Consider the following 112,883-nt stretch of genomic DNA (forward strand, 5'->3'; position numbering starts at 1 on the left):
TCTTTCAACTTCAGTGTTAAAAGTGGTTTTTGCTCTAACTAGTCTATGGTCGCTCCCTGTTGAAAATTTATTCAATACTGTTACATCCTGAACAATATCTTTCCGATTTGATATGAAATCAATCTCATTTTTTGTTCTTTGGTTCGGACTCTTTCATGTCCACTTACGTTGGGGTTTCTTTCCGAAGAATGAGTTCATCACAAAGAGATTTTCCTGATGTAAGAAGTCAAGAAGCCTGTTACCTCTCTCATTTCTCTCACCAAATCCAAAGTTTCCCATAGCAGATTCTGCATCATCTTGTTTGAATCCCAATTTGGCGTTAAAATCTCCAATTATCAATGTGTAATGTGTTTTTGAAGTTTGTATAGCTGCTCTGATATCTTCATAAAATTGATCAACTTCCTCATCCGGGTGACTCGTAGTTGGTGCGTAAGCCTGTAGAATTTTAAGTTTGTATCTTGGGTTTAATTTAAAAATAAGATAAATGACTCTGGTACATATACTTTTTATTGTGATTATGTTTGGTACCCATTTTTTATGGATTAAAAAACCCACTCCTCCAACAGATGAATCTTCGTTTCCTCTGAAATGGAACATATTTCCAGACTTAAGTATTATTTGATCTTCTTTTCGACGTCTAACTTCACTTATACCGATTATATCCCATTTTATGTGTTGTAGTTCATTCTCCAGTTCTATCATTGATGCTTCTGTTGATAAAGTTTGTACATTGTAGGCACATATATGCATTTGTCGTTTGTTTTGGTGGCCTGATCTCTTCCGGTGATTCTTAGCACCCTCTGCTTCAACACTATTCTGACCGCCACCTTGGTCAGGGAAATTGGAACCGCCGGGGACTGAGGGCCGTACACTTGATGTATCCATCATGAGTATCCATTATGAGACTACGTAAGTATTTACTGAAAAAATAACAAGCCCTGAAAACTTTTCATAATGAGAAAATCAAAACATATTACCTTACAGTGTAATCAAGATAAATCCATATTCTAACTTGACTTAGGCAAATATGCAAAATGCATATATTGCATATTTTGTGCAAATATCGAGTTAGAATCTATGGAGAGGGCATCACGTGACTAAAAACGACCTAACTTCGGCCATATTGTTAAGATTGTTTTGACACTTTTGACAGATCGTATATGTTTGCTTACGTTAGTTGTTTTTCGAATATTTTTCGTTTTATAACACTTTTATAGAAACTGTAATAATATATTGTGATAGTGCATAATAATGGTTTCTTGTTCTCAACGTAGTTGAAGTAGCAGAAACAATGTTAATAAAAAAACTTCAGGAATAACGCTCTACAGGTTAGTATACAAATATGTAAACAAAGTAATGGCCCGTACTTAAGAGAATAAATTAATATTGTTTGACTGTATTAATTTATCTTTATGTATAATCTATCGTGTTTTTAGTGTTTACCGCGGGATAAATAAATCATATTTTATTAAAAATGTATTGCACTTTTTTAGATTATGAATAAATCTTCTGAATAACTAGTCATATTTTGATAGTAGTTTTAATATTATTGAGTCCGGCTATGATCCCACCGCCATATTGGTATCATCGTTAGCCACGCCTACCTACGCCGTTTTTAATACACACGTTAATATGCTCATGGCTTCTCCATTGATTCTAACTCGATGGCAAATATCTAGGAATTTTTAACGAAAATTGAACCTGGATGAGAAGAGAGAATGCTCAGAAGTCGGGTAATCAAAAAATGAAAAAATAAAAACAAACCCAAGGGGAAGTTTAGTTTTGCAATTTAAGATAAATGGAGAATTCCAGGTCTAAAGTCGTTCACTATGCGAGGGTTCTCAGGTGTTGTTAAAGGACACAACGCCCCAGCTTTGGTAAGTGGGTCTACAGATCTGTAATTAAGAGAATACTGATCTCAGAAAGAAAATAAAAAAGAGAATCATGCTAACTGAAAGAATAGTAGATAAAAAATAGAACTAAATAAAAAAGGGCGCTATCTTATCTTTTCGCGCAGTGACAAGGAAAACTCGGAATCCTATATATCAGAGGATTCATAAACAAAATATCGCACTTCCAATGCAAGAGGGCCATAACTCAAAAAAATTGATTTACGCGATTTAGTCTTTTTTCCGCTTGTCTTGTTTCATTTTATGTCATGCAATAAGGCCATATCTCCAATTTCAATGAAAAATGAAAGTACTTTAGATAATTCCTTATTGGTTTAATTCATTTTCTCAAAATATAAAATGCAATAAGGTCGCAATTCAAGCTCCGGCGTTGTTGAACGGAAATGATTGGGTATCATTCTAGTACAATATGGCAACATTTCAAATTGTGGCCCTATTGCACCATTGAAATGGCTTAAATTTTTCTGTTTACATACAATTGAAGTTACTTTGTCAAACTCTAGTTTGACAAAGTTCAAAAACAAAGATTCTGTAGTTCAGTAATTGTTCAGTGTGTGAAGTGAATTCATCAGTGAATTGTACTTTTTTTCAAGTTTTCTCTAGGTACAAATATTATAGAAGATAGTGTATGTAATTTTAAGCCACGAAAAAGGGTACGAAATGAGAACCAATGGCAAAGAAACATAAAAAAACCAAAGTTTAATTCCGGCGAGGAGTATGTAACAGCAACTAATAATGTCACTTCTTTTCGTACTGTGAAAGGAGTTTGTGGGAAGAGTTGTCGTCATCAGTGTCCATCCAAAATAAATACAGAACAACAAGCCCATATCAATCGATCATTCTGGGGATTAGCAGATCACGCTTTGCAGTGAAATTTTGTTTTAGCAAACACCTGTAAAGTCACTCCGAAGTATAGAATGAAGACAGAGGGCAGTAACAGAGGAAATAATATTGCTTACAACTTCATCTGTAATGAAGAAAGAGTAAAGGTTTGTGAGACATTTTTTATGCGTACATTAGATATAGGAGATAAATTTATTAAAAATACCTTAAAAAAATTGGATGAAAATGGTGTCTTTGAAAAAGAAAAGAGAGATTCACATGGAAATTAAAGAAAAACCTCAGACGACGTAAAAAATGATATTAAAAACCATATCAATTCATTCCCTCGTATGGAGTCTCACTATCTCCGTGCTCAAAGCAGTCATGAGTATTTAGATAGGAGTTTGAGCCTGGCTGAAATGTATCGCTTGTATAAGGCACATCAAGAGGCACTTGGGAAAGATCCTGCCAAAAAGTGTATTTATGAAAAAGTGTTCAACACAGAATATAATATATCTTTTTTTACCCCGAAAAAAGATCAGTGTTCCTTGTGTGAGAGCTACAAAAACGCACCCGATACCGATAAAAACCTTAAACAAAAGTATGAGTATCATTTAAGACAAAAACAATTGAGTAGGTTAGAAAATCAAATGATATTAAAATTGCAAGAGAGTCAGGAAATAGTTTGGTTGGCTGGTATGATTTACAAGCAGTACTTCAAGCACCATGTGGAGAAATTTCTGTTTTGTATTATAAAAGAAAATTAAATTGTTTTAATTTCACCATTTATAATACTACGAAAAGTAATGGTATGTGTTACTTTTGGAACGAATCTGTTGCAAAACGAGGGGTAAATGAAATTGGCAGCTGTGTTCTCATGTACCTACAAGAACATTGCATGGAGAAAAATAAAGTAGTTTTTTATTCTGACAATTGCTGTGGGCAGAATAAAAATAAAGGTATAGCCAGTTTGTACCTGTATGCAATACAAAATTTAGATATTCAAAGTATAGAATACAAATATAATTGTTGGTCATACACAGAATGAAGGGGATAGTATGCATTCTGTCATTAAAAAACAGAAAAAACGAATGCTTAAATCAGGACCAATATACACTCCAACACAGTGGACTCCAATTCTGCGTTTAGCAAGAAAACAAGGGAAGCCTTATGATGTCAAGGAACTATCCACATCCGAGATAATCAATTTAAAACTCTTATCAAAAGATGTGGGCTCAAACTTTACCATCAATACCAACGATAACAAAGTAAAATGGAATGACATAAAATGTATGCACTTTGAAAAAGAAAATCCATTTATAATTTTTTACAAAACAGATCATAGTGAAACAAAATTCAACCAAATTAATATAAGGCGACGAATGCGAGGACGACCTTTGGAATTAAACTTGCATATGGCATACATAACCGCTCTTAAAGTACCAGCTGAAAAAACAGTTTTTCTTAAATTTAATTCCAGGTGAATCGGAAAGTGAGTCGGACTAATCTGAACTCAAAATAACCAAAATTATTGTCCTTTCATAAATAATTTTTATTTTTGTTTAGTCTTTAATAAATAATAACCTAAACTTTAATATAATTAGTTTTTTCTAAACTCATTTAGAAATAATTAACTTTGTGTAATTGGTTTGATATGCAGTAATGTCTACTAATAATTGCAATTGCACACTTATTTTTTATTGCCTAACTTTAAAAAAAGAGATTCTAATAAAAATATACATTTCTTAAAAGTTTGTATTGTTTTTTACATTCTTGTTTTTTTGCCTTTATTATTATAAATGCAAAAATATACCATTTTTAGCATAAAGTTAATTAAAATTGTTTAAAAAACTGAGACACATTTCCAAATTTCACAATAACCAGATCAAAACATGCAGTGCAATAGGGCCGTAAGTATAAAAATTTGTTTTTTTTTTTAATTAAATTTTCATTTTTGAGTAATTTATTGCCTTCATAAATATTTAGAAAGGATATATCTATGTTAATAATAATGATCAGTTTAATAAAAATTTAAGTCTGATCTTATAGTGGTTATTGAAATTTTCAAATGGTTTTCCTGAGAAAAGCTATAGTTTTGAGTTGTGGCCCTGTTGTATTGGAGGTGCGATATATAGAAATAATAACTAGTAGGTTAAGCCTTTTCTCAAAATGTGCCATACAAAAAAGCAACAATCACACTTACCTTATGTGGTCTGTATTAAAAATTATTAGAATTGTGTAATTGCTGTATGAGAGAAGGTAAGTCTAGCAGACTTACCTTCAAAAATAATACAGTTACTAATTATGTTTATTGTTGGCTAAATTATAAAAACTCTGGATCTGGTTTAACTTGACATATTAAATTTCATTTTAACCAAACAGAAATGTCCATTACAGAATGACACTAATACCTTCAAACACATTTTTACAAAAATTTAAATCTTATTTCTCTTGATCACCTGATAAAATATAAAAAAAATGAAAATGAATAACAAAAATTTGGCATTTACCTTGGTCTTATAAAATTTTTTTAAATTTAGTGCACACAAAGAAAATGAAAAATTACCCTTGTTACAGTGATAAATCGCTTCACTTATCACTGCATATTTTAAAGTTAAGAAAATTTCAGCTTTGTAATTGGATTTTCTGTAGCAGGATATAAAGAATAAACACTTACAATTAATCTTCTTTGTTTCGCTATACTTTGACTGCAGACGTTGCGGGTTCTTTTAATAAAGAATACCTGGAGGAACTGCATCTCAGCGAACAAGTTAATGAGTTAAGGACGCTGCTTCAACTCCACTTCCAGAAGCAGGCAGCTGGACATGTTTTAATTCTTGTAACCAAGAGATAAATCGAAAGTTAAGGAAACCATACTAGATTTCTCAAAAATGAAAATCACAAAAACATCCAATTCTAATCCTATTTCAGACGGGCGAACAAACACCAAAATTTTTTAGTGGACTCCTAAACATTGTAAATGGGACTCTTTCGCTATCTTATACGACCATATCAGGCCATATACTTCCAACCATCGTACCGGAATTGTTAGTACTGGCGTCGCCAGTACCGGGACATTAAATGCAAAAACGCATTAAATTTTCTTTTCATATTTTACATTTAATATTTTTCTTTTGCCGTACTATAATGTGATATAATTCAATGTTGTATTCTAACAACTTTGTTAAAATATATTGCTTCCTGTTATTTCGTAAAACCGAATTGTTAAACTGGCTATCTCATTTATTATGTTTTAAGTACGGATAATTTGACTTTTTTTGTTATTTTTGTGTCGCCAATACACACAAGAGTAAAGTATCGTATTACCGTGACAATTAACTTAAATTATCGCCACTCAAAATCGCAATACAATAGAGTGATTTATTTGTGTACCCTCTTGGTATACGGACAATCACGTAACGGTTAGAGGGTTCTTTCTGACCATCTTAAGTCTCAAGAGGACACTTCGCCTTCAATACCGAAACAACAAACAGTAACAAGGGACGTCCTTCCTTCTGTGCCTCGGCTGGCGTCGTGATGCACCGCGACCAATTCTTCTGCCTGCCATGAATACATCAATATTTCAAAAGGTGAGTATATTTTTTGTACAGACAACAGTATGGGTTAAGACCAGTTAATTTCGTAATTTATTCACAGTGGTATTTGCTATTTTTCACTAATTTATTTACAGTCAAAATATTGCATTTTTTCTTTATTATTATCTCTAAATTCATTTAACCAGCGACCTCTTAAGTTTTATACAAAACAGTCTTTCTCTTTCGAATATTTGAAAGACGCAAATTAAAACCTAATACAGGATAAAAAAAATGCTACGATTTATAAGACACAATATTTAGCAATCATAGTTTATGAGTCATCCAACATGAAAAATTGTACGTTGAACGTGAAAAGTATGTATCTTTCTGGTTAATTGAAATAACATGTGATGTGATGATAATTAATGGTTAAATGAACAGATTGAAAGTAAATATATTAGGAGTAATCGAAACGTAGTGACCTAACTCAGGTTCTTTCCGACAAAAATCGGAACGTTTTATACTCTGAAAGCACTGGCAGCCGACATAGATACGAAGTCGCCATTATTGTCGTAAAGAAGTGAATAAATCAGTACAAGGTTTTGTCCCGATTTCTGAAAGAGTGATGCTCCTACAAATAAATACATCTTACACAAAACTCAATCTCATTTAGGTTTATTCACTAGAAGATGAAATAAAAACGTTCTAACATATTGATTATTCCTTAAAAATAACTAAGAACAGGTAAATCGTTCTACTTATGGGCGACTCAACGCAAAAATTGGCAAAGGAAGACCTGGAAGAATAGTAGAGGACCATGGATTGGGAAAACGTAATGAAAAGGGGATTGGTTAGTACAATTTTGCCAAGAGCATGAACTAACAATTACAAACACATTCTTTAAATTCAAACTCAAAATGAGAAAAGTCTTGGGACAGACGAATTACCTATTGATATTCTTAAAATAATAGAAATGCAGTTTTTCAATATAATTTCTATGTTGAGCAGACAAAATGTCTCGATCTCGCATTTTGTCGATTTTTGGTTAAAATCTTTAGGGCTCTGTATCACCCCATTTAGGAATATTTGCGAAAATCGGTAACTTTATCTCGGTACACACGCGTTTCAATTTGGCCTATGGAAAATAAATACCAGTTCGAAGGCGGTTTTCTAGACAAGTGAACACGTAACGATTTAACCGAAGTTGTTTTCCACTTAGTTTAACCAGTTTATTTAAACAAGACGAGAGTTTTCAGTTATTTCAGAAAGGAACAGGAAGATTTCACTTTCAAAATTATTGTGATTTATTGAAATGAGTGATGATGAAGAAGAAGTATTGATGTTGACTCTTCTGTACTACCGCTGCAAAAGAAGAAGGAATGTTCAGAGGATGTAGATACACCTAATTATTCAAGATAGAAAAGAAATAATTTGTTCTTTAAGTTGAGGAGTAATGAGGAGCAATTTTTTAATTTTACTGCTGTCGTCATCCCTTCAGAAGCAAACATGTCGCATGCAATGTCGTGATGCAATAAAACGCAACTACTACTAGTCAGGTTGTTTTGAAAAACCAGCCGGGTACTCGAACCAACCATCAACCGACTCGGTTTCAAAACCGCCAGGCGGTGCGCACCGCTCTGTCTCTCACTACCCATTCACTCAATATAGACAACCTCCCGATTCGATGTCACTTTTGGTTTCACTTGGCGGTTTCGGTCAAAACCGCCGAGTGTGTCATGGCACTAAAGTCTATTCTAATTTACCCGAAGTGGCTGTGAACATTGTGCTGACTATTTTGATATAAGCACTGTAAATAGTGACCTATTATACGAGAAAAAGGAATGTGTTGATTCCTAAGATTTGTAGGTTTTTAGGATATTATTCATACTACTAATACTTCTGTGTACACGAAAAATTGGCGACATCTGCAGGAATTAAAAGGTGTCATTGCATCATATAGTCACTTTTTCTATGACAATTTACCACATACTCTCTAGGTCCGGTTAAAACTTTTTATTTTTATTAGAATATAATCATAATGCAAAAAGCCATTTAAGAAAATATTTTATTTCAAATTGTCTTAACTAACTCACTAAATGTATAATGCGAGTAAATCAGTTTTTTAACATTCACTTTTTTATAATAAAAGTTAAATAATTACGTAATTTTTTATTGGTCCTTATATTTAATATTTTCCAAATAAAATGATTTTTTCTTCATCCTGTAAAACACAATTTTTGTAGATATATCCAGGAAATAGTTCACTTCGAATTTATTTGCATCTCTATAAAGACAAACGCTAGAGAATGCAACTATCACCGTACCACTAGTCTAATGTCCCACACACTAAAAATGTTCCTAAAGATCATATACAAACGAATATATCAGAAACTTAACATGGATATAGAAGAAACGCAGACTGGATTTCGTAAAGGTACACGAGAAGCTATCTTTAGATTCAATTTATTAATCCAGGAATACTTAAATGTTAACCAAGATACGTAGGTCTATTTCATAGATTATAATAAGGCGTTTGATAAAATCTGTCACAATGAAAGTTTTAAAAGCTTATGAAAGTCTTGAAATTAAAAGAAATAAACTACAATGACCTTCAGATCATAAAAAATCTGTATTATAAACAATGAGCAGTAGTACGCATTAATGAAAACACATAAAAAAAATAGAAATTAAAAAAAAAGTGAGACAGTGCTGTGTTCTGTCACCACTTCTCTTCAATGCATACTCTGAAGAAATATTGAGAAGAACTCTTGAAATAGAAACTGCTGGAATAAAGGTTAATGGAACACCAACATTAGGTATGCCAATGATACTGTTAGTTTGGCAGAAAATCTCGAAGATTTGCAGAGACTGATGAACAAGATAGTTGAATATTCAAAAGAATATGGTCTTCCAATAAATATCAAGAAAACAAAATTTAAGAAGATTTCAAAATCAAAAATATTGAAGAAATGTTAACAGTTAACTCTTAAAAACGCTTGAACAAGTACAGAATTACAACTATCTTGGCACTAAAATCAATCACAGGAACGATTACTCCAAAGACATTTTATAAGTTTTAACAAACTGATGAAGGTGCTTTGTACAAGGGATCTGAAGCTGAAAACTATATGGGCATGGATTCTAAATGCGGCGACAATTCAGAAACTAGAATCATTTCAATTGTGGGTATACAGGAGAACCCTGTAATAAACGATGAAGTTATGAGAACAATACATAACAGTACGAAAATAATAGAAACCATCAAAACCAGAAAGCTGCAGTATCTAGTACGCAGCAAAATATATTATGTGCTTCAGTTAGTCATGCAATGGGAAAAGAGCAAAATCCAGGGAATGAGAAGAACCTCATGACTTCGCAACTTGCGGGAATGCTACAGAAAGAATTTATTATCTGGATGGATTTCCGCCCTTTGATTTAAATATAATAAATTGATAAATACGTCCAGCAGATTTTAGTTGAAAGAATACTTCTTAATTAAATATGTAAAAAGAAGAGAAACAATCAAAGCAGATACTTTATCGCGAGAAATTACATCATGCATTACAAAATGCTGTTAAAAACAGCAGTGTGCCCATATCACGCCAAGGGTATAATCTCTCAGGGTTCGCCAGCTCTCTGGTATCACCTAGGCAATAAATTTCTCCTGTACCATTTATCCCATGGGAACGTTGCCGTTAGCTCGGGTTTGGGTAACTCATTTTCCGCGGCATAAATCTCACTATGTTTTAAGTCCGTTGTGGTGCCGCTGTTTGCTGATTTCCCGATTGAGCATGGTGTAGATGTGCATGTATATTTTCTGTATGTGTGAGTGTGTGTCATATTCAATCAACATGGTTAACAACGTGACTGCTCGCATATGTCATGTTCTCAGGTGATTCGTGGATATTTATTAGCAACCAGCAACTAAGTAATTGGGCATCACTCCAGACGCAAGACTACTCTCAAAAGTCCACATTAAAATGAAAAGGTAAGAACTTGGTATTCGGTACAAAAATATATTGGATAGTTGTGGAATTTTTAAATTTTCCACTAATAACAAACATTTAGTCTATCAACACATACTTAATATGGGTATGGTTAACTTTCGAGTTATATCAAAACTCGTAAATAGATGTCTTCCAGAGATTTCAGAATAAACTGCCACGAACTACTTTAGATGTATTTGGGTATATACGTAGAACAGTATATATATATATATATACAGTTATAACAGTAATCTTTATTAGGAACTGAGATTGCAGATGATTGTGAAAAAAAAAAAAATAAATAAAAAGACAGCTACATCCTGCTGATGAGTTTGCTACACATATTTTTTTTTCATTAAGTAGGATGATAACCGCTTCTTTAATATTTCTCTTTTTCATGTCTGTTTCTTTCATAATTATTGATGCACCTTTCCATTGTACTCTGTGTTCATTGCTCCAGGTATGCTTACATATCTGTGATTTGTCGAAGACTCTGTTTTTAATATATATGTTTCATGCTCCTTTATCCTAACACTTAGTGGTCTTGCGGTTTCTTTCACATAGAAATTGTTGCATTCAAAAGGTATTTTATAGACGCAGCTCTTTGATTTCTCTTGTGTGTTGTTAGGGTTGGTTTTGAACAGAATAGATCTTAGTGTATTGGTTATTTTGAATGTTGTTATGATAGCGTACTTATTTCCTATTCTTTTTTCTATCAAAGATGACTTCTATGAAGAATTCGAAAGAATGCTGTAGATAACCCCAAAACAAGACTTTCAAAATAATCTGTGGAGACTTCAACGTAAAAATTGGCAAACAACCTAACCTAAGGCCGACAATAGGACACAGTCACCACGATATCTCAAACGATAATTTACACAGGCTCGTAGAACTAGCATAGGCTAACAATATGCTTGTAAAGTTTACTATGTTCCAATATAACAACATTCCTAAACAGACTTGGGTTTCTAATGACAACTCCACATGGAACCAAATTAACCGCGTAGTACCGATAGATGACCCAAAATAGACAAAACATTGCAAGCGATTAACAAATTGAAGAACGCTAAAGCTCCAGGCTCCGACAATATATCGGCCAAATTCCATAAGTACGGAGGAGAAATCTTACATAGACAATTACACAAACTAATAACACTTATATGGAAATTTGAGAACATACCAACAAAATGGCACGAAAGTGTAATAATCCCCATCCATGAAAAGAGAGACAAAACCAAGTGCTCTAATTACAGAGGCATATCCCTACTTAATACGGCGTACAAAGTCTTATCGAACATCCTATTAAGTAGGTTAACATATTTTGTAGAAAATTTCATAGGAGAATACCAAGCCGGTTTCAGAAAATAAGATCGACCATAGATCAGTTTCTTAGTTGAAGGCAGCTGCTTGAAAAAGAATAGGAATGGGATAAAAGCAATGGAAAGAAAACTCACATGTTTTGAGAGAAAAATCTACAGAAGAATTTTTGAAACCTATCACTAACCGAATACTAACCAATACCGAATCAGAACAAATGTCGAGGTCAAACATATGTATAGGGCTAGTGATGTAGTCCAAGAAATTAAATCAAAACTTCCAAGATCATGTCCACAGACTTCCTAATAACCGCCATACCAAGTTAATCTCGGAGGAAGCTCCGACAAGGAGAAAGTCCATAGGGCGTCCACAAATGTGAAGGAGAGATAAAATAAGGTCAGATGCAAGAGCAAAGAGGGTACCCACTGACTCAACTATCATGGACGACCATTCGAGAAGGAAGTGATTTGTGTAGTCAAGGCCCACCTCGGGTTGTAGTAGAAAGAAAGAAAAAGAAGAATGGGCAATCATTTTTTTGTTAAAACTTTTGTTAGCACGTTTTTTTCTTCCTGAAATGCATTTTTATGTATGAAAAACGTACCTTCATCAAATATTGAAGATATTTGGTAGCTAAGAATAAAAAGCTTACAGAAACTAGTTTGCACCTCAGAGAAGAAGACTTATCAACCAAAGAAAAATATGTGAAGCAGTCCTACACAATCTAATGTCTGAAAGGAAGTCACATTAGATAGAAGTGGCTCTTGACATATTCTTTTCTTAGACGTTGAAGGTGCATTTGGTAATACCTCTATCGGGTCCATACACACCGCACTAATTAGGAATAAAACTAATGAAACAGCATGCGGGTTCAAGTACTATCACCAACGCTATGGAACAAAGCTGCTATTAATGCACAATTGCAGACGATATCATGATAGTTACCAAGATGGAAGTAAAGTACAACTTACCAAATTAAAACTGATAAATGCAGGGATGTTTTTGATACACTTGCAGGAGATAATAAGTGCACCTAACATGGGTGCCGGGTCAATACACAGTCCAAGGGAACGAACTAGTCGACTTTCTGCTAAAGCAAGTTACTAGAAGAATCGTCTAAAGCCCAGAACTATTCTGCAGGATCACGAAAGATGCCTCATATACAAATGAAATTCTGTCCAGAAAAAGTCATAACAACAAATATATAGCTATACAGGGGCAAATTCATATGAAAAATCATTAGCAGGAAGCATTCGACAACTTTAATGGATCTTAGCAGTCGAAACCCGAAAAAGACTGAACGATAGTGCAGCAAGGTCAAAATGAGAAAGAAACTACCGCACGTGTTTTGTAAATATGAAATGCTTAAGGACATGAGGCCAAAACAATTATTGAGCTAGAAAAAATCCTTAAAATCCCCATAAGAAAGTTGTGGGATTTTATCAAAAGTACACATCTCCTTGGCGGAGTTGGACAAAGGAAAGAGATTGGTACACATGTCTTACAACCAAGTATAAAACTTGTTTAGGAAGGTTAAATATGTTGACATAACAAAAGCTGGTTGAATACATTGGGCGAGAACAATGGTAGAGTAAGATAAGTAGAAAAAATTGAGAAGGCATATATCCAGAAATAGAGTAGTTGAAATGCTGTGAAATTAAGAATATGGTAAGTGTCAACCACTGAAGTTAAACGACATGAGGTTACGCCTATGTCCGTTCCCTCACTATAAACCCTGATAATAATGTACTTTTACGAAGGAAATAATGATATTATTAATACTACTGCTATAAGGAGAATATATATTAAAGAGTATGTAAGATATATAGTCAGAGACATTGATAAATATTCCTTCGATCAACCACCAAAATGGTCAAAATTGTATATTTTTTTGCTAAATACAATTTTAAAATATAGCGCGTAAAGTGGTGAAATAAAAAAAATTCCCATCGACCGGCTGAAGTCTACGCTTGTGCAAAAGGTGTGTGTATGTATATAACCTCTCTCCCAAACGCGAGCCATCTCCATCGTCTCTCCACTTCGCTCTCCATCCACCTTCGTCAACGCTTCGCGATTGTCTTCACTCAGGCGGGCTCATTCGAACAGTTGGCTATTGACTCTCATCCATTCTTCAGCGGTGGTGCCGAACGTCGTTTGTTTCTTTGCGCCAGTGAGCCAAACAGAAGTATTAACAATGAAATTGTTACTTTTACCAGGTTTTCTTCTCGCGCTGTCGGTATTAGTGAAAAGTCAACATGAACATCACCACGACCATGAGCATCATTCGGTAAGTTGGTTTTGTCGATTTTCTGTTGTTTTTATAATCTGGGTTAGTGTCGCGGGGTGAAAGTTGATGACTGTGTGAGATGGGAACTGATACGGAGTGCTAGAAACACAGTTGCACATACTTTGGTGTTTAGCATATTTGTTAGAAGGAATTATTTTCTACTTTCATTAATTCACATATTTTAATACAAAACTGATAGAACACACACGTACACACACAGATATATATATATATATATATATATATATATATATATATATATATATATATATTATATATATATATATATATATATATATATATATATATATATATATATATATATATATATATATATATATATATATATATATATATATATATATATATATATATATATATATATATATATATATATATATATATATATATATATACGTATGTATATTTATGTCAATGGTCCAATTATGGAATTAATCTGTATATATAATTAACATATTACAATATACACACTTAATTTTACTATTTTTGTTGATAATTATTATGTTTATAACAATTAATTTGTGTAAATTATTTTTGTAATGTTTTTGAGAAAAAGTAATTGTAAATTTAATAAGCAAGAAAAATTAACATGTATATTTTTGATTTTCAAATTAAAAATTAATTTTTTTAAAGTTTTTATAAAATTTATTGTTAACTATAATATATAAATATTGAAGTTGCTTATTTTTCATAACCTTTTCTATTAATAATAATAAGAGAAAAGTAGCATTTTGCAAAATAAATATTTATTTTAAATAGTTTTAAACAAATTACTCGGTTAAATAAACAATTTATAAATTAACTAAAAGCATTTTTATGATCTATGTCACGAGGTACCCGAAATTAAAAAAATAGTTTTCGTTGCTTAAAACCGGAGATATTGCGACTTTTGTAAATTTGAATTTATAAATTCAGTTTTTGAACTAGTAAAATCGAGAAATAAAAAAAGGGCTAACTCGGGTTCTAACATAAACTTTGTAATCGTTGAATGATTTAATTTAATAAAATAAGAGTTTTTCTTCAATTTCTTGCTTTCAGAATTCATGTAGCCTTAATAGTTTACGCATAATAACGCTGTAGTTAAAAATTTTTTGGGATAAACAATTTCAATTTTGTAATAACTGTTAAAATAAACTTCTTGACATTCCTATAGCTGAATACGTGTAATATTGTTCCTATTATCACGCGAAATTAAAGTTTTTTGTGCATTTTTAGAAAAGGTATTAATAATTTTCAAAAAATCGACATTTGAAGCTATTTTTGAAACAATTAATCAACAAATTAACCAAAATAACTTTACATTTTAAAACTCTCATTTTAAAGAATTTTTTATACTTTTTCAGAAAAATTGTCTAACCTCTTCTTATAATAGACCGGTCGTCACCTTTAGTATTTCAAATCAAATAGCGATTTTACATTGTCTGTAAATTGTTTATAAGTAAAAAATAACGTTTAATCTTTAGTATATTTTGTTATCACCAAATTTATCAAAAGCACTTGTAGATACCTGTATCAAAGAGTGTCACGAAAATGGCTTTTCATTTGATAATTTCTTTGGTCTATTAAGTAGTTGTAAAGCAGAAACTTCAGGCAAATCTTAAAAATATTCACACTCGGTTGAAACGTATAATTTTAAATGAGCATTTTAATTCATTCCTTGTCGAGCATAAATTATTTTGATTACAAACTCTAAAACTGTTTATAGTTTTGCAGAAATATAAAACACTCCTTCTAGCTAGCAAATTTATCACAGCATAACTGACCGTAATTATTGCTCTAATCGTAACATAATCTCAAAACGAAGTTTTACCCCATATGTTAATAGGGTAAAGAAGGTAAATTTTAATGGGCATTATAAGGGAAGGGCGGTTGCGGTGTTTATGAGTCACTGTGTCAGTCATGATATGAGTCATTTGTTGTGAGTGCGTATTTAAGAAATACATATGACGTCTATGCACGTAACTGCGATGGATACAAAGAATTGAGTTATGAAACCAAGCTATTAAAAATAATGTTGTTGAAAACATTTCATTAAAATCTTAAATGGTAATTATCAGTGCTTTATGTAAGGTTAATAATTATTTATATATTTTTTATATCAATTAGTAACATAGTCCATCATCTTTATTTTTAATGAAACAGTTCACTGCAGATAATTTATGCCAAATAAACATCAGCTATTTTACAAATTTTCTAATCTTTTGCCGCATACTTTTTGTAATGCAAACAATAAATGGGTGACAAATAAACGAGAATAACAAAAACAAATAGACTTAGTGGCAAAAATTCGAATTGGTTGAACAGAAATTTTTCCATATTTCCTGGAATATCGCATAAAGCAATTAGAAAGGATAGCTAAACACAGTATTTTCACGGTTTTAGTGTGTTTTTTAAATTAATATTTTCTATATATTTTTTTTTAAATTGCTATAATGATTAATGTTCTTTTATTTGTATTAGTCACTCCCTTATAATGTAATAAAATCTTAGACGATTGGAAGTATGAGCAAAATAAAAATAGTCCAGGCGCCAGAGATTTGACCTCTAAAAATCATACGAACAAACTGAATTTTGCTAATAATGTCAATTTTGGGAGCCCAAAAAAGATTCAGAAAAGTTTACCACTTTTACCCCAAGGCAAATTAAAAACGTACTTTTGTAATCAAAAGAAGCAGTTATAAAGTTTAGATCGTTCGTAATGTGAAAGTTTAAATGTAGCGTTTTTTTATTAATATTTCAAATCCCTCACATTTGTTCTTCTTCTTCTTTGAGTGCCTTTCCTATCGGAGATTGGATATCATTAGGGCGATTCTAATTTTATTTACTGCTGTTTTGAATAATTCGTTAGTGGTACATCCAAACTACTCTCTTAAATTTCTCATCCAGGACATTCTTCTACGGCCTGGATTTCTGCGTCCTTGGATTTTTCCTTGCATTATATTTTGTAGGAATGTGTACTTTTGTCCTCTCATCAGGTGGCCAAAGTATTCAAGTTTTCTCTTTATTATATTCAGTATAACTTCTGGATCGTTATTTATTCTGCGTATTACCTCTTCATTTGTAATTTTATCCACCCAACTTATTTTTAGTATACGGCGGTAGCACCACATTTCAGAGCTTTCAAGATTTTTAACATTCTTCTGTTTAAGAGTCCATGCCTCAACACCGTAAAGGAAAGTACTGGATACATAGCATTTTATCATTCTAGTTCGTAGCTGAATACTAATATCACGATTACAAAATAATTTTTTCATTTTTATAAAGGTAGACCTGGCAATTTCAATACGTCTTTTTATCTCGTGATTTTGGTCACCTGTTTCATTGATGAGGGTTTCCAAGTATTTGTATCCGCTTACTTTTTCGAGTTGGGTACCGTTTATTGCGATACTAGTGTCATGTATTGGATTCTTACTGCAGGTCATATATATTTGGTTTTTGTGACGTTCATCCTTATGCCGTAGTTATTACATATCTCATTCATACTTTCAACTAGATGTTGTAGATCTTCCGCTGTTCTTGCCATTATCACAGTATCGTCAGCATATCGAATGTTATTGATAACTTCTCCATTGACTATTATCCCTTCGTTTGCACGTGAGAGAGCTTCTTGGCATATTTGTTTGCTGTAGATATTAAACAAGAGCGGTGATTTCAGTACAGATTTACAAAACTTCTATTTTTATATTAGCTCGCTGATTTCAGTACAGATTTAATATTATTTGTATGTCTCTGGTGTCGATGTTCTTACCCTCCAGGATTTCTTTGAGTATATTGTGGCGTACTTTGTCAAAGGCCTTTTCAAAGTCTATAAAGCACGCGTGTACCTCTTGGTTAATATCTAGACATCTCTGTGTTAGGACGTTTAAGACAAAGAGAGCTTCTCTTGTTCCTAATCCTTTTCTGAATCCCATCTGTGTATCGTTAATATCGATATCTAACTTTTGATAGATTCGGTTGTGGATGACTCTAAGAAATATTTTAAGCAGATGACTCATCAAGGAGATTGTTAGATGATCAGAACATTGCATTGTATTAGTTTTCTTCGGTATGGTGACAAACGTAGACAGCAACCATTCTTGAGGTATTATACCAGTACTGTATATTGTATTGAATAGATGTAATATTATGGTTACGGATTTATCATTCAAAAGCTTCAACAGTTCTGTAGGAATTTCATCAGGTCCATTTGCTTTTCCATTTTTAGCGTTTCTTATTGCGTATTCTACTTCTTCTTTCAATATATCTGGCCCAGTTGCATTGATTATCTGAGTTAAGTTGTTTCTGTCTTCAAATAATTCATTCAGGTATTCTGTCCATCTTTTTATTTTATTCTTTAGATCTACAATAAGATTTCCATCTTTGTCTTTAAGTTTACCTATTTGGCATTTCTTTATGCTTCCTATTATCTCTTTTACTTTTTTGTGCATATTGAACGCATCGTACTTTTTCTTATAGGTTACCATTTCTTTACACTGTTCTTTAATCCACGCCTCTTTGGCTTCTTTTATTCTCTTTTTTATGTGTTTGTTTATTTCTTTGTATTTGTCTAGGTAATTCTTCATCTTTCTTCTTTGTTTCATGAAGTCTAGTATATCTTGTGTGATCCACCCCTTATTCTTTGTTGTTGTTTTTGTAAGATGTTTCTTTCCTGCTGTTTGTATAGCTGTATTTATGTACTTTAATTTTTGGTTAATGTTAGTTGTATTGTTAATTTGTTGCTGCACTGAACGGAGGTTTTCATTTATTTCTTCTCCTGTTTCTTGTCGTATATTTTTGTTTCTATGTTTATTTAAATCTAGTGCCTTTCTGTCTGGTCTTCTAATCTTTTTTGGTCTCGCCTCATATTTGTTGCTAAAACTCAAAACCGGAATTTCAGGCTATATCTTTTGAAGAATGGCATCTAAAAATGAAAATTCCATAGTGACTAATCAAAAGTGATAAATATTATGAATCTCATGAAAATCGTAAAAAATGGTAAAAACCGCTAAACGTTTTTTATTTAACACCTTTATAGATACTGTCTTTATTTGATACAAAATCCAAAAATTACATACAAAAGCTGCTCTCTCCAGCTTGAAAACGCATTTTGATTTTTGTCAATAGGACGCTCTGATTAAAAGATATCGAATATTAACAGTTGAGTTGATATAAATTTTATTTGAGATTCTTGGTAAAACGATTTTTTTCGTTTTTCCTCGCCTACGGAGTGGAGTTTTAGGGTGAAGCTGGGGGTAAAAGTGATACATTTTTTTGTATCTTTTTAGGGTTCCAAAATTGACATTGTCAGCAAAATTCAGCTTGTTCGTATGCTTTTTGGAGGTTAAGTGGTATTTTTATCTCTGACGACTGGAGTAAAAATGCGATTAACTAAATTTGAAATAATAATGTAATAGTGTGTTCCATTTAAAACAAAGTATGGCACATCTTGGTAATATGTAATACTATTGCCGCAACTTATACATAATGTTTTGAAATTTTTTTCCTGAAATATCAATGATTTAATAGAAGGTGTGTAAAGTTTCTACTGTGTATATAACTCTAATTCTCGATTGGATTGATTTGATTGCCTGTAATAGTAAAGTGTTCCCATCGGATGAGCAGTGACAATTCCTGATCGGTAAATATTAATAGCAATCTCTCTCGTTCAATAACGCCAAACAGTCCATTCGTTATCATTCTTTAATATAAATCAGAAGTGACACAAAAATAAACACTGCTACCAAGACTCATTTTTCTATTAACAGTAGTTGCTACAGAGTACATCTTTAATCTATTTTTTTTTACTATCGGATCCTTTGGTGATATTCCTCTAGTATATGAAACTATTATGTTTATTTTTTAATATTTTTCAATATAATTTTGATTATTCGTTTTATATTTGATAGGTTCGCGTTTGGCTAAAGAAATCTTATGGAAAGTAAATTTAAGCGCAGTATATTTTACTGCCTTATATAATTCACGAGAGTTTCGAATCCTAAATTTATCCAGAAATACATCAAGAACAAGCAGGATTTATGCACGGAAGACACCTTTTCTAGGTAACACGGAAGAAAAATGAACAAATTAATCTCAAAGGTAAGCGAAATAAGCAATGAAGTGGGGTTTACAAATCAACACATCTAAGAGTAAAATGCTGATAATTAGTAGATCAAAAGAAATATATCCTGCTCTGGCAAATGTTGGTGGAATTGAAATCGTGAAGAAATTTATATATCTAAATAAAAAAATCACCAACAATCTTAATTTTAAGGAAGAAATAACAAAAAGAATCGGTATAGGAGAAACGGCCGTCGCCAAACTCCAGAGAGTAAAGAAAAGATTACAGAATCTCAAAAAACATAAAAATGATGCTTTTCAGGACACTCATATTTCTCATTGTTGTCCTCTACGCTGATAGTTATGGACGATGAAATCGGCATATAGGAAACGATTCTATTCTTTTGAAATGTTTACTTGGAGATCAATGGCAAAAATACCATAGACACAGAAACATACCAATGACATAATCCTTGCTGAACTCAATATCACTGAACGACTACAACGACTACAACTGAACGTAATAGTGACAAATGACGTTACAGCGCCGCCACTGTGACAGATAATTTTAAATGGGATCTTATCTAAACGAGGTATCACTTGCCATAAGGTCCTATTTAAAATTATCTGTCATAGTGGCGCTGTAACGTCATATGTCACTATTACGTCACTTGTTATAACTAGTTAAGAAGGTTACGTCTGTTCATTACCTCTCTCCAAATTTCACTATTATTATAAGTATAACCGTTCAAAAGATACGAGGGGGGAACGGACTTTTGACTAGCACTGTATATACTTCTATCCTATGACCCGATGTTCATACGCGATTTTACTATTTTGTTTATATATATATATATATATATATATATATATATATATATATATATATATATATATATATATATATATATATATATATATATATATATATATTTTAACTGTACTTCGTGATTTGAAACATCATTTTAGAAATATGTAGATATGAGGTTGATATGTGTAGAAATGAGGTTTTCTATACACTTGTTTTATATAACACTAGAACATATTCTGTTTTATTTATATAGGTTTGTAAGGCAACTAGGAATAATTTATTATGATTTACCGTTAATACCAATCTGCATATTGTATAAATTTTTACACTAAATTTTCTTTAAAGGTGTGCTCAAACAACTATAAAAACAGTTTTGTCAAGGTGATAGTTTATGTCTATCCTTAACAAGATAATTGGGGCACATACTTTATTGTCCATTTTCGTCATGCTCCTTCCCAGTACTTATCACACGTGAAATTATTCTTTATTTCACCAAATAAAAGGGAAATTTCCAGTGGTTGGCTGTATACCATAGTTTCAAAAAACTTACAAAGAAGTAAATAGTTCTAATGTATGATGGTATATTTTATTACTAAAATTTTTCAAATTTTAGCCAAAAGATTAAAATTGTCTTCAAAATGTTTTTGGTCCAGTCGGACCATCATCAGTAAAACATCTGATAATGTCCTATATTTTGCCATCATTTTATTAAGATTTTCGCGTCTTATCTGTTTCTGTTATTGCGTATCTTGTATTAATTCATGATACCTAATCCGGAATTCTGTATCAGCTTGTTATATGATCACATGAAAGAACTAAGAGTGCCAATTTGTTTTAAAATTTATTCGACTATGTATGTGCTATTTCGAGTAGCCAATGCTAGAAACTTGCATTGGTATACATAGTTCTTATTGGTATTGCAGTATTCTACAGTAGCTTTTGTCTATAATTAACAAAATAATTGCGAAATGTAATTGTGAAACTATGTCGAAATAATATCTTTAGTAACGTATGCAACATTCTTTTTATGAAAAATTATTCATATGCTATAATAAAATGTTTTGATTGTAAGTTACGTCACTTTTATTAGGAGCGGATACTGTTAGGTTAGACTATAAATATTTGTTATTAACATATATTTATAAAATAAAAAACACCGGAGCAACCTGTTTACCAACTTTTTAAAATTGTAGGTAAGGTTAAATGAAATGTGTGTACCTACCTATATACTTTAAACATTTTTCAACATTTTTTGAACGTTTGAAAGTAAAAAATCATTTCTTTTTTCTGTATTGACCGAAAGTTCTCTTTTGATTTCTTTATTGTCTTTCATTCGTTTTTTTCACAATTTACGGAATCTATTTTTTCTCTTAGAAAGAAAAATAGTAAAATAGAGTAAGAGTTTGAAGAGGACCTGGTAGAAAAGGGAGAATCCGGTCATGTACAGGGTGTTAATCCATGTAACGGTCTACAAGTTATGATGTGGGCTGGAATAATTTTTAATCATCGAACTGTTCCCGTTTATATCCGTATATATACGAATCAATCTTAATAAATTGATCGTATCTTAGAACCTGTTTTCCTTCCATTTCCCACTGCTGCAGGTCCTGATTTGCGTTATTCAGGACAATGTAAGGCCACAAACTGCAAGAACAGTAAGAGATTATTTTCATAATGAGGATATTACACTTTTACCATGGCCAGGACAATCGCCATATCTTAATCTCATCGAGCATGTATGGGATATGCTTCAGGGATAGATTGCTCCTCCTCTGCATAATGTTTATACCAGACAAGGTTTTCAAGATCTTCTTAAACAGGAATGGATTCTATTGCTTCCAAACGAAACTGATAGTATAATTTTAAGAATGCCAAGGAGCTGCCAAACTGTAATTAATGTTGCTAAAGGAAACACAGATTATTAAACACTTTTTCGTTAGATTTTTATCTTTTATATTGATTTATATGTTAAAAATTTAGTGCACTTCTTAACTTTTCTCTGATTATTTCACCATAAAAAATTACTTACTTTCCTCTGGCACCTTAATAACTTCCGCTATTACAAAAATCACTTAAATTATAAAAATAAAGAAATCGCAAATCGTACAACAAAGTATAGTATAATCTCAAAATTAAACGCAGCTGAAAGGTGTTACAAAGTCACAGCTGTCAAATGTCAAATAGAAGGAATAGTGCCATAGACCTTTGATACAAGATAGACTCACTGCTGCAATACAGTTGCGTTCCCCCAGTGCGACAGAGAAAACTGACGCAAATCAGTCACTGCATCTCTGTCTAATGGGCTGGGTTTGTCGACTACATGACCTTCTCATTATTCATGCCTACTTACCACTTTTATTCCTATAGATTATATAGATTATAACGATTCTCAGAAGAACCTTCAGAGTCCAATTAGACTAATAATTAGTCTAATTGGACTCTGGACAAAATATGAAGAACAAAGAATAATTATTATTCTTTGTTCTTCATATTTTGTTTTATTTTTCTTGCGGTATTTTTGTTTTTTCCCACTTTCATAGGTTACTAATGAGTGTGAGTTGAAGGTTGTTTAAGGATTTAAGCATTTTCCCGTGTATTTCATCTAGTTCGGGTGTTTAGTTTCGAGCATTTTTATTGCAATAAAAACTTTTTCATGTTATCTTCAGGTCGGTTGTCCAAGTTGCGGTGTCATCTAGATTATGATAATAATCAAAAAGTTCCTCCATACATTTTTCGCATAGTTTTTTTTTTGTTTTTAATGATATTATTGTTTTTTGTGTCCTGAATTGCACTGACATTGAAGGTTTTTTTTACTTAGACCACTAAATTGTCTAGTAAATTCTATTAGGCGAGGCAACGAAACAACTACCAACCTACCAACTTTCTGCAGCAAGATGAATCGCTATGCAACTTTTTGCATTCGATTCGGGAAAGTGTCCATGGAAATTACCATAAAACTCCAGGAGACGAGTTCCTCTTTGGGCACCAGGTTGCTCGAGGCCATCGCCGTCATAATTTTCGTGTTTATGTTGCTCGAAAACCTCCGAGTAATAACTTTCGACTGATTTTGAATCAAAATAACATAAAACTTTAGCAGATGAGGTCCACCCTACGCACCAGGTAGCTCGAGGACCTTCATCGTTATCATATTCGTGTTCAGCGACATCGAAAACACCCCGAGTAGTGATTTTTGACTGATTTAGAATGAAATTAACATAGGTACTCAGGAGTCGAGGTTCACCCTGGGCACCAAGTAACTCGATGACTATCGTCGTTATCATATTAGTGTTCAGCGACCTCAAAAACTTCCGAGTATCAAAATTGAACTCATTCCTGTCAATACTTTCTGAGTTGCAAATTTTTCATTCCTTATGCACTTTGGAAATGCATTTTTCTATTATACCACCATGAATTTGGTCTCAATTTTCCTGACACTTTTCCAAATTAAATAAAAAAGTTGCATAGCGACTCATCTTGCTGCAGAAAATTGGTAGGTTTAGTGCTTTTAGTGCTTCATTGCTTCGCGCCTATATGTAAATTTTATTTTACTATGAAAGTCATCCTTTTTATTTTGTAGATCTTCAATTTTATTCCATCTTTCTTACATCCCTATCTCCTTCATTTCTTATATTTTATTTAATATTAATTTATTGAGTTTGTTTCTTATGAGTCAAATATCTTATCAAGTCTTATCCATGTCGTTTTCTTAATGGAGTCGATTTAATTAAATGTAAATGGTTTATGAAAATAATTAAACATAATAATTATACATATAATTAACCATACTTCCATACTTTATCTGTTTTGATTATTATTGTCAATTTTCTTTAGTTTAACACTATAATATATCAGTATCTCGTAGAAAAGGTGAATTGTTTCTGTAATTTTTTCGTGTGTCAGCGTGTACTGCTGTATTTTGTGATAATAGTAAACATATCTCACACAAAAAGGGAAAACATGACTTAAACATAATTAAGTTAACCTTCGGTTACCATGTTCGTGGGACGAAACCAAACTCAGTGTTAATTCTACTTCCACACATTAACTAGATAAGTGGAATATCTCTAAAAATACACTCCTCTCAGGAATTGTTCTTTAGTTTTACGAGTAACGAGTTGTGAAATTTTTTAAAATAAACCAGAACCAATTAAAATTGATTAAAATATTGATGGATCTTAAATAGAACAGTTGTAATAAATGTATAATGCCAGCAATGTACTGAAATCGATATCCACGGAGTAAACATAATATACGTTATGTTAGATGAATTTAAACATTTATATTTATCTTGGTATTTCTTAATCAAAATAAGTACCGAGTAAGTAATTAAATGTTGTAAAGCGTCTACACTATTTTGAAAAACAATGTAAAGGTTATATAGATTCTTTAGCTATAGTCAATAAAATAAATATTTTTACAATTTTTACGATCTTATAACTTTTTCAATTTAACATTTACGATTATTGGTTTGTCTTTTTATAACTCTTTTATATTTTTAACAATTTAGTTTCGATTGCAAATTTCCCATTTTATTTAATTATTCTACATATTTCGTTCTCACTCACCCTATTTTGTTTTGTCACTTCTTTCATAAGCAATATTTTCTTTCATCATCATCAGCCGTTTTGAGTCCACTGCTGGACATGGGCCTCCCGTAAATAACTCCAATGCCTTCTATCTTGAGCACCCTGAATCCAGTTGTGCTGACCACCTTGTTGGAGGACGTTATCGATTACGATAAGCATCGTGTCTAGGTTTCCATTCCAGAATTTTCTTCGTCCACCTTTCATCTTTTAATCTGACAACATGTCCCGCCCAGTTCCATGTCAATGTTGCAATCCTTTGAACTGCGTCAGTAACACCAATTTTTCTCCTAATTATTGTATTTGATACTCTGTCTCTGAAGGACATATTCAGCATTGACCTCTCCATCGCTCTCTGTGTCACTTGTATTTTAGTGAGTACTTTTCTGGTAAGTGTCAATGTTTCTGCTCCATACGTTAGAACTGGGAGTACACATTGATGAAAGACCTTCCTTTTCAAGTACATGGGAATATCTGATCTAAAGACTTCTCTCAGTTTTCCGTAAGCTACCCATGCCAGTCCTATTCTCCTGTTTAACTTCATTGTTTGATTATCTCTTCCTAATTTAATCTCGTGGCCCAGATATTTATAGCTATACACCTGTTCAATTTGCGTGCCGTTAGTTGAGATGTTTTTCGCCAGTACTAGGTTGGTCATATATTGCGTTTTGGAGAAATTAATTTTAAGTCCAACTCGTGTACACGAGCTCTGAAGGTCTTGAAGAGGCTGGCAGGCATGATCTACCTGGTCTGCAATACGGACTATGTCGTCTGCAAATCTCAAGTTGTTCAGAAATTATCGATTTATGTTGACTCCATTATTCTCCGAATTATTGTTTCTCATAGCACCCTGCAACAAAGCGGTGAATAGCTTAGAAGAGATGGTATCTTCTTGCCTAATACCCATCTCGAAGGGAAATGTATTTGTGTTGCCATAATACATTCTAACTGCAGCTGTTGCGCTATTATATATATTCCGAAGAAGAGTTGTGTACCTATGATCAATAGTGCACTCTGTAAGAGCTCTTAACATGGAGCTATGCTGGACTGAGTCAAACGCTTTCTCAAAGTCTACAAATATTAATATCAATGGCTTGTTGTATTCTGTAACTTTCTCTATTAAGGATTTTATTACTTGTAGGTGGTCATTCGTTTCAAAGCCACTCCTAAATCCGGCCTGCTCTAATGGTTGGTGAAAATCCAGCTTAGGTTGCAGTCTGTTAGTAATTATTCTCATAAAGAGCTTATATAAATGAGATAAAAACTGATAGGTCTGTAGTTTCCAATTTCTGTTACATCTCCTTTTTAGTGCAATATTATCATAATGGTATTATTCCATTTTTCTGGTGTAACTCCTTCAAGCAGGCATTATAAAGGGTTTTTAAAGCTTTTATGACGCATTCGCCTCCTAATTTTAGCATTTCACTTACAATGCCATCTTCTCCAGGTGATTTGCTGTTCTTCATACCTTTCAACGCTGATTCGATTTCCTCTTCGGTTATATCTGGAATATATCTTCCAAATATAACCGAATATTTTCTTTACAGTTCTTAAAAGTCATTTTACCGATACAGCTCCACCAGTTCCATTGGATCGTAATTAAAAAAAGTCGTTAATCGTTGTAAGTTTGACTTACATCGTGACGTGTCAGTTCTAAGTGAGTTTTATGTGGTAACGACCAATTAACAACATGCAACCAACTAGTCCTTTAGATCAACGGCATTAGTAGGCTGTTTCTCTCTGAAGCTATAAACGGTGTGGTTCAGTAGTTGTTTCAATTGGAGCGTGAGTGCTACTCATGAAACTTCTACGAGATTTTAGTCGTGATGAGTGCCATTCCTCACCAAACATGGGATGATGTGGGTCACTATCTTGTTTCTTTTTTTCAATCTCAGAAATTACTTTCGTTCTAAATGTTTTGATATTAGGAGGAGTAATTCCTATTATAGAGATCTAAAAATATTTCTGAAGATATTTTGTCTGCAATTGCCGAAAACATTATCAAATTCCAAGCGGCAGCATCTGGAGTTGTCTTTCGCTAACTTCGTGACAATGTATAGACCTTCCATGTATACAGAAAGGTACCCATCCGCCGAACTCTGTATGATCCGAGTAGGATTGGAATTCTGTATGATACTTGTGTCCCACGCTTTATTGTGCCGATAGTTCGCCTGTAGGACCCTGATTGGGGTCATTAAAACCTATTTGGGTCAGAGACATAGTCCCCAATCGAGTTCGCCCATCTGCTCGTTTTCCCTAGATTTTTATTTGTGGATAGAAGATTTACTAATTAGTTCTATTCTGAGTTATTTCTTTTTGTCTCGTGTTATTTTATTTCCACGGATCGGAACAAAATACTGTTTGGTACAGAAGTGTGTCCATATAGTTCCAAGACTACAATATTCCTCAAAGTTCACCTGTTCGCTCTAGGACATCGTTTACGCCAAACTTTTCCTCCTATGCCATGCATGATCACGATGATATTATACCGTGTGATTAAGACGTGTAGTGATCGTAATACAAATCTCACCGTATGAGACAGTTGTGGTGTAGCTGTCAGGTGATTTACTATTTGGGTCTGGTGTAAATATGCATGTGCATCTATATTTTGTTTTTGTGTGAGGGTGGGTCATGTCTAATCAACAAATCTTCAGTTAATGACATAGTTGAACTCTTATTTTATGTTTTCATTTGATCCCCAGCTCTTTATTTATTTATACCTTATTCACACCTGTCGTATGGTCTTAGATACCCATAGTACGTTCCGTATGTCATTGAGATGTGATGTGTCGGAGATGAGAACTTCTTCAGTCAGGCCAGAGAAGAAGAAAAGTACAAAACATAAGGTCTTCTAATCTTCAAGAAAATTCCATTCATGATATTCCTCTTAGTATATTTTTGATATTTAATGGTGACTTGCGAACATTTTGATCTCTGATCAAGTTCACAATTTCACGTTTGGCTGACCGTCAACTAAACTATAAATATTCTTATATCACGTTTGTATGGCGTGGTGCAGTTAATTATTGCAACTATTAACGTTTACCTACTACTATTACGAATAACAATTTACGATTTTTTATAATTCCTATTCTCTATATTACTATCTGATCGTATTTTGCTATTATTACTACTATCTAGTAGATGTTTTAATACTTTCAGGAAAAAAACACACGGTCTTTAAAACCAAACCATTGATTCAACTCTACTCTTATAATAATTAATATGTGCACCGGCAGAGTAGAAAACAATTATGTGTACAATAAAAAACTGTGAATAAAATTACACATTATATCGAATGGATACAAGGATGCCGACATTCCTTGAGAAGTGTTCCTTAGAAGGAAACGGTAAAAATATATGCTCATCTAGATGCATATGTACTATTCTTTCTATTTCGTTCAAGGGAATTATGGTCATTTAATATACGTTTTTGTTGCGTAAGTAAGGCACATACACAAAAACCCATTTATAATAATTTTATTTTTACAGGTGCATAAAATATATCCATATTTAAATATTCATGCAGTAAGTTACAATTTTTATTGAAAAAATTAGAAGGAAATTTATTTTGTGAGTCAAAAATTTTAATATTAAACTATTTGTGTTATCTTCTAAAGGTACCTATGTTCTAGTGAAGTTGGTGACCACATTGACCCATCTTATTCTATTCACAGCAGCTAGAAATAGATCAGTTGACGTTAAACCAGTCCATTTCCTAATATTGGCCAGTCAGGATATGCGTCTACGTCCAGGGCCTCCCTTGCCCTCTATCTTGCCTAGTAGAATCAACTGTAAAAGTCGGCATTTATTATTAGGCATAATGGTGGTGGCATAATTTATATATATGAGACTCTTAGTATACGTCGGTAACACCACATTTCAAATGCCTCTAACCGTTTTATGGCATCTACCCTAGGACTCCAGCTTTCTATTCTGTAGAGGAGGATCATCTTAGAATTCTTATGCGTATATCGATACGTAAAGATAAGTTACAAATAATCTTTCTACGACTGTTAAAGTAGCTTCTTGCTTTTTAGATATGAGTTTTTATTTCGTAGCTATAGTCCCAGGTATCCTTAATATTGCAGCCCAGATAGCATATTTTCTTCACTACGATGTATCGTTTACTGAAATTTGGGCGTTTATGTTGGTGTTCTTACTAATGATCATTATTTTTGTCTTCTTACAATTTAGTTTTAGGCCGTATTTGTAACATGTTTCTATCACAATATCCATCATCCTTTGGAACCCCTACGTACTATCTGCATATCCAATATTGTTTAAAAATTGGCCATTTAGCAATTTAGCATTTCTGATTCGTCCAATGCTCCTCTAAAGATGTTTTCAAAGAATAAAAATTATGTGTTAAATAATGCTGGTGACAGTATGTAACCCTGTCGAGTTCTTTTTCCGACTGTGAAGATGTCGGACAGTTCATTCTCGAATCGCACTGTTCCTTTTTATTGGAGATATAAGTTTGAGATTAGTCTTATATCCTTACCATCGAGTTCTGATGTTTTTAGGATATCGAATAGTTTCTCATGTGGCACTTTGTCAAAATGCCTTCTCGAAATTAATGAAACATGAATACACATTGCAGTTGACACCCGTGGCTCTCTGTATTAGAACTTGCAAACTAAAAAGTGCTTCCCTTGATCCGAGTCCTGCTCTGAATCTAAATTGAACTTCACTTAGTGTTCTTCTAATTTGGTGTATATGCGCAAATTAATGATACCAAGGAGTACTTTAAGTACATGGCCGATCACTCTAATTAACCTATGTTCTTCACATTTCGCAGCGTTGGCTTTTTTGGGAAGTGGAATGAATATTAAGAGTGGCCAGTCTTTGTAGACCCTATTTAATTCCCTGATATTATGGTAGTTCTTGAGTATTATTGCTATCTTGATCTCCAGTCGAGTAGTCTTATAAATTTCACTACTAAAAACTTTTAAAAAGGAATTAGCCCTTTTTTTTGTAATGTTTTGGTCGAAATTACTTTGAGTAAACGCAAAATAGAAGGCCGTAGAGGTGTAGGAAGAAAACAGGTTTCCTGGTTTAAAAACATTCGTGAATGGACTCAGATATCATATGCAGCACAATTATTCCATGTGACAGAAGATCGCTTTGGTGGGTAGCTATTTTTAGACAGCTGACACAGTAAAACTCAGGTTTAACGAAAGGAAGGGCAGGTCAGAGGAATAGAGATGGAAGAGTCCGATCAACACTTGGTGCGGCGAGGCGCAGAATATGACTAATGAAAACAACCACAGGAAAGAATAGGTCTGTCTCAGAACAATACTTCAAGACCGGGTAATAAACTGTTACTAGATCAACACTCTAGCAGAAGCGGTTGGACTTCAGTCAACACCCTAGGGCAAGTGGAGTTGTTATCAGATCAACATTCTGATGGAACGCGACTCTCTCGTGTGGTGACTCCTGTTTTATACGGTCGTCGCCCTTTAATCTCCTCTATCGCGCATGGATGGAAGAGGAACTTGTGGTAGAATGCGTGTGTACGGATCGCTGACGGGACCGAGGCCATGCATATCGTTACATCACCAACGTCGGATAATTCTGATATGGCACGTAAAGAAGAAGAAACGCAATCCTCTTAGACATCTGTGTCGTATCATTTCTCCCTCGAGAGGTATTTATAGATTTCTGTGATATTTCAGTCAACCCTCTACTTCTTGTTTCTGAACTTGTTTCTGTGAGTTCCGGATAAACATTGCCAAGATACCTCAATTGTCGGGGTATTTTATGTCATAATACTCAACTCGTCGTGTAATGTTGGTTTCTGACACAATGTTGTGGGAGCTGATAGTTGTTTCTTAGTGTACTAGACATCCATTTTGTAAATAGGTTAATTAGCTTTATTTTGTTCATTTTTAGAATCCCCGGTATTTGGTTCATCGAGTAGGGGATAATGAGGATACGTACCTCCAAATCTCCCAATATAAAAATATAAGGATTAATATGAAGGGTGGTCTGGTACCTTCCAGTAGATCAATTAGGACAGTTATTTTTGCACACACAGCTATCATGTAGGTTTTGGCATGGTACGATACACGAAAATTGTCTTGAGTGTCACTATTCACTATTAATATCCTGCCTGACTCAAACCCCAACACCACGTCAAAGTATCTAATATAGATATGTTTAATATTTTCGATAGTATGGCATAGGGTCGATTTCTTTACCTATTTCGTCCTTGATTCCTGGAAATTGTAACAAATTGTTACCGAATTGTTACCAAATTGATCAATAAGTATCAAAACTTTACCAGTTTGTGTTATTTTTATATTTTTCGCATTAAACTACTTTGCTTCATTTTTGAATAAGTTACTTATTTATCATCAAATGTTAATTCAGTAATAAGTGTAGTAAGTGCAGTAATAACGACAATTTAAGTAATATATGAATGCACAATAATAGCATTATCAATAAACGAAAATATTAAAATAAAATATTCGATTCTATATAACGATTAGTGCTTTAGATTCGACATCCTAAAACCTCAACAAAAACATTAATTTCATTTTAATTGACTGCATGTCAGATATATTGTCCAGCTCGAAAATTTCAGCTACTCCATAATATAGAAACGACAAGCGTTTGACCTACTGACAACACCAAAACAACGGTTCTTTTTCAACGTGACACCTGCATGATAAAATCTCCATCCCGCACGTAAAAAATGATTATAATTTTGGGTAACAGTTCTGGTTGTGCGTTCGGTTCAACGGATTTTCGTCCATTCATACCGCTATACGATCGAATTTTTAGCAGACAATAGCTAATTATTATTTGTTAGTGAAATCGTTAGCGGAACGGTTCAAATGATATATGGGTTCAATATGGGTCGAATTCTGTTGAAATGTGTATGATAACACAACCGTAAAATCTAATGGATTTAAAATGTAACATTATGGTTATACAATACCGTATTATAATAAAAAAGTGTTAAAAAACAATATCATAAAGTCATCACAAAAGAAATGCTTTAAAAGGGAATAGAGAAATTATGAAGTTATATGAAAGATAAGAAACAAGGCGTACTAAATATCAGAGGCGTACCCAGATCGAGTGTAAATGAGGCATAACAAGCCCTTATCGTTTATAGACCAGTGAAATGAGCAAATAAAAAGTCCTTTTCGTAACACCCTTCGATATTGGTATTTAACAACTGCTTTTAATACATTTGGTGATAACAATGTTTAATAAACAATATATGCAAAAGAATAAACGTCATTTTTTACTTATAAACAATATATAAACAATGTAAGATTGCTATTTGATTTTACATACTAAAGGTAAAGACCAGCAAATTATATGGAAAAGTGACACAATTTTACTGAAAAAGCATAGAACATTCTTTAAAATGAGAGTTTGTAAAGTGTATTTGTTTTTGCAAAAATTGAAATTGTTTATTTATTATATAGATAATTTTTGGACTGTTCTAACAACCATTCAAATTTCGTCATTTTGTGTCATGTGGAACAATTTCACCAATCATGTCAACATTAGACTGATAATTGCATTCAGTGCAATTTTCAATCCCTATGACAACACGATCGAGTTTGACAACTTCATCCAAATAAATTTCAAAATGTAAAAAAATTGAAAAAGATAACAAATCACTCGAATAGATCAACTGCTGTTAGCGAATTAGCAAAAAATGGTGTAGAAGAACAAGAATTGCTAAAAATTACTGGTCATGGCAATCAGAATTCTATAAAACCATACTTGAATCTCGATCAAGAACACCACAACAAGATTATAAATATTATGCGCGGTAATAGATCTTCTATAGTAGAGAACAGTAACGAATCTAATATTAACTTAAATTTTAATAATTGTACTTTCACTAACTGTATTTTTAATAAATAAATGTTTCGTTATGTTGAGTTATGATTTTTTTTTTCGAAAAATCCGCCGAATATCGCTCGGACATTGATGAATGCCTCATAATTTCATGACAAATTTCTCAAGCTCGTTGCTTGGTAACAGCACTCAGCCTTCGGCTTCGTGCTGTTACCAAGGAACGAGCTTTCGATTGTCATGAAATTATCTCGTCTGTTATCAATGTCCTAGGGATATAACTACTGAAAATTTTTATCCACAAAGTTATTATGCATAAACTGTTAACTCTAGATGAATTCTGAAATAACCAAATTGAAGAGAAAGGGTTATTTTATCAAATTAAATCATTTAATGATTAAAAAATTTATGTTAAATATTGTAAGATAGGTTTATAAAAGTACTGTCATTTTAAACTTATAAACATTTAAAATAACTCAAAAGCATTAACATATTATAGGAAGTGTTTTTTCTTCCGAATAAATTTTACACAAATAAAAAAAATACCAGTGATAACAAAGTTGTAAGTTAAGTGTCTTTACAACTTTGTTATCACTGACTGCTACATATCTTTTTAAGGTAACACATGTAACAACTTTTCCATGCTTGTGTGGTTTTTTCATATTGTTCTTTTTAGATGAACTTTTCCATGCTTGTGTGGTTTTTTCATATTGTTCTTTTTAGATGAACTGATGATGCTTTCTGATTAAGAAAGCGAAACGTCTTCAATAAATAGATGAAGTAGCCATCAACTTTGTCTTTTTTCTCCACCTTTTGACCGAAAAAAACCCACCACTCTTCTGAGTGATCCTTAATTTATATAAATATATATATATATATATATATATATATATATATATATATATATATATATATATGTATATAAAGACGTTGGAATTAATAATAATAATAATCTAATATATATAAATATATAAATATATATATGTATATATATATATATATATATATATATATATATATATATATATATATATATATATATATATATAGGTATATATATATATATATTTAAAATTCATACAAATATTATACAAACGTAATGTTTTGCATAAATCGCTTTGAAGTATCACTTGAAATCATGATTTCTTTATGCCTGAGTTCTCAAAAGTGGGCTTAACTTTTTATTAAACAGTAAAAAAAAATGTTAAAAGTGTTAAAAAATTCAAGAAATTTAGTATTTTTCCTAGTTTTTTCTTATATATCTCAGAAACTATTGGTTTTAGAACAATTTTCAACAGGAATAATTTTTTTTGCAATTTTATATAAGATAAATGTAGTTGCAAATCTTAAAAATTGTTATTATTTATGAAAAATACTAACAATTACAAAAATAGTTAAAAAGCTGTTTTTGTCATTTTATTTATTTTATCATTGTAAGTCTAATTATTACTATATTAGGTATACGTAGGATATGGAGTGCACAAAATCGAATGAACATGAGAATCTGAAGGTAAACAACCATACCTACAAATATGCCTCCACTTTTCCCTACCTAGGCTCAATAATAAATGACAACAACATCAGTCAAGAAATACAAGCACGGATTCTTAGCGGTAATAAGTGCTTTTATGCATGCAAAGACTTAATGAAAAGTAAGTTACTGAATCGTGAGTCTAAGCTGAGAATCTACAAAACAGTAATTAGACCAGTGGTCACATATGGATGTGAAACGTGGACCCTCTCAACCACTGATGAAAATCAACTGAGAATATTTGAGCGAAAAATACTAAGGAAGATATTTGGACCAACCCAATGCAGCGATAGTTCGTGGAGAATTAAAATGAACCACGAGCTGGATGAACTAATGCAGAGCGCAGATATTGTCAGATTTGTAAAATCACAAAGACTAAACTGGCTTGGTACCTAGAAAGAATGCCAGATAATCGAGCTGTAAAAGTAGTCCAGAGATGGAAGCCCCAAGGAAACAGAACAAGAGGAAGGCCCCGTAAAAGATGGATAGACGACGTAGAGAGGGATCTTAAAACCATGAACATCAGGCAGTGGCGAAGGAAAGTATCCGACAGGGCAGAATGGAAGAACATTGTTAAGCAGGCCAAGACTCACAAAGGGTTGTAGCGCCATTAGAAGAAGAAGAAGAAGAGGTATACGTAGGTTTTTGATAATTCGCGATAGAAATATTTTTAATATATTCAATCATCATACAAAATTTCAATAAAATCGATTAAATAGTTTTTCCAAAATAATTTTCCAATATAACTTTTCACCAAATGACCATCTCTTTCGATGGGAGACAAATTAGCTGAATGAGTATTAAAAATTACTTACTCATTTCGAGACATTTTGGGATCTACGCTACAAATATTTTATTTTTACAACTTCAATACCCTGTCCCTAACAAAAAAGTAGCCTTATACTCGTTATAGTGTTTAGAAAATTTTATTACTTTTGCCTTCTGAACACAAATTTACTTATTTTAACCCTTTACTTATAGGATAGGTCACTTACAATGTTAGGTTTGTCCATTAGATATTCCAAACACATTCATTAAATGGGTTTGTTCATTCCTTCTCGACCATTTTAATATCGGCACAGTCATTGTTTCGTCTAAATGATTCATCTTTTAATTGTTGTCGACATCTGTTGTTTTATAGTGTGGCCAAATCGGTTATGACACATTCAAATATGCGATAAATAAAAAATGTTGTTTTTATTTATTATTTAAAATTATCCGCAACAATTATATTTGACTATTAGTGGATTTTAGATAAACCTTTAATTATCAACTTTTTTATGTTTATTAATAACAGTTAAGAAAATAAATTCTGCCTTTCTTTTCATACAAGAGTAAGAAAACACGCGAATAAACTATATAAATTATAGACATACAAAAGATGCACATGAAATGTCCACACTTTAAATAAATTTTTATTCATAAAGTCATAATTTAGAGTTCTTGTCAACTTCAAAAATACTCCTACTAGAATGTCATATCAATGGATTTGTATTAGGTATATTGAAATTTATTCGAATTGTTTAAACAAGGGAGTGCCACAGTTGCACAGTATTTTATTACGTAAACTACAATTTCCTATTCTAGTTCGAACTTGCATTCTTCGTTATTAATCCAACGTTCGATCCCACCAATCTCTTGGCTATTATTTGTAAAGGGAATCACTGATGTATAAAATCGCTGCGCATTTTTGCACATCGCTTGCTTATTGATCTCCTAGGTCCATGCAGAATAGGACGACCCCAGTCTGATTCATAAGAGTATATATATATATATATATATATATATATATATATATATATATATATATATATATATATATGTTTATTAGGGTTGCAGTCAGAAAATTTTCCGGGATGTTAATGAAACACTCTTTTGACTTTTTGTCTAGGTTTCGGAATGGTTTTATTCCTTTTTCAGGATACTGTAATAAGAAAAATATGTAAATATTTATAAAATATCACAATTCTTCAGTGCAACTTACTAGTCGTTGAGATTATTTATAAAAGCATTGACACTTAATAACACACATATAAAATATAAAATAATGGACACAATACATTCTAAAATTTTTAAAATTTAGGTAAAGATAATAAAACTTTTGTTTATAGCATCTTTTGCTGGTGTGTTAAAATGCAATTCGGATTTAAAAATCTTGGTATACTAAAATTTTATATCGATTTTAGAACAAATTGTACGATTTATTTTCTTTAATAAACATTACAGTTACCTATTAATAATACTTTGATCCGTTATTTATAAGTTACGTGCTAGTTAAATAGAATAGTTTGAAGTAATCTAAATTGGGCATGACAATAATACTCCGTTTGAAAATTATTGGTAGCAGAATCTAATCGACACAGTTCATTTGCATTTGATGATACATAGTTTGAACTATGTTTTACAAACCATTACTTAATAATTCTTGTACCGGCATGTAAGTAGTATTTTGGTTATTTACTAATTTATTTCAATTCAATAGATTATCTTATACCAATTTGTAGGTTTTTACTTTGCCTGCTTCATCAATTTTATTCATATTAATAATCACAGACATAATATTGGCATAATTACTGTAATTGTTATCCTTTTTTAAGACAGCACCCTAATTTGGGTTTTTGTAATTTTCAGCATTTAATTTACCTGGTACCGTTAGACCTGAAGATGCTTAGCAAATTGTAGTAAGCGAAACCGGTCGTTTTGGTGGTAAAATTAAATTGATTTATTTCTTTTTATTTTATTTCTTTTTACCTATTTTATTAAACTATTTCATCAAAAATTTTTTCAGCATTGATAAATGAATCAATAAAATATTAGTTGAATAGTAATAATGGTTTAAGTAAAAAAAAATTTATTTGAATTTATTTAAAAGTGAAAATGTATACAAAAACAAACCGTAGGAGACAATATTAAAGTAAAAAATTAATAATGCCTAATTTTGCAATATTAATGCATGATAAATTTGGCTCAGGTTACTAATGTCCGTTCTTTTATTCAGGGGTGTTTCAGTATCGAACATATTTCCAAAAATTGCTTTTCTTGAGATTGCGTTCGTTGCCAAGAATCCTAACTTTGTTAAAGTCCACCTTGCGTTTTGTATATATAGCATGCTGAGCAAGAGCACAAGTATGCTTGGATAGGTTAATATCACTGCGGTGTGTCGTAAGACGTCCCCTCAGTGATCTCCCTGTCTGACCGATATAACACGAGTCAACGATAGATGACGTTGACTTATTCCAAAAGAGACAGGGGGGCTTTGGTTTTAGAAAACAAATTTTTGACAGTCTTGGCATTCTTAACAGCAATTTTAACAGGAATGTTATTGTGTTTATACAGTTTAATAAGTTTTTCAGTAACATGAGGAAAATATGGTAAAGAAGAGTAATGGGTAATTGGAGTCCCAAGTACAGTAGTAGGCAGAACAGTGTTATTGATAGTATTGTTTGATATTGATCTGAGTTGGTCACCGTTAGGTATGTAATTTAAAGAGGAACCATAACTCTGCGAATAGTATTTATTTATAAGGGAAGATGGGTAGGAATTCTCAATCAATATGTGTCTGAACAGTAGATGGGATTCCCTTCGATTAACCGGATGTGTTAGCCTATCCAGCCTACAGCTTAAAGCTTTGATCAGGTTTAGTTTGTATTTGAAAGGATGACAAGAGTGGTAGTTGAGAAACCTATCGGAGGCCATTGGTTTCCTATACCAACTTGTAGTTATGGTATTTTCTCCCATTCTAATGACACGCATGTCTAAGAAGGGGATATTATAGTGGTGGGGTCTTCAAATATACGTATATATACATATATATATATATATATATATATATATATATATATATATATATACATACATATATATATATATATATATATATATATAGATATATATATATATATATATATATATATATATATATATATATATATATATATATATATATATATATATATACGTATGTATCTGTGTGTAAATACATACACATATTTATACAACTGTTTATATAAAGGAAGGCTACTGAGGAAAAGCTGCTAAACATTTTACTAAGGCTACGACAATTAGGTACTACTAACGAAAATACAAAGGTTACTTGCTTTGAACCAAACAAAAGTATGCCACGGTTAGACAGGTAATGTAACAATTAGGTCAAAAGAAAGGTTACTACAAACAATTTCAATCAGAGGCGTAGTACTTCATTCTCACAGACAAACTTAATCAAACAATCATACAATATTTTTTGATTCAGTGATAAGCCATAGACCATGCTGAATGTTAAATAGCTCTCATTATTTTCTGCAAATGCCAGGAATCTATATATAATAGTCAATGAGGTTTTTAATTTATTCAGGCATCACTTCTAAATAAAAGAAAATTGATGAAATCTATTCTGATGATAAATTTAAGTACTGGATACTTAAATATATCTAACAATAAAACATTGAAAACTTTTTTTTCAACACTTCCACAAATTTTTTTATAAATTATTATCATCACACCTGTTTCCAGCATGTTCAGAAAATGAATTTCCATCAACAGTTGAATCCATCCCTTACTTAAATATATTTTTAACTGATGCACTATTATGTTTATTATTGTTAATACGCTGTATTTGAATAATGATTATAATCCTCAATATTTCACAGGGCGTTTATGTTCTTACGACCAGGAATCAATCAACTTTTCTGAAATTTTATTTTCTTGATTATTCGTCTTTCTGCTTATTAATATTCACAGCGTCATTTTCACTTACGCCTCATCTTGGCGACTTCAAAACTCGTGAATCTGAATACAGCTCAAAATTGAACGTATTCAGAATACCATTCATGGTTATTAAACGAATTCCAGTGGCTTACACAACGGCCATATTTTAGAAATAAATAATATGACTCTTTTAAATACGAGTAAAAACCAACATCGTTTTAGTTTGTGATAATATTTAGTTTGTAGTTTTTGTACTTTTTTATTTTACTTGTTATTTGTCATATCAAATAGATTGTTTAATAATGTTACAAGAATACTACCTAAGATAAGCAAAAACCCTAATTAAAATTCTAAATTAATCTACGATTTAGTACTTAAGGGAATAATATGTTTCTGGGTGCGTGGACAGGAATACATAATAACCTTTGTTGATTTTGAAGTCTTTGAAATAAAATATATAAATACATATAGCTGATATTAATGTTTCAGCTAAAAAATAAACAACTTTTATACTTTCGGTCTGATGTTTGGTTCTAATTATTATAAACATCTAGGTAGTCAAAATATGGTCAATAATACCTGTTTTGCAAAGTAATATTTTTCTTCTTACGTACTAATAAAATTAGTCAAATATTTGTAATAATATATATTATAATACTGTGAAAGAATACTGTTTGTCTGTAGAAATGTCGTATGTCGAAATTTTCATTATCATTCTTTAAGTTGTTTGGTGTATTTCAGACGTACTTCAGCGATCCAATGAGCAATAGTTACGTGACGTGGTGGCTCTGAAGGTTTCGGATAATGTTTTGCCAAGCGATCGGCGTAGATCCTTGAACCAGAAATTCTGTTTTCTCCTGAATTTTACCTTCGATGATTAACCGAATTATTTCATGTCTATCCTCTCGCATTAAGTGTCCGATGTACATTGGCATCAGCTTCTTGTTATGCTGCATTCTGTTAATAACTTCGCCATTTGTTATTCTTTTCGTTCAGGAAATGCCTAGTATTATCCTAAAAATGTAAAAATGTACATTTAGAAACCTTTGATGCGGTTCTCTAACGAAGGATTGAGTCTCGCGCGGCCGTAGATAAGGATTGGAAACACCTAGCAACTTCTGATAAAAAAGTTCTTTATACCAATAAACGTCTGTCTAGCCTATTCAATTCTTGACAGAATTTTTTTCACCGAATCGCATTTGGTGTTCAATAGCACACCCAGATATCTGAAGGTCGTCACTTGTTCAACGATAATGTTTCTATATTTGCAGGACAGCTTATGAAAGATTTATTTCGAGAAAATCATTAATTTCGTCTTAGTGATGTTCATATATATATATATATATATATATATATATATATATATATATATATATATATATATATATATATATATATATATATATATATATATAGGCCGTAATGTTCGGTACATTCTACAATTTTGTTTATCAGTTCTAGAGACATATAAACGTGCTTAGTCAATATCATTATTTCTTACTTACAGCGGTGAATATTGACATTAAGCATGCACTATAAATTTTTTGGCATATAAAAATGATAACATATTTCATATCATATTTTCTTACTAAAAATACAAAAGAAGGTTTCTAGTAAACATACAAAAGATTTAAAACTTAAAACAAACATTAAATTTGTCACAAAAACAAAAAGTCACGAAGTGAAGTCAACATAATATCATTAACAATCTTAATATTGTTCTGAAACTATTTTTTTGTGGCATGTTAACACAATTTCATATTTTTACTAGGAATAAGCCACAATTTTACTTTAAAAAGGGTTTATTTTGACGTTTCGATTTCCACTTTTGAACCATTTCTAAAGCGGGAATTTTAGAGATTATGTATAATGTAACATAACAAGACACCCTCTATATAGAACTACTCCAAGAACAATCAATACGAGAACTATATCAACAACGTCTAGACCAAAAATTAATAGAATTTAGATACGGCAACATCGAAGAAATATACGAGCATATAAAGGCGAGTATAAAACAAACAGTATTCGAAGCTCTTGGAGAAAAAGAACATATAACAAATAAACAGCACTATTATGAAATAAATGAACCAACAAAAAGAATAATCGAAGAAAAAAAAAGCAACTATATAGAAAATGGCTGACTACAAACAACGATGAAGTTTATAAAGAATATCGAGACAAAGATAGAGAAGTGAAACAACAAATAACACAACAAAAGAATGAAGAATGGGAAATAACCTGCTCAAATATTGAAACATACATAGGAGGTACAAGAACCTCGGAGTCATAGAAAGTACTGAGAGGATTGAAACAAAACTCAAAAGAAAAAATTAAATTGGGAAATATACAGGACAAAGAATGAAAGGACTATTACAAGGATCTGTGGACAGAACAAAGACCACAATTTATTGGAAAAGAAAACAGGCGAAGACAAAGCAGATTCCCACAACAAGAAATAGAAATAACAGATAGGGAAATGGGAACGGCCATAAAAGCAATCAAAAATAAGAAAGCACCGGGACCTGGAGGCATCTCACCTGAGCTTATAAAATACGGATCAAAAAAATTACACCGGATGATACAATGGATATTTCAGAAAGGCATAAATGGAGAACAGCTCCCAAAGGAATGGACGGAGGCATATATGACATCTATATTTAAGAAAGGAGATAGAACACGATGTAAAAATTACAGAGGAATAAGCGTAATATCATCAATAGGAAGATTCTATGGAAAGATACTGCGAGAAAAGATAGAGCAAGCGATAAAAGGCAAAATCGGGGAGGACCAGGCAGGCTTCACGTCAGGAAGATCATGCATATACCACATATACACACTGGAACAACTGTTGGAAAAGAAAAAAGCAAAAAATAAAGATATACATTTGGCATTTGTGGACCTGAGAAAGGCGTATGACTCTGTACCAAGGTCAGAACTATGGGAGGCAATGTACAAATTAGAAATACAGACGAAACTCATAGAAGCTACATGAGCTCTGTATAAAGAAAATAATGTGTCCATTAAAATGGGAACAAGGATCATAGGAAACTTCACCACAACAAAAGGGCTCCTGCAGGGTTGTTCCACATCTCCAACCCTATTCAAAATATACTTAGAGAAAGCCTTGACTACATGGAAAAGAAAATGCGAAGGCATGGGAGTACCGGTACTTAACGAATACCTATATACATTAAGCTTTGCAGACGATCAAGTAGTGATTGCGCAAGATCAAGACGACCTCAGCTACATGATGAAGAAACTACAATAAGAATATACCAAGACTGGCCTAGATATTAACCTCGCGAAAACAGAGTACCTATCTACAAGTAAAAAGACATAGAAGACTTACAGAAGAACAACAATCCGACAACTTAACTCATTATGGTGGGATAGACACCTAAATATGAAGACAAAAACACAGATTTATTAAACATTAGTGTGAAGTATTATGACATATGGGGCTGAAAATTGGATCATAAACAAGAAAAACAGCAGTAAGCTAGTAGCAAGAGAGATGAAATGCCTGCAAAGATGCTGCAGAGTAACAAAAATGGATAGGAGAAGTAATGATGAAATAAAGCAAAGAACATCGATAGAAACAGTCATACTAACTCATATATAGAACAAAAAAGACTAAAGTGGTATAGACATGTAAGAAGAACTAGCGACAGCAGATGGATAAAAAGAATAACCGAATGGAGCCCCAGAAAAGAAAGGAGGAAAAGAGGACGACCCAGAAAATCCTGCAGGAACGAAGTAGACGACGCCATAAGTAAGAGAGGCCTAAAAGATGGAGATATACTAGACTTGATGGAACAAAGAAGAAAGATGAAGAATTACCTAGACAAATACAAAGAAATAAACAAACACATAAAAAAGAGAATAAAAGAAGCCAAAGAGGCGTGGATTAAAGAACAGTGTGAAGAAATGGAAACCTATGAGAAAAAGTACGATGCGTTAAATATGCACAAAAAAGTAAAAGAGATAACAGGAAGCATAAAGAAATGCCAAATAGGTAAACTTAAAGACAAAGATGGAAATCTTATTGTAGATCTAGAGAATAAAATAAAAAGATGGACAGAATACCTGAATGAATTATTTGAAGACGATAGAAACAACTTAACTCCGATAATCAATGCAACTGGGCCAGACATATTGAAAGAAGAAGTAGAATACGCAATAAGAAACGCTAAAAATGGAAAAGCAAATGAACCTGGATGAAATTTCTACAGAACTGTTGAAGCTTTTGAATGATAAATCCGTAACCATAATATTACATCTATTCAATACAATATACAGTACTGGTATAATACCTCAAGAATGGTTGCTATCTACGTTTGTCACCATACCGAAGAAAACTAAGGCAATGCAATGTTCAGATCGAACAATCTCCTTGATGAGTCATCTGCTTAAAATATTTCTTAGAGTCATCCACAACCCAATCTATCAAAAGTTAGATATCGATATTAACGATACACAGATGGGATTCAGAAAAGTATTAGGTTCAAGAGAAGCTCTCTTTGCCTTAAACGTCCTAACACAGAGATGTCTAGATGTTAACCAAGAGGTACACGCCTGCTTTATATATTGTGAAAAGGCCTTTGAAAAAGTACGTCACAATAAACTCAACAAATCCTGGAGGGTAAGAACATCGACACCAGAGACATACAAATAAAATTAAATCTGTACTGGCATCAGCGAGATATTATAAAAATAGAAGACCAAACATCGGACGAAATAGAAATACGTAGAGAAGTATGACAGGGTTGTATATTGTCACCGGTCTTGTTTAATATCTACAGCGAACAAATATGCCAAGAAGATGTCTCACATGCCAACGAAGGGATAATAGTCAATGGAGAAGTTATCAATAACATTCGATATGCTGACGATACTGTGATAATGGCAAGAACAGCGGAATATCTACATCTAGTTGAAAGTATGAATGAGATATGTAATAACTACGACATAAGGATGAACGTTAAAAAAACCAAATATATGACCGTCAGTAAGAATCCAATACATGACACTAGTATCGCAATAAACGGTACCCAACTCGAAAAAGTAAGCGAATACAAATATTTGGGAACCCTCATCAATGAAACAGGTTACCAAAATCACGAGATAAAAAGACGTATTGAAATTGCCAGGTCTAACTTTATAAAAATGAAAATATTGTTTTGTAATCGTGATATTAGTATTCAGCTACAAACAAGAATGTTAAAATGCTATGTATTCAATACTTTGGTTTACGGTGTTGAGGCATGGACTCTTACACTGAGGAATATACTAAAAATAAGTTGGGTGGATAAAATTACAAATGAAGAGGTAATACGCAGAATAAATATCGATCCAGAAGTTATACTAAATATAAAAAAGAAAAAACTTGAAAACTTAGGCCACCTGATGAGAGGACAAAACTACATATTCCTGCAAAATATATTGCAAGGAAAAATCCAAAGACGCAGAAATCCAGGCTGTAGCACTAACGAATTATTTAAAACAGCAGTAAATAAAATTAGAATCGCCCTAATGATATCCAATCTCCGATAGGAGAGGCACTCAAAGAAGAAGAAGTAGATGATGTGCTCTGACTTTCTATTAATCCACCAATATTGATATGTTCTCGTTGCTGACTTTTTCTTTTAGTATTGGCAATCAGAACTTGCTACATTCTGGCGATGGATTTGCTACATTGCATTTTTTTTTATTAAGTAAGATGAGAGCTGCTGCTTTAATTTATCTCTTGTTCATTCAGTTTTCACGACTATTGTTGCATATTTTCATTGTATTCTGTGCTTAGTATCCCAGGTATGTTTGCATATTTGCATAGAAAAAGCAAGAAAAATGCCCAACTAAAATACCCAAGTACGAATTGGAAGACTTTAAAGAAAGGTGGAATGCTTTAAAAACAACAATAACCAAGATCTAAGAAGACATTCAATTCATGAAAAATGACAGGAAGATATAATCGATAGCATAAGAAGTCATGGACCTAAGGAATGAAAGGCAAAAGCACAAAATTAACCCAACTGAATAAAAGAATGTTAATAATATTATCAGGAAAAAGTACTGAGGATATTTCAAATTAAGAGGTTAGAATATTAATTAGAATTTAGGATATTGTTTTTGCTATGGACTACCTAAGTCTGACGTCACAATGAGCGGCGATTTTAAAAACCTTTCCAAACATTTCTAATTTGTGTGTATTTGTTCCATAAGAAGTTGGAAATATTGGTTTTTTTACATTGTATAAAGAATAATTAAGGACTTTTGATTATGAACATTCATTCTGTTGTTTTTATCAGGGTTATTTCAAAATAAATCAATAAATCATTGAGTTTATTTGCGAAGTTGAAAAATATTTAAATTATTGTTTTATTCTTTTTTCGTTGCCAGTGATTTTATCCTGTAAAAGACTAAATATATTCGTTTTCTCGTGGTTTAAGTTGTAATATAATATTCTGTGGAAAACTTTCTATCAAATTGCCATAATCAGTGTTTAAAAAAATATTTTTTGAGTTTTATTTTTTAGATATGGGCATATAATGGCTAGTAAACATGTGTTGAAGATATCCAGTATTACTGAATTTTTGAGTTATAACAACAAAACTACTATTCACTATTTAAACTACGAGAAAACGAATACATTTAGTCTTTTATGGGATAAAATCACTAACACTTAAAAAAGAATAAAACATCAATTTAAATATTTGTTAAGTTCGTAATTAAATTGAATGATTTATTGATTAATTTTGAAATAACTCTATAAAAACAACAACAAAATACCTTAAAATACAGTAAAAACTAATTAACGTTTTAATCAAACAATAACATAACCTTAAAATAAGAAGATTCATAGTAAATATCTTAATACTTTGATATTTTTACCTCACATATTCACGAACAACAAACAATACCAATCGCACAGAATTAATGTTCATAACCAAACGTCTTTATTTATTCATCAAACAATTAAAAAAACCAATATTTCCAACTTCTTGTGGGACATAATTAAAAACGTTTGGAAAGGATTTTAAAATCCCCGTCCATTTTGACGCCAGAGCTTAGATACCTAGTCCTTTATATGTATATAAATATGTACATACCATACGAAATCGAAATTGTTAAAACTCAAAATTGTTAAAGTGTCAAAACTTACACTTTCCAGTATCAATCACCGATATGACTTTATTAGGCCATATCTCGATTTAAGGCCAAAGAAGGCGCATAATCTAATTTCGTCGCAATATTATTATATCTAATTTAATGTTGGATTTTGAGATGCAAAAGAAATTTTTTCAAGAAATTATGCTTTGCAAATGAAAAGATTTTACTTCAAAATCTACTAGGACGAGAAAGAGTTTAAAAATAATCAATTTTCAAAGAATTTCAATATAAAATTGCACTTAACTACATTGTAATTATATGCATGAATCATAACATCGCTATTTTGCAATTATTTCTAAGATGTAAATTCTTGATAACCTGCCGGTTTAATATCTAAAACTTTATTACTCTTATGTTACTATTTTAGCTTCTATATTGAATTTTACGGGTGTAAATTATTTGAAATACTACACTTATAGCTACTGAAAAAAATGTATATTTTTAGTCACTGTAATTATATTTTATATTATGATTTTAAAGGAAATTTAAATTGAAAAGATGCAAGTCAAAAGTAGTTCGGGTTCGGCACATTTATGTGTCACCTTTGTCACTAAAAGACACCTTTGAGTCACGTAGGTTTAAATTAATATCCTTTCAGATCCTGGCTTTTGTTTTCGCATGCGCTGAGTCATAGGCGTGGCCAGTTTTTTAAGTCTGGGTTCCAATGCTGAAAATTGCGCCCTACATCCCCCCCACCATATACTTTTTTTTTAATTTCTAACAATGATATTTTCATATGTGAAAAAACCAGTTTACAATGTTTTGAAATCATTTTTAAATTCAAAATATATTTGTTAGAACAGTAAATTTTTTAAATAAGTTACGTTTGTTTTTATATTAAATTATTATTGGGTATCATAAGAAAAATAGTGGTGGTCACATATATAAAATATACATTAAAAATTTATTATAACAACACATTACACTACCATTCGTGGCTGGAATGGTACGATTTTTGTAAACCCGTTAACTACACTATCTTTACCTATATTTACGGCAAGTAATTTACAAATTCTTATTCAACAAAAGGCACCATTAGATGTTCCAAATAGTGTCGCAACATTATCGATCGAAGTATCGATTTTATTATGCTCAGCTTAGAAAAAGTTCTCGCACAAGTACAACTTGTTATAGGAACTGTGGAAATTTTACCATTAGTTGGTTAAACCCTGGAAACACCAATTTTTCTCTTATGTTGAGACATTTAATCGAGCCAGTCGAAAACGTTCAAAGATGGAACATTTTTACTTTTTCTTAATAATTCTGAAGCTCATCTATATTGATTTCCTAGCTCATCTATATTTAACGATATGATTTTGCCTAGGGAACAAATATATTTTTTTAAACTATAAATAAATAAAGAGTATCGAATAAAATCATTCGGTCTAAATACGGATAAAGTACAAAGAGTTTCACTTCTTTTTTTTATCGTTGACTGTAAATGCATTTCCAGATTTATTATCTAATCTTGTATAAAGTTTATTTTTTCTCGGAGTAGGAATGTTAATGTGAAGCTTATCAGAAGTATCTTTTACTTTGGAATAAATATCAAATATAGATCTTCGATCTTTAATTCTTCCAAAGCAAGCTCTAAATTTGAAACTTCTTCTATAGCTTCACAAATAGCTATATCTAGTGATTAAAGTAATCTACTAACTTCGACAACCATTTGCAAAATTGTATGGATGAATTGGATTGTTAAAGACTTCTATGGAAAAAGGGCTTTTCTAGAAAAAGTCGAATTTGATTAATTCACATTTAAAATATTGATAAAATTGTTTAAAATGTATTAACAGTCGAAAAAAAAAAATTGCATTCCATGTCATATCGATCCATCCAAGTAAAAACCTTTCATGAACTGGCTTCTAGTACTCAAAATACGAGTAAATAAAGATATAGAAAACACAGTTAAGGTTGTATTTCACTTATAGTGCTTCTACAATTCGCTTATACGTATTTCGTCTTTTTTAGGACTCATCATAGCGCCTCGGTAGGAAGTCCTAAACCTGAAATGAAATATTTTCCACCAAAGGAAGTAATAATGAAATAACTTCCCAAAGATACACGCAGCGACATTTACAAATAAAGCAAAAAGTAAAAATCGGAAGATTTCTACTACTTGTTCGAAACCAAAATTCAGATTCTCACCCAAATCTGTGCTTTCTACGATTATCAAAGCAAATGAATAAAGCATCATGCTGAATCTAAAATTGCATTCCAGGTCATATCGATCCATCTAAGAACCTCTTATGAGGTTCTAGTACTCAAAATACGAGTACTTAAATAAAGATATAGAAAGGACAGTTAAGATTTGATTTCACGTATAGTGTTTCTACAATTCGCTTTTACGTATTTCGTCGCTATTGATATAATGTTGTTTGTGTCCATTTAATTTAATACTTTTTTGGATCACAGTTTTTTTTTTAAATTATTGATTGTAAACATTTTGTAGTCAATATCCTGACAATACAACAACAAAAAGATTACTGAAGAAATCTACATCTCTGTAACTACAGCCGAAATTACATTAAAATTTGTTCAGAAGAGATTTTTTGTAAGTCCGACAGATTATTTAAACACACTATCCTATAAATTTGTAAATTTCAAGTAATAATAATTATACAACAAAACTAATATGGTTTCAACTGGGTCAACTAGGAGTATCGTGTCGAGTAATCGTAGTAAAATTTATATCGTTTAACTGTCGTTCAATATTTATTCTAATGAAAATCCTGCTTATATACACATGTTTGATTAATTTGTAAATACCCTAATATTTCATCGTGGCACTAAAGTCGCAGTCAGTCAATATTTGACTGCTATATTTTGTTTTAGGCTTCACGGTTGCTAATTATCTTTGATTTATGGCTATAAACTAGTTGACTTTCATATGGATTGTTCTTATGTGGGTTCATTATAAAGTGTTTTTATTGTAAGTTGCGATTTTTAATTTCAATTACTTGTAGAAACATAACCATAAACAGCGATATACTATTTCACATCGGTGCTGACTTGGAAATATCGTTAGTAGTCCAGGATGTGACGGTAAAAATTGTAGAGAACCTCTAATTTTTTTTTATATTTATCGATTTGCTTTAAATTAAGGCAGCAGTTAAAAAATAGCACCAAGAACAAAATCTACCCTATGTAAATATGTGTTTTTTCTCTGGGGGTGGTTACCACCCCACCTGGGGTATGGAAAAATGTATCAAACACATGGTAATCGCTAGAACAGTGAATTTTAAGACAAAAATGTTTATTTTCTGAATTATTCGTGACTGAAAGTTCACAATTTACACCACAAAAAAAGCATGTTTTTCAACGGTTTTCACGAATAAATCCAAAAATTTAGATTTTATCAGGAAAACTGTTGAGATTATTTTGTTTATTAATATCGTAAACTTAATATTAACAGAGTTATGGCCTTTCAAAAGTAGACTTTTATTCACCGAATGCAAAAATCCAAACACATGATGTAGAATAACCGGAAATCGGTAAGTTTTTCGTGGAAAACTTATAAAACTGTTTTAAAAAAACATTTAAAATGACCACTGGTAGAAGTAATTTGCTGGAAAATTAAGTTATAGCCAAAATAAAGTCCGCTTATTTTTTTTTGTTACTCAGAAAATAAAAAAAACTCACCCCCCAAACCACCCTGGTTGAATGTATTCGGTTTTCATTTACAATTTACTTCATTTATATACACACATTACATTCTGGAAGTTCAACTGGTTTAGAAGGTTTAGTTTTGAAAAAATCCGAGTTTAAAGTGAAGACACTACTTTCGGTATTTCTCAAAAAATTACCTTTTTTTCAAAATAACTAGAAAAGATGCAGAAAAAATGCTAGAAAAGCAAAAAAAAACAGATTATTTTACTGAAAACCTAAATTTTTTTATTTCTCTAGACTAAAACTTAAACGAGATATGATTGTTTAAAGGTTGTACTCGCATACGTTTAGTAACATCTTCAATTCCTTTCGGCTCAACTCTTGTTAAAAACGAGGAGTTGGAAAAATTTAATATTTATCATTTTGTAGTTTTTTAAAATAAACTACAAAATGGCGTATATTAATTTTTTTTGAAGCACTTCGTTTTAAAAAGGGTTGCGCTGAAAGGGCTAGGTTAGTTTGAGAGCTAGTTTAATTTTTAGTGTAAAAAAAATAAAAATGAAAATCTTTATTAAAAAAAACTGTTTTTTTTGTATTCTAACATTTCTTATGTATCTTTTAGTTGTTTAGTTATTTTGAAAAAAAGGAATTTTTTGAAAAATTCCGAAAATAGTGTCTTCAATTCAAAGTTGGATTTTTTCAAAACTAAACCTTTTAAACCAGTTAAATTTCCAGCATGTAATGCTTGTATATAAATGAAGTAAATTGAGAGTGAGTTTGTTACTTTCTGAATCACAAAAAATATAAGCGGACTTTATTTTAGTTATAACTTACCTTAGTTTTCATGCAAATCACTTTTATCAGTGGTCACTTTAAAGGTTTCTTTAAGAACTTAAAAAAGTTTCTACAAGTTTTCCATGAAAAACTGTTTTCATGTTATTCAACATCATATGTTTTGATATTTGTATTCGATGAATAAAAGTCTACTTTCGAATAGCCATAACTTTGTTAATATTAAGTTTATGGTAATAATAAACAACAAATCTCTTTGTTTTATAAGCTTAATTTTATATCCAAACAGTTTTTTCGATAAAATCTAAATTTTTGGACTTATTCGCGAAAAACCGCCATGCTTTTTTGACATGTAATTTATAAACTTTCAGTCGAGATTAACTCCAAAAATATTGACTTTAGAAACAACTGTAAAAAACATTTTTGTCTTAAAATTCATTATTCTAGCGACTACAATTTTTTTTGGATAAATTTTTCCACCCCCGAGTTGGAGTGGTAACCACCCCTGGAGGAAAAACACATAATTGCCGTAGAGTAAATTTTAATCCTTGAGCTATTTTCTATCTACTGTCAAAATTTCAAGCAAATCCATGTAGGTATATAAAAAGAATTCTGAGAAGAAAACCTTCTTATCCTGGACTATAAAACAAGGACTGGGTTATTTAATGGATCAAATTAAAACTATTTTTACTTTACTTTTAATTAGTTATAATATAAATATATGCTCGGGTAAAATTATTTTATTTCCTTGTAATCTGTTAATAATAAATTACAATTGTCCACAACTTTCAGCGTTTAACTGTTAGTAAAACGAATATTATTTTTGCAATTCGTTTCTATTGATCGATTAACTGTTGAAATTTGTTCTACTTATAAAGGCATGTGACAATTAACTTATTAAGATTTAATAACGTTCGCAAGTATAAACCTATTAATTCATTAATTAATTAGATCATTCTTGTCTATGAGATTGTTATTTTTATACACATAGTCTAAGATCCCACTACATGATCACTAAGTTCATAACTTAGTTAAGCAACTGACATTTTTACATACATTTAAAATTAGGAGAATACATTGATAATAGGTTACTTACTTACTTACTTAGTCCTAAGCCTTTCTACCGTTAGGTGTAAAGCTGGTTTAAGCCGTTTTACCTTCTCCGGTATTTCTTTTTTCCCCAAAAATGTTGTTTTCATAGTGTTAAATAATCTTCCTGTTCGTCCCATTCTCTCATTTATTTCCATGTCTTGTTTACCGTTTGATTCAATTATTACTCCTAGGTATTTAAAATGTTCCACTTGTTCTAGTTGTTTTCCGTTTAATTGTATTGCGTGTATCTTTCTCTTATTTAAAATTATCATTGTTTTTGTTTTCTCTGTATTTATTTTCATATTTATGTTTAACAGTTCTTCTTCTAGGATTTCAAGGTTGTTCTGTAGGTCTTCTCTGTTTTCTGCTATCAAAACCATGTCGTCTGCAAATAGAAGCTCTGATAGTTTCATTTGCCAGTATCCGAATGTTAGTTTTCTCATTCTTCTCTTGGCTTTCTTTATTGCTTCATCCAGTACCACTGAGAACAGTAGTGGGCTCAACACGCATCCCTATTTGACGCCTTGATTTGTAGTCAATTCTTCGGATTCCTCGTTGTTGGTTCTCACCGTATTTGTATTATTATTGTACATATCTTTTATTACATCAATTGTTATCCTGTCAACTCCTCTTTCCTTTAATCTCCTCCATACGTCCTTTCTTTGTATTCTGTCAAACGCCTTTTCCAGATCAATAAAGCATATATGTATTTCTCTATTTTTATAGATTACTTTCTCACTTACTTGTCTTATTGTGAATATGTGGTCTTGCGTGCTTCTGTCCTTCCTGAATTCACATTGTGTATCTTCCATAGTTGGTTCTATTTGGGTTTTTATTCTTGTTTCTATTATTCTTGCGAATACCTTCCCAGGAATACTTGATATAGTAATACCTCGGTAATTATTACAGTTTCTCTTGTCGCCCTTTTTGTGTATTGGTAGTATAATGTCTTTCTTCCAGTCCTGTGGTATTTCCTCTCTCTTTATGATATCATTCATTAGTTTTTCATGCTGCCCACTCCCTCTATTCCCATGAATTTTATCATTTCCGGGGTGATAATAGGTTGCCATTTAAAAAATGGCCGCAAATATTTTTAATTGAATTAATAGTAATTATTTTTGAACAAAAATGTTGTTTCGTTTATTTATTTTTTAAATAAAATACGCTCATGACGTATAATATGCATTTTTTTATAACAAAATAAAGCAAATTTTTTTTTTATTTTTTTTTTAATTTAAGATGGTATGAGGTTACCTGAGAAAAATGGTCGCAAATTAAGGTTGCTAGCTTTCAAAAACGCGAGGTAAAAGATAATGTAAAAGACAGCTGGCGCGCAACGCTACTGCTGTAAAGTGTCAGTTATGTGGCGTTTTACCATATTTGATACCTCGCGTTTTTAACAGATGGCAACCCTAATTTGCGACCATTTTTTCTGGTGCAAACTTATATCACCATATTAAGAAAAAAATTTAATGGCTTTAATTTAATATAAAAAACATGCATTTACGTCATGAACAGCGTATTTTATTTAAAAAATAAATAAACAAAATAAATTTTTTGTTAAAAAATTATTTACTATTAATTGAATTAAAAATATTTGCGGCCACTTTTTGACTGGCAACCTATTATCAATGTATTCTCCTAATTTTAAATGTATGTAAAAATGTGAATTTGATTAACTATGTTATGAACGTAGTGATCCTGCAGTGGGATCTTGTACTAACAGTAATTAACAAATAAGTATAATGCATTAATGCAGTATACAAACATTTGTTTTTAGTTCGATGTACTGTATTGTATTATTTAATGTAATGTAATCGTAATTAATGAATGTTTTATTGTGATAGTTTATTAGTGTTAAAACGTGAATTTACATATTGATTAGATAGAAAATTCAGTCTATATATTATATTCTGTCTTTTCAAATAACATAAATCATTTATAATCCAAAAGTGTTCCTTTTTATATAGATTTTATCCGGAAATTCTGTCAAAAGTTGAACAAAGTTTAATACATCCCGATAAGGAATAAAACTTTTATTAAAATTCGAATGGAATACAGAATGACGGTATTAGATTTTTGTTTTGATACAGTGCAGCAACAACCGCTGATACGTATTTCAGTATGTACTGAATGTACATACCGTACATACATACATACCGTACATACGTACATACATACATACCGAACGTACATACATACAGCCATTTTGCGATGTCAGGTAGCATAATTCAGCCAGAGAAAAAACAGGATTCGATCGTATGGCATTTATTTCGTATTTACATATACAAATAAAAAAGTAATTATCGTTAAGTACCTACTAAATACAATGTTGAATACAAAGACGTACTGTTTATTTATTTCGATAGATGGGTGTGACGATATTCGATATGGTAAACCAAGATACGGTGATCGAGGAAATGAAGTATTCGTACCTCAACGCAGTACGAGTACTTGGACAGGGATAAGGATGTCTATCTAGTTCAACGCACCAGATAGAAAGGAAAGAATACGCCAATATCGTTCAACGCACCAGATTGACGCAGTCAGAGGAAGAGGAAGGATTGTCAATCTCGCTCAACACGCCAGATCGACTGGGTTCGGAAGGATTTGGGACACGTTCAACGCACCTGTCCCCAAGGTCAGATATTCTCAACTCAACGCGTCGAGAATGGTTAGCTGTCTTTCGTACAGTATCAGCGGTTGTTGCTGCACTGTATCAAAACAAAAATCTAATACCGTCATTCTGTTTTGTTATTTACTTCGTTGGAAGTACGAGAAACTGAATTCACTACGAATTTTGACTAGGATGAACGGCTTGTGGAATGCAATTTTAGATTCCCTTGCCGAGTAATTTATCCAGCTGTTTGTTTCGCAAATTTTAGGAAACACAGTGGTTAAGATTTGAATTCGGTTTCGCTAAGTAGAAATCGTTTGATTTCTCTTTTTGTTTTTAGATGGCGTAGTTACGTCCGTATATAGTTATGTTAATAACTATTGTCTAGGACGGGAGAGATTTTTGTTTTGGTTCAGAGCAGTGACTATACCGTTCTGAAGAGACCTAAGAAGGTCGAAATACGTATCAGCGGTTGTTGCTGCACTGTATCAAAACAAAAATCTAATACCGTCATTCTGTTTTGTTATTTACTTCGTTGGAAGTACGAGAAACTGAATTCACTACGAATTTTGACTAGGATGAACGGCTTGTGGAATGCAATTTTAGATTCCCTTGCCGAGTAATTTATCCAGCTGTTTGTTTCGCAAATTTTAGGAAACACAGTGGTTAAGATTTGAATTCGGTTTCGCTAAGTAGAAATCGTTTGATTTCTCTTTTTGTTCGAATGGAATAATTCGCAACAGGTTGTCGTTAGTATGTTGGCAGCTTCAGCAGAAGCTCATATTTTTGGGTGAATTTTGAAAATCAATCAATATAATTGTCTGTAAGGTAATCAAAGAAAGTTATCAAAATGTTTCGTCGTTTTTAAACTAGTGAAATCGAATACAAAACATTCTGACTCTAAAAATTTTATACCAAATAATGTCCATCCTAATACAATACAGTTATCTGAATAAATATTTTTCCTAAAAGATATGAAACCGAAGGTTTAAATTTTTCTTGTCCACATCCGAGAAAAGTTAAACTAGCATGCTATAATATTAGCTTTATGGTACAGTAACCGGACTGCTAAGTGAATTGACTCCTTGAAATTAAAAGTTACATTTTTTATTGCTGGAATAAAAGACCTAATTTTCCGATTTCAATATAAATAATTTGCAAAAATTGGCGCATATTCGAAAATTTCATCTACATTATATAGTATTACATTCGGTCAGAAATTATTATTTAGGGGAGCCAAATATAACAACAAAAATGCATTTTCAGTACATTTTAAATTAATCAAAATAACCAAAAGAAATTGAAGGCTTCTAAAAGATGATTTTTTCGTGGACCAGCGAAAACATTATGATCGTTTTTGTCACATTTAAAAAGCACTGAACACTAATGATAACTAGTAATGCGCACTAAGAAACAAAAAACTCATTTTGCAACATATTAAGAGGAAAATGATAGTTTTCTTCTTAAATGATTATGCCTCAGTAGTCGTCAAAAGTGACATCGAAGTGACTCAAGAATGAGTTTAGGAAAATCAAATAGAACGACTTACAAAAAGGTTTTAAGAATAGTCGAAATCAAAATAAACTATTCCATAATTATTGCCAATCTTTATGGGGGACACTAAACAATTATTTTCCTTGTTTTTCATAAACTTAAACGAGTATACTAATATTCGAATTAGCAACAATAGAAACGATTATTTTGATATCCTCTTTAGCCATAGTTCAAGTTTAAGTTACATAATCATTGATGATGATTTTCTATTTGTAATGTTAATGACTTCGAAAATTTGTCTTACCTCGTTGAACACTAATGATACTGTTTACTCCTTAATGATGCTAGCATCCTACACTACAAATGAATTTTATGGAAATGTTGACATTCACAGAATTAAAATATTCACATTTTTTTACTTATATGATATACGATTTTTTTTATGAACAACAGGGTTTTCGTAGTGGAAGATCGTGTTCAAATGCAATATTCGTTATAAAGCAAATTACTGAGAAATCACTAGAGTATTTCTGTGTCTGATTGACCTAAAGAAAGGGTTTGACAGATTAAGACTCAAAGATGTAATCCATCTTCTGTATAATAGAGAAGCTTCCCTAAATATTATAAAACCTATCGAAAGCATATACCAAAACAACAAAATGGAAGTAAGAATGGATGGACAACTTACAGAACCTATAGAAATAGGCAGCGGAATAAGACAAGGGGATTCATTGAGCCCCATGCTTTCAATTTGATCATGGATGAAATCATCAAAAGCGTTAACAAAGGAAGAGGATACAGAATGGGAAACAAAGAAATCAAAATACTCTGTTACGCAGAAACAAAATTGATAGTCCACGATGAAGATAGTCTGCAAAGACTGGTCCACAGATTTAACATAAGAACAAAAGAATTTAATATGACAATCTCATCTCAGAAAACAATAGTAGTCAGCAAAGAACCAACCAGATGTAAAATAGAAATTGATGGCATCAGTATTGAACAAGTAATGGAAATAAAATACCTGATAATTACACTGTCTAGCTATGGAAACCTGGACAAAGAAGTGAGAAATCAAGTTCAAAAAGCAAATAGACTGGCAGGATGCCTTAATAACACTATATGGCGAAACAGACACATTAACACTGAGATGAAATCAAGAATTTATAAAGCCAGTGTAAGACCAATAATGACATATGCCTCAGAAATAAGACCCGACACAGCCACAACGCAAAGACTACTTGAAACGGCACAGATGAGAGTACTGAGAAGAATTACAGGAAATACGCTGAGATATCGAAAGAGAAGTGAAGACATTAGAAGAAAATGTAACGTACAGTGTATAAATGAATGGACACAAAATAGAAAAAAGAATGGAATAACCAGATAAGCAGAATGGATGAGACCCGTGTCGTCGAAATAGCAAAAGGTAAGCGCATAATCGGCAGAAGTATCCATAGAGGTATTAATCCGCCAATGAACAAGCAGAATAAACAAGAAGAAGAAGAAAAAGATTTTTTTTGGGGAGATTAAAATATTTTTTTTAAAAACCTTAACATGATACTTGATCAAGAGATTGTGGAGTCAAACAAAAATTTTATGGAGATATATAAATACAGTTGAGTGCAAGTTGGAAATTTACTCCACGCAACAGCAAGTGACAGAAACTGGCTACTGCTCCGATCACGGATTATATTATAAAATTTGACGTTATCAAATAAATATAATGTAAAATGCTAGTTTTGCTTTAAAATTTTGGTGCATAATTACAGCTACATTTGAAGTAGCTTAATACATTATTTTAATATCATTAGTGATTTATAAATAATTAAACAATTTATGAAAAATATAATTAAACCTATGTTTAACAGTAAAACTACCACCTAGATCATCATCGTCATCATCATTCTGGCTTTACAACCCTGCATAGGTCCTAGCATCCTCAAGGATTTCTCTCCAGACGTTCCTATCCATCGCCTTTCTCCACGAAGCACGTATTCCCATATTTCTCATGTCTTCATCGATGTTATCAAGGAACCTTGTTCTGGGTCTTCCTCTTCTTATCTAACCAATGGGTCTATTAAGGAGCGTTTTTTTAGTTGGGTCATTTTGTTCCATCCGCATTATATGCCCTATCCACCTCAGACGTCGTATCTTAATATGTTTTACGATATCAGGTTCCTGGTATATTCTGTGTAGACTTGCTACATCACTTGCATCAGCTTGCTATAGTTGTGGTGTACACCACGTGGTAGTTGGGGTATCCCACCAAAAACTTGACTTACCAATGAGTTCCAGAAAATTAAAAAATATAAAAAACCTTATTGTATATGATTTACAAATATGTATTTATTTAACTATTAAAACAAATTACTAAAGTTAAAAATGAATTAAACATAAGATTCTACTAAGATATACCTTTATTAAAGTTTAAATGAAAGCACGGGTATATAGGGATTAGGTAGGTTAGAAAAACACATAAAAAATTGATTTAAAAATTTCCTTTATAAAAGGTATATTATTAAAAACCCTATCGGGCTACATCACAAAACGTGTTCGCAAATAATATTCCATCATCAGTTCTATAATAAAAGTATAACCATGGATGTACCATGTATGTATGTTTAAAGCCACCAAATATATGAGTAAAGACCCTTTAAATGTTATTAAATTAACTTTGAGATATATTTTTTAACTTTATAAACTATGATGTTTAAGTTACAACAGGAATAGAGATTATGGTAACGTAAGACTATTATAAACTAATAACATGTGAACAAGTAGTCCTCGCAGACACTACGTCTTAGGACTAGCAACCTCCAGTGGAGTTTTACGTTGCCATGTTATCTATTCCTATTGTAACTTAAAAATCATAGTTTATAAAGTTAAAAAATGTAACTCACAGTTAATTTAACTACATTTAAAGGGTTTTTATGCATATAATTAATGGCTACAAACATGTATATCCATGGTTATACTTTTAGGATTGCACTGATGATGGCATATTAATTCCGAAAGCGTTCTGTGTTGTAGCCCGATTCGGTTTTTAATATTATACTTTTTATAAAGGAAATTTTTGAATAATTTTTTTATGATATATGGTATACAGCTAGTTAGGAATTTAGATTCCTTTATAACAATTAAAATATGTAACTACTCACCCCAATAAAAATGGTTTTATGAACTAAAATTCCACTTAAATGCAGAAAACACTTTGATTAATTTAAAGTGATAACTAACAATCAGAATTCAGAATTGCCAACACAGAAACAACTTCGTAGCTAGTTAAAAGTAGATGAAAAATAGCATACGGCTATCAATACAAAGAATAAATGAGAATAGAGTCGAAAAAAAAAAAATGAAAATTTATTGAAGGATAATGATTAAGCAGAATTTTTAGTTTCAAGAAAAGTTGAGCGCCAACTATTTTTAAAAGAAAAATAGTAAAACAAAATAAAAAGTTAACAAACGAAAAAAATCAAAAAAATTGGAATAAAATAATAAGTTATAGAAGAACAGTAGCAAACACGTGACGTTTATAACGCTACAAGGTAGAGATAATGGATTTTGACAAGAGCCATGCCGATGCAGTACACAAGTTTACCTGTTATTTACAAGGTCATAGTTCTTGCCAAAATCCATTTACGTCGTATTAGTTCTTTAGAAGTGATCATACGTTTTGTTTTTTCAGTAACTATTACCATATTTAGACTTTTCACTTATGTGTTAAAGATTCTCTTTATGCCTTTCTACTAGAACAGCAGCAGCAACAGTATATTTCCTTCCGCATTCACCATTTTATATTCTTTTTCTTTGCACACTTCCGTTATTACCTAACTCATAATGATGTTAAATAGTAATAGGCTTGGTGAATCACTTTGTACAATTACAACTGTATACTAGGTGTTGTAAATTCAGTGTTTACTATTGCTACTCATTGTGCTTTCTCCATAAACGTTTTTGATTTTACTTCGTAAGTGAATATATTTATTTTGCGAGTTATCACTTTTTTGGTCGATTTTAGATTTTTTTTAGAGGATCTATGCTTCTATAATTGAAATAATTCTGCTTGTTCCCTTTTTTAAACATAAGCACAGCTATTCTTAGTCTCCAGCTATTTAGGATTCTATTATGTACAATAATCTTTTGCAATAATTTTATCATTTCCTTTATTTGCAAATCCATGCATATAAAAATAATTCTGAGCATAAAACTGGACTATTATTGCTTAACTGACTTTCTCAATGTTAACGTTTACATTATCATTTAATTCTACGAGTATATTCGATGTTACCACACGTACTTTGCATTCATCTCCTTCAAATAAAGTCCTTTAGATATTCTCTCTATGTATATGTACTTACTCTGAAACTATCATTTATTTATTTACAGTCTCTTTTGTTCTACAAGACCATATTTCTCAGTGCTTCTGCTTTATTTTATTTGCTGATATTGAGAAATTTATTGAGAAAAACATACTTATCCGTAACATATCGAAATGAACAAAATTACCATTATAAGAATTGATCATAAATTTATTGTAAAAATTGATCAATTTTATAAATTAACCAAAACTGTTCATTAACGTTTATATTTGTTTTTAGGTCAACGTATCTGTTTACTATGAATCACTGTGTCCAGATTCAAAGAAATTCTTTACTCAACAATTATATCCATCACTTCAGGGCAACCTCTCCGATTTCGTCAATTTAACGCTCGTGCCATATGGAAAATCAACAGTAAGTACTTACACGTTTTACTTGTAACTTTTAAGAATATTTTTAGTACCTTGATATGTTTACAAAATGATATTTATTACTTATATTTTCAAGGTTTTAACCTGAAATCATTACTGCAACAAGAAGAGAAGCAACTAATTTATTATAAATTGGCCAATATAGGAAGGATCCTGTACAAGTGTAAACGTTAAAGTAAAAACCTTGACTATTTTTTTATTAAACAGAAAATGCCGAAATAATTTTAATTGCGAAAAGAAATACAATTTACTATTAAACCTTGCACCGGCCCATATACTTTTCTCAGCATCTTTCTCTCAAAAGTCTTGAGTTGTTCTTTATCTTTTTTTTTCATTACCCAGGTCTCAAAAGCACAGGTTGCCACGGGTCTAATTAATGTTCTGTAGTAGTTATTTTGGTTCTTTTGTTTAATAATTTCGATGCCATCAATCTTTAATAGAATTAAACGATTCCTACGGGAAATAGGTGCATTAATTTTGCTACTTACGGAATTCTTTTGTGATTGATTTCTGTGCTCAGATATGTGTGAAGGCATCCACACGTTCGATGCTATAGTTGTCTATTGCGATATTATTTTCATTGTCAGTAGTTCTTTTGAAGGTCATGTACTTGGTTTTTGATTCGATTATTTTAAGCCCTCTTTTTCATACTTCAGGATTAATTTCCTTGAACACTTCCATTAGTCGTTGCTTGCTTCTACTAATGATAACTACTAATTTAGTAGTAGTAGTAATTTAGTATTTATATAGCCAGTTACATTGGTTTGTCCGATGACTACCCCAAGAACTAGGTTGAACAGCATGATTGATAGTGCGTCTCCCTTTGTCACTCCCATATTGATGTCAAATAGGGGAGTCAGTTCTCCATCTTCTCTAACTACGCCTTTTAAACCCTACAACGTCTTTTTTGTGAGGTTGATAAATTTGTTAGGTATGCCTAGATTACGAATATCTCCCAGCATTTTGTTTCTTTTCACACTATCAAAAGCTTGTTTAGTCTATATACATATTACATAGTTGTATGTCGTATTTATAAGCTTTTTCTTGAATCGTTCTTAATATGAATATATTATCTGTAGTAGCTCTATTTGGTCTGAATCCATTTTAATAATAACCGATTATATTCTCGGAGTAGTCTAAAAATCTGTTATAGGTAATACCAGAAAGAATTTTGTGTACTACATTTAGCAATGTACCTAATTGGCCTATAATTCTGATATTCTCTGTTATCACCTTTCTTATATATTGGCTGTATAAGGACAACTACTGCCTGTTCCTCCGGTATTTGCTCCTTGGTCCATATTAATATTATTAGATAATTAATTTTTCCCCAGATATCGTATCCTCCATCTTACTAATTCTGCCGAAATTCCGCCCCTATAAAATATTCTCCACTATACTGTGCCACCGTATGGCGCCATATGCAGAACGAATAATAGGAAAATATCGGGCAGGTGTTAAGTTGACAATTCATCAGATTACAAACCAGAGACAAGTTTAAGAAAAAACACTGGAATATTGCGTATATATTCATCACATATGTATAGACCACAAGGCAGCTTACGACTCTGTAGAGAGAAGAGAAATATTGAAAACAATAAAATAAAGATTTTAAATACAACTACCTCTTGAAAAAATTGAATGTATAATACGAATCCAAGAGGAGCTTTAGGATCCTTTTAAAACAAACAAGGGGCTGCCAGGGAGACCCTCTCTCCTGTATATTGTTCAAGCTGGCTCTGGAAAAAGTAATACGTATGTCACCAATCACAAACAACGGTTTATTGTATAACAAATCAGTGCAAATCCTTGCCTATTTCAGTGATGTCAATGTTATTGGGAGAACGGAAAACGACGTACGAGAGACGTATGTAGCACTAAAAGAAGCGGCCACAAAAATGGGCTTAATAATAAACAAAACGAAACAAAAAAACGAAATACGTAAAAATAAGCACACAACCACAAATGCTACGACCTTTTGTTATAGAAAACGACGTTTTCTATAACAAAAGTGTCTCTTGTAATATGTACCAAATAAAATGAAGATAAAAATTGGCGAAAGAAAAGTGTCACTAAAATATTTAATTTATCTAAAATTAGCTATGACAACATTTGGCCCTGTGGATGAAAGTACAGGCAACGCAAAATCTAGAAACTACATTAATAGCACTTAATGAGAACTAAGTTGCAGATTGATCGTTGCAAATGAAGAAGATACATAATGGAGAACAATTTTTTTTTGTTTAAATGGCATAGGCAAGTACCATACAGCCAGTCACAACATGAATGGAGAACAATGAAATTAAAATTATCTGTCACGCAGACGATGCAACATTGACAGCGCAAAATGAAGATAGCCTTCAAAGACTAGTTTAGGTTTAATACAAGAGCAAAAGAATTTAACATGACGATTTCAATTCATTAACTAGAACAATAATCAGTAAACAACTAATAAGGTGTAAGTGGAAGTCGATGAAAGTAACGGAAATAAAGTAACTAGGGATTACACTACTAGTGATGGAGAAATCATATTTACACAAGACAAGGAGGATATGGAATATATGATAAGGAAATTAAAGGAGGAATATGAGCTATAGGGAATCAGGATAAATATGTGTAAGACCGAATACTTCTGTATTGGATCCGAGATTGCAGATTTGAACTTAAGTTTAGAAGAAGGGATTATTAAGAATTGTAAGACTTTTAAGTATTTACGGTCAATGATAAGCTGGATGGTACTTGTATGAAATATATAAAAATGAAAATAGCACGAGGAAAACAAGTCACGAAAGCGCTTCATGGAGTGATATGAAACAACTCTCTAACCAAAGAAAACAAAAAAGAATCTTTCACAGCATAATGATAAATATCACCCTATATGGAGCGGAAGTATGGCCAATGACAACATCAATACGAAATAAAATAAGAACAGTTAAACTAAACTTTACAAGAAGATGTCTACCAATCATCAGAGTTGATAGAATAAGAACAGAGGAAATATGGAACAGAATGGAAGTAGAATGTACAATTTCAAAAAAGTTGGAAAACAAAGCTCTGCAGTATTGCAATATTGGACTTGACTCGCCGGGGGGAAGACTGAGAGGAAGGCCTGCTGCAAGATGGAAAACATACATAGGAAATGCTATGATAGATAGATACCTCAGAGAAGGTGACTGGGAAAACAGAGGGCTGTGGAGGACGAAAACGGCGAACTCATAATGGAAAAAAGCCGAAAAAGAGCAAGAAAAGGAATTACACTGTCCGGCTATGGAGACACTGAAAAACAAGTAAGAGATCAAGTAAAAAGAGCAAATAGATTAGCAGGATGCCTTAATAACTCTATATGGGATAACCGACACATTAACTGTCAGATGAAATCAATAATCCATAAGGCCAATATAAGACCAATAATGACGTAAGCATCAGAAACAATACCCGGCACAGCCAAAATACAGAGAATGCTGGAAACAGCAGAAATGAGAATACTCAAAAGAATCACGCTGAAAGGAAGCACGCTGAGAGACCGAATAAGCACTGACGAGGTTAGAACAAAATGTAATATACAGGATATAGACGAGTGGACACTAAATAGAAAAAAGAATGGAAAATCACAACAGTAGAATGGCGGATACAAGAGTTGTTAAAATAGTAAGGGACAAATCACCAAGTGGTAGAAGAAATATCGGTCGATAGCGAAAGAGATGGTGTGACGATCTTCCATAGAAACAAAAATCCGTCAATGAACAAGCAAAATTGCTTGTATAAAGGAAGAAGAAAAAGAAGTTATAAATATCGGCTTACAAAGAACTTTGTCCTCTATTTGCGTAGATGACCAGTTGTCGAAGTCAAGACAGCACGCAAGAAGAGAAACATCAAAAATATTTGTAGGTATATCATAAAATATAAAAGAAAAATGTATAACAAAACCAGTGACAGAAATGGATTGGTATATAGTGTATTAACAGAATCATAGTATTCAATTATACGTTAAGAATTTGCATTTATTGTTAATAGAATACAGGTTGGCATAATATATAGTGTTATAAAAACAATGGAATGAATGGAATGACTCGCAAACTATAATAGTTTTGTTTATTTAAATTCAAGTAGAATAATCAACAATATTTACTTTTAATTGTTCTGCTGTGAATCATAACACAATTGAATTGATACGGACGTTAAATCGATTTGTTTATCATGGATTCCGCAGATATGACGTGTACAATATCTATACAAATTTTATAAAGCATTTTATAAAATTTAAAAACCATAAGTAGTACATTATGTAGATATAATTTAAAAAAGTTGGTTTAACTGAAGTAATCCATGGGAAGCTTAATTAAACCCATTAGCTCCCAAATTATTTTTATAAAATTGTGTTTATCCTCAATAGTTTGGGAACACACGGCGCTGTGTTAATTATTTAAATAATTTGTTATGGCATTTAGCAAAACATTTTATAGATATTGTCATAACATTTTTGCAAAAGTCCTTATATCCACTAAATTGACATCATCGCTAAGTTTGACGCTTCTTCAAGATATGTCCGGATAACTTTAATGTAGACGAAAGACTTGTTAATCTTCCTTTTAGGACTCTTTGGTGCTCCTGGATGTTCTGAGAGTGTCCACTTCCACAACCATTGTAATCAGACACCAGTACCATTTGTTGCCTCTTACTTCAATGGTATGTTTTTCCAGCACCCAATCGTGGCGATCGACTGATCCCATGTACTTATTGTAATTCGAAATTGAGCACAAGAACTTTTTTATCTCTATTTTGAACATACCAAACATTTCCTATAGCTGTTGAAGTAAAATTCTTCCTTCTTCTTCTTTCCCTTTATAAGCAGTTCTGCTTGTTTATTGGTGGATTAATATCTCTATGGAAGGTTGTTACTCCATCTTTTGCGCGGTCTTCCGCTACTTCTTCTGGCGATTAGTGACTTATTTCTAGCTATTTTGATGACACGGGTCTCCCCCATTCTGCTTATGTGGTCATTCCATTTTTTTCTATTTACTGTCCATTCATTTATACACTGTACGTTACATTTTATTCTAATGTCTTTACAACGAAAGGCAATTATTAAGATTCTTTCTATTCTATTCAAGTTTATTTCTGAGAACAATTGAATTCTCTTGAGAGTCTATGTAATAGCGGAATTAACCGATATCGTGACATTATGTCGAAATGTATTTATACAGCAAAATAAAGACACAACAGATGAATCAACAGCTGAATTAGCAGCTGAATCAACGATTGCTGCAACTACGCAATAAGCTACTTTCATTTAATAAGCGTCAATAAAAAACTGAAAATTTCGTCAAAGAAAGAACTGGAATACAAAGTAAACATTTCACTTGCATGGTATGGAACAGGAATGATAACACGGCCCAACAAAATGAAACAATTTTTGCATGCGTTTGAACCAATTCTTGAAGCACTTTTCCCACGCAATTTATTTTAAATGTGCGGGAATAAAAAGAAGTCATTGGGTGCCAAATCAGGACTGTGCTGCTGATGACCCGTTAATTCGATGTTTGGGCCGGTCAAAAACTCTGTTGTATGTGCTGGTGTATGTGAGCTTGCATTATCGTGGTGAAAAATGACGCGTCTGTTCTTATTCTCTTTCCGAATTGCACTGAAAACTTCTAGCAAACAAATGGTTGTATATCATTCAGAATTGACTGTCTTTCGTTCTTGTAACGGCGCTGTAGCTACATGACCATTTATACTAAAGAAACAAGAAACCATTTGTTTCGATGTGCTTCTTCTACGAATTACTTTTGATGGATTTGGTTGATCTTGGAACACCCATACAGTCGATTGTTTTTTGTTTCGGGTTCATATGCATAGAACCATGTTTCGTCATATGATATTTTTCGTCTTCAATATTTTCTTGCACCAATTGACATAAGCCTCTTTTTTAAATTTTGTCAGATCCAGTGAGATCCAACGTGAACAAATCTTTTTACAGTCAAATGATCATGGAATATCTTATTGATGCTTGTCATAGTAATGACCAAGAATGCATCAATCTAATAGTATATCACGTAACGATCTTGCTCTATCACTTAATTACTATTTTAATGGGAATAAGCCACAATTGAAGGTTAAAGTAAGTTTATTGAAGTTTTAATTTCCACGTCGGAAATCAATTTATTAATGTTTGTATTTTGAGAACGATTTCCGAAGTGGACATTGAAACGTCAATAAACTTATTTTAACCTTCAATAGTGGCTTATTCCCATTAAAATAGTAATTACTTCAAAATGCCACAAGAAAAGAGCTTCAGTGCTTTATCAGTTCACGCACAGCATCGATGGTTTCTGATATAACAGCCGATTTTGGGCGGCCTTCGCGGAATTTGTTCTGGAAAAAGCGCCGACTATGATTTAAGTTCATCGATGCACTCTTCTCTTGATAATATTCATGGTTCAATTTCATTTTTTGGCCGAGACAAATTCTTCAAGCCACTGTAAGAAAACAAATATTGCTCATACGTCAAAACGTTCTGAATGCGCATATGCTTAAAATTGTCAAACTTTCCAGTGCAAGTATCAGATGTCAGTTGGCAGCACTTAGTGTCGCCTAGGTCAAATATATAAATAGCCGCCTACATTCCTTTAAATATTAGCATTTTTCTCAATAAACTGTAGACCTATATAACCTTATACACCCTGTATATGCGCAGTACACAGAAACCCTTTGTCAAATATTTTGTTTCATATTTTATCTGTCTGTGGGAAAATTAGACGTTTTATGAATATACAAGTTTACTAAGTGGAAACAGTTTACCGTTTATATTTATCTAACGGCACTACGGGTTACACAATATAATTCGCTTCTTTGTGAGAATTAATATTTTAACCACAATGAACTTACAATCTGCATACAGTTATTTCATGATTATACCTACTTTTATAGAAAAAAAGATTAAAAAATAAATTATTTTTATTCTATTTATACAATATAATATACCAAAATATATATATTCACCTAAATAAATCAATTAGAAACAAATCTAATACATTTAGTACAGTCGAAAGAGATTTTATCTCTAAAAATGCGACAAACAAGCTGAATTTTACTGAAAATGTTAATTTTTTGACCCCAAAAAAGATACAAAAACGTTTGCTACTCCTACCCCTTGGCTTTTCCCTAATGCCCCACTCTTAAGAGGGGGGAACGGAAAACATCGATTTATCAAGAATCTGTACGCCTTAGAAAAAATATTTCAAACAAGAAATGTAGCTGATATAATTTTGAACATAAAAGTTTATAAGCACTTTTTCTGTAGAATGAACCGTTCTCTCAAAAACAAAGTTAAGACGACCGACGATTCTGAATGTATTACGCACGGGAAATCAATTTTTTAAATAATTTTTTTCCGTTTTTCCCTTAAGACGGGTGTTTTAGGGGGAAGCCGGGTGGTAGGAGTTGCAAATTTTTTTTACATCTTTTTGATGTCCGAAAATTGACATTCTCAGTAAAATTCAGCTTGTTCGTATGATTTTTAGAGGTTTTAGAGGTTCAGGAGCATTTTCATCTTTGAGGACTGGAGTAATTGATCTTCTCGTGTCTTGCTTTCAAAGTGACTAGATATCGTCATAATATGATATGATAGGTATCATGATTATGATAGGTATTTTTACAAGTAAATCCAAAATATCCGTAATTTTAATTTGTGGCCCATTATTTTGTTAAAAGTATAATACGATATACTGTTGGCACGATGGCTCACCTGGCAGACCCACATTGAAGTGAGTAATTCACTAGATTCAGTGGCGGATCCAGAAATTTTTGTCGGGGCTGTCATGGGTCTTGAGGGTGATTTTGATATAGGATCTAGATGTTTGCACCTTTTAATGGCTTATCCCCAGAAATTTTTATCGGGGGGGGGGGGGGGGGTCATGGGTCTTGACGATTTTTGATACAGGATTTAGATTTTTGTACCTTTACGAGATTAATAAATACGAATTGTGCCTCATGTAAGGGAACCATTTTCTCAATAATTATTTTAAGCATTATATTAAACCAATGAGAAGTTATTAAAACCCAAATACCTTACGAGTGCAAAGAAGGGTACAACATTAAGGGGCCTTTAACTTAAACCAAAAAAAAATAATTTAAACCCACATGCTCTATGACAGTAAAATCAAGTGTACAAGACTATTAAACCAAGAGAAAATTATTAAAATATAAATACTGAAAAATCAAGGACTGTCAATTTAAACTAGGTATTTTAAAGACAATTAATTTAAACCCATCTATCCTAAGGCTACAAAATTAAGAACAAACCAAGGATAAATAAGTACAAACCAAAGTTAAGTAATTTAAATGCAATAACTCAATGTAAGTGTAAACATTAACGAATCTATTAAACATTCCTAATAAACTGTATCTTATTTTTGGATATCCGATATCAATTTGTAAAAACATTGGCCTCAGTAGCCTCTTTAAATCTAATTTTAGTGACTGAAGAAGACGATTAAATAATACAGTTGTACCTAAAAATATCACCAAGACAAACTACTGAAATAAGAAATCCTGGGCTCCTAATAGTTTGCATAAATGAAAATGCATCAGCTGACATTTTCCACGTAGAAGTTGTTTCAAGAGTGTTGTATATTTTCATGATTGATTCGCCATGGAACTGAAGATGACCTTCATGCCTTTCAACCCAACCAGTTTCACAAATACCTTGGACAGCAGCCCCCAGTTCCTTTATTTGTATTCACTAACGTATCAGACAGAGCTAATGCAACAAAAATATTCACTTGATATTTATTATAGATAAATTATAAAATGTAGTACACAGTCTCAACAATTATAATACATATTCAAATTACAAACCACCAATTTGTAGACAAAACTGACAGATAAGATAAGACATACCTAATACAAAATAAAAATTTGCTGATTTCGTGCAAAAAGTCATATCATGTATATTGAATGAGCAATAATCTGTGGGTGTTAATTCTATCTCATCGATAATCGAACGATTCTCTGGAACTTAAATGACTAATTGACAAATTTTGAAAATCGCGTAACTCTGAATTCGCGGAAATCGGGGTCGCGTTAGTCTAGGTATTACTGTATTCAGAATTATTGATTTTTTAAAAGAACATTGTATAAAGGCTTCCGCATAATTCTACATTCACCACTAGAATAAATGAGTTTGAATCATTTCAACTCTTAAGTTCCTGCTTATAGGGTTGATGAGTTTTAAATTATTTTTTTAGGATTATTTGATTGATATTTAATTTTGTTTGGAGGGGGTCATGACCACCGTGACCCCCCCTTGTATCCGCCACTGACTAGATTATGATTTAAAAAAGAAATAAAAAGATTGGGTTATTTTATCCTTTGAACAGATATCTTTCTTTTATTGTTTCTTAAATGATAAAACATTTTTTTCTCCATTTTCAGATGACATTCGATATAACGGACTGGAGATTTGAATGTCATCACGGAGAGATCGAGTGTTACGGCAACAAAATTCAGGCATGTGCTTTGAGACTGATTGACAAGGGTTTACCCAGTGAAGGTTTAGGCTTTAACAAGGTTGCTGTAGGTTTCATCAACTGCCTTATGGATAGAGCTGACAAAACAGCCAAAGTGGTTTTTCCAACAACTGAGTGCGCATTAGTTAATCCAGTTTCCAATCTTCAGGATATTGAAAACTGTGCTAATCATACAGATGGTAAGTAGTTTTTAATATAGAGTGAATACTTTAGTGAATAAGTGCACATGTAGCTAATATTAAAAGCAGAGCACTTAATAAGAAATGAGATTATCAACGCAAATGCTAATTGTCTTTCTAATGAGATTGCTGAATAAAAATATTAAATGGTTTTAAAAATATACGCCAAATTAGTATCTTTCAGAAAGGATACTATACATAGCTTCTGACAGTTAAAATCTTCGATCAAAATAAATTTAAACCTAAAATAAGGAAAGACCCGAAGAGTATCACCAATTATCTTTAGATTTATCTAGGTCAAAGACGACTAAAATTCAGGTATTTGAATTACATATGAATTACACGCCATGCATAAAATAAATAATATTACGTAATCGCCAATCGTATCACATTTCAATATATTCCTACAAATAAAGAATGATTTAGAACAAACAGTATGCCATACTTTATATATTTGTATACATAGTAATTACAATCGCCTGGAAAAATGCTGTGGAAAAATGCAATCAAAGAGCCAAATCTTTCAACATATTGGTTTCAGCTTAAACAACATGGGTGTCGAAGGTTGGAATTTAACGGATACACTTTTCAGAAAACTGAAAGCATTTGAAATCTGGATGTATGTATTGAAGAATCCTGTCGAAGGATTCAAATACGTTCACGCCCAAAAACGTTATTCAAGCTTACGATGTCGTGAATCTTGTTATTTCACAGAAAGCGCCCAGAACTATTTCTAATATCGACATTATTTTGTACAATTTCGAGATGTTCATCTATTTACACAATGGAAGTCGGAGTCCCACAGGAAGTGTTCTCGTACCAGTTTTGTATATAATATTCACAGTAGTTCTACTCATATTTCGATACCGAACTACAGCGGCACTAGCATCAGATGTGAGCACAATTATTGAAACATAAAATTAACAAATTCTAACAATATGCACAATTGGGAGGTTGGGGTAAAAGAAGGAAGACTACGAAAAAATGAGGTCAAGGTTGTTTAAATTACTTTTACCAATTTTAGACAAATCATTCTAACCATATATTTAATAGAAAAATATCTTCTATAGCAAAAAGATATAAATACTTAGGGATGTACCTCATATATAAATAAAGTATAAGATAACAATATTGTTCTGAAGCTATTTTCTTGTGACATCTTAACACAATTACTATTTTTATTGGGAATAAACCACAATTTAAGTTTAAAATAAGTTTATTTGTGACGTTTCGATTTCCACTTCGGGATTCGTTCTCAAAGTACAAAACATTAATGAATTAAACAAATTTTGTTTCTTGTTACTTGGTGAAAAATTCTTCTAAAAATTTAATTTTATCTGACTCATTCATATTAACAATTCAGACGTATATGATACATTTTTGGACCACAAGGAGCACCACACGGTAGACCATAAGGAGACCAAAGTTAGCAAGAAGGTAATTTGATACAAGCAATATAACACTGGTACTCGTCCAAACATGGGTCCGACTATTTTTTCGTTAAATGTTTACTGGTGTAATACACACTTAAAGCGTAATGCGTTTGACCTTCTCTACCGCACAAAGGTTGGCCTTGGCAATCCCATCGTATGGAGCTGCCCTGCAAACCATTAGACCTTACACATTCGCATTCCATGTACATGATACCCCCTTTTTAACTCTCTAGATTTGGACCTCTTCCCGCAACCTCTCTGCTATTTTCCTCTTATATAACAAACAAGGCTGCTCTTGTGTAGGTACGGGAGTGCATATAGGGAGCACTGGAAGTATCAATGGCGGAGGATAGCATGGTGCGGGGCATGCTACTGGACAACAATTTGTTTTGAAAGGACAAATGAAGAACAAATAGGCAAACAAGGTTTCGGTAAATAATTGTATATCTCTAACACAGGTCTTACAAGATTGACACATGGTACACATCGAGAACACTGTTTACAGGCATCACCACATCCCTGAATTTTACACACCAAATCCTTAAGATTGCTTAAAAGAGATTTTCTCTGATTAGCTTTGTTTGAACAATTTGGAACAATAATGGATCACTTTGTTATTTTTAACATCTGAAACTTTTGCACAGACATTTGAGAGTAAATTAAATTAATAATATATTATTAAGAAAAAATTCGAGGTGAATTTCTGTTCAGTGAAGTTAAAATAAATAACATTCGTTAAATAAACATTTCGAGTATCTATAGTATTCCGTACTAGTCTGAAATTGAGCATCTGAGTTAACCACCACCCAAGGCAAAACAAACTGGGTGGGGAAGTTCTTATCTTCAACATGGCATTTCTCAATTGCTAGTATGGAACGTATTATGGGTATATAGGATCATAGATCAACCATTAATATTTCCAGTACTGACATATGGATGCCAATCTTGGACATTACAGCAATCTCTGATTGAGAAGAATGTTGCGAATTCCATGGACCTATCGTCGAACAAATGAGTCTATTCTTCTAAATATCTATAAGACACTCCAGTTAATCCAACTAAAACAATTAAAATATTTTGGACATGTCATGAGGACAGACATAGACAATATGAGGAGACTTATCATTTAAGGAAAGGTAGAAGGCCGAACACCACGAAGAAGATCTCCAACGAGATGGATTGACATATGCATGATGTAACAGAAATAACAAAGAAGAAATCTATAGAGACGGACCATACACGATATCACGACTACCACTACACTCCCTCCAGGGCTCAAAATTTAAGAAAGATGATCATAGGTTGGGTAAGTCTAGGTTAGAATATAGGACAGATGTGAATAAGGTGTAACTAAATAAACCTCCACGGATTAACTGAGAATACGACATAAGATATGCGATTGTATTTCACCTCAAGATTGGAGACCGCAGTAGTTGCAACATAAATTTTACCATATATGACGAGCACATTGTAATGCGTTTGTCTGATGATTTTCTGACTAAGCATGGTGTAGTATATGTATTTTGTGGATGTTCAATCAATTAATCTACAGTTAATGGGGGGATTCATGCACAGAGGAAAAGGTATAACTTAAATGATGCACGAGAGGGTTTGCTAAATCTGTGTCCTTGGAGGAAAACATAAGCACTAGTCAATAGAAATGGTCCAGAAGACGGCTTAGAAAAGTGCGTCCTTAGTCAATCAGGGTACTTAGAGGCGAACCTTCACCAAAGTATGGCAACTTCCGCAGAACTTACTGTTGGTAAGGGAGGGTTAGATGTTGCCTTGATACAAGAGCCTTGAGTACACTAGGGCCAAATACAATATACAATAAGCCAATGGGCTAAAATATGACCGCTTAGACCTAACGACTTCCAAGAAAAAACTGTTGATGTTTCTATACCTTTTTTGCCATACCTAAACCTTTAAATAGAAAATCATATGTAATTCATGTGAAGGCACAGTTTTTATATCTTTATTCTATATTTTTAAGATAGTTTTATTTTTCACTAATATTTTAATATGTTGTATATTTAATGTAGTTTTTTTTTTGTTTTTTCAGCTGCAAATTATCTTGCTCTTCTCGGTAAGGCCACAGAGGCAATCCAAAAGCCGCTAAAATCTGTTCCAACCATCGTATTCAATGGAGCGTATAAACAAAGCGATAATGATTTAGCGCAGACCAATTTCGTCAAAGCGCTATGTCAGTATATCCAAGGCGACAAGCCAGCTGAATGTTCAAGTGCTGGCACCTTTACTTTTAGTTTATCTTTAATCGCAATGGCCGTATTATTTACATTATACTAAATGTGTAGTTTTGACTTGGTTCTGCAACCGTAGAAATCCAAGATCCGTAGTTTATTTTTTTAGCTTTTTTTTGTGCCACTAGTTGTATTAGCCATACAATATCTTAAATCCGTCCCACCTTTTCCTTGTAAGTCTGTAGAGAACCAAACCTTAACTTTAAAATTACTGTACCCTAATTAAGCTAAGGAAACATTTCCTCGCATCTCGTCTAATAAATGATTTAACATAATGAATATAATGTCTGTAATAAAACATAGTTAAAATTTTTGCGGTTGCAGATTGCCTTAGTGACTTAAATATTAATTGATATTTAGATACCTATATCAGATAATTAACATATTTTTGAATAAGAGTACAGGGTGTTTAATAAAAGGTTTGTTAGATTATAAGGAATATTATAAATCATCTAATTTTTCTGGGTCAAATACAAATCAAAGGAAGACTGATATGGATACATAGATCAGATAATATTTTAAAACACCTTGTACGTAAAGAGTATTTGGGTGAGTCAAAAAATAGCAGGAAGGATAGTAGTAATAATGTCGCAGTATCATAAGGGATAAAAAATCGAGAAAAACGTGACAAGTCAAATATAAGTGAAAATGTAGAGAAAACTATTAACAGGTTTCTCTAATTACGCCAATGTTTAAATCATTACAGGAATATATTATGTTTACACACACAGGAATATTTACACGCAAGATTACGTGAACCAGACTAGAAAATAAAAGGAATTTATTACTGATTGGTGTTTTAGGTGAGGGTGTCATAATGACGTGAATTAAATTTGTGAGCTAGACCTAACACCAGTGATAACCACCACTAGCATACATTTTAAGTGCAGTTAAAAGTAAATGAATGAATATCGAGATTTTCTTAGTAGGTACACAGTATTCGTTATATTGGCGACAAAGCTGAAATCTGCATTTGTAAGCTATATTTAGACCATGAAAATTTTTGATCATGTAAGGTTCTTTTTAGCGGAATTAAAGTGATATTTCTTTTTTTAAAACCCATGTGTGCGTTAAATTGGTTGCCTGCTAAAACAACAAGGAAATGAAACATTATAAACTACTAAAAGTATTATGAATTGTATACCCGTTGGCCGTTGACTCAAACCTACTAATATTTAAACAGAAAAAATCGTATGTAAACGGTCGTTTTTATTAGAGAATGCACGATGTCGTTTAATTTATAGTATTTAAAAAAGTATCACTATATTATTAAATTTAACTTATAAGAAAGACTGTTTGTTTGTCGAGAAAAATATTTAACAGAATTATATAATTAATAATATTCTAAAGAACTTTAAAACAAATAAAATTACAATAAGTACTATCAGTGGCATTAATAAAAAGCTAAGGTAAAAGGACAAATGGATATTAAAAAAGATAATTATATATACTTAAATCTTAATATTTTATAATTTCTGATGGTATATAATGTTTATTGTTTGTTATAAAGTTCTTTCATGAATTCGTTATGCCTAGTATGCCTTTAAATGTGACTGTTTTTTCTGCCTTAAATTGTATGTACCCATCTATTTTAAAACTTATAATAAATATTCGATGTAGTTCTTTTTCTTTCTGGAAATTGCAATAACTACTTTATTTCCATTTTTGGCGGGATGTATGTAACATTAATAATTGTATTTTTCAATAAAACCCAATATCGAAATGGTGTTTCTTTTTTTTTCCATTTTCAAGAAGGAATTAGTAAAATTACACATACGAACGCATGACACTAGTTATCATAGTAGCGACTTTAACGCAAAAGTTTAATATTTACAGAGAAAATATATACTTGTTAAGTATGGACTTTGATTATGACTTGTTAATGAAAAAGGGTAATTTTTGTTAAATTACTTCCACCTTTTTTGATTTGATATTTGAATTTTTTTCAAAAATGTATAACACATGTATATAAATTGATTAGTTTATGAGAAACTTAAATAAAAAATCAAGAAAACTGGATTGAAAAAAATTATTTTTTTAACAATTTTGTTAACACATATTTACATAAATATTTTTGGGAATCTTTTTTTTTTTCGAATTTTACGATTTTTTTTGAAAATTTATTTGGGCAACCGTGCACTTGTTTGCAATTGTGTTATTTGTTTAAAAATATGTTACAATTATAGATTATGTTACATATTTTTTATCATAATTTAAAAGAAAATTTATATTACAATTCCATAATTACGTTACAAGTGACAAGGATGATCGGCATAGGCCCGATCGTCTGGTGCCTAAACAGCAAGCATAAACATGACAATATAAATCGTTGTCCGGCAAGCTGCTTAACTTCAAGACTTCAAGCGCTTTTTATACGGGGATCTTATGTGAGCTAGGTCGGCCAGTGCCGATCGGGCCTATTAATGATATTTAAAATGCCTGAATACGATTCGATGCTTTCTGTGGTAATATAATAACATAGTTCTGTTGTTTTAGCGGACGCTAATGTATTAAGTGATTTAGTACATTTAAAAGTTATTTACATGTATTAACATAATTTTTGAATATATGTTTTTCAATTTTAAAGCTCTTAAAACTATTGGGTAGGCCCGGCCTATCCTGCCTACTCCCAAAAGCCGCCACTGGCTAGGTTGTTTCAAATATTATGGCGAATCATCCAGTGCTTTTAAAAGTTGATAAACGGGGCTCATTCCGAGTCTCAGGCGACAGAGGTTACCGTAAAAAAGCTTTTATATCGATTCATGGTATAACTAAGAAGAAAATTGAATATTTAGTCAGTAGTCTGAAGAAAACAGGGATCGCCCCAAGTGATAAAAGGGGAAAACATGGAAACCACCACAGACTTGACGACGAAATTAAAAGTAAAGTACGCGGACACATCAACTCATTCAAGGGACGAACCAACCGTTATAGTCTTCACGACTCAACCAAGCTGTATCTACCAGAAGAATTAAACGTAAAAAGAATGTACAAGATGTTTCTAGAGGACAAAAAAGACGTGACAGTATCTTATGAAACATATTGGAGTATATTCTGTACAGATTTTAATATAAGTTTTGGTTATCCACGCACAGATACTTGTAGTGTATGTGATGAATATCAAATTAAAGCTAAAGCACTAGACGTTAAAAAAAGGTACAAATCAGAAAACGACAGTCTCGAATTAACAGTAGAAATAACGCAAATTTTTCAGAATCTATCTGCATACCTAGATTACGGAAAAAATCTTCCAGTACCTAATATTTAAACTAATGATGTCTACTATAAAAGGCAACTTTCTGAATACGTATTTAATATTCACGTACTGGCTACATCACAAAGTATCTTCTACATGTATCCAGAAATAGAGGGGAAGAAAGGTAGTGATGACGTTTGTTCTCTTGTTCACCACTTCGTGTACAATATTATGCGACGAAATACAAAACACCTAAGTATCTTTTGTGACTCTTACAGTGGCCAAAACAAAAATTTTACAATGTTTCGGTTCGTTCATCATTTAGTTCATGTAGAAAAAAAGTTGGAATCTGTAATGATGACATTTTCAGTAAGAGGGCACTCATACTTAGAGTGCGATAAAAATATGGGACTTATCAAATCTGCAACTAGGACAGAGGTTCCTGACGATTGGATTGAGGTAGTTAAGGATGCTCGTCAAACACCGACGCCATTTGAGGTAATTAATGTTGACCATTCATTTTTTCGAAGTTGGACATCCCATCTTGATACGATATATGCCAAGAATAAACATTTCTATCACGACCGATAAAGGAACTAAAAATTACTAATTCAAACACTAACATCTACTTCCGTTCAACATACAATGGAGTGTGGGAACAGGCCTCTATCGCTGGAAGAAACAAAAGACGCATAAAGAATATACTTGGTACTGAATTCATACTACCAGGATCTGCCTATGAAGATGTCTTGCCAATTTCTGCAGAAAAATATAAGGACCTGAAAGATTTAAAGAAGTTCTGTTCACCGAATGCGGCCGAATACTACACTAACACTAAATATTATAAGTAACAAATTTTTTTAAACTAATGTAACTTTGTAAAATTAAACATCTATTGCTATGTCAATAAACAGTAGAAACCTTATTTGCATTAATTTCCCAATAGATAAACCCAACTTTTGTTTATTCGTCAAGGAGACTATGCGTTTAGATAAAGTACAAAAAGGGGCACATTGCAAGAATGAACCCCTTGTTTCTTTGCAGATATCTGACATGGTGCGTGAATGTTAACAGATCGTCTATAACGAGTACATAATTGGACAAACAAAAGTAAATTTATATTATACAGACATTCAGTAATAAGGGGATATTATTTTATAGTTGTTTATGTGTGTTTTAAAGAGGCCATATGTAAATTATCCCTTAAATATTGATTTACTCAAAACGAACAAAACGTCGATAACCCCCTTTTATTCCTGTACCCTTCATGTCTTTTTTATATATGTATGTCAATAAACTCTAATGATTTATTTAATAAATCACTATCATTTAAATTTTGAATCAACTGAAACGAGATTTCAGTTGATTAATATTTATATACAATACTCGATAAAATATGTTCACTTCGAACAAACTTTCCGGATCTTGAAAACGCTTATCTTCGGAAAATTCGTCAAAATAGCATTTCACCTTTCTCTGACGAGTTTTAGAAAACTCAGGGTTGATGGACCCCTTTTCTGCTACAATATTTACTAACATTATTTACCAACTTTTCAAATTCATGTCGATACCTTTCCAATTCTTTCAAACAATGTTTCAAACGTTTTAAGGCATTTAAAACATCGGTAGCTCTCCACTGAAGTGCTTTAGAGGCTGAATCGATAGTTCGTAGAATTTTGCAGTGAAAAACCAATAATATAATAAAATTGTAGTTTTTAATCTTCTTCTTAAGTAAAATAGCTTTATTTCTTTCATCTAATTTGCAATTTATCAGGATCGTTTTCGTTAGTGCTTTTTGGACTTAAACAAACCGAACTTTTAAAGCAAAAATAGCATCCTAACGTAATGCCGATCTAGCAGGGTTCAATGTTTTTAATGTTATCGAAGGTGCACACTCCCTTTCTTTATTTGATATATGACTTAATAAGATATTCGCCAGAGTATCTTCTGATACTGTGGTCAAAAAAATTATAAATTTGTTGAAACGTTTAAAAAATGATGTATATCAATAACCGCCTTTACTGCACCATTAAGTACTAGATTTAAGTTATGAGTAGCACAGGGAACATAATACTGCATTAGGTTCGCATTATCTTTTGAGTTTTTGAACTCCACCATAAGTGCTGCTCATTGTCTTGGCACCATCATATCCTCGACACGTATTTAGAGGTATATTTTTGTCATATATGGATTTAATAATTTTTTTTATTTAAACAAAAATGACGATATCATAGTCACGATGATAGAAAGATGAAGTTGAGGAAATTATAAACAGTAGTCGCAACGGTAAAGCACCAGGTATAGACGGTATAAACATGGAACTTATAAAATATGGTGGACATGAACTCAGAGAAAAAATATACCAATTAATAAAAGTCATATGGAACGAAGAAAAGATGCCAGAAGAATGGTACAAAGGACAAATTATCACAGTCCATAAAAAAGGATACCAACAAATATGTAATAATTATAGAGGACTGACATTATTAAACACAGCGTATAAAATCATGTCAACCTTAATACAAAGAAGACTGGCCGAAGCGATTACAAATACTCGTATCATGGGACAGTATCAATGCGGATTTATTAGGGGAAAGTCAACAACAGATGCCATACATACGGTAAAGCAAATTATAGAGAAAGCTTATGGATATAAAATAGAAATTGAACTTTTGCTTTTTATAGACTTCCAAAATGCATTTGATTCGATAAACAGAGCGAAATTACTTACAGCTATGAGATAAATGAGAATACACAACAAATTAAGACGATTAATAAAAATGACAATGAGCAAAATTGTAGTAACTGTAAAAACACAAGAAGGAGACACATTAGAATTTGTTATAAATAAAAGTGTACATCAAGAAGATTCATTATCTGCAACTCTGTTTAATCTTGCGCTGGAATATATAGTCAGAAAAATCAACAAAGGTACACTTAGAACGAGAGAGGGACAAATAATAGCATATGCCGACGATATTGTGTTAATAACAAAGAACAGAAAACAATGGAAAAAACAAAAATAATGAGATTTGACAAAAAATATGAAAACAAAAAGACTAGACCTGGAGAAAATATATTTGAAGAAGTAGAAAAGTTTAAGTATTTGGGAATATTATTAACAAACAATGGAGAAAGGGAAACAGAAATTAAAGAAAGGATAATTACAGCAAATAAGACATACCATGCAAATAAAAAACTTCTAAAAAATAAATTACTAAGCAAGAAATCGAAAATAAAGATATATAAAACAATAATTCGACCGACTATGATGTATGCTGCTGAAACCCTTAGCATGACAAAAAAAAAGAGGAAGACCTTAGAATACTAGAAAGGAAAATACTAAGAGCAATATTGGGACCAATAAAAATTAATGAAAACCAATATAGACAGACAAAGAACGAATCATGAACTACTAAACGAAATTAAAGAGGATATCGTTTGTAAAATAAAACAGCAAAGGGCTAAATGGCTAGGACATATATGGAGATCAGGACCATATTGTCAATATTCGAATGGACATCAACTGGTAAAAGAAGACGTGGAAGACCAAGATCTACATGGCTACAAGAAGTAACAAATGATCTCAACAGGGCGGGCGGACGGAAATGGAGAGAAAAAACTAGAGATAGTTAGGAAACAGTGGAGAAAAATAACATGAAAAATTATATAGAGAAAATGAGGACTGATCTACCTCGTAACATAGATCTAGAGAGCTTAGGCGGCGTAACCCCGTGTGGGGTGTTTAGCCACAATATATATAAATAAAAATGACCCTGCATCAACTACTAAGAGTTATTAGCAGGGGGTACAAACACAAATTACAAGTATTCAATTTTTTACAATGTATATATAACTTAAATATATTCTATTAAACACTGTAAAATTTAATGTCTTTCAAATATTTCAGCACTTGGTTGAATTGGCAGCTTAATAGATGTTTCATGTTGGTAGAGAGGTCATTTTTTTCTTCTTTCTTGGGTATATGTTTTGCATTCTAACAGAATGTTTCACAGTGGTTTGGATCTTGCAGTTGTGGCAGAAAGGTATGGCTTCTTTATTTAATAAATGAATATGGGTTGGTATAGTATGTCCTAATCGTAGTTGAGTTATTATCACTTGTTCACAACGTATGAGTGGGAGTGGTAAGGTGGTGCCCACAGTTTAATGGTAATATGTTTTTTAATGGAGGTTTTATGGTCGTTTCTTGTTAGCATACATGACACAGGGATGCCTTCATCTAGTGCAGCTTCATTCGCAAATTGGTTCACTGCTTCGTTTTCCTTGATTCGAACGTGTGATGGCACCCATAAAAAAGTTATTTCTATGTTTTTTGTTGATAGTAGTATGTGTTCATTTTTTATTAGCATTATAATTTCATTTGATGCATACAATTGCTGTAAAGCTTTTAGTGTACTTAATGAGTCAGATATTATAATATAATGACGATTTTCTTCTACAAACTTTCAGTGCCTCTAAAATAGCCAGTGCTTCTCCAGTAAATATGCTACAACTCAGAGGGAATCGTATTTTAAAATGGTCTGATCCATGTATGTAAGCCGCTGCTAGTCCTGATTGAGTTTTTGATGCATCAGTGTAGATATGTTCAGAATTTGGATATAGGGATATTATTTCATGGTATGATTGATGTATTACTGTTGTGTTAGTGGATGTTTTGGGATAGCGAGTAAGGGATGTATTTACAATTGGTGGACTAGTTGACCAAGAGGGAAAGTTTTGGGTTGAATTTATGATGGCACTAAACTGCTCACAGTCGTAACCACTGAATTTGATTCTTTAATGAAAAGAGAGTATATTCATAGGTTAATTTTTGTAATTACTGATACATTTAGGTTTTAAGATATTTGAATGCATGGGATTTTGATGATTTCATGATATACGAGTTGCATAATTTAGTGACAATTGTTGCCTTCGTGGATTTAATAATTTGGTTAGACATTGCTAAAGCTGTTTGGTTCTTAACTTCATGAAATCCTAAAAATGACGCTCCATAAGGAACGCCTTTGGAATTACGTTTTCGTCTTTCTCGATCATACAATAACGGTAAAGTATGTCGTATCGAATATGACATAGTAAAATGGTGCAGCTTTTATTTCATTTACAGTGCATTTTCTACTTTTAGAACCAGAAATGAAATGAGTCCATATCGGACGTAAGTATTTTATCAGGCCCTTTGATTTACTTAACAATTCTTGTAAAATCGAATCGTGTTTTGCTAATAACTTAACAATACTCAAAAAGTTTCTTCGGGAACTTGGATTATTGTTATCTGTCTTTTCCCTGTGGCCACGAAAGGCTAAATTACACGTTGAAAGAATTAGAGTAACATCAAGGACTCTAGAGAGTACTTGGCGCCAAAAAGATTTTTGTTTCTTGATCATGGACTCTTGCTCTTCGTCTAGTGTTCCATGTAACACCCACTGTTGATACGTAAGGGAGGGCGTCCACCAAACTGGCGTAACATGTAACATGGCAGTGGCATAGCACGGGCATGGCACTGTCGTCCTCTGAGGATGAAGTTATGCTAACGCTTTTAAATGTTAACAATATGAACAAAAATCGTCCGCAACGTCAGGTTTGGGTACAATCTTATTGGAAAGGGATGCAAGGGCTTAGTGGATTTAATATATTTAAAGAATTGAATATGTATCCGGCGAAATTTCAATTATTCTGCAGAATGAAAAGAGAAACTTTTGAGCTTTTACTGACAAAAATTAGTCCAATAATTTCGAAAAAGGATACAAATTTTAGACATGCCATATCACCTGCAGAACGTTTATTAATAACAATAAGGTATGTATATATTTTTTATTATTAACTCATATAATCATTGTTCCGAGAATCTGCCTAAATATTAACAGAGGCTATTTTTCGAAAGCCATGTTCTTAGAAATTAAACGTAAACAAATTACGTCACAGATCACGGGAATTATTATGCATCGGAAGGAGGTAGGATCGATTTTAAACAGTCAGTACCTTGTCCACTTTTGGGGCGTACAGACGTTGTCGTTTCCGCTAATATTCGGATTGAGAGTCGAGAAGTGCCTTTCACCGTTGGGTGTTGTACAAATGTTGCTAGTTATCTCGAAATGAGAATCATGGTTTTTTTATCGATGAAATATGTTCGCAAGTAGTTGGAAAGTATTCGCACGTAGCGTGGAAAATAGTAATAGTTCATCTATGGTAACTCGCACCAGTACCATACATTATAATTTGAAGTATTTGTAATAGTGTAAAAATTAGCTAAGAGTGCCGTATTCATGCAAGAATAAATCCAAGTGTTTATAAGTGCTACAACCACATTACGGTTCAACAACAAAGAAGGACCTGTAAGGACAGCCAGGATTCCAGTTTTAACATTGCTCAGGACAGGACTTGGTAGATATAAAAACATTTTGACATTTTATTTGAATTCTAAACTATTTCGTCATGGTATATAGTGTTTACTGACTTCATATTTCGGTACAAAATTGTGCTAAATTAATATTTATATAAGGTGCCATGCTTTTAGTATTAGCGTTTATTCAGAAATAAAATCTGTATTTACTATACTCAACTTTTTATTCTAATTTATATTAAAAAAAGGATTAGACAAACTTACCATCCCGGGACGGGGTGTGATTAAAATCAAGCGTTGGTGAAATTAACACAGTCCATTAGGGGTCATTCGGACGCCTCTTAGTTCATGATAATAAGGCATATAGCCCTCATTAATCATTTTGGTCATTCTAGCCGGATATAAAAAAAATATAAGAGTTTGAGGTAAATACAGGTTTTATATCAATTTTCGATTTATATTTGTTTGGAAATATTTGTGGGTAACATGGATGAACTAACAGCTCGCTCCAATAAAAAAATTGGTAAAGCAAATATTACCCGTGTACAAACTTGGATTAGGGATTACTTAGATCAAGTTAATAGTAAATTCGCGATAACTGTCAAATTAGATATGCTTAAAGAAGCATATCGAGATTTTAACGAAGCTAACAAATACTTAGAAGCTAATTTGATAGATGAAAATTTGTTAGAAATGCGGGAAGATACGGACACTGTGTATATGGAGTGTTTCGATATCTTAAGTACAAAAATAGAGCTGTTGGGAAAATCTAGTTCAAATTTAGAAGCGGTAAGCCCAAATATAGCAAAAAATATCTCGCCGGTAGCGGTTGGACTTCCGGAGTTTTCAATACAACCATTTTCGGGTAAAATAACAGAATGGGATTCGTTTTTTCAAATTTTTGAGGTAACCATTTTACAAAACGATTCTTTGTCGGATATTCAGAAACTCATGTATTTGAAATCGTATGTTCGTGGTGAACCGGCTAAATTAATTTCGAATTTTCCGGTTATAGCTGAAAATTTGCAATTGGCTTTGGATATTTTAATAGAGAGGTATGGAAACAAACATATCTTAACAAAAACATTATTTTTAGAACTTCTCGATGTTAAAACATTACCTCACAATGCAAACCATGTGCAGCTCAGAGAATTGTATGCACATGTATCAAATAAACTAAAAGCTCTAGATAATTTAGGGCTAACAGATAGGAATAAGTTAGACTGGATACTTATATCCTTGATAGAACAGAAACTTGATTCGGCTACGTTAAGGGCATTAGAGTTTTCACGTGATCGGAATGTAGAAATCACAATGGAAAGTTTTTTGTGTCAAATTCAACAAAGATCAACGCACCTGGAGAATTTAGCTCCAATTAGAAATCCAGATGTTATATCCTGGGGAAAAAATAAATCTTCTAGTTCTTTTTCGCAAAACAAGACAAATTATAAAGTTGTTGCAACTTGCACTGATGCCAAAATATTCTGTAATTTCTGTTCGTTACAAAATCATTTGTTATTTCAATGTAAAAAATTTAAGAATTTATCTGTATCAGAATGATTTAATTTCATTAAAACAAAAAAAAAACTGTGTGTAAATTGCTTTGGAAGTCATTTTGTAGCTTCCTGTAAGAATAAACATTCATGTTTCGTTTGCAAACAAAAGCATAATACACTTTTACATTTTTCGTGACCAGTGGGTGAACCGGTCATACTAAATAACTCTGATTCGCCAAATACTTTGTCCGCCGGGTTCCAAGAAGGCGCTTCTATGCCGACAGCTCTTTCATCGACTTCTATTGACAATAAAGTATTACTTGGAACTCTCAGAGATGGGTTAAGGATTACTTAAATCAATTACAGCATAGACCAAAGTGGAGGATACCTACCAAAAATCTTGAGCTCAATGAGTTAGTACTTGTTAAAAATAAAGACAATCCTCCTTTGCTTTGGCCTCTGGGACGAATTATAGAGACTTACATGGGACGGGATAACAAAGTTAGGTCCGTTAAAGTAAAAACTCAGGTCGGAGAATATGTGAGACCAATCACCAAAATCTGTCGATTACCATCTTCAGAATTGTAGTCCTATAGGATTGGATTAAACATTGTATTATATATATATATATATATATATATATATATATATATATATATATATATATATATATATATATATATATATATATATTTATCGTTTATAGTTTAGTTTTACGTGTAAGGTATCATTCGCATTGAAATTCGTATTGTCTATTGCGTTAAGTATAGAATAGTTTGCAAGCTTAAATTAGATTAGGAATTAGGATAAGCAGGATCCGACTCCAGCTGTAGCTAACAGTTGCTGGGGAGTTCAATATATGGATTTTCTGGCCAAGCCAGCAGGGGGAGAATGTTCCGAGAATCTGCCTAAATATTAACAGAGGCTATTTTTCGAAAGCCATGTTCTTAGAAATTAAACGTAAACAAACTACGTCACAGATCACGGGAGTTATTATGCATCGGAAGGAGGTCGGATCGATTTTAAACAGTCAGTACCTTGTCCACTTTTGGGGCATACAGACGTTGTCGTTTCCGCTAATATTCGGATTGAGAGTCGAGAAGTGCCTTTCACCGTTGGGTGTTGTACAAATGTTGCTAGTTATCTCGAAATGAGAATCATGGTTTTTTTATCGATGAAATATGTTCGCAAGTAGTTGGAAAGTATTCGCACGTAGCGTGGAGAATAGTAATAGTTCATCTATGGTAACTCGTACCAGTACCATACATTATAATTTGAAGTATTTGTAATAGTGTAAAAATTAGCTAAGAGTGCCGTATTCATGCAAGAATAAATCCAAGTGTTTATAAGTGCTACAACCACATTACGGTTCAACAACAAAGAAGGACCTGTAAGGACAGCCAGGATTCCAGTTTTAACATTGCTCAGGACAGGACTTGGTAGATATAAAAACATTTTGACATTTTATTTGAATTCTAAACTATTTCGTCATGGTATATAGTGTTTACTGACTTCATATTTCGGTACAAAATTGTGCTAAATTAATATTTATATAAGGTGCCATGCTTTTAGTATTAGCGTTTATTCAGAAATAAAATCTGTATTTACTATACTCAACTTTTTATTCTAATTTATATTAAAAAAAGGATTAGACAAACTTACCATCCCGGGACGGGGTGTGATTAAAATCAAGCGTTGGTGAAATTAACACAGTCCATTAGGGGTCATTCGGACGCCTCTTAGTTCATGATAATAAGGCATATAGCCCTCATTAATCATTTTGGTCATTCTAGCCGGATATAAAAAAAATATAAGAGTTTGAGGTAAATACAGGTTTTATATCAATTTTCGATTTATATTTGTTTGGAAATATTTGTGGGTAACATGGATGAACTAACAGCTCGCTCCAATAAAAAAATTGGTAAAGCAAATATTACCCGTGTACAAACTTGGATTAGGGATTACTTAGATCAAGTTAATAGTAAATTCGCGATAACTGTCAAATTAGATATGCTTAAAGAAGCATATCGAGATTTTAACGAAGCTAACAAATACTTAGAAGCTAATTTGATAGATGAAAATTTGTTAGAAATGCGGGAAGATACGGACACTGTGTATATGGAGTGTTTCGATATCTTAAGTACAAAAATAGAGCTGTTGGGAAAATCTAGTTCAAATTTAGAAGCGGTAAGCCCAAATATAGCAAAAAATATCTCGCCGGTAGCGGTTGGACTTCCGGAGTTTTCAATACAACCATTTTCGGGTAAAATAACAGAATGGGATTCGTTTTTTCAAATTTTTGAGGTAACCATTTTACAAAACGATTCTTTGTCGGATATTCAGAAACTCATGTATTTGAAATCGTATGTTCGTGGTGAACCGGCTAAATTAATTTCGAATTTTCCGGTTATAGCTGAAAATTTGCAATTGGCTTTGGATATTTTAATAGAGAGGTATGGAAACAAACATATCTTAACAAAAACATTATTTTTAGAACTTCTCGATGTTAAAACATTACCTCACAATGCAAACCATGTGCAGCTCAGAGAATTGTATGCACATGTATCAAATAAACTAAAAGCTCTAGATAATTTAGGGCTAACAGATAGGAATAAGTTAGACTGGATACTTATATCCTTGATAGAACAGAAACTTGATTCGGCTACGTTAAGGGCATTAGAGTTTTCACGTGATCGGAATGTAGAAATCACAATGGAAAGTTTTTTGTGTCAAATTCAACAAAGATCAACGCACCTGGAGAATTTAGCTCCAATTAGAAATCCAGATGTTATATCCTGGGGAAAAAATAAATCTTCTAGTTCTTTTTCGCAAAACAAGACAAATTATAAAGTTGTTGCAACTTGCACAGATGCCAAAATATTCTGTAATTTCTGTTCGTTACAAAATCATTTGTTATTTCAATGTAAAAAATTTAAGAATTTATCTGTATCAGAATGATTTAATTTCATTAAAACAAAAAAAAAACTGTGTGTAAATTGCTTTGGAAGTCATTTTGTAGCTTCCTGTAAGAATAAACATTCATGTTTCGTTTGCAAACAAAAGCATAATACACTTTTACATTTTTCGTGACCAGTGGGTGAACCGGTCATACTAAATAACTCTGATTCGCCAAATACTTTGTCCGCCGGGTTCCAAGAAGGCGCTTCTATGCCGACAGCTCTTTCATCGACTTCTATTGACAATAAAGTATTACTTGGAACTCTCAGAGATGGGTTAAGGATTACTTAAATCAATTACAGCATAGACCAAAGTGGAGGATACCTACCAAAAATCTTGAGCTCAATGAGTTAGTACTTGTTAAAAATAAAGACAATCCTCCTTTGCTTTGGCCTCTGGGACGAATTATAGAGACTTACATGGGACGGGATAACAAAGTTAGGTCCGTTAAAGTAAAAACTCAGGTCGGAGAATATGTGAGACCAATCACCAAAATCTGTCGATTACCATCTTCAGAATTGTAGTCCTATAGGATTGGATTAAACATTGTATTATATATATATAAATATATATATATATATATATATATATATATATATATATATATATATATATATATATATATTTTTATCGTTTATAGTTTAGTTTTACGTGTAAGGTATCATTCGCATTGAAATTCGTATTGTCTATTGCGTTAAGTATAGAATAGTTTGCAAGCTTAAATTAGATTAGGAATTAGGATAAGCAGGATCCGACTCCAGCTGTAGCTAACAGTTGCTGGGGAGTTCAATATATGGATTTTCTGGCCAAGCCAGCAGGGGGAGAATGTTCCGAGAATCTGCCTAAATATTAACAGAGGCTATTTTTCGAAAGCCATGTTCTTAGAAATTAAACGTAAACAAACTACGTCACAGATCACGGGAGTTATTATGCATCGGAAGGAGGTCGGATCGATTTTAAACAGTCAGTACCTTGTCCACTTTTGGGGCATACAGACGTTGTCGTTTCCGCTAATATTCGGATTGAGAGTCGAGAAGTGCCTTTCACCGTTGGGTGTTGTACAAATGTTGCTAGTTATCTCGAAATGAGAATCATGGTTTTTTTATCGATGAAATATGTTCGCAAGTAGTTGGAAAGTATTCGCACGTAGCGTGGAGAATAGTAATAGTTCATCTATGGTAACTCGTACCAGTACCATACATTATAATTTGAAGTATTTGTAATAGTGTAAAAATTAGCTAAGAGTGCCGTATTCATGCAAGAATAAATCCAAGTGTTTATAAGTGCTACAACCACATTACGGTTCAACAACAAAGAAGGACCTGTAAGGACAGCCAGGATTCCAGTTTTAACATTGCTCAGGACAGGACTTGGTAGATATAAAAACATTTTGACATTTTATTTGAATTCTAAACTATTTCGTCATGGTATATAGTGTTTACTGACTTCATATTTCGGTACAAAATTGTGCTAAATTAATATTTATATAAGGTGCCATGCTTTTAGTATTAGCGTTTATTCAGAAATAAAATCTGTATTTACTATACTCAACTTTTTATTCTAATTTATATTAAAAAAAGGATTAGACAAACTTACCATCCCGGGACGGGGTGTGATTAAAATCAAGCGTTGGTGAAATTAACATAGTCCATTAGGGGTCATTCGGACGCCTCTTAGTTCATGATAATAAGGCATATAGCCCTCATTAATCATTTTGGTCATTCTAGCCGGATATAAAAAAAATATAAGAGTTTGAGGTAAATACAGGTTTTATATCAATTTTCGATTTATATTTGTTTGGAAATATTTGTGGGTAACATGGATGAACTAACAGCTCGCTCCAATAAAAAAATTGGTAAAGCAAATATTACCCGTGTACAAACTTGGATTAGGGATTACTTAGATCAAGTTAATAGTAAATTCGCGATAACTGTCAAATTAGATATGCTTAAAGAAGCATATCGAGATTTTAACGAAGCTAACAAATACTTAGAAGCTAATTTGATAGATGAAAATTTGTTAGAAATGCGGGAAGATACGGACACTGTGTATATGGAGTGTTTCGATATCTTAAGTACAAAAATAGAGCTGTTGGGAAAATCTAGTTCAAATTTAGAAGCGGTAAGCCCAAATATAGCAAAAAATATCTCGCCGGTAGCGGTTGGACTTCCGGAGTTTTCAATACAACCATTTTCGGGTAAAATAACAGAATGGGATTCGTTTTTTCAAATTTTTGAGGTAACCATTTTACAAAACGATTCTTTGTCGGATATTCAGAAACTCATGTATTTGAAATCGTATGTTCGTGGTGAACCGGCTAAATTAATTTCGAATTTTCCGGTTATAGCTGAAAATTTGCAATTGGCTTTGGATATTTTAATAGAGAGGTATGGAAACAAACATATCTTAACAAAAACATTATTTTTAGAACTTCTCGATGTTAAAACATTACCTCACAATGCAAACCATGTGCAGCTCAGAGAATTGTATGCACATGTATCAAATAAACTAAAAGCTCTAGATAATTTAGGGCTAACAGATAGGAATAAGTTAGACTGGATACTTATATCCTTGATAGAACAGAAACTTGATTCGGCTACGTTAAGGGCATTAGAGTTTTCACGTGATCGGAATGTAGAAATCACAATGGAAAGTTTTTTGTGTCAAATTCAACAAAGATCAACGCACCTGGAGAATTTAGCTCCAATTAGAAATCCAGATGTTATATCCTGGGGAAAAAATAAATCTTCTAGTTCTTTTTCGCAAAACAAGACAAATTATAAAGTTGTTGCAACTTGCACAGATGCCAAAATATTCTGTAATTTCTGTTCGTTACAAAATCATTTGTTATTTCAATGTAAAAAATTTAAGAATTTATCTGTATCAGAATGATTTAATTTCATTAAAACAAAAAAAAAACTGTGTGTAAATTGCTTTGGAAGTCATTTTGTAGCTTCCTGTAAGAATAAACATTCATGTTTCGTTTGCAAACAAAAGCATAATACACTTTTACATTTTTCGTGACCAGTGGGTGAACCGGTCATACTAAATAACTCTGATTCGCCAAATACTTTGTCCGCCGGGTTCCAAGAAGGCGCTTCTATGCCGACAGCTCTTTCATCGACTTCTATTGACAATAAAGTATTACTTGGAACTCTCAGAGATGGGTTAAGGATTACTTAAATCAATTACAGCATAGACCAAAGTGGAGGATACCTACCAAAAATCTTGAGCTCAATGAGTTAGTACTTGTTAAAAATAAAGACAATCCTCCTTTGCTTTGGCCTCTGGGACGAATTATAGAGACTTACATGGGACGGGATAACAAAGTTAGGTCCGTTAAAGTAAAAACTCAGGTCGGAGAATATGTGAGACCAATCACCAAAATCTGTCGATTACCATCTTCAGAATTGTAGTCCTATAGGATTGGATTAAACATTGTATTATATATATATATATATATATATATATATATATATATATATATATATATATATATATATATATATATTTTTATCGTTTATAGTTTAGTTTTACGTGTAAGGTATCATTCGCATTGAAATTCGTATTGTCTATTGCGTTAAGTATAGAATAGTTTGCAAGCTTAAATTAGATTAGGAATTAGGATAAGCAGGATCCGACTCCAGCTGTAGCTAACAGTTGCTGGGGAGTTCAATATATGGATTTTCTGGCCAAGCCAGCAGGGGGAGAATGTTCCGAGAATCTGCCTAAATATTAACAGAGGCTATTTTTCGAAAGCCATGTTCTTAGAAATTAAACGTAAACAAACTACGTCACAGATCACGGGAGTTATTATGCATCGGAAGGAGGTCGGATCGATTTTAAACAGTCAGTACCTTGTCCACTTTTGGGGCATACAGACGTTGTCGTTTCCGCTAATATTCGGATTGAGAGTCGAGAAGTGCCTTTCACCGTTGGGTGTTGTACAAATGTTGCTAGTTATCTCGAAATGAGAATCATGGTTTTTTTATCGATGAAATATGTTCGCAAGTAGTTGGAAAGTATTCGCACGTAGCGTGGAGAATAGTAATAGTTCATCTATGGTAACTCGTACCAGTACCATACATTATAATTTGAAGTATTTGTAATAGTGTAAAAATTAGCTAAGAGTGCCGTATTCATGCAAGAATAAATCCAAGTGTTTATAAGTGCTACAACCACATTACGGTTCAACAACAAAGAAGGACCTGTAAGGACAGCCAGGATTCCAGTTTTAACATTGCTCAGGACAGGACTTGGTAGATATAAAAACATTTTGACATTTTATTTGAATTCTAAACTATTTCGTCATAGTATATAGTGTTTACTTCTGGCCTTTGACCATCTGGCCTTTGTTGATCTAAAGAAAGCATATGACTCAATACCTAGAGTCAAATTATGATGATCTCGGAATCCGACAAACACTAATAAAAGCAGTTAAAATACTATACAAAGAAAACAAAGTAGCTATTAAATGTGGAAATAAAGCCTACAATCCATTTAAGACGACAAAACGACTTCTACAAGGCTGTGCTACGTCCCCTACTCTGTTTAAAATATTCTTGGAAAAGACACTCAAACCATGGAGGAGAAAGTGCGAAGGAATGGGCATACCAGTAAGAGACGAATACCTATACACCTTAAGTTTTGCCGACGATCAAGTAGTCATCGCACAAGATGAAGAAGATCTCAGCTTTATGCTCAGAAAACTAGAAGAATAATATAAAAACAACGGAATGGAAATAAACTTAGAGAAAACCGAATACCTAACAATAGAAAACAAGGATATGAGAAACCTAGAGATAGACGAGGGGAGACAAATAAATGGAACAGATAAATTCAAGTATTTAGGAACCATAATATCGTACCAGGGAACAACAGAAGAAGATATAAACAACAGACTGAGACAAACAAGAAACTGTATAAGACAACTAAACTCAGTGTTGTGGGATAAGAACATTACGATAAAGACAAAAAAGAGAATATATAATACCCTGACAAGAAGTATCCTGACATATGGGTCCGAAATCTGGACAATAAACAAGAGAAATAGAGGTAGAATAAGAGCAGTAGAAATGGAGTTCCTGAGGAGAAGCTGTAGACTTACAAAAAGAGACAGAATTGAAAACGCAGAGATTAAGCTGAGAATGGGAGTGCAATCAGACATAATCGACTATATAGAGGAGAAGAGACTATCCTGATACGGCCACGCCAGAAGAGCGGACAGAGGACGCTGGATAAACAAAATCACAGAATGGAGCCCGATTGGAAGAAGAAAGAGAGGAAGACCCCGAAGGTCATTCAGAGATGAAATCGACGAGGCTATGGAGAAAAGAACCCTGCGAGATGGAGACTGGAATGACAGGGAAAATTGGAGAAAACGGTTGAGTGAAGGAAGACAGTGAAAACTGTGGAAATCCTTAGTAGTAGTAGTATATAGTGTTTACTGACTTCATATTTCGGTACAAAATTGTGCTAAATTAATATTTATATAAGGTCCATGCTTTTAGTATTAGCGTTTATTCAGAAATAAAATCTGTATTTACTATACTCAACTTTTTATTCTAATTTATATTAAAAAAAGGATTAGACAAACTTACCATCCCGGGACGGGGTGTGATTAAAATCAAGCGTTGGTGAAATTAATACAGTCCATTAGGGGTCATTCGGACGCCTCTTAGTTCATGATAATAAGGCATATAGCCCTCATTAATCAATCATTATTCATAACATAAACGATATATTCCTTATTAATAACAAAAACATATATTCATTATTAATAACATGAAAGATATAATAAAAGTGATCTGGTCGCTGGAAATCCAAAAAATCCAATAAATTTTGTTGAGCTGAAGTTGTCGGCTCAGTTTCTGTCCTCAGCTCTGTTAACAATTCATCGTTATTAGACGAAGTGCTGGAACTACTTATATTTTCTTCCAAAATATTGTCATCATTTGACAACATGTCAATTTTAAAGCGCATTTTTTAATTTTCGTTCATTTTTTCATGTCCGGTACCATGCTCATTAGGAAGGAAATGTCTGGGTCTTCATATGGTGTTATGGTGGATGCTTTTTTCATAGACGTCTTTTTAGGCCGAAAGTGCGGATTTATTTACTTCTTCTAACGATACTGCAGTTTTAGGGATTATACGAGATTTTTTGGCTACTGGAATTTGCTGGGAATTGTGCACACTGGATAAAATATCGTCACGAGTCGAATAATGACTCTCGGTCGGTGACAGAAGAGGTGACTCATTTTCTAAAGCCATTACATGATGGGATTCAAATCTTCCTCATTTTCACGTTGCGACTCGTTATCGCCGCTATTGCTCTCACAGGAATAGTCTATAGATTGTTACGATGAAGGTTCTAGGTTACTCTTCATTGGCCTGGATCTAGTATATGGCGTAAGAAATTGCATGTATTCAACGAAGTAGTAAAGTCGCGTTTTTTTTTGGCGGCAGAACCAGAAGGCGTACATTTTTTTAAATATCGTATGTAAGATCCTCGCAAGTTCTTCCATGGTTCTTTGCAAACCGCAACTACAACAAATGCATATTATTAGTTAAAACAATACTTTCTTGTAATATTTTTATTACAAGCATCGTTTTTTCAGTAGATACTGGGAACTTTGGAATTTGCCTAATTGCTGTGGCTCTATTAATGGAAAGCATATCAGGATTAATCATCATCATCAATTAGCCTATATTTGTCCACTGCTGAACGTAGGCCTCCCGTAAAATTTTCCACCTATTTCTATCTTGTGCTTCTTGCATCCAGTTTGTGGTGATGCGCTTGATATCATCCGTCCATCTAGTCGGTGTTCGTCCTCTGCTTCGATATGCCTCTTGCCTTGGTTGCCATTCCAGAATCTTTCTGGTCCATCTATCATCCGTTAATCTGGCAACATGTCCGGCCCAAGCCCATTTAGCCATGGCTATTTTTTCAACTGCATCTGTGACTCCTGTTCTTCTTCTTATTTCTATTGTGCAACTCTTATTTTATCTATTGTTCTTTTTGTCAGAGTCAGTGTTTCTGCACCATATGTAAGAACCGGTAAAACGCACTGGTTAAAAACCTTTCTTTTTAAACAAACTGGGATAACAGACTTGAAAATGTTATTCAATCTACCAAAGGCAGCCCATGTGAGACCTATCCTTCTTTGTATGTCAGTTGTCTGATTATCTCGGCCTAAGCGAATCTTTTGCCCTAGATATTTGTAAGCTATTACTTGATCGATGCTATGGCTCTCAATTAGAATTTTACCGCTGACTACAAGGTTGGTCATAAATTTTGTCTTTGAGGTGTTAATTTTAAGACCACTTGTTTTTGACACTTTATAGAGCGTGTGCAGTATTTTTGTAGCTTTATCAACTCTATCAGATATTAAAACGATGTCATCGGCAAATCTTAGGTGGTTCAGATCTTCCCCATTTATATTAATTCTCATCAGGATTAAAGCCCCCCAGAAATCTGGGTCAGCATACTTTAATTACAAAGGATATTTTTCTATTGTAAAGACTTAATGAAAAGTAAGTTACTGAATCGTGAGTCTAAGCTTAGAATCTACAAAACAGTAATTAGACCAGTGATCACATATGGATATGAAACGTGGACCCTCTCAACCACTGATGAAAATCAACTGAGAAAATTTTAGCGCAAAATACTAAGTAAGATATTTGGACCAACCCAATGCAGCGATGGGTAGTGGAGAATTAAAATGAGCCACGAGCTGGATGAACTAATGCAGAGCGCAGATATTGTCAGATTTGTAAAATCACAAAGACTTAACTGGCTTGGTCACCTATAAAGAATGCCAGATAATCGAGCTGTAAAAGTAGTCCAGAGATGGAAGCCATAAGGAAACAGAACAAGAGGAAGGCCCCTTAAAAGATGGATAGACGACGTAGAGAGGGATCTTAAAACCATGAACATCAGGCGGTGGCGAAAGAAAGTATCCGACAGGGCAGAATGGAAGAACATTGTTAAGCAGGCCAAGACTCACAAAGGGTTGTAGCACCATTAGAAGAAGAAGATTTTTCTATTGTGTTATTAGCTGTGGCTGAAGCAGACGGGCTATTGTTGTCGGTTGATATTGGGGAATATGGACGAAATAGTGATGGCACAGCATTCAGAGAAAGCGCATTTGGAAAAGCAATAGTTAGAGACCAACTTGATCTTCCCGAACCTAAAACCGTTGTCAGGAGAAAATGATAATGCAAGTTTTCCTTACTATTATCTAACAGACGAAGCTTTTCCCCTTTCAGATCGTGTTATGAAACCATATCCCAGAAGACAATTAACAAATGACAAGCGAATATTTAATTACAGACTTTCTAGAGGGTGAAGATATATTGAATGTGCATTTGGTTTGCTAACCTCAAAGTTCAGAGTATTTATTGGAGACGCCAATATGTTGCAATATTGACCAGATTGATAGACAGCCAATCTCCGACATTCCAATTGAAGGAACATATTATAGCCAATAAGAATCCAATACAACCAGGGAGGCATCGCAGGCCAACAAATGGTGCATTAGAAATAACAAAGAGACTATGTAATTTTTTTAATCAGCCTACTGGTGCCGTGCCTTGGCAGAATGACCACTGTGTTTTATAGCTTTGTGCATGCATATGCCTAAATAGATAAAAGTAAAAATAGGGTATTCTAGTAAAAAGGTATTGTGTTTTTAGCCCTCATCTCACATTATTCGTTTTTTTGTGTTAATAAATATCGTAACAAATATTTTTATTATTGCAAACATTATGGTTTTACAATACAAGCTAGCATTTTTTAGAACTAAAGCTTATTATGCAGCTTCTTTTTTATTACGAAAATGTCAGATACTTCTTCTTGCAGTACCGTCTCCTATCGGAGGTTGGCTACCATCACAGCAATCTTTACTTTGTTGGCTGCAGCTCTGAACAACTGTATTGAACTGCACCCATACCACTCCCTTAAATTTCGCAACCAGGAAATCCTCCTACGTCCCACATTTCTCTTTCCCGAGATTTTTTCTTGGATTATGAGTCTAAGCAGAGAGTACTTTTCTCCTCTCATTATGTGGCCCAGATATTCCAGTTTTTTCGTTTGTATGGTTTTTATGACTTCGCATTCCTTCCCCATCTTCAGCAGAACATCTTGATTTGTTACTCTTTCTGTCCTTGGTGTTTTCCACATTCTCCTGTAACACCACATCTCGAATGCCTCAATGTTTTTGATGTTTATCTTTTTCAGTGTCCAGGCTTCCATGCCGTACAACAGAACGGAGAAAACATAGCACCTTAACATTCTCGTTTTTAAGTTTATATTTATGTCCCGGCTGCATAGGAACTTTTTCATTTTGACAAACGATTGTCTCGCTATCTCTATTCGCCTCTTGATTTCTCTTGTCTAGTCATTAGTATCAGTGAAGCAAACCCCTAAATATTTGTAGGACGTAACTCTTTCAACTGGCTGATTATTTATGGTTAAATTCACATTGGTGTATAGCTTCTTTGTTACAATCATGAATTTAGTCTTTTTGATGTTCAGTTTTAGACCATACTTTTTGGTATGGGTGTTTATATTTTTCATCAACAACTGTAAATTTGCTAGGTTATCTGTTACTATTAGCGTGTCATCAGCGTATCGTATATTGTTAATTAACTCTCCGTTAATGTTCATACCAATGTTTTGCTCTAGGAGCGCTTCCTGACATATTGTTTCGCTATATATATTGAATAATAGTGGAGAAAGCACACAACCCTGACGCACACCTCGACGAATCTTAATTTCTTCGGTTAACTCATTATCAACTTTGATTTTTGCTGTTTTTCTCCAGTACAACCTGGATATGATGTTAATGTCACGACTGTCGATGTTTTTGCTTCTTAGGATTTTATACAGCTTTTGGTGTCTGACTTTATCGAAGGCCTTCTCAAAATCTATCAAACCTACGTAGAGGTCTTGGTTTACATCCAAACATCTTTTCATTAACACACTCACACCAAACAAAGCTTTCCGTGTTCCCAGTCCACCTCTGAATCCAAACTGTGTGGCGCTTATGTCCTCTTCTAATTTATTAAATATTCTTTTGTGAATTATTTTTAAAAATAATTTTAGTGTGTGGCTCATCAATGCTATAGTTCTGTGGTCTGAACACTCTCTGGCGTTATTCGTCTTCGGGATTGTGACAAAAGTAGAGGAGAGCCATTTCTTTGAATAACCAATATGGTTCACAATACGCCTTCTGAAGTATTAAAGAATAAGATAGCCATGTACATTCAAGTTTTATACCAGACTTGGAAACAATATAGTAATGTTTTGTAGGAAAGATCTATTATCACCGCCTTTTAAGAAAGAACCCTTAGGTTTACGATGTCCGTTTTCGATTACAAACCGTTTCACTTATCAGCAATATGTGATGAAGATGCAATATTGTCCACACTAAAACATGATTCACTTTGATTTTTACTAGTACCTCGTTGTGGTTGTTCTGGATATACACTGGCGTCGGGTGCTGCATCTGCCATAATGTTACGTTTAGTTAAGTCCAATTCTTCACTTTCAGAGCACTTTTTACTTGTTTTTTATCAATAAACTTATCATTCTGAAATAACTGACTAATTTTAGGTAGCTTTTTCTTCAGATTCTCTTTTTCTCATTCGTTTTTTGCTCCCACTTAAATATTTTCTAGAACTAGACATGTTGATATTTAAATTTCACAGTTAACTTTACGTTGCCTTTATTTAAAGATTAAATAAAAACAAAACTACGAAAAATCAAATACACAAATGACCCTTTGTCACAACAATCAAACGAAGAATGTTTAGTACAGTTCTCCGTACTTCACACTCCGAAAGAGTACATCTGCTAGTAAAAACTTAAAATAGTATGTATAAATTTTTTTCGGGGCAGGAATGTCGAGATTGTTGGACAAAGCTGAGAAATGCCTATACCAATGCGTTAAAAAGAAGAAAAACGACTAGTAGCCAGGCAGCAAAAAAAAATTTCGAAATGGACATTTGAAGATCAAATATCATTTTTGGCTCCCCATCTGGAACATAGAGCATCACAAAGTAACTTTCACTCTCAGAACGAGGAAAGTCAAAGTGAGGATAATGACAGATATATGAAACATATTGGCCAGGGAAGAGTGGATGGATATGTGGGGGAATATGGTCTAGGAAATAGAAATGAACGTGGTGACCGTTTGATACAATTTTGCCAGACGGAAGACTTTGTAATAGCTAATACACTTTTTAAGCTACCAAAAAGAAGATTGTATACATGGAAATCTCCCGGTGACACAACGAATAGAATAATCCGAAATCAAATTGACTTTGTCCTCATTAGACAAAGATTTCATAATTCTATACTGTCTGCCAAAACTTACCCTGAAGCAGACATCGGTTCAGACCATAACCCCATAGTAGTCACATTACGAACCAAATTGAAATTGGTTAAAAAACTCACACAAAGTAGAATTGATATTAAGAGATTAAGGGAACCACAAACAAAGGAACAAACTGTAAAAACTCTTACTGAAAATCTACGTAATGCCCAAGAACTAAATAAGAGTTGTTATAACATTGATCAGAAATGAGAAAATATAAAAGTAGCAATAATTAAAGCAGCAAATGAAAATTTAAAACTAAAGAAAAGAAAACATAAAGACTGGATGACTGAAGAAATACTACTATTAATGAATGAAAGAAAATCATTCAAAACAAAAAACCCAATTAAATATAATGAAACTGATCGATTAATTAAAAAGAGAATAAAAGAAGCTAAGGAGAGAATGTTACATAAGCAGTGCCAACAACTAAAAGAAATTGAGAAAAAATATGACTTTTTTAACATGCATAAAAGAATTAGAGAATTAACAGGAATGAGAAAAACACTTCAAACTAGGCAACTAAGAGATGAAAGTGGTGCACTTATAACAGATATAAACAAAAAAATGCAGAGATGGACACAATATATAGCACAACTTTTTTAAGACAAAGAGAGAACAGAGGCACCAAAAGAATTTAAGGATGATACTGGGCCTGCCATTATACGAGAAGAAATTGAATATGCAATGAAACAAGCTAAAGGTGGTAAATTTCCCGGGCCTGATGAAGTTCCTATCGAATTACTCAAAATTGTGAATACTGAATCTATTGATCTTCTTTTGGATCTATTCAATACCATATATAGAACAGGTATAATACCTAAAGAATGGCTCCGATCAACATTCATACTGCTACCCAAAAAAGCCAATGCAAAGGAGTGCAATGAACCTCGCACCATAGCCTTAATGAGTTATGTCTTGAAATTGTTTTTAAAAGTAATTCACAATAGAATACATAAGAAATTAGATGAAGGCATAAGTAATACACAAATAGGATTTAGGAAAGGACTGGGAACACGAGATGCACTGTTTGCAGTAAGTGTTCTTTCGCGTAGATGCTTAGATATAAATCAGGAAGTATATGCCTGTTTCATTGATTTGAGAAGGCATTTGACAGAGTGCAGCATAATCGGCTTAAAGAAATTTTATTAAATAAAAACATAGACAGTAGAGACATTAGAATCATATGTAATCTCTATTGGAACCAAACAGCAAAAGTGAAAGTTGAAAACGAACTAATCGAGGATATCTAGATTCGCCGTGGGGTCCGCCAAGGCTGTATTTTATCACCCTTGTTATTCAATTTATACAGTGAAGCCATCTCAGAATTAGCGCTTGCCGAAGTCAGTGAGGGCCTTATAATAAATGGTGAGCCACTTAATAACATAAGATATGCTGACGACACTGTCCTTCTGGCAGGAACTACTAGAAGAACTGCAACACCTTGGTGAATAACTAAATATATATTGCAACGATTATGGACTAAAAATAAATTTGAAGAAAACCAAGTTCATGATATTTACAAAAGCACAAAACATCAACGTTAAGCTAGTACTAGATAATACAGAAAGTGAACAAATATCTTCGTACAAATACCTTGGAGCATGGATCACAGAAGATACTGATCAGACAAAGGAAATAAGATACTACTACTACTACTACTAAGGATTTCCACAGTTTTCACTGTCTTCCTTCACTCAACCGTTTTCTCCAATTTTCCCTGTCATTCCAGTCTCCATCTCGCAGGGTTCTTTTCTCCATAGCCTCGTCGATTTCATCTCTGAATGACCTTCGGGGTCTTCCTCTGTTTCTTCTTCCAATCGGGCTCCATTCTGTGATTTTGTTTATCCAGCGTCCTCTGTCCGCTCTTCTGACGTGGCCGTACCAGGATAGTCTCTTCTCCTCTATATAGTCGATTATGTCTGATTGCACTCCCATTCTCCGCTTAATCTCTTGCGTTTTCAATTCTGTCTCTTTTTGTAAGTCTACAGCTTCTCCTCAGGAACTCCATTTCTACTGCTCTTATTCTACCTCTATTTTTCTTGTTTATTGTCCAGTTTTCGGACCCATATGTCAGGATACTTCTTGTCAGGGTGTTATATATTCTCTTTTTTGTCTTTATCGTAATGTTCTTATCCCACAACACTGAGTTTAGTTATCTTATACAGTTTCTTGTTTGTCTCAGTCTGTTGTTTATATCTTCTTCTGTTGTTCCCTGGTTCGATATTATGGTTCCTAAATACTTGAATTTATCTGTTCCATTTATTTGTCTTCCCTCGTCTATCTCTAGGTTTCTCATATCCTTGTTTTCTGTTGTTAGGTATTCGGTTTTCTCTAAGTTTATTTCCATTCCGTTGTTTTTATATTCTTCTTCTAGTTTTCTGAGCATAAAGCTGAGATCTTCTTCATCTTGTGCGATGAGGAAATAAGAAGCCACATTGAAATTGCACGGTCAACTTTTAATAGAATGAGAAAACTTTTTTGTAATCGCGATATCAATATATCGCTTCGAATAAGAATGCTTCGATGTTATATTTTCTCTACCCTTTTGTATGGGGATGAAGCTTGGACACTTAAAAAATCCAACATTAAAAACCTAGAAGCATTCGAAATGTGGTGTTACCGACGTATTTTGAAAATATCATGGATGGATCGCAAAACAAACGAAGAAGTTCTCGAACAACTAGGAAAACAATGCGAAGTTTTAAATTCCATAAAAATCAGGAAATTGGAATACTTGGGGCACATCATGAGAGGTGAAAAATACGAACTAGTACTGTAAATGTACTGTAGAACTGTAAAAAACTTCCCTACAATGAACAAGTTTATCTCAAAATGGGCATAAGTAACTTGGTGTTTGAAGCCGAATTAAGAAACATACCACCAGTCGTACAATCCCAAGTTGTAACACTAACTTCACAAGTTCTGTCTTCTGTAACTATCTACTCGAATGACTCTGAAATTTTTGTACAGTCACCATCTAGACATTATTTTCCTCACAATGATAAACAATCTCAAACCATTATTAATTTTTCAGAAAATACTCAAGGTAGTAACATTTCCAACTCATTAGATAACAATATTATGTCTAGTTTTAGAATAATTTTGTACTTGATTTGTTGCTTGTGTTTAAGAAATTATAGTAGTTTGTTTTATTACTACCTACCTTAATGTTATTAAAAGTCGTTCCTCTGGAGACATTGCTTCTCTAAAATTTTTGTTTTGCTTCTTTAATTTACTTATCAGTGCATGTAAAACCACATCAAATTCCTTTTTTGTCATCCTGATATACATTTTATACCTCTTATCGTCATTGCTGATTTCAGGCCACAGAACCCGATATTTATAAATATACCAAATTCGTGTCTACGTTCGTTTATTGGATGAACCCAGTACTCTCTGGATTCATATCGTAGTATCGTAGCACAAAAAATGTTGCATCTTGTAGGTGTTTCATTATATTTTGGGTACTATTTCACTAGTTTCAAAACATCAAAATGTCAGCATAACACACGTCTTACAACACACATATGTGTCCGGCATATCTGATATCAAGGCGGTATATACAGAACAATTTGAATACCGTTATTCAATCGGATGTAATGGACCAGGAGCTAGAAAAGTTACATACAGTTTCAAAAGACATACGAGAGAAATTTCTCAAACCACCAAAAATAAAGAAGAAATCGTGGATGACAAATGAGATTCTAGATATGATGGAAGAGAGGCGAAAGTTCAAATATCAAGACATGTCATTATACAAAAGAATCGATAAAAAGTTCAAAAAAGCTATTAGAATAGCTAAGGATACATATCTAAGAAAACAGTGTGAGGAAATACAGCAATTGCATCATAAACACGATTTATTTAATATGCACAAAAAAGTTAAAGCAGCCGCAGGCTTATACAAACCTAGAAGAGTTGGGTGTTTGGCAGATAACCAAGGCAAACCACTGTTAACTGTGGAAGAAAAACTAGACACTTGGAAGAATTATGTGGAAGTAACTTTTGCAGATAAAAGACAGAATACCATTGAAGACACTGAGTGCCAAACAGGACCTCCGATTACCATTGAAGAAGTCACGTCAGCTATTAAAAGAACTAAAGATGGTAAAGAATTCCTAAAACTTATGGATGAACAGGGAATAAAATGGATAACAACTGTATTCAACAACATATACGTAACTGGAAAAATACCCCAAAGCTGGTTAAAGTCGACCTTCGTGACCATACCAAAAAAAGTAAATGCCAAGTCATGCGAAGACTACAGAACAATTAGCCTAATGAGCCACTTACTTAAAACGTTCTTGAAAGTGATACACGGCAGGATATATAAAAAATGAGAAGAACATGTATCATGGACGCAATTTGGATTCCGCGATTCCTTGGGCACCCGAGAGGCTCTATTCGCTGTCCAAGGGCTTATGCAAAGATGTAGGGATGTTAACTGTGATTTGTATACTTGTTTTATCGACTACAAAAAGGCTTTTGATAGAGTAAAGCATGATAAACTTATAAACATCTTGAAAAAGGTGGGGTTAGATGATAGGGACTTAAGAATCATCTATAATTTATATTACAACCAAACAGATAATATTAAAGTGGATGATCAATTGACAGAGGCAGTCTCCATAGATAGAGGAGTGAGGCAAGGATGTATTCTGTCCCTGGTGTTATAATATATACTCTGAATATATCTTCGAGCAAGCGCTAGGCGAACTACAAGAAGGCGTATTAGTCAACGGAATACGTCTAAACAACATTAGATATGCCGACGACGCAATAGTTTTTGCAGATAGTCTGGACGGTTTGCAAAGAATAATGTTGCGTATATCAGATATAAGTAGAGAATACGGACTTGATCTTATTACGAAGAAAACAAAGTACATGGTAGTCAGTAAGCGCAAAATATAAAATACACAGCTTTTGGTTAACCAACATCCAATTGACAGAGTGGACAGCTACACATACCTTGGTACCAACATTAACAGCCAATGGGATTACTCCAGTGAAATAAAACAACGCATAGGAAAAGCGAGATCGGCGTTCATAATGATGAAGTCTCTTTTCAGAAGTCACGATTTACCACTTGCTACCAAAATCTCTCTCATTAGATGCTATGTATTTTCTACGTTATTAGACCTGGACGTTATTATATATTATAGTAGAGGCCTGGACACTTTCCGAAGCTTCTTTAAGAAAACTCGAGGCATTCGAGATGTGGTGTTACAGACGTATTTTAAGAATTTTATGGGTGGATCGTGTGACTAATGTTGAGGTCCTACGTAGAATAGGCAAGGAATGCGAGATTATTAACACCATCAAAGAGCGCAAACTAAAATATCTTGGCCATGTTATGAGGAATGAACAGAGATACGGCTTGTTGCAACTCATTCTTCAGGGCAAGGTATGTATTTGGAAAGAGAGGACCAGGGAGAAGAAGAATATCTTGGCTTCAAAACCTGAGAAAGTGGTTTAATACATCGACAACCGGACTATTCAGAATAGCAGCAAGCAAAGTTAGGATAGCCATGTTGATCGCCAACATCCGGAACGGATAGGCATCGTAAGAAGAAGAAGAATATCTGATATGTCGCATTCTGACATGCCGTATTAACACGTGTTAACACGACACGTGTTAAAAATGTATTCTTAGCTTTACCATCATAGCTATCTTAATTTTATTTACTGTCACCTTAAATAGCATGCTTGATCAATACCATACCAATCTTGCAAGTTCTTCAATCATGAAGTCTTTCTTGGTCCTGGACTGCGTTTGCCAGCGCCACGAAAAAAGTACTTTCGGTTAACAAAGGACGAGAATTCCTCAAGTGTCCTCAAGAAGAGAATTCTAAAAGCTCATTATACTATTATTTTTTTAAACAATCTTAAAAAGTGAAAAAAATTTTTGCCTATAAAACGTTTCTTGTGCATTTTAGAGGAAAATGGTTTAAACAAAAGTTTTCAAATTAAAATACATAAACAATTGGATGAAATAATTTCAAAAAACCATTATTTTTGTAGTTTTTGATGAATGTAATATAAATTCTCGAAATTATAGCAGTTAATGAACTATTAAAGTGTGCTAAATTTCAACCAGATCGACCAAATAGTTTATGAAATTAGTTCAAAAACTGTCCTTCTCCACAATCACTCAGGTATTTTGTAATATGGCAAATTAAAAGGCTTTATTTTTTAGATTTATTAAAAAAAGTTCAACATTTTATTAAATTTGTTGTTAAAAAACAGTTTGAAAAAGAGCTGACTTTTTACTTTACAAAAATGTTTAATCCTGTTGACATTTTTAGAATTTGGAAAATTTATTTATTTGAATTTGGAAACTCTTAAAGTTAAAGAACTTTTGATCTACAACTTTTATTTAAACCATTTTTCTCTAAAATGTATAAGAAATGTTTCTTTTGTGTTTTTTCACTGTTTACGACTACTTAATAAAAAAAAAAACAAAGCCAAATTAGTTGTACATCTTCACGGAATTATCATCAGTTATTTCTCTAGACCTTTTAAAAAATCGATGCTCAAACACTAAATCGTGATCGACCGGTCGTCATGAGATGTCAGTCTTTATTAAATTATGAGAAATAAAAGCTAAAGAAGTAAAAAGGCAATATTTAAAACAGAAAATCATCAGGCTTGCGGTTGGCACTCAGTAATTACGTAACGTCTTACAAACAATTTGTGGATTATATGCAGTGCCATGCATCCACGTCAAAAGCAAATTAGTGATTTAAGAACATTATTACTTCCACTATTAGTATAAGATGGTTGATTAGATGCCTTAATTATATTTTGTATTTATAAGCATTTACAATACGAGCATTTTTAAAAATCTACGTATTTTAGTATCTCCAGTCTAGTTGTAGTAATCGGTAGTCGATAGCTTGTCTTTTAAATATTTTGTGATATATGGTAGACACTATATGTCTAAGAACCCCTGTTTCAATACATGTATATCTACGATTTTTCAGCTTTTTTCTGCCTTGACTGGGGTATAAGCACCGCGACAAAAAATTAAGTAACCAATAACGCTGTTCTAAATTGATGCTTTTAAATCTCAATTATTTATTTAAATTTGTATATTGGTTGCATCTAACGTTAATTGACTTTAATCACTTATATAAAATTTACATTTTTTACTAAATTTTGTTAAAAATATTAGGTCACTTGTGAGCTTGGCCGCACAGTATACGATTTAACTAATCTAGGCGGACAACACTCTGGTAGTCTAAAATTACATTTTATGATAATAGCATACGTAATTGTGGTAGAATAAAAAATCTAAATAAAAGACATGACCAAATTTTAAATCATTTCTATTAATGTTTTAATAAAAATTTTTTATCTATCTCTATTATGGCTAGATAATCGTTTTAGTGGAAGTTTTCGCAACAAAGATATATATGGATCAGAAGATATTAATAAATATTTAATTAAGTCATAATTACTTTGATTATATTAGCGTAGCGATGGTCTTTTCTGCATTCTGTCAATGCTTTTAACATTTTCTGATGGCTTATGGTATCGAATGCTTTCTCGTAGTCGACAAATATCAGTGTCAATGGTTTGTTGTATTCTGCAGACTTCTCTATTAGGTTCTTTATCACTAGTAAGTGGTCGTTAGTGCTGTATCCCGATCTAAATCCACCTTATTCTTTAGGCTGATAGAAGTCTAATTTAGCGTCCAGTCTTTTTTGATAATTTTTGTGAAAAGTTTAGATATGTATAAAGGCAAACTATTGATAGAACGGTAGTTTTTTAGATCTGTTATGTCTCCTTGGTTGTGCAATAAAATAATGACTGCATTGTTCCATTGAGGAGTTTTTTATTGGTAGATGCATTCGGTGAAAAGCTTGGCCAAAGCCTGAATAATTTTATTTCCACCTAGTTTAATCACTTCGATCACTACCGCATCATCGCCAGGGGATTTGTTATTTTTCATTTCTTAAAGTGCCGTTTTGATTTCGTATGGAGTTATTTCTGGCATTGATTCTGATCCCAGGTTTGTGATTTTGGGCAGGGGATGATCTTGCCTTTCGTCGGTGCTCTCATACATTTCGCGATAAAAGAATTCGACAACCTCAAGGATTTTGATTCCCTCTCTCTCTCTCCAATGGCGCTACAGCCCAAATCGGGCCTTGGCCTCCTCCAAACTATGCCTCCAACCTTGTCGGTCCCGCGCCAATCTTCTCCAGGTTCCCACGTCTAGCAAATTTTGCTCCTCATCCTTCCATCTTTTCCGTCGCCTTCCTTTTGGTTTTGCGCCATGCATTTTACTATATAGGGCTCTTTTCGGCAATCTCTCTGTCTCCATTCTTACTACATGACCAGCCCAGCGAAGTCTTTGAAGTTTAACGAATTCTAAGATCAGTGTCTCTTTGAACAGTTGGTAGAGTTCATGGTTGTACCTGGATCTACATATTCCGTTTTCGTTAATAGGTCCAAATATCTTTCTTATGACTATTCTTTCAAAGACTTCCAGTTTTCTTTTTGTCTCTTCTCTTGAAATTTTCATTGTATGCCCCAGTTTGACTTTTCTTATTTCTTTATTTTTAGCCTCGGAAGCTTCTTCGGACATTTGGCCTACTGGTATCAGTGAATTTTTATTATATCTGCTCCATGTATCAATATTTTGTGAACAGTCACTGGCATGTTATACAATGGGTACAAACTTAAATATAGTTCTCTCTAGTCTTTATACAGTAGTTCTGGAATTTAACAGAGTTGATCTCATAGCCAGACGCAACAGCTGCAAGAATTGTCCCAAAATTGTGAATGAGCTCTTCATTAGGGTTAGTAATGCGTGCTGTGGACATAATATAATTATAAAAAAATGCTCTTGCGCTATTTCCATCGTTACTGGTACCAAATCCTAGTTTTACTTTGTCAATAATGAGACAAACTTCCTGAATTTTTTTTTTATTTCATCTTTCCTCTTTTTAAACATTTTTTTTTATTGTCTTCTTTTACTTGCCACTCACAAAAATCTTGACGATAACTAATATTTAAAATGCATTCCATCGTACGAATGTAGGCATGTAAGCTAGATATTCCAAACTGGTACATATTATCGTCTGGCTCTTTCGTTATTAATGTTGTATTCATTTCTTTAGATGTTGCCTTACAGATATAACATCGTTGAGTTGATTTATTGTCACTTAACACATTGCACACTTTACCATCAATCATTGTCAGAATCATTTGATGCGTGACCGAGATGGTCACGCATCAGACTTGCCTCGGACTTCTATAAGAGTTGGAACCAATTCTTGAATTTGATTTTCAATCGTTCTACATTCATCTCTTATCAGTGCTTCGCTTTCTTTCTTATAAATAAATTGGGTACAGAATTTTGGTGATGATGGCCGAGGATTTTGCCATATGGTCTTTTGTATATTGTTCACAAGTTTTGCTGGAACTAATGATATTACAAACATATACTCATCTGTGCTGTCTGGATCCTCAAACGGTGGCTTATACAAACTATGTCATGATGAACCATCACACCCCTCTTGTATATTAAAGAATAATTTTGCATGGAAGTATCTAACCTTTCCCCTAGGATATTCTTGCATTTTCTCAGTGCAGTATGATTCAGGAGAGCACCCAGTCTTACTTCCCCTGATATATCAGTTACTGTAATATTTTCAATTGGAGGATAACACTGTTCTTTGCTACGTAATCATAACATGGGTATGCATTAAATCCCTCTTGTTGCACATTCTTATAAGATGGGACAGTAAAATAAATTGTTTGCTATGAAAAAGCCCAAAGCTACTTCAAATTATATGGTCTTTGTTTCATTTGAACATCTAATTTTTTTTTTTGCTTTCTTGTAAGTGGAAACACTGACGATACTTTTTCCATCAACATAGCGGCATCACGTTTGCCACTCGCTCGGACACTTAATTGTGTAGCAAACGATAATTGGTCTTTACTTTAGTCGCTTAGTAAATGTTGAATATTCCTCTTTTTTGTCTTTTTGAAGCAATCTATAAAAGTTTTTGAGACTGATTTGCTAATATCAGCATATCGAAAGTTAAATTTTTGTTTAGCCATTGTGCGTATTCATTTAAAAACAAGTTCAGTCGTCTTTACATCTGAACTTTTTTCCCCTGGATTTTTTTCGCATTCACTTTTTAAAAACACCTTTAACTGTTTCTCCTGTTCTTGATCTATAACGAAATCATCAAAACTCACCTTCACAAAGTTTATTTCTGCATTTAGTCGACCTTTAGTCAGTATAGAACGCCAAAATTCAAATGATAATTTGTGCCGCATTTGAGCACCTGTATGAACAAAATAAAATATGTTAATAATCACAAAAAATCGCATAGAGAATAGTACCTACAGTCCATCTAATTTACTTACCGTTGCACGTCATTATCATTGACAGAGATCGAAGTTGACATAGTTGCCAAAGTATAAAAAAATCCTGAATCCATTTTAAATAAAATAGGTCACAATTATTGCAAAAGTGGATTATACAACAAAACAAATTAATATTTAATGTAAATAAATAGAAACAGAACAAGATTTAAAAAGTAAGCTTGTTAAGAACAATTTGAGCCGCTTGTATGCATCGTATAAACATGTAAAATGGAATACTTAAACAAAAACAACACTTTTTCATTACTTATTACCATTAGTCAACACCGCAACTGTCAAATAAGTGTTACCAATGTATGCCAAAATATGACCTTCGTTCGATTACAGTTCAGTTACAGTGTGTTCCGAACAAATGTTCTTCATAAAAACGCTTTATAATGCATTTATACAAATTAAATGAAACATATTATTGGGTATTTCTTTAAGTTAACATTAATAGAAATCTTTAAATATTATTTCTAAGCGTATATAATAAAATGTGTCTAGTGGCTGTAATGCCAGTGTACCCAGCAAAGTGATTCTAAAAAAGAACACACATACTGCCTAAATATTTCGTGTTGGTGACCTCGGACTATGACGCGGATGACGTGCAACGGTAAATAAATTAGATGAAGTATATATAATCATAAGTACAGCGTTACTACACTTGACAACATAGTATATATCTAAATAAATGTTACATATGACAAAAAAATAAACAGTTTTAATGACCTATTTTGCATTGAGTTTTACATATTTACAAACAAATTATTATCTATAAAAGATCGGCAACACGGGGGTCTTTGTTTTGTATTATCAGTTAAAGTGTGTATTTAAGACGTAGTTTTGACAATATAATTTAAATACCTTTTGTTCACCTAGATTAGTCAAATCGTACACTGTGGGCCGGGGGGCCCCTCAGGCCGGGGGCCCGAGGCATTTTGCCACTCCTGCCACCCTATACTTATGCCACTGCTCTGGGACAAATAATTTGAATAATTTTTAAACTAACTGATGAATAATTAAATACCTTTTTAATGACAAGCAAAAATTCGAACAAATCGCATTTTAGCACTACTTAAATTGTTTATAATTAAAACTACGCTGGAATTTCTGCAGAAAACGTGTAGGTTTGCTTACTATAGTATAGGTAAATACATATTAACGAAACAAGTTGTCAAATACCTATTGAGATGTCCCAAACTTCCTTAAATTGCTCTTATTTACCTACAGTTTGCTAGTGATATTTTTAGTCCTACTTGGATTTTAGTCTTTGAGTGTATGAATGAAATAAAATAATTTAAAATATAAATATATTAGAACAAGAAGATAACATATATTTTAGTATCAGAAGTTTCGATAGATAGTTTCGATAAACCAAATCCTTGATTTTTGTGTTATTATGAGTAATTTTATTACATTACGTCTGTTTTGCTTTTGTGTGGTATCACCACTTCCCGCAAAAATCTATTTTAATAATCGTTTGGTATTGTCTGCTGATTCAGAAGTCCACATTTAGTACAGTCAAAAGTTAAAAAATAATTCTCATAGTAAACAAGGTTCCAGGTTTCTTAACCATTCTTATCTGTTTCGTGATTTTTTCCCTAATTTTTTATTTTTAAGATCGTTATATAACTTTCTAATTATTCTATGTATCTTAGCTTCGGCCTTCTTGTTCTTATCGTATATATATATATATATATATATATATATATATATATATATATATATATATATATATATATATATATATATACAGTAAACTCTTAAATATTGGGGAAATCTGCAAGAAATACTCTAATGTGTATCAATTGTTTCGCCGAACGTTTTCGCCAAAGAGAATTAATTTGGCTTCTTCAGGGCTGAAAGAGAATAAATTATAATTAGCTACCATATATTATCTATTAAAACATTATTGATCTTACCGTAACTTAGAATTGTAGAGTTAGAATATTAAAAAACTTTGCTAGTAACATAGTGGTGTTTTTTTGTTACTATGTGCAAAAAAAAGTTTTTTTATAAGAATTGAAATGTATGGTAGCTTCGAACTTGACACGTAAAGGCTTACCCAAGGTTAATCGAAAAACCCAATGCAACTACATTTAAAAGGAGGTAATTCTTTGAAATGTCGGCAATAACTAAATTTCAAAGAATTACCGACATTTCAAAGAATTACCTCCTTTTAAATGTAGTTGCATTGGGTTTTTCGATTAACCTTGGGTAAGCCTTTACGTGTCAAGTTCGAAGCTACCATACATTTCAATTCTTATAAAAAAACTTTTTTTTGCACATAGTAACAAAAAAACACCACTATGTTACTAGCAAAGTTTTTTAATATTCTAACTCTACAATTCTAAGTTACGGTAAGATCAATAATGTTTTAATAGATAATATATGGTAGCTAATTATAATTTATTCTCTTTCAGCCCTGAAGAAGCCAAATTAATTCTCTTTGGCGAAAACGTTCGGCGAAACAATTGATACACATTAGAGTATTTCTTGCAGATTTCCCCAATATTTAAGAGTTTACTATTTAACTAATCTGCAAAGATTAAATTTCTTTTCTATATATATATATATATATATATATATATATATATATATATATATATATATATATATATATGTATATATGTATATATATATATATATGTATATATGTATATATATATATATATATATGTATATATGTATATATATATATATATATATATATATATATATATGTATATATGTATATATATATATATATATATATATATATGTATATATGTATATATATATATATATATATATATATATATATATATATATAT

General features: G+C 32.6%; 1 protein-coding gene across 1 annotated transcript; it reads left to right on the top strand.

Annotated features, from left to right (window-relative positions):
- Positions 1–13,592: 13,592 nt before the first annotated feature.
- LOC140437157 (GILT-like protein 1) lies at positions 13,593–76,021 on the top strand. The gene is made up of 4 exons (XM_072526500.1): positions 13,593–13,855; positions 60,747–60,881; positions 70,331–70,604; positions 74,100–76,021. Exons 1-4 carry the CDS (start codon positions 13,763–13,765, stop codon positions 74,342–74,344), a joined length of 747 nt encoding a protein of 248 aa, XP_072382601.1. The 5' UTR covers positions 13,593–13,762; the 3' UTR covers positions 74,345–76,021.
- The last annotated feature ends 36,862 nt before the right edge of the window (positions 76,022–112,883 follow it).

This window comes from Diabrotica undecimpunctata, chromosome 3 (genome assembly GCF_040954645.1).
Source record: "Diabrotica undecimpunctata isolate CICGRU chromosome 3, icDiaUnde3, whole genome shotgun sequence".
NCBI classification, from domain to species: domain Eukaryota; kingdom Metazoa; phylum Arthropoda; class Insecta; order Coleoptera; family Chrysomelidae; genus Diabrotica; species Diabrotica undecimpunctata.

What these genes read in the sequence shown, in the direction of transcription:
- LOC140437157 (XM_072526500.1), top strand. Translation starts at nt 13,763, where the DNA reads ATGAAATTGTTACTTTTACCAGGTTTTCTTCTCGCGCTGTCGGTATTA. An exon ending in ACGACCATGAGCATCATTCG is followed by an intron (nt 13,856 to 60,746) that starts GTAAGTTGGTTT and finishes ATTTGTTTTTAG; the next exon opens with GTCAACGTATCTGTTTACTA. An exon ending in TGCCATATGGAAAATCAACA is followed by an intron (nt 60,882 to 70,330) that starts GTAAGTACTTAC and finishes CTCCATTTTCAG; the next exon opens with ATGACATTCGATATAACGGA.